This window comes from Misgurnus anguillicaudatus, chromosome 8, assembly GCF_027580225.2.
Source record: "Misgurnus anguillicaudatus chromosome 8, ASM2758022v2, whole genome shotgun sequence".
In the NCBI taxonomy this organism is placed as follows: domain Eukaryota; kingdom Metazoa; phylum Chordata; class Actinopteri; order Cypriniformes; family Cobitidae; genus Misgurnus; species Misgurnus anguillicaudatus.
The window spans coordinates 11,064,266-11,208,444 of record NC_073344.2 but is presented as its reverse complement, the minus strand read 5'-3'; the positions used below and the strand labels follow the sequence as shown (position 1 = coordinate 11,208,444).

At 38.0% G+C, this 144,179-nt stretch overlaps 1 protein-coding gene across 1 annotated transcript; it reads left to right on the top strand.

The window, feature by feature from the left end:
• Positions 1–35,308: 35,308 nt before the first annotated feature.
• Positions 35,309–91,188, top strand: brinp3a.2 (bone morphogenetic protein/retinoic acid inducible neural-specific 3a, tandem duplicate 2). Its single transcript, XM_055213479.2, has 8 exons — positions 35,309–35,905; positions 59,642–59,932; positions 67,480–67,670; positions 72,705–72,895; positions 83,485–83,590; positions 84,508–84,744; positions 86,782–87,004; positions 89,390–91,188. Exons 2-8 carry the CDS (start codon positions 59,733–59,735, stop codon positions 90,504–90,506), a joined length of 2,265 nt encoding a protein of 754 aa, XP_055069454.1. The 5' UTR covers positions 35,309–35,905; positions 59,642–59,732; the 3' UTR covers positions 90,507–91,188.
• Positions 91,189–144,179: the final 52,991 nt, after the last annotated feature.

Genomic DNA, 144,179 nt, shown 5'->3' with positions numbered 1-144,179 from the left:
CACAAGAAATTGTTTGATGATAACATTTGATTTTCAATTTGTAGTTTTATCGAGAAACAAAATGCATTTATTAGACCAACTGACAAATCTGTCAATTATTTTAATTGACTTAAGGCTATTTTGATACCTCTACAAACACATTAAGTAAATCAAAATATTTGTTCAAGGTATGTAGCGAATAGGACCCAACTAATGCCAGGCTGTATTTATGTCTAACTATCCACTGCCAAGTCTGCAATGCGATGCCTAATGGCTGCAATGCGATGCCTAATTTGACACTTATAAATATCCTTATTAGTAACAAACACTTCACCATGTCTGTGTACACACATCACTTACCTTCTTATTACTGCAGTCAGCTAGAGTACGTTTTTTTTTAAGTAACTTTTATTCAATCAAAGTCCATCAGATTTGAAACTAATACAGGGTATCTTGACTGCACTATATAGTTTATCCAAAAATGATAATGTGAACATTACTTACACTCATGTTGTTTAAACCCTCTATGGTTTTCCTTGATTTTCTGAATGATAATGCTTTTTAAGTGGTATCTTGGGTTTTCTATTTACAAAAGGAGTGGACAAGGAAGGCGTCCATTTAGGTTAAGAAGATGAAAGAAAGCCAGCAGGGGTTTAAACAACATTAGGGCGAGTCAATAATGATAAAATGTTCATGTTTGGATAAACACATAAAGGGTTATCCACTGTCATACATTCAGTTAATTAAAGGGATAGTTTGGCCAAAAACGATATTAAACCCATGATTTACTCACCCCCAAGCTGTCCGAGTTGCATATGTCCATCGTTTTTCAGACAAACACATTTTCGGATATTTTAGAAAATATTTTAGATCTTTCTGTTGATTAAATGTAATGTTACGGGGTCCAGCAATAGTCCACGACCTTCAAGTCCAAAAAAGTGCGTCCATCCTTCACAAATTAAATCCAAACGGCTCCAGGATGATAAACAAAGGTCTTCTGTGGGTAATCCGTGCGGTGTTGTTATAGAAATATCCATATTTAAAATGTTATTAACGTTATAAACTACCTTCCGGTAGCGCCGCCATCTTAGAGTGATGCGCATTCAGGATGAGAGCTTACGCACAACCCATTCTCACCCCATGGCGTCAATATTTGACGCACTTGACCATGCGTCAATATGTGACGCGGAGGGTTACCTTTCGCGTCATTTTTTGACGAACTGGGGACTTCAATACTATTACGTCCGTTGCATTCTCTTTCCTATTTTCTTACCATTTTCGCGTCGGTTTAGGGTTAGATTTACATAATGACATCCCTACCCAAACCTAACTCTAACCCCAACGCCAGGTGACAACTGTCATACCTAACTCTAACCCCAACGCCAGGTGACAACTGTTTAATTTCGCGTAATCTAACCCTAAACCGACGCGAAAATGGTAAGAAAATAGGAAAGAGAATGCAACGGACGTAATAGTATTGAAGTCCCCAGTTCGTCAAAAAATGACGCGAAAGGTAACCCTCCGCGTCACATATTGACGCATGGTCAAGTGCGTCAAATATTGACGCCATGGGGTGAGAATGGGTTGTTACGCAGCGTACAGAGTTTCTCTGCTGCTGCTCTGTCCCCCCGCCCTCCGAATTTGTCATACGTCACTAAGAAAAGTGTGTACACTACGCTAATACTCTCTCCTGAGTCTAAGATGGCGGCGCTACCGGAAGGTAGTTTATAACGTTAATAACATTTTAAATATGGATATTTCTACAACAACACCGCACGGATTACCCACAGAAGACCTTTGTTTATCATCCTGGAGCCGTTTGGATTTAATTTGTGAAGGATGGACGCACTTTTTTTGGACTTGAAGGTCGTGGACTATTGCTGGACCCCGTAACATTACATTTAATCAACAGAAAGATCTAAAATATTTTCTAAAATATCCGAAAATGTGTTTGTCTGAAAAACGATGGACATATGCAACTCGGACAGCTTGGGGGTGAGTAAATCATGGGTTTAATATAGTTTTTGGCCGAACTATCCCTTTAATTATCTCATTTTTGACAGCGGTGACGTTTAGCGGCATTTGCATATGAGCTCCTCAATTTTTGGTTTCACCACCTTGTAGTTAAAAGTTCCTTAAAAAACAAAAAAAAAATAAGATGTCTTTCTTGTCTTTTAATAGTCTGGAAACATTTCTCAATACAAGGAAGCTTTTGTGCAACGGACAGGTTTTGTGTATGTTAATATTTCTAATGGAACCAGTGGTGGCTGGTGACTTCATTTTCGACTTCATCTTCAAAACATGTATTTAATCTGTCATGTGCGTGTCTCATCATGTCAAAATATGTGAATTACGTGTTATGTCAAATACGTGAGTGCTGCAGATGCTTCGAAGGGGTTTATGATAAAAGTGACGCTCATGTTTGCCAGACACTCGCTTAATCTCATGGGTAAAAGTAGTGTTAAGTTATAGTCTTGTGAGTAGTTAGCTTCTCTTTTATTATAAACCCTTTTGACGCGTATGCGGCAGGCAAGTATTTTGACATGACGCATGATGCACATAGGTTCACATGACACACCAAACACATATTTTGACATGGCGAGCCACACACATGACACTCCGAACACATTTTGAATTCGCGCCCCTCGTAAGGGAAGCCTAAGGTTCATATTGGTACCAAATGTACACATATCTGTATTTAAATGGTACATATTAGGACTCTTTACACAGGTACTTCCCAGGTTTTTGACCAAACAGTTTTCTGACAGTGTAGATCTGTTGTGTTGTTGTTGCTATATAATTATGTATTAATTGAATTTTAATGATGAGCGTTTGATAGAGTAATGATAGTCTGGCAAAGAGATGTGTCTGGATGAGAGCTGCAGAGATATGTGGCAGTAGTGATTAATAATTGGAAAGAGTTGGCCGGAGATGATAGAGCAATAATTTCATCAGCAAATTTGCTGATCTACACCAGACAACGGTGCAATGTCTATTAAAATCCATTTCGAGCATTTGTTCTCATAGAAAAGATTGTTAGGTTTCACCTCAAATATGATACTTCAAATATGCCAGAAGTTGTGCTTGAGAATATTACATTCTCCGTGCATCGCAGTTCAAAGGAAACTCACAGGGTATCAGGCGGTGGTGTATGGTCCAAGCCAGTTTTCTTTCAAATTTACTTGTTACTTTGCCTCATTCAAATTACACACACACACAAATGCAGCACTTTATAGCTTTGAACAGACAAGCTGTAAATCTGGCATTCTTGCCTAAGGTATAAAACCTTTGTTTTTTTCCCATTTATTTTGCCCTTTAAGATATTTCTCTTGGAGTGATGTTCTCTGCTTCAACTCCAAATACAGTTTGACTGAGAACGACTTTGTGCTTACCAACACCTGCACACCGTACCCAGTGCATTTTGATCCAGGACCTGGGCTTTTTTCTTAAGACATACAATATGTCTGCGTCCTATAGCTGCCATAATTGTCATTGGTTGGTCGTATAGCAATACCTGTGCAAATCTTCACGTCGGGGTCATCATAAAGCTAAAGACCAAGTGAAAGTGAGAGTGCATGTGTGTAAATATTTCCTGTTACATGACTTTATTTCGTGTTGACATTCTGCTCGGCTGAGAGGATGAAAGCTTTGTGCTCTTGAATTAAAGATGATTTCCTTAGTGTTAAAGCAGCATGAAATTGCATCTGTTTGAAAGGGATTCCTGGGTCCTGCTTTTCTTTAGTCAATTCTCATGTCATTGCTCAAAATGATTCCTGTGAAAACTGGGAGCATTGGCTCTTTTCAATTAGACATTGCTGCTGGTAACCGGTTATTCGGCTGAGGAAGGGCATGGCAAAGTTATGTGAAGAAAAAATGATGAAATATCCTTTCGAACAATATGAAAAGCAGTGTTGGCTTGTTGCATATTCAAACTACATTTCTCAAGTAGACATCATTCATTTCTTTAAATTTTTTTGAAAGGCATGCTTTAAAGTATAAAGCAGGGCATGGTGTCGCCATACTGTTACTATGGATATCTGATATAAAATAGCCATATAGGGTTTTCAGCATAAATTAAAGGTCACATCAGGCTAATCACATGTTAAAGTGCACCTATTTCATTGCTAAAAAAACATTATTTTGTGTATTTGATATAATACAATGTGTTTGCGTGGTTTATGTTTAAAAACACATTATTTTCCACAAACCGTACATTTTTGAAACTCCAGATTTCACTCTCTCTGAAACGCATGGATTTGAAAAGCTCTGTGTTCCTGACTGGACAGCTAATCTGTACGTTGGTATTGGCCTAAATACCTCTGATGTCAGCCGGAAATGTGCGCTCCTTGCCACGTTTGAAAGATTCGGTCACAATGCAATGCTAACAGTAGTTAACTTACAGGCTGTGAGTCCGAAGCAGGAGGAATTATGATAATGTTGGTCTTGTCTATCACCAATCCCAGAAAGTAAACTGTTGCCTACAATCCGTGTGTTTGTTGTAATCCAAGAAAAAAGATTTACGTTGGAGACGATAACTCGCGTCATCATTTACTTTGGGGTATGTACCTTTTGCATATCGTTAACATGTACTAATGCACACTAAGGAAAAATCAAGATACTAAGGAAATGTAAAAATGTGAATCAGACAATAGGTGCTCTTTAATCTTGACTACCTATAGAGTAGTATTGGATCCTTCATATCTCAGAAGAGTCTTTAGTTTTATCAGATTTTAAAAGACAGATCAGCTGTACCTTACATAATGCTGGGTTCGTGGGGAAAGCCTAAATTTTCCTCAAAAACAAAAACACACTTCTCTGGTGACACTGATTTTGTGTCAGCGCTTGGTTGGTGTGTACGTGCGCTATTCGGGGTGAATTGCCGATATAAGGACTTCTACTGTACTTCCAGCACTCAAATTGCGCATAAAACAAAAAAGCAAGATGGCTACGTATGAATCTTTCATGTTAAAAAAAACTTTCCAAAACTTGTACTAACCCTGGCGAAGTGCATTCGGCACTGAAATACTCGGTCATATGTCCAACTTCTTTTTTTACACTTTGACTATATGTTTAGCATAAGGAATCAACTGTGCTCCCTAATATGTGGATCAGTTTCTTTTTACAATATGACTTTCATCATTTGCAATGTTTCTAGGTGCAACTTTAGTGATTTTGCAACGATTTATTATGTCTTGGAGTAAAAGTAGATTTTTTTGAAGTGGGGGGGGGTTTGCATAAAAATACCAACGAAATTACAAAAGTGACATTTGTGAAAATAATGCATTTCAATTACTGACGAATAACATTTTCATTGCCATCAAAGTGAAATTACTGAACTTATACATAAGAGAATGTTTAAAAAAACATGCTAATTTACAAGAAAACATGTTCAGACGCCCTTAGTGGTTTATGCATCCGAACTCCCACTAAAATATATTTACATTCATGCAATTCACATCAACAAAACTTGAGGCACTCCTGTAAATCTGAGACAAATCACAGCGGTAGGTTTATATATGGAACACTAAATTATTTGTTCGAATAAATTTCCTGACACACATCACACGGCTTGGCTGAAATATCAGCAAAATTCCCTCCAAAATTTTACAACAGCAGGATATTTTTATAAAAGCAGTGATGGTGGTCACAACGCAGCCAAAGCTGCCAATTAGAGTGGCATAATGTTACTCGATGCACAGAGAATGCCAATCCATCACAAACAGGGCACTCTCAATGGGAGCCAACCACGAGAGACAAGCTACAAAATAAAATATATATATCTTTGCCGAAATAAGCTGAACTGGTGAGTTTTGGTGCAAAGCTCCCAGATGTATCTGTGGTGCAGATTTATCCAGCTTGAGATGGCTAGCATGTCTTTGATAGCGTGAGCAAGGCAATTTAGCTGCTGCTCCGGAGAATATGAATCTCCTTTAATGACATTCTCACTCTCTTTCCTTTTTTACCATCAGCAACTTACCTGAGGTAGTCGTATGAATTTTAATTTACCCATCATCATATATTTCACCCATATACTGTAAAAATGTGGATCTTATATGTACTGTTCAATTAGGCGGGCCTATTCTTACACCCAGTCTCTGCATAATTAGCTATATCTTTATACCAGTTCCTTATAAAAATGTAATCAGATTCAGTGATAATTCAGTTTTAATGTTAAGCATTAAAACTGGAAAGAACAAAAAAAACCTTATATATATTTTTTGTTTGTTTGTTTTACTATAACTAATTACCGAAAAGGACAAACCACACTGTCCGTTGTTATTCCCATTGGAATACGAAGCCCACTCTTTGTCAAGTATTGTCATGTTATGTTGTTTATCTAAAATATAAACATGTCTAAACCAGGCGGACAAAACCGGTGACAGTGGACAAATGCAAGTGACAAGCAAGCAGTGCCATCGTTTCTAATAGTAAGTTGCACCTGTCAGTGCGGTTGAGCTATAACAATGTAGAACCATTAAAGTTGGTAATGTTAAGTTTCACTGGCAGTGTTAAAAAATACAAACCTTACTTAAGATTAGATCTAAATCTAGAGGGGAAAAGTTTGTAGGAAAAACATCATTGAAACTACACTGAAAGTTTTATAATCTATGGGAGTTTCTATGTAAAGTTCCCTTTTCATGGTAACTCGACGCTGCGTCATGAAATGACACTTTGGCATTCTACCCCAAAGGGTCATTTCATGACGCAGCGTCGAGTTCCCTATCTCAGGTAACTGAGGTTACAGTCGTAACTGATATGTTCCCTTTCGAGGTAACTTGATGTTGCGCCATGAAATGACACTTTGGAGAAGAGCGCCAAAGTGTCATTTCATGACGCAGGGTCTCTTTCCTATCTCAGGGAACCGAGGTTACAGTCGTAACCGAGACGTTCCCTTTTGAGCTAACTCGACGCTGCGTCATAAAATGACACTTTGGGGAAGACAACCAAAGTGTCATTTGATGACGCAGCGTCTCGTTCCCTATCTCAGGAAACCGAGGTTACTGTCGTAACCGAGACATTCCCTTTCGAAGCAACTCGAGGTTGCGTCATGAAATTACATTTTGGAGAAGAACGCCAAAGTGTCATTTCATGACGCAGCGTCTCGTTCCCTATCTCAGGGAACCGAGGTTACAGTCGTAACTGAGACGTCCCCTTTCGAGGTAACTCGACGCTGGGTCAAGAGATGACACTTTGGAGAAGAACGCCAAAGTGTCATTTCATGGCGCAGCGTCGAGTTCCCTATCTCAGGGAACCGAGGTTACAGTCATAACCGAGACGTTCCCTTTCGAGGTAACTCGACGCTGCGTCATGAAATGACTCTTTGGAAAAGAACGCCAAAGTGTAATTTCATGACGTAGCGTCTCGTTCCCTATCTCAGGGAACTGAGGTTACAGTCGAAACTGAGACGTCCCCTTTCGAGGTAACTCGACGCTGCGTCAAGAAATGACACTTTGGAGAAGAACGCCAAAGGGTCATTTCATGACGCAGCGTCGAGTTCCGTATCTCAGGGAACCGAGGTTACAGTCTTAACTGAGACGTTCCCTTTCGAGGTAACTCGACGCTGCGTCATGAAATGACACTTTGGGGAAGAACACCAAAGTGTAATTTAAAGATGCAGCATCTCGTTCCCTATCTCAGGAAACCGAGGTTACAGTCGTAACCGAGACATTCCCTTTCGAGGTAACTCGAGGTTGCGTCATGAAATTACATAATGACACTTTTGGGAAGAACACCAAAGTGTCATTTCATGACGCAGCGTCGAGTTCCCTATCTCAGGGAACCGAGGTTACAGTCGTAACCGAGACGTTCCCCTTTCGAGGTAACTCGACGCTGCGTCATAAAATGACACTTTGGGGAAGAAGGCCAAAGTGTCATTTCATGATGCAGCATCTCATTCCCTATCTCAGGGAACCGAGTTTACAGTCGTAACCGAGACGTTCCCTTTCGAGGTAACTCGACGCTGCGTCATGAAATGACACTTTGGGGAAGAAGGCCAAAGTGTCATTTCATGACGCAGCGTCGAGTTCCCAATCTCAGGGAACCGAGGTTAAAGTCGTAACCGAGATGTTTCATGATCTATTTATGAGATATGGGGCATCAAAGTTTGATTTCAATCATTGATTTCACTTTCAATTTTAATCTTTGACATGACCTTACTCAGTCAGTATGTAAGATATCAAGGTTATATTTTTACAGAATGAAAAAATTAATTTACAGAATGAAAAAATCAAACAAAAAAGCAGGGTCACAATTGATTCATGATTATGACAAGATACCATTTATTTATAACATTGTGTAAGCTGTACTGTACTTTTTAAATTTATTTAAAGCATGTATATTTCATTACTATCTTGCTGTACTAAGAGGACTGCAAACCATACATCACCTCTCTAAAAACTCGCTTCACCCCTGCATCATAGAAACCAATACAATTATGCATTTGGCAGATGCTTTTATTCAACTCACAGTGCCTTTAAGCCATGCATTATGTCAGTATGTTGTATCCATTGGGAATCGAATCTGTGACCTTGGCAATGTTTGCGGCATGCTTTACCAGTTAAGCTACGTGAACAAAATGCACCTGTAAGGCCAGTTCACTTCCGCATCATATATTTGCCTTGCAGTGTTATCCAACCATCCGAAATAACTAAAATCTGCAATAATACCACAGCCTATGTCAGCTACATAGTTTGGGTCTCATAACTCTTGCCTTTCAAGAAACTTCAGGGTAAAAATGTTCCCTCTTCGAGTGACTCAGGAGAGGGTGAATAAATAATCAGTCGGTGCCAGAAGGACTTGTGATTTCAGCATTAATGAGTTTGCAGCTTGACTGTGCTCACTCAAGATCACCCATGCTCGAAAACAAAGAGGAACCGAATCTCTCTGGAACTGCACATGTCATTATGTCAATAACCGTCCTATGTGTCAGTAAATGATGATTCACTTCTGTACATTGGTAGTCAGTGCTCTGACAAACCAAACACTGTTCAGATTACTAGATAACAAACAGGTAGAATCAAAACTATGAGCAATCAATTAAAATTACAGATTCAGATGCTTGCTTATACCTTCTTGAGTTAGACAGCTCTTGATCTGTAGGGTAATGAATTCAAATTCATGAATAAATTGTATGGTAGATGACACTGTGGCATTGGGTTTGACGTGGCATATGTCTCCTTTTACCTGAAAGCACGGACACAAACATCAATCAAAGTCCTTGCCTGTTTTGGTTAAGTAAACTTGTTTCTTTCTTTTGTTGTTTCTTTTTTTATGCCTGTCGAGTGACGGCAACCTAAAGGGAATGGCTCAAGGAGGGTTCTACACACATACACACATAAACTGTGTTTTGTCACCAGCCACATGCGCAAGTGTGGCAAAGAGTCAATTTCTTTAAGGATGGCCATGTCCTATTTGTGCCTTTAGAGCCTTTTTTATTACATTTAATGCTCCTCATTTATTTTAAATTGGACTGTTCGAACATGTTAACATGAACAAAGCTCAGTGTAGTTAACACTTAGGGCCAGATTTAGCCTACTAAACAGGGCAGATTAGCGCGAGAGCGCAATTCCAAAAAAGCACTGATGGGAGTAGTAATATCTGCGGGTTATTTACTAAAAAGGCACAAATTAACTAACAACAGCTGATTTCCATAATGGCCAACACAACCTACTAAGAGCAACGCAAATTAGTTCAGGGTTGCAAATAAGCAGAGCTGATGAGGTGTGGGTGATTTACTAACGTCCGATGACCCTGAGTTTAGCTCCACGGACATCTCAGCTGAAATTTCGCAGTGAAATCCAAGTTTACAAGAAGTTTTGAAACACCTGGTATTGTGTATACCCAGGTGAAAAAGTAGTACACTTCCATAGTGTACTCAAAGGAGTAGTCCACTTAAAAGATGGGGTCCATTGACTTTCTATAGTAGGAAAAAAATGCTACGGTAAGTCAATGGGCCCCATCTATAAAGTGGACTACTCCTTTAAAGTGCTTTATTTTCACACACTTATTTTGTACTTAATATACTAAAAATTCATCTTTAGTACTTCTTAAGATGTTCTTAAAATTATCTAAGTGTACTTCACTGTGCTATTTTGAGACACCATGAATATGAACTAAAATGCACTTTTAACATACTATCGCTGTATTAAAAAATGTATTTAGTTAACATTCGTATTAAACTTGAACTCAACTTTCATACAAAGATGGGTTCAAGTTTACTACAAGTGGTACCTAAATAAATTTTTTAAATTACATTTTTAGCACATTTTAGTTCATATTTATGGTGTCTCAAAATAGCACAGTGAAGTACACTTAATTTTAAGAACATCTTAAGAAGTACTAAAGATGAATTTTTAGTATATTAAAGGATAATTCCGGTATTTAACACTTTGAGTCTCATTTCTGGTTTGTTTTGGATGAACTACAGTGATGGACACAGAAATTTTGACAATGGGTTGTGTCTTGAGTTTTTGACTCCTTTAGAAGCGTCTCTTGACCGCCCCAGAACGGCAGTCAATGGCCACGCACAAACACGTCACCAAAACAACACTTAACGTTCATTTTCAAAACTGTGCTACTCACCGAGTGGTTCGTGGTGTTCTTTGATGATTAAAAACAAGTTGTGTAGCGAAATACAGTTTCTGTCGTGTTTTATTTGGCATTTTGTAAAATTCCATTGACTTCTCTTGGAAGACTCATTGCTCGCTGATATATCACTCCGCCGCCGGGAAACAGAAAAGGGTCTATTTACATATGGTTGTAGTTTTTTCGCTCGGTTTCTCTCAGAAGATATCCCATATTTGTAGGGCTGGACCAGAATTTTCGAATATTCGTTCCGTGGGTTGACATTCGATTTTCAGTTTTGAGATTCGAATATATATATAAATATTTTACAGCGTTAATGGAGAGCTTTTGCCAAGCAGGAAGTGCGCTTCACGCTCCCCGCTCTATAGGTGGCGCAGAGAGACCAACATCCATAGCCAACAGCCACCAAACGCCACCAGTGGAAGAGATCTCCTCGAACGGAAAGCGCGCTTCCTGCTTTGGCATTCACGCTAATAGTGTTGTAAATAACGTTCAGTTTCTTGCAAAAACTGATTGATTTGCGTCCCAAGACATCAATATGTCACACGGAGTAATGGGAGATTACTGTTGTATTGGATATATATGCTTAAGCTCTTAAAGTGTGCGGATCTGTTGACTTGCATGACGGAGCACTGGGGTTTCTGCAAAATATCTTCTTTATTGTTCTGCCGATGAAAAAAACATATTGGATGGTGTAAGTGTTATAAAAAAACTTGATTTTGACAGTATGCTACCGTTTTATTACAGTTTGTTGGACTACGTTCATTCATGCTTCAGACTCAAATATAGAGCGGAAGTATATACGCGGTTGTGAGGTATCTGAAAAAATAGTTCCACTATAGCAAATAACACGGATTGAAATCATACATTGCGCCAATATATTTGTTTTTAATCATCAACGAACACCACGAACCACTCGGTGAGTAGTACAGTTTTGAAAATGAATGTTAAGTGTTGTTTTAATGACATGTTTGTGCATGGCCATTGACTTCCATTCTGAAGCAGTCAAGAGACGCTTCTAAATGAGGCGAAAAGTCAAGACACGACCCATTGTCAAAATTTCTGTGTCCATCACTGTAGTTCATCCAAAACAAACCAGAAATGAGACTCAAAGTGTTAAATACCGGAAAGATCCTTTAAGTACAAAATTATTGTGCAAAAATAAAGCACTTTAAGTACACTATGGAAGTGTACTACTTTTTCACCTGGGTATTCTCCTAGTGACTCCTCTTTAATAACATGGCTTGGCAAACAAAATTTTTGAATAATATGTTCATCTGGCATTCCAAATAAACTGATACATGTTAAAAAATTCTCTGCTTGGAACCACACGCTCTCTGATGTTTCTCTTATCAGCAACTAATGCAGCCATTTCAAATGCAAAATGATTTAAGACATGCTTTTTTCGGATTTAAATATTGGCACAAATACCAGTATCACACCGCAAACATTAGTAAATTGCGTTACGTGAATCATTTAAATAATCTCCTCCCAAAGATTTTGCGTCTGAAATGGAAACTCTTAAAAATGCATATGCAAAAATAACTAGACCACACCATTTCAGCACTAATTATCCACTGTGCGTCTTTAGTAAATCGTTATTTAAAGCCAAAATGATGGTTTGAGCTGGCACAAGCTGTTGGTAAATCTGGTCTTAGTTTTAATAGGGCACCGATAGTCAATATTTCATACTTTTTTGTTGTCTGATAAAAGAAACAGAGAATATATAAATGAGATTAAATTAGTAAGAGTAAGAGAAAAGTAAAACAGATTTCAAATGCCAAAGTAGCCCATAAGGCAAAATTATATATTTTTAAATGTATTTCAAAATATACAAAAAATTGACAAAAAAATATTTGCTGAAGTATATTTAGAAATATATTTTTAAAATAAATAAATTTGAAAGCTTAAAAAAATTTATCCCTCCATATATTTCAATCCAAGATAATATATTCACGTCGCAATGGAAGAAAAACTTTATTTATGAACATGTAAACAGGTTTAAATAGGATAAAATTAAATATATTTTTAACTTAAAAAATAATACTTCTTATTAAATTAACTTTTATAATTAGGCATATATTTCAAATATATTTCGGCATTATACATTTATAATATAATATATTTTTGCCATATGAGATGTAAAATAAGCTTTGCTTGAAATACATTTTTAAATATATGTTGATATATGATCTTCCAAATTCAAAAATATATTCTATTGAGCATTACTTTCTACAAAAATATATTTAGCATATATTTAAAATATATTTTGGTCAGAGAAATATATATATTTTTTTTGCAGTATGGGAGTCGAATGCAAATACGACATGATCACGTACTGTAACTGATATGCTAATTTTCACGTGACGCAATGTAGCGACAGTTAGCAACTTTCCAAGCAAGATTGAACTATTTTTCTATTAAAAATGTATTAGTCAACAATCAAAACCTCTTATAAAAGTTTTATATTAAAAAAAATTCCCAATACACATTCTTGTCTTTGAACAACTTTGATGAACTTTTCTGATCCACTTTAAATGTTGACTGGTGTAGTTAGCAACACTGCATCTATTCTCAAACCCACGTCTCTGCACGGTCACGGGGTGGGCGTGCTGGAGTCTGTCGCTAAATTATATATTGATTAAAATTTCTCAACTTGGCATAACAAATAATAAATAATTTGACATTGACTAAAATCAACAATGAAGCATGTAAAAAAGTGTGGGAAGTGTTGTTCAACACTCATTATTTTGTATTCTACTGATTTGTCCCTAATAGCTTGAGTTTGGGCAGATCGCATGCTTTAATTTTCCTGCAGATTGGAGAAAATTGATTACATTCAGTCTAACCTGAACATATTCCACAGAAAGACATCTACTTAGACCATTAATGGCAGAAATTACTGACTAGCACACTCTTCATAACAGAGAATGATTATAATTCTAAAAATAGATACGCTATTACTACTCCACATTTTTATTACATATTTTAAGTGAATTCTGACCTGAATTTTTCATGTGTTGCACATAGGACGTAATTTACATTGGCGTGTAGACCTCCATATGATATTTCAGTTCAAAGCACTGCTGATTGATGTGGTCAGAAAGAGCTAATTAACACAAGCCAACGATCCAAAATATCTTTATCTTTTTATCCCAGATGAGCTGGCTTCCCAAGTGAGACGGAAGCCTTGGGCAAGGACTCGGGTCTCAGCAGAGGATGAAAGTGAAGGATAGAAGCTTAAAGGTAGGAGAGAGCAAGGTGGGGAGCCTTCCTGCTCTACTCTCATATCTTCAATAGCAGAGACAGAAATCTTTGATTGACATTTGTTGATTTTTTCCCCTTGAAGAGCGACAAAGTCCAGGAGCCATACCGTCTTACACTTTATGTGGACATTGATAATTTAATCCTATGATCTAGAATTCTAGATATACTCAGTGTGCAGAACTCTGTCTTTGTGACCATACATAGTCAAATGTTCAGAAAAGTCATTTTGATATCTCTATGGAAAAGGAATGTAATAATAATAATTCAAGAGCATCTTCAAGCCAATTAAAACATGTGGAATCTAATAGTAATAATAAAGAAAAATGACACCACCGAAAACATTTATTTTTATAAATTAACTGAATGATCTGACATAGTACACTGCCTTTGTGGGAGATGCAGGTTTGTAGTCTCTAATGGCAAGGGCCTATAAATGAATCCATCCATGATCAAAAGATATTTCTAAGAAGCTCTACAACACAGTTGTAAGATCTAATGAGCTTGGAAAGGGTTACAAAACATTTGCAAAAGACTAAACACTTATTAATCTACAGTGAAGCAAAGTACAAACAGATTTTTAGAGCAGTGTCCAGTTAAATCATCCCAAGGGTAACCACAGTTTTTCAGGAGGGTAATGGGCATTTCATGCTGTGTCTAATTTTAATGCTCATAAAACCACAAGAAGGAAAACAAATGGAAGGAATTCACTGTTGTCTAGCTTGGCTGCATATCTCCGGGCCCAGACAGCTCAAAATCTTTGAATGAAAGATGAGGATTCAGTTTAGAATTATGTTGAAACCAATATTTGGGTCAAAGCCAGGCTATGCCTCTAAACAGACAACTAGTGCACATACAGTATGAGCAAAACATGAATTACATTCTGGAAACCCATGTCAACTTTTCTGCAGAATAATCCAAAATATCCACGACTTTTTAAAAAATCTGTTTGGATGCTTAGCTTTTACAAATACCTACAGCAGGTGCCACGCGTTATGGTATGTTTGTTAACACTGCAGAAGAATACGAAAAGTCAGATGCAAAAGCCGCTAAATGCCACCTCCGTCAAAAACAGGATAATGATCTTAACAGCTCTCAGCACGTATTATAAGTTCATCAAATACTTTCATGTCATATCTGTTTAAAGGGATAGTTCGACCAAAAATGATATTAAGCATGATTTACTCACCCCAAAGCCGTCCAAGATGCATATGTCCATAATTTTCAGACGAACACATTTTCAGTTATTTAAGAAAATGTTTTAGATCTTTCAGTTAATCAAATGTGAAGTTATGGGGTCCACGTCCTTCAAGTCCAGAAAGTGTGCATCTATCCTTCACAAAATAAATCCAAACGGCTCCACGATGATAAACAAAGTCCTTCTGAGGGTAATCTGCGCCGTTTTGTTGTAGAAATATCCACATTCAAAACTTTATAAACGAAAATAACTTGCTTCCAGTAATGACGCCATCTTAGTCGTGTACGCATTCAGAATGAGAGCTTACGCAGCGTACGGAGGTTTCTGTGCTGCTGTTCTTTGCCCCCGCCCTCCGAATTTGTCATACGTCACTAAGAAAAGTGTGTACACTATGCTAATACTCTCTCCTGAATACAGAGGAGTCTAAGATGGCAGCGCTACCGGACGGTAGCTATCTTCGTTTATAAAGTCTTTAAAGAAATAAATATTTCTACATCACCGCACGGATAACCCTCAGAAGACCTTTTTTTATCATCCTGGAGCCGTTTGGATTTATTTTGTGATGGATAGATGCAAATTTTTTGGACTTGAAGGTCGTGGACCCCGTAACTTTACTGTTTAGATGCTGAAAGATATAAGACATTTTCTAGAATAACTGAAAATGTGTTTGTCTGAAAAATGATGGACATATGCATCTCGACTGGCTTCGCGGTGAGTAAGTCATGAGTTTAATATCATTTTTGGCCGAACTATCCTTTTAACTCTTTCCCAGACAGCGTTTTTATTTATTTATTTATTTTAAATTGCCAGCCAGCGCCAGCATTTTTCATGATTTTCACAAAAGTTTAATGCCTTCCAGAAAGTTTTCTTCTTAAAATATATAATATATTCAGCAAAGTCCTCAAAGTGCACGGAAGACAAATGTGAAACGACTGTGGAACACATTCAAACTTGGGTCCCTTGTAAGTACCTGAATGCAACCCGAATGTGGCAGCACTATGCATTACAATGCACCCTAGTGTGTGGTTTAGTTTCTTAATTTTTACCATTTGAATTCTGACTTTCATCATTTGCAATATTTCAAGTTACATGTTTATTGATTTTGCAACTCTTTACTATGTCTTGCGCAAATAAGTGTCGATAGCTGTCAATGTTTTCTTAGGAATAGATATTATCTGAGATTGCACACTAAGCAGCCGATCATACCAAATGGACTGCACTACCTTTATTTGATTGACTTCAGAAAAAGCAGTCCACTGCATTTTTTATATTGCTAGGCAGCCACCGAGGCAGCTGTCCTGTCAATCAAATATTAGAGCGTAACCGCTCTTGAAACTTTGGCTTGCTTTTACTGTCATATTAGAAAAAACTTTAAAAAGAGAACGCTTGCTTTGACCTTGTTTGAAGGTGAGAGGTGCACAAACAGGCAGGAGACAGTGAGTGAGTGCAGTCTCCGGTTGTTCCAAGCAACTGTAAACTTCTGTCACCACAATGGAAGGACACCTCTCTCCATATTCGATTGGACAATGGAAAAATGTGAATGACATTGGGCATTTTTCCAATGAGAGTTGATATTTTTCAACTTCAGCACGCTCCTGCAAAAACACATTGTGCGACAGGCGGCAAAAATGAGGTGTTCGGTGGGCATAATTGGCACGCATAACACTCACTGCCCATAGAAAACAATTTGAAAAAAGGCAGGTCCCACTGCCATAAACACATTCTAATCGATATTTTCCTTTATGTGGCTGTACAAACACTTCATGTTGAAAGAACAATTCAAGAGTCACGCATTTTTTGAAACACAGATGCCAATCTCAACAGACTTTGTGAACTATGTAGCCTTAACGGTAGATCTGCATTTCCCAAATAAAGCAAACCTCAAGACATGCATTTGTTTTATGATGCCAGTTGCATCGTATTATTTTTCAATTGTTTTTGTTTTGAACCTATATTATCAGTATTTAATGCCTGGAATCAACCTGAACCGATTTTGAAACACTACACTTGCCGACTTTGTAAATGGTTACAGAGAAGAACTGCAAATCATGCACTACATGACTGACGATCATACACTAGCATAGACTTTCCAGATAAAGTCGTTGTTAGGACACACGTGACTGAACTTGGATGCAAAGAAGATGAGCGCTTAGGTATTGTAGTGACTGTTTTGTGCTAAATCACAAAATTAAAACAACTTTTGCATGTGGTCTTGGGTTGATGCAGTCAATAGGACTCTACAGATTACAAAGGGAGGTGAGAGGTGGGTGTAGTCAGTTGTTTTATCTATGCTGATGTGAGTCAAATATTGAGACTAGTTTTTTATGTATACAGTATTATGACTTATCGTAACTGGTTTCTGTAGTGACTAGATATATTGTCGCTGTCCGATGGAAACCACGTATGTCCATTTTGCCGATTTTGAGATTTTTTCAACGGATTGAATGTCCAGGTTCATTTCCTTATACAGTATGCTTCACATATCTAAATGGCCAATGAAAAGTTGTGAAATCATGTCATCTGATTTTCACGTACATCAATTTGGTGTCAAAGCTGTCAATCACGGCACGTATCTCCCGCCCTGTGGAAGCATCTCACCGGTCTCGTGAAGTTTCATCGAAGCTCAGCATTGGATAGCCAAATAATATATAAATAGAGCCTGGTGAGACAATGACTTTCCTTCATCGAGGTAAACGTTTTCCCCTGACGCCAGACGTATGTCTAGGAGTGACAAAATTACGGTAGGAATGTCTAGCATTACCTTGTCAGTGTATTGATTCATGCCCCTTCATAGTTTGCAAGAGACATTTAATACATTTGTAATTAATATAAAATAAACTAAGCGTATTTAATAAACTAAGACGTAGGCTATATAATAAACTGAGCGTATTCATTTGTCAATATGAAACGCGACTTGGCCATTCTAATTAATGATCGGAAGAACGCGTATCGACCACCGTTAATGTAAAATATGCATGTATGTCCATTTAAACTCAATTTTGCTCAAATGTGGATTATAGTCCAAATCTAAATAAATGCATTATATACAGCGGGAAAAATAAGAATTTGACACATCAGCATTTTTATCAGTAAGGGGATTTCCAAGTGGGCTATTGACACAAAATTTCCACTTTATTTATTATGACTCAACTTGTATACTTAAATGTTCTGATTTCTTTGTATGAATTCAATATTTGGCTTGATGGCTACATCTGGTGGAAATTTTGTGTCAATAGCCCACTTTGAATTCCTTTTACTGATAAAAATGCTAATAGGTCAAAAACTTATTTTTCCTGCTGTATTTGCACTTTTTAAAAGCAAAAAAATCTGCTAACTTTCCAAGCTACAAGTGAAGCAGTTCTTCTGCCAGATGATCTCAGCTTTAAACCTTCTAAAGTCCTGTAAACTGTCCTCATATATGTCCAAGACAACATGAACATGACACTGGACGTGAAAATAATAACTGTGCCGGGCTGAAACTAGCAAAAACACTTCCGTTATGCATTGCGCTGCATTGCGCCAGGTGTTTGTTAGGGCCCAAGAGTGCAAAATATCAAACATATCAAATAAAAAACTGTCAACGCAGATTTCCCAAAATCTGCACACTGGTTTAGACTTTGTGCAACAATTGTGAAGTCATCCAGACTGCAAATCTGAGCAAAACTTGTGGAGTGTATTCCAGGCTTTAGGTTTGTTGCCTGTTTTGGTTAATTTATTATGTTTGTTAAATTTTGTATTTAATTTAAGGTGCTCTTTCAGTATTTCCATTTCAGCTTGCAATAAAGATTGAGTAATATTGAGCTCCTCTCAACTGTGAATGCTCAAACCCTCTTTTTATTACCACTTCCAAGATGATAATTTCACATTTAAAGTCAAATTAATCTATGCCCACCGTCTAACTTCCTTTCACGGCTGTGAAAGTGACTGAATATCTTGACAAATTCAGGGAGAAAAGAATCTCATGCATCACTCCTAATGATGAAAATGATTGCGTAATCTTGGCAAGTCTGTCTCTTTGGCGGCCGCAGTGAGACATCACTGTCTGCTCTTTACAGAATCAGTGTCAGGGGTACCTTTCCAATCCAGCCAACCAAACAAGTTTAGAGCAGGCTATCACCTGATAACAGATGACAGCACAGCACTGGCATTGTAAGAGAAACCATCTAGCTGAGAGCGAGCCATCAACTCAAGGAGATTTTAGTTTGCTATTCCCTCTGCAGTGCAATTATGCTGTATAAGTATTTTTTTCTAATCTGCACGGCTTCAAGGTCAATACCTTTCTATCAATTTCAAAATAACTATATTGCATGCGTTTAGCACCGCGGTCAAGGTTGGAGAGTTTTCCCCTCTGAGATTATTTTAAATTCAAATCTTTACTTGTTTTACATCAGTTTAAGTGATGAATGAGGGACCTGTAGGGAATGCTTGTGTGTTTTGTTGATGCCATGTCTTTTTTGTTTCCGGTGAAATGCCAAATACCTATGCCACTAAACAATTTGTTTACGCTAAAGAAATGAATTGCATTAAACCCTATTACCCTCAGCAAGAACCAAGCATACCACAAACATCCAATTAACATTTCACAAAGTGTGCAGGAAGGTTAAACGTTCTCCTTAGCACCCCATGGCACAATATGATGAAGTTTTTAAAAGCCTGTTGAATGCCGGAGAGTCCAATTTTAGCTTCATGCTTGGTGCTTTAACTTTGTTATATTCATTGGTTTCAATCATTAAAATAGGCAAAGAAAGATTGGTTGGTCAGTATTATTTGTAAAAACCTAATTCCGAGCAACATACTCAGTCTCGCTCGTAAAAGATCTTTGGCTGCAGTCTACAAACTCTTCATGAATTTTTCATATGTCGCCAGATGAGTATTGCAGTGACATTAATGAAAAAGACAGGTGCTCCGGTTTAATAGATGTTTGTTTACTTCAAGTGGAAGCGATGGGGAATGAAATCACAGCATTCTAAGCCCTTACTGCAGATACTATACCTTATCAAACATCTAAACGAAGAGCGCTCAAAGTATTTCGTATGTATTGAGTTTCTAAACAGCTGGTGCTGAATAATTTGCAAAGGCCCATTTCTTTTCCCCTAAAAGAATGTCATATTTGCCTCGGGATTTGTTCGATGTTAGTTTCTCTTTTCCGTTAAACTCTTTAAAAGTTGTTTTGTATTTTATAAAACAGTCTTGCGTGAAGAAAATATTGTTGTGCAGTTGGATTATGTATGTGCATGTGAAACGTGGGTGTAATGAGCCACAGCAGGATTCTTTTTACACAGTTTTCTGAACTTCTACATGTACATATATGCAGTAACTTTAACAGCAGTATGGCATACATACGCACAGCCAGTGGCGGTGCTACATGAAATTACACCCTGGGCAAAACTTTCTTTGAGCGACCCCCCCACACACACACAAAACACAAAATTCTGCACAAACATATGTGAAAGAGAAATATATACTTCTCAATTGCAAAAATCCTTCATAATCCACACTTTTTAAGATGCACAATCTCCACCTCCAACATTGCCAAAGGAAAATAAACACAATTCAGCACAAAGTATGACACTATAAGTTATCAGAACTTGCAATAAATATACACTAAATGCATAAATGTGCCAGAATTCAGATACATAAAAAATGTAACACGAGCAGGGAGCAACAATAGTATAAAATATTTAGAATAATGTACAAATAAAATATATGACAGATATTCTAAATAGCACAACTCCTTTATCACACAAATGTGGACACAAACTAAAACTAAAACCTGGCTGACCTCCAACTTCATTAGCAATTTTACATTATTCAGAAAAACAAAAATGTGTACAAACTATAGACTTGTATTGAATATGTTATGAAAGAAAATGTGCGTTATTAAGAAAGTCAATATTTTTCCACTATACAGTGGATCCCCTACCAACCCCACCCCTCCAAAGTTCCATTTGGAAGAAACCCAGACGTGAACTATCCCCCCGTCACGCCCGCTTTCCCCCTCTCACACTGCTTAAAGGGGCCATGGCATGAAAATCTGACTTTTTCCATGTTTAAGTGCTATAATTGGGGTCCCAGTGCTTCTATCAACTTAGAAAATGTGAAAAAGATCAACCCAGTAACTTAGTTTTAATAAACCATTCCATGCAAGCATGTGAAAAATTAAGTCATTGAAATTTGGCTCTCCTTATGATGTCACAAGGAGGTCTTATAATAATAATACTGCACTATCCCACGGCACAGCTATTTAGTGCAGAGAGAAAGAGAGAGAGAGAAAATAATTTACAGCACAATTGAGTTTCAGTTTCAACAAACCACCATCATTGTGATCAGTGTTTGAGTTTCATCAGCTCATTTGCATTTAAAAGGACACACCCAAAAATGGCACATTTTTGCTCACACCTACAAAGTGTAAATTTTAACATGTTATAATCAATTATCTATATGGTATTTTGAGCTAAAACTTCACATGTGTACTCTGGGGACACCAAAGATTTATTTTACATCCTAAAAAAATCTTGTGACATTGCCCCTTTAATTTCTCTGTGCTACACTGTCAGGACAAATTGACAAAAAATGGTCCCTGTCACTGGGGTGATACACTGTGAACTCTGATGCTCAATGTAATTAAATAGATTAAGTAGTGTGATCCTAATTTATTAAAGAAAATTGCAAACTAAGTGCTCTTCCGCCATTCTTTATAGTTCTCATTTTTTATCCGCTTAAAAATCGGCACATTTTATTTTATGCGCACATACTTACTTGTGTAACTACTCATGTAACAGTCTTTAAATAGGGAAAACATGGAAGTGTTTGGATCCTTCTAAATTCATCCCTGTTTGGTCCAATTTATAGTCGTGCATAAGGTCTATGCCTCTGCGTAGCCTGAAGTGCACCTCAGCAAATTTTTAACAGCGCGTCAGTTCTAACGCAGACCACAAGCGCTGTAATTGATCCACTATAACCCCTCCCGTCAAGGAAAAAAAACTGCGTCATAGGTATATCCGTTTGCGATGGTGAGAACAAAGATGGACCAAGTTGAGGAGTGATTTAACTTAAACTTCAACATTAGTCACTGTTTATTTACTTTCATGGCTGCTGGTCATCTCAAAACATACACAAACATGTGCTGTTTCTTCTTTGCTTGTGTGTTAAACTTGCCAAGCTACTTCTTCATTGACTGTCGTGCTGCAAATGCCTACCAGCGGCCTGCATGTGTGTTTGCACGTCGACGCAAAAGTATAAATGAAAACCGACACATAACGACCTACGCACAATTAGAATGAGCCCAAGGAATGAATGGGGCTAGGATAAATGCTAAAACATTTACGACGCATTACAAGTAATGTGCATTACGTAATAATATTACTTTTCTGAAGTAACGAATAAAGTAACGCATTACTTTATAAATGTACACATTAATATTTGAGTTACTTTTTTAAGTAATGCGAGTTACTTTTCAGTTTAATTAATTCAATTTAAAAATAAAATAATTTACTGAATTAAACTGAACATATAAACATAGAATTACTCACTCTGTACGCCTGAGCGGGAGGGTGATTCTCACGAAAACTTGGTTTTAAAAATGTCAAGCATGAAAATGTAAAAATTGCTTAAATTTACTTTTTTCCCACCAGACATTAAAAAACAAAGTCTGGAGTAAATGGGAACATTAATTTAAACACTTTACTTATCATTTAACACTTTTTGTAACATAATTTAAAAAATTCTAAAAAATCTCATTACCACAACAGTCAGAAAACATCAACACTGACATATTTTCAAAATGACATGACAAACCTAAAAGAACATAATTTGGAGATTCTGCACATGCATTTAAAATCAAAGTATTATGCTTCTATTAATTAAATTAACATTTAATAAGCATATGTTGCGGTAATGATAATCAAAATGTTGTGTAAGCATTCTGACAAGACAATATTTCAAATTAACTGTAAAAAAATGATCTTACCTGGTAGCCATCTTGAAGTAACTGGTCCATGTGCTTGGTCACTCAAAATCAAACTTTATTAAAATTCTGTACGTGTGCTTAAACTGTTCTCAAAAAGTGTTGCGGAGGATGAGAACATCAGGCATGGACACATAATTTTCCTAAATTTTCTTCATTATTATTATACATGAATATTCAGTAAATATTTTTTCTGTCATCTAGCAAAACATCCATTTATTTTTTTTTCGTAATATTTTTGTGTTAATTTGATTAAATTACAACATAACGCATGTTCAAACACAGCCGGACACATTGCGGTAATGAGAATTTCAGCAGAAAATGAGATAAAATTTCCAATTATAAATTCTTATGTTGAAATCACACATTGTGCAAGGTAGAACACAGTATTGTGTTAATTCTGATGCTTTTTAATGTTACTATATTACACATTTTAAAGCTAAAATCATTAGTGCCGTGGTGTTTCAATGGTTTCCTGAGAATCACCCGAGAACAGTTTGAGTCAGAAACGAAGATGGCAGGCCAGAGCTTGACATTTTTGTGATCATAAAAAACACCTGCAAGGCCTGAAAGAGATCAAGCCTTAGCCAAGTAAGAAAAAGTAACTCAAAAGTAACTTAAAAGTAACGTAGGCATTACTTTCCATTAAAAGTAACTAAGTAACCCAATTAGTTACTTTTTTGGGGAGTAACTTAATATTGAAATCATGCATTACTTTTAAAAGTAACTTTCCTCAACACTGTTCACAACGCGTTGAACAAAGATTAAAGAAAAAAGAAAGGTACTGTATGTATTAATTAGTCTACGTTGAGGAAAAAACATAGTAAAATATTGAAAAAAGCTGGTGTTTCCTTTAACATTTCTAGTTAAATTTAACATTTCCTCAGTTAAATATAGTATGAACATTGTTTTAGTTCGACATGTCTCAAGTGATATCAAATAGGCTTACATTACCATGCTTTGCTTGCCACTTTAGTCCTTGATTTGTCTGGGCACATCTGAAGCCCACAGGAGATGTCGATGTCTTAGGTACTTCTCAAAGTGTCCTTTGTAATTATTTAATGGTCTGTGCATAAGTGCTTTCGGTCCTAAGTGTGCCTATAGCACAGGGCTGAGAATAATAACCGGCTTAGTTATGCACTGGGACGTATTTTGTAACTGAGAAATGTGCTTGCATCACCTGTCATACTTTGACAACGGCAAAACCCATAGTCATTTTCTCCGGATTTCTTGCCAAATCACGAGCACAAACGAAAATTGATTCCCTGGACCGAAATGAGTGCTTGTTTAAGCTTGAGAGATAACAATTTGTTTGTGTCATTAGTCACATGTGGCAAACATGCACATATCGAATGCGCCCTCTCCGATGGCTGAAGGATGGTGCTTAATAACACATGTGATTTCAAACTTACCAGTGCGATTGATTAGGCCTCAGAGAAATCGATAACGCGCGGTCCCCGGCGAAAGAAAATGCGGACATTTTTCAGTTTTATTAGGTAGCCACAGGTACTGCCATATAAGCCGACATAATGGAGAAACAGACTGTTTTTGTGTAGTACAAAGGTTGTGGGATATATCGCAGAGGCCTGTGATGTATGCAACAGCATAACGAATGACATAATCTTGAGAATATATCGCCTCATATATCAGATGAGTTTCATAGCTGATTTCAAGGTTCAACTACTGCCGTGCTGCCTACTCGTCTGGCTGGAAAGAAAAAAAAAAAAAAATGGAGAAGAAAATCTAATCAGGTCGTGTAAAACACTTCTGAGGGTGTTTGCGAGCTGTTAGAAGATTGATGACCTTCCTTGCATGCGAGTCCCTTGTTCTCCGTTGTAATCTGGGTGATATAGCATGCTAAGTCAAGTCAATTAAATGATTGGGTGATGGGGTGGTTATCGGTTAGACTGGTAGGATTCTTTAAATATCACAGTATTCCCGTGTCCCCAGTGCTCTGGTCACTCATTTGCCCTCTAATTATCTTTTCTTAAAACCAGGGTTGATAAAGGCGAAGACCAATAAACACATGCTGCTATCTTTCCTTTCAATTACCCCAACTGTTTGATGGGGTACAAGGAGAGCTTTGATAAGACGAATGCTTTCTTTTTTAAAGAGAAATGTTTGCCTAATGACCACACAGGCAGGCCGTGATTACATATTAAACTACTTCCAAACATGTATTGCTATTATTAAGGAGTCACCGCTATATACAAAAATATGATGAGAGGTTTATCAGCCTTTTTGATAGAAGGTATGCGATTTGTTATTTATATATCTGAGCTTGAAAGGGTTGTTATTAAAATAAGTATGCCAGGATTTTAGATTGCGGTCTAATGACTATGCATTTGAATCATTCATTAGTGAAGAGATCTTTAAAGGTTATTCACGCTGCGAGATCTAATTTTTGCCTGGGACTAATAATCCAAAAGGCATTGTCCCTGTTGTTGTGAAGTGTGACAGGTTGCGTCTGACTAACAGGTAATAATGTTAAATTAAATAAATGTAATAATACTAGTTACCTAACCTCATCCCATCCCAAATCTACATGACTTCCTTTCTATAGCGTAACACAACTAAATGATTTTATTTTAAAATCTCAGTTATTTTATATTCATGACAGGACTCAAAATGCTGAAAGATGTAATGCAAAAGCATTGTGAGCCAAAGCAAATGCATCTCAGTGCTAAATTCAAATATGGTGGTACATTTGAACTTCAAATGTCATTGGTTTATGTGTCTCAAAGTTGCCATATAAAATTTCTTCACAAGACGCAAGAACCAATGAGATTTTGTGTTAAAGGTGGAATACGTAGAATTTTTACCACTAGATGGCGCCAAAATACAATAACATCAAATGACGTTGTTTAATGACGCTCTGAAGCAGCGTGGAATTATGGGATTTGTAGTCTTTAACTCAACCGCTGATGGCCATCAATCAGACGCGAACGAAAAATTATGTTGACGGATAAGGTAATCAAGTCTTATAAATGTTGCATTTGATGACATTGTTTATTTCATTATGTAAGTTTATATGTGATGTTCAAAACCAAATTGTTAGTCATAGATGTTACAGTATTAGTCCAAATTTGATGGTTAACACAGCACCGAATTAAGTTTTCAACTTACAATCTACAATGATTTTTCACAAAATGTATTGACAGTACAAATCTTATTGTGAAGTGTCTTAAAATGACCATTTATATTGCTGTACAATACCTTTTGATGTGCATATCGTCCGCGGGAAGACGCGCTGATTACAGTCTACACACTAATGTTGTGATCAATATAATATCATACGTTTTTTGAAGGGTTACGAATCAAAACAACTCACCCATCGCGTAAAACACAAGCAGGATCAGAATCTGTCTAGTTAAATGTTGTCGCCGAAGCTCTCTCCATCCAGATAATGCAACACCAAATTGATCCTCATTCTTTCCAACCTGATCTCACGAATTTCCGTGGGATAGTTACGGAATTTTTTGCTAATTTTTCCGTGGCATTCTCACGGATCTCCACATATTTCTGTGGCCCTGCCACTGACTTTCTTTTCCGTGGCATTCTCACGGATTGGTTACTCAACTGTTTTGTCCTATTTTCTTACCATTGTTGCTTCGGTTTAGGGTTAGATTTACATAAAATGACATCCCTACCCAAACCCAACTCTAACCCTAACGCCAGGCGACAATTGATTAAAGTTTAGAAAATATAAAAGAATACATCAGAAAAAATTGTATAAACTAATACTTACAGTGACAAACTAACGCAAACACCAAATCTAACCCTAAACCGAAGCGACAATGGTTTGAAAATAGGAAAAAGCAGTTGAGTAACCAATCCGTTAGAATGCCACGGAAAAGAAAGTCTGTGGCAGGGCCATGGAAATATGCGGAGATCCGTGAGAATGCCACGGAAAAATGAGCAAAAAATTCCGTGACTATCCCACGGAACTTTGTGAGATCATGTTGTTCTTTCTCTCGTTTTGTTCCAAACTCTTCTTGGGTTGTTTGCTTGGCCCGTACACTTACGGGAGCTGTCTTTGCTGTCACAACCAGCGGCAGACGGTAAAGAGTAATCCATAAGTCCATAAGCAAGCGCGTAGCCCGACAGGTGCTAACGCAGAGTTCAACATTTGTCCACGAGTCACGACACTGGCTGCGTCCGAAAACTCAAGGCAGTGACTTGTTGCCTCGCTGCCTCATGAGGGAATGACTTCAGAGGCATGAAGGCAGCTCAGAGAAGGCAGCGTGTTTGAAATATAAACAGAGAGCGCCTTTGTGATAACTAATCACATATTTGAAAACTACAATATTTCTCGCTAGAAATGCAATTAAATTGTGTAAAAAGTCAAAATATACCTTCATTTACACTAAATTTGTGCTCCAGTCGCTTCCTTGGCCTGCCATTGTACTTTTTCGAAACTCGACCACTGTTTTCATGTGGTTTTTACGTCAGTACAGCCAGTGACAAAGGGTCACGTGGATATTTACGTCATTGACAGGAGACTGCACTGCCCCGTGTCAATGTTTTGAATGGCAATTTTCTCACGATTTACAAGTAGTTGAAAACATTACAGATATTGATAGTAATCAGCTGGACAAAATATATAACACTGGCCAAGTGGTTTTTGGACATTTTACTGCAAATATCTTACAAATTGCACCTATATAGCTTTATAATATAACTTTGCCAAAAACTTCGTACTTCCAGCTATAATCAGTCAACAAGTTTAGTTTCTCATTTCATTTCTGACAACAGTCGCTCCATTACAACCCCCCCATCACCATCAGTGTCCTCGCATGCCAGGACGTTGGAATTAATCATTCAATTCAAGAAAACCAATAGAGTAAAACCAAATTAGCAAGGTGGCGAGAGAGGCTCGCTTTGCCTGTCCCACTGACACTCAGGCACTTACGTCCAAATAAACATATCTAGTGCAGAATACTTCCTCTCTGGCAGAACAAACATTCAAAAGGCAGAGCATCTGGGTCTGTGTTAATTAACTTGGCATTATCCTCATTCGTTTTGTTTAGCACCAGACTCACGGGTCTGTTTTAGAACTGTTAATTTAGGCCTGAAGAACACAGGGATGCCCATGCCTGATTTGAGGAGAATGCGGTCGGCCCTCCCAAGTGGCTGAGGCTCTCTTGGAATTTCGCAGTAATTTAACTGTGCCGTCAATCACTGTTTGTACAACCATGTCGCTCCACGTCTCTGGGGCAACGGGAAAGGGAAAAACTGAGATGGGCGAGAAGGAAGAATGGTCATTGCATACATTTCCCAGTGGCATAACAGGTGTCCAATGTGCTCTGTCGCTTAATGCCAACAAATTAATCAGGAATTAATCTGGATGGAGTGCAAGTCTACAGTCTTGTTCTATGGTGTTTGTCTGGGAAAACCTGAAAAGCTCTTATGTTGATTATGAGAACATAATTAGGTCTGGAAACCTAATTTCTGTAGACCCTGATTAATATTAAAATTGATGATGAAAAAACTGTAAATGTTTTTCTGTTGCCAACCATAAATAAATTCTGTTACCACCCTGTCAGAAAAAAATGGTAAAAAAGAACTTTAAAAAGGTCCTAATATGTACTATTTAGGTACAGATATGTATACTTTTTTGTACCAATATGAACCTTTAAGGTACTAATATGCACTCTTTTGGTGTTTTTTTATATGGGTTCCACCCTGGTGACAGATAGGAACCATTTTTATTTTAACATAATTTTCTTACAGTGAAAAAATAAATATATTTTAATAAAACTAATAATAATAATTATTATTATAATAATTATTGGCATTATTATTATTTTCATCATTATTATCAGATATTTATTTTTACACTGTAAGAACATTATGTTCAAAATACTACTACTACTACTAATAATAATAATTATTATTATTATTAGATATTTATTTTTGCACTGTAATGCTGCGTTCACACCAACCGCGTAGAGGTGTCAATGATTTCATTGTTAAGTCAATGTGAAGACGTGTTGACGCGAGTCTGGATGTCTTGCTGCGGGAATGAGACGTTTAGTGCGGCGCGATACATGCAATTCTGCCTCATTCGCGTGTCTAGTTTGAGTTAAAAAACACGCCGCGTTAACCAATCAGGAGCTTGCTCTAGTAGTGACGTGATTACAGAAAGCGAGCTGAGTTGCAGAAGCCCCTCCCATGACGCGTGACTGAATGTCTCGATGACTAGAAATTCACGTGCAGCATTAATGCGCGTTTGAAGCGAGTAAACTCAAACTGTTCAAGCGGCAAACTAGGCGCAACGCGATTTTGACGCCTCAAACGCGGCTGATGTGAACCCATGGTAAGAAAGTAATGTTCAAAATACTACTACTACTACTACTACTACTAATAATAATAATAATAATAATAATAATAATAATAATAATTATTATTATTATTATTATTATTATTATTATTGTTATTATTATTATTATTATTATTATTATTATTATTATTATTATTATATAGTTATTTTTGCAGTGTAAGAAAATTATGTTCAAAATACTACTACTACTACTACCAATAATAATAATAATAATAATTATTATTATTATTGTCATTATTATTTTTATTATTGTTATTATTTATTATTATTATTAGTGTTATTATTGTTGTTATTATTATTTTTATTACCTAAATAAATATTTAATAACACTTAAATAAATTTATATCAACGTTTTGTTTTACTTTCACTTAACAAATTAAGTTAAATAATTTCAGCTTGTTTATAAGTTGTGTCAACTACATTAGTCAAAAACTTACAATAGGTTCCACTGCCTTGCATAACCAATATGATTAAACTTGCACGCAATCTTTAAGTAAAAGTGATTGAAAATTTTGAAAGGCGACTTTCGTCCTGTCAGATTCGAGGCCCAGAACTGTTATATAAATCCATATAAAATCTTTTTTTTTTGCATGTTGCTGCAAAAATGTACTTCACTCACTAGCCCTCGCACATTTACCTGTCAATGACACAGCTTTTCAATGACAGCTGCTTTTTTATAGAGAGACGGCTAATACACTTCTATGTACATTTGGAAAATGCCACTTTAATTTTAGCAGCTGACAACGCTGCCCAGGTCTCTGCAGTGGAAAGGCATTGTTAAGGCAGTTCAAGCAGTGATAAGGTTAATAAATAGATTCACGGCACTGAAATGCCATGTCAATTTGCAACGTCCGCCACATTTCCAAGTCAGAAGGCGAGGTGCCTTCGCATTTCGTCGAAGTACAGACATGCCTGAAACCGGCTGTAAATTGAAATTTAATGGCACCATATCATATGCTGAGCCACGCACTTTTTGCTAGCTCTCTTCTCAACATTGTCACAAAGCAGTCATTCTTATGACCCTGAATTACAACCGTCATTGCAGACCTCAAAGATTTATCCAAACAGCCTCTGGAGCAAATGACGCTAGATTTCCGTCTCTTCTGCAATGTGTGCTGTTAGGTTTTAATTCAGGGATGTCAAATAACGCTGTGTTTATGCTTGTCTGGGTAAAACCAATTTCAGTACTATTAGTCCGGATGAAGTGTTTTGACTGTATGAATATAGAATAGCAGTTTAGTTGTTTAGTTGTCAGGATACCACTCAGGCTATTGATATTGTGTGTGTGCATGTGCGTGTGTGTGTGTTTGAAAGAAGGAAATGGACTGAAAGAGTATGTTGTGCTTTTTCTCTCTAACTCAAAAAAGAGAGAAGATTAGGAATGCTGAAACATGGCATGTTTTAAAATGGAAACAGACAAACTCTTTTAACCAAGGAGTTTTTGTAGCAAACAGGTATAGTTTGTTAACCCCTTAGATAACATTTTCTATCTATCAAGTAATTCAAATACAGCATTTACAGTTGATGATACAGTTGATGAATGAGATGTGATGGATCCTTGATACCATTTCTACTGTGTTAATGACATGAACTAAAATGTAACATTTCTCAATGTCCGGTTAATCTCTTAATAACCCACAAAATTGGTTACTTGATGAAAGAAATCCAACCCTTGTCCTACAATGGTTTATCTGCCGCATTTTTAAAGATTAAATTTGACAGGCTAATTTTCAGCCCTGAGTACTTCAGGTGATATGAGTTATTATGAAAGGAACAATATTATCTTTATACAAGGCTCAGAGCGGGCCACCTGTCACAAGGGACAAAATCGTAGTTTTGTAGCAGGGTTTATCTATATTCAAATACATTGAAATTAGTCTGAGCAACATGATTAATATAATGCATTTACCTGCATTAAAATGCTTTTATCAATTTTATTTTAACACATCTTTAATATACTGAATCTTAGGGACATTTTGCTGGCATAAGCAGAGGCACGTTTGCACAAAGAGATGAGCTTTCATGATATGAATGTTACAAAAATAGTCCTGTACAATCAAAGCGTTTGCAGATGTTTCTCAGCAAGAGAATCTGAATGGTAAAATCAATGAGAAAATCTGCTCTGAGGTAATAATAAAACCGTATGAGTACATAAAAATAGAGAGATTTATAATGGAGAAAAAAGAATAAATAATAATAATAAAACTGATAGGAACAGATAAGCTCGTGCTGTAATTTACCCCATGATGACCAGAATGCGCTTTTCATTTCCATTTTTTTCACTAGTAGATGAGTCTATCAAAAAACATAGCATGTGTTAATCTGTGGGAGGTATTGTGTGTTTCTCATCATCGCAGAGGGGGAAGAATAATTCTGCCTGCTTAAATGTAAAACAGATAACAGCTCTGGGTGATGATATTCTGGAAAGTGATAAACCAGGACGAATAGACTCGGGGTGAACCGGAGCTTAGTCCGACAGAGCTAAATTCGTTTTGCTAGCTCACGGAATGGAGTTATCTGAATCAACTGTCTTCTATATTCACCACAGGATATTGAGGAAGGCCAAGGTCAAATTACATCAGAATCTGACAGCATTAAATTCAAACACCAGAGGAAGTTTCCCAACTGAGTAAGAGATAATCTCAATCTCCAACTGTGCTCAGCAGGGACTAAAAAGCTTAAGAACTGATAGGATCCGCGAACCACATGATAAAGGTGCTGTAGGCAAGAAAACCCTACTGAAAATTCGATCCGCCAATAAAATCCTGTGGGTTCAATGAACCTCTAATATGTTTTAAAGATGCAATGAAACAGCTGTCTGTAAGGTTTAAAGTCTACCCACAGCAATGAACATATGCAGTTGTTTTAAAAAAGTTGTTCTGACAATAAGAGATACTTTTCGTGTAGTCTCATGTGGTGAGCTTTATTGGGACAGTTGTAGTAAAGAGTTGAGAGTCTCACGGCCGGCAGGTTGCGACTAGGTGCCCTTGATGTACCTTAACCCCAATTGGTGTATCGATAGCTACCCACCTCTCCGTGTGTTTGTATATGTACACGGCTTGCAATGCAATGTGTGTTCACTACTTACTGGGATGGGTTAAATGCAGAGGTCACATTTCAAATATGCGCTCCATACTTGACGAAACATGTCACTTTTACTCCTCACTTCACTTTGATTAAGACATACTGAATACATATTTATAACACACATTTGAATTACAAATCGGACTTACTACGCTTGGTCGCTTCTGATACGTCCTCTGCTTGCAACCTGAGCTCGCGCTGTGACACATAATGTATGCCAGAATAAGCAGAGAGCATCTCGACTATGCGTTTACAACGTGAAATCCCCAAGCTGTCACTACCCTAAATATGTACCATTTAAGGTACAGATAAGTATTCATTTGGTACCAATATGTAACTTTAACGTACTGATATTTTTGGTACCAATATACACTCATCTAAAGGATTATTAGGAACACCTGTTCAATTTCTCATTAATGCAATTATCTAACGAACCAATCACATGGCAGTTGCTTAATTGTTTTTAGGGTTGTGGTCCTGGTCAAGACAATCTCCTGAACTCCAAACTGAATGAATTTGCTCAGTTACTGGGACTTTATCTAGGGTTTACAAAGAATGGTGTGAAAAGGGAAAAACATCCAGTATGTGGCCGTCCTGTGGGCAAAAACGCCTTATTGATGATCAGAGGAGGTCAGAGGAGAATGGGCCGACTGATTCAAGCTGATAGAAGAGCAACTTTGACTGAAATAACCACTCGTTACAACCGAGGTATGCAGCAAAGCATTTGTGAAGCCACAACATGCACAACCTTGAGGCGAATGGGTTACAACAGCAGAAGACCCCACTGAGTACCACTCATCTTCACTACAAATAGGAAAAAAAGGCTACAATTGGAGACATTCAGATGGTAAAGTCAGAATCTGGCATAAACAGAATAAGAACATGGATCCATCATGCCTTGTTACCACTGTGCAGGCTGGTGGTTGTGGTGGTGTAATGGTGTGGGGGATGTTTTCTTGGCACACTTTAGGCTCCTTAGTGCAAATTGGGCATCATTTAAATGCCACGGCCTACCTGAGCATTGTTTCTAACCATGTCCATCCCTTTATGACCACCATGTACCCGTCGTCTGATGGCTACTTCCAGCAGGATAATGCACCATGTCACAAAGCTCAAATCATTTCAAATTGGTTTCTTGAACATGACAATGAGTTCACTGTACTAAAATGGCCCCCACAGTCACCAGATCTCAACCCAATAGAGCATCTTTGGGACGTAGTGGAATGGGAGCTTCGTGCCATGGATGTGCATCCCACAAATCTCCATCAACTGCAAGATGCTATCCTATCAATATGAGACAACATTTCTAAAGAATGCTTTCAACACCTTGTTGAATCAATGAAAAGGAAGCACCCCTGTGACAGCTAGCGACCATTTTTTGTTTGATTTTAATACATCAATAACTGCAAGCCCATTGGATTTGGAAGGACTCCAAGGAGAAGTATTTCAGACACTTGCGATTTCGCTATTTCAATTAATTTACCTATTAGCATAGATCATCACTGATACTTTAGTTCAAGATTCTTAAGAGGCTATTTACACTTGATTGCATGTCAAAATGTATGAAACACTGCTCAGACTTTCGAATGTCTGGCCTTCGAATGATGGGCGGGCAGACATCCAGCAAGCCATCTGTTACAGGCCTTTTCAGCGCAACAACTCTAATCCCAGAAGGCCACACGTCTTAATGTACTCTACATGCATAATCAATGATTCGGTCGGTAGCTGTATTAAACCTTGGTTAGTTCTGTAGACTAATACACCCTGCAATAGAGGAAAAGTCAGAACGAGAGTGTTAATTCAGATTAAAAGTTAGATCACAGTTCAGCACCATGGACAGTTCCTCTGTAGTTTATTCACTCTGGATTTTGCCCACACTGTAAAAAGTTCGATCAACTTTAAAATAACTTTAATTGGTAACACATAACTTAAAAATGCCACTTTAAAGTAAAAAAAAAACCGTTTTTAGGTGTTATCAATTTAAGATTTTTTTTAAGTTGATCCAACTTTGGCCTTTATACAGTGCATGTAACTAATACATCACAATATTTTCCTGATAACACAAACGCGAATGATCTATGTTTCCTCAGATCGCCAGAAGACTCACAATTTTATTTGGTCAGCCTCTGTAATGGATTTGTGCCGCATTTGTGCATGGTTAGAGAGCCATTCTGACTGCAGTCACTTTGTGGGTTTAACCAATATTTTGACGCTATTGAAAGTGATTCCTTATCTGAATACACATTAAAGCATGGCTGTATTGAACTACTGCTGGGAAAATGTCTTTATCTTATTCACAAATGTTAAAATTTTTATATTAATGTCACATGCTGAAATTAGAGGTATGATTTGTAGTCTTACTAAACATACACAAGAGCTCCCAAAATGCTCCCAAAATGCTGCACACAGTTCACATAACCCATACACATAACATTAAAACGAACCAAGAAATTTTCCATTAAAATTCCTACTTTTTGTACAAAATGAATCTCATCTAGAGAACAGGTTTGCAATACCTCTTTTCATGTAGCTTAGTTGAAAAAGCATTGCTTTTGTATATATTGTAAAAGCACAGCTAAACATCTACTAACTATAAATGTATAGTTTGAAACGAAAAATAAAGCATCTGCCAAATGCGTAAATACAGTGTGGGCGCAAAGATCAGTGACTGGCTCTGACCTGTTGACCCAGTGGGCATGACTTTCTGTTTCTGTGCTGCAGTAGTATTACTTTAAGCTACCACAGTGGTTTAAAGTCGTTTTTGAGGTAGGACAGATTTAACGTAGTTGTCATTCCTGGCTCGTCTAGGGTTTTATGCATATCCCCCGAAAAGCCATTACAGAGGGCTGCTTGTGTTTAAAACATGTGAATGGGTGAGAGAGAGAGAGTGCCGGGTGTCTGCCAGCATCTATCCATTGAAATTTGGCTCTGTGTCTCACACACACATAGGCACACGCACATACACGGACAACGATGCGGAGTAGGAGGGTCAAGCAGAGCTATGTGATGCTGCTGACTTTATAAAGGAATATCCATTGGCACTTTCAATAGACAGCGAGGAGCCGCGCAGTGTCGCAGTCTGTTGGCGGATGTTGAACTGAGGCGCGCACTTTAACCGATAGCCGCGGTCTGTTTTAATTTTCTGTGGTGTTTAGGATAAGGATATATAATCGGAAAGACGTCGTTTGATTTAGCGCTTATTATATTCGCCTCCAGGAACATTTCAGCACCGGACGGATAACCTCGGCTTCGTCTTATAATGGGATTGATTTGTTACCGAAGTTCGCCAGTGGACTATAGCGAAGTAGCGCCGGTTGAAATGTGGAGGTGCTGACCGACCTTTCGTCCATTTTGTCTTTACGCGAACATTTTCATTACTTACGAAGGTTTAACGTCGATGCCGGTTAAATAGTCGATGAAAAACAAACTGCTCTGTAAAAAACAAAGAATGGGACGTTGTGAAGTTTGAACACTGGTCTGCGTTGTGGTGAGTTGTGTTTTTTTACACGGTTTTCAAATGTATTTTTTGACTTGTACGGGACAACTTTGAACAAATGTGACCCGAGTGTTGTTATGAATGATGAGCATCACTACATGCACGAGCTGCAGCTGTGATCTCTCAACACCATTCACGTATTTATGTCCTACTGAGCTGTGCCATGTGTTGCTTAACTCTCTCTCTCTCTCTCTCTCTCTCTCTCTCTCTCTCTCTCTCTCCTCTCTCTCTCTCTCTCTCTCTCTCTCTCTCTCTCTCTCTCTCTCTCTCTCTCTCTCACACGCACGCACGCACGCAGACATAACTAAAGGTTAATCAAGATATTTGTAGTTACTCTGTGGCAATATAATTGATCATATATATATATCCCCTCTCTCTCTCTCTCTCTCTCTCTCTCTCTCTCTCTCTCTCTCTCTCTCTCTCTCTCTCTATCTCTACACACACACACACACACACACACACACACACAGTAATTCACTTTATCCGTTAACCTTGTTTTCAGTAATGGGTCATTAACTGAAATTCATCATTCATATAGTCTTCACTGCTACTGTACGCTTATATTCAAAATCTATCAAGTTTACAGCCCAGTCGATCAGCTACTAATATAGGCTACTGCTATATGTCTATATGTCAAGGTTGGTCAATAGACTGTACCTTGGTCTTAATTGTTTTAAAATGTAACAGTTCCTGAAAGCAATAAGTACATATACCTGAAGCAATATTTAGTAATAATATATATGGACACTACTTCACAAGACATCAGTGGAAGAGTGAAGGATCTGATGAAGACATTCTGTAGCTGTATTGAATAGAGTTGGGACCACTGTGCCTGCAAACCCCCTTTTCTCTGGCCAATGGAGAGAGCAGTAAAAGGCAAAACTGAAGTGGTGCTGTGTTACACACCTCTTCACACCCACAGCAGGCTCAGTGCTCAACATTATTCTGATTCAGTCCGTGTAACAAAAAGTCTAGCGCTTGTGTATGATGTCACACTAGTCTGAATTGAACTATGAAACATTTACAGTCCATTATTAATATTTGAATTCTTAATGATAACTTAATATTTTTAATACTTTTTGTCAGCTTAAGCGGATGAATTTAAGCTGAACTAAAATGACCAAAAGACCATTGTTTCCAAATAAGTTTCCCATCATCTGTCAGTGATCAGACAAAAATGTTCTTTTAAAAAAAATTTGTTACTGCCAAAATCAGTATTATATCAGGTCAGTATATAAAAGTATTATACAATATTAATACAATATCCGCCGTGTTATTCTGTCACCTTTCTCCCTTTTTTCACAAAACACAATAAACGCCACTCATCCTTTTCTGCAGAATGCAATAAATCCGCTCCACAAATTACAGCACAATGGCAGCGCGATGAGTACACGAAATCCTAGTTTTCCTCATCTTGTACTTCGTGATCAACAAACAAACAGAAACAAAATAATACTTTAATGGCATTGATAAACCTGTGGTTTATAATTTACGTGAGAGGCACTTAGGAGACGAAAAATGCCGGTTGATTGTTCCCACGACAGCAAGCTTCTCTCATGCTAACACACTGACCCCAGGGGATCTTATGAAAAACTTTTATTTTACGCGAAGCCAAAGAAAATCGAGCATGACCAAAACATTCACAGCTGATTGTTGTGAAAAAAAAAACACAAAGTAAGTGTTTTGGTTAATGCCATTAATGTTTATTTTTTAAATCAGTGTAAACCACTAGTCAACTAAATCAATATAACATGGCAAAGATGAATGCACATTAATATATTGATTCAATAGATTTATTGCATTTTGAATAAACTTGTCATGGATTTATTGCATTTTGTGAAAAACTAATTTGTTTTTATAATAAATCTTTGAAAATCAAATCATGGATTTGAATTTTTTATGTTATTATAACCTAAAGATGCTATGTGAAAGTTTGTAAAAGAAAATAGTGTTTTTTATCTTGTCACTTTCTTGGTATAGAAAACACGTTTTTGCAGAAATTTGTCAAAATGGATTTATTGCGTTTTGGAACCAAACTCTTTATGTCCTAACATTTGTATTTACAAATGATTAAACCAAATATTATGTTCATGACATTTGACCGTCTTGTCTTATCCTAAAACCAAAAGTAAACGTGTTTTTCTTCTGGAAGGTCTGTATTCGTTAAAATGAGCAAATAAAATATTTCAAATAAATTTTTACGCTCCTTACTTGACTTATGAGGTAAATAGCTTTTTAATAAGCGGGATAATGCATAGGCAGCAGGTTGTTATTGTAAAATAAGTCCCTGCAGTGTAAAACAACCTGATTAGGGGCTTATTTCTGTGATAACAACCTCCTGCCATAAGCTTGCACATTTTAAATGCACAAATTCCAATGGATTTTGATTTCCTCTGTACATTTTGTATTGTTTATCAATCAAGTTCTAAAAGTGATCCCAAAGAGAGCGTTAAATGTTTTGTTGTTAAATAGTTGTGGACTTCATAGTCATTCCCTTATTGCTAATTCTTATTGAGCCAAATGTCAACAAACTAATTCACAGTGATCAAACAAAGGCCAACAAACTAATTCATTGTAAATTAGATTGTCAGTGTTTTTGGCATTATTTTGTTGAATTAGTATGATTTAGCCTGTATAGCATTTTTTTAAAACTTTCTATTTATTGTTATAGTTTGTGTCCTTGGTCGCTTAATGGAGTCATGCTGACTATTTGAAAAGAACATACACTTTTGTGCAATTTTCTTAAATTGTGATATTTTTGGCGAGTACTGTATAACAGGCAATGTACCCGGTGACTTACTACACATCAAGCTTGTTGTTTTTAGAAAATGCATTTTCTACTGTGGTTCATGGAGGCACATAAACTTTTCATGTTAGTTATTGCTCAGTTTATTCTCTCTGTGTGAGAGCTGTTAGACTGCACAGTGGATGCTTTGCAGAAAAAGCCACTGGGACAACAACAGTGACAAGTTGAATGCTGTGTTCACATTTCCCTGTATGAAGGGTCTGGCTCGGTGTGTGCGTGAGCTCTTCTGTATCCAAGCTGTCTCTCATCATTGCTATCTGCTGGCACGGTTTTGCCATTTCTAAAAACACCATTTAGAGCATTCGGCGGCCACATAAAAGACAAAAGGACCTTTTAGTGCACACATACACACACGCGCTAGCATCAGCATCCAACATTGTGTTAGCTCAATGGCTCATTCATCCTATACTAATGTGCGATACAGCCACGGATGAGGACCGGTGAGAGCCAACAAAATACCTCTCCTACTCTAGTGAATATGCCTCAATGGAGCCTTTTTTCTACAAATGACTGTCTGCAGGTAAAGTGGCTCCCTAACAAGTCCTCAAATTAATGAATGACTCATGCGCGAATGCCCTTCTGCAGCAATTCCAGCACGTCAGAAATTTCACACTGTGGACTGATGGGTCGAACATATAGCAAGCAGACAGGCCCGAGCCAGATCGGAGCTTTACGACGGTGAGCCGTAGCCCATTATTTTATGATAATGAGTCGGATCCATCCCGACGCAGAGGCTTTCCGCGAGACAAACGTGTGAAAAGACATCGGCTCACTGATTAAAGCTCGAAAACAAAGAGGCCCTCAGGAGTACGCGGTTGAAAACAAAGTAAAGATGTGACATGGCACCTTTCAACTAGGCAAACAAAAACCTTTATGCTTGTACAAAATGACAAACAATACGAGGTATGCGAACAAGCAAAACTGCTTAAAGGTTAGCATCGTAATGACGAAAAGAGTACATCTTGTGAGTGACACATAAAAAACTCGAAGGCGTCAGATTTGGATTTCACTGATTTCTTTTCATTTGCAAAGCAATTCACAGGTTTAAATGTAAAATCAGTTTAGTTTGATATATTTCCTCACTGTCATTGCCAACTCATAATAGCCTTTGTTTGATGATGAGACTCTTAAGTTTCTCGCTGTACTGTACTGGCAGCCCATTTTTAAAAAGAAGACCTTGTGTGGTTTGCCGAGATTAATTGCTGCTTTCTCCCCATACTGCTTTTAGGCTTTAGGCTGATCTGTGGCCAAATAAAAATGTAAAAGTGAGAACTTTACGATCAAGAGCGCAATAATTAAAACAGCAATTAAAGCAGCGTCTTGGTTTTATTACATCTAACCTGTAATCAATTCTTTGTTGGGTTTTATTCGAACTAACAGACATTTTAATGGAATGAACCCCTTTGTTTAATGGTCATGGTTAATTAATTTGATCAACTATAAACCTTTACACATTCCATACATATGACCTGACTTTATTAGCCACAGCTATGTAAACTGGATGATTAATCAAAATCATAAAATATGGGTTTATGATAATGGATCAAACAAACAAATAATTATATTTGTGAACCACTTTGCTGTTCATGTCCGCTTAAAGATCAGAAGCTTTATAAGTATAGTTTTGTATTCTAATGACCCTGATTTATATATTTATATAAAAATAGCAATTACTGTACTCTAGATATGTAAACTGAAAAGCATTTTTAAAGCCTAATAAAATGTGCGTTATGCCCATAAAGGCATTGTGCTCTCAGAAGCATTATGTGATAGATACTAAATGTAATGTTTACTCACCAACACTCTGGCAGCCACATTTATTTGCATAAAGGACGGCTCACATTTCGCATCTAAAACCATGTGGAAAATGTGATCGATGCTGCATTCTGAAAAGTTACATATTATCAACTGCCTGCCAGTCCAAAAAAAAAGAGCGCATTGCCTTGTGTGGGCATCGCGACCGCATCACTCTCTATTTGAAATGTGAAGTATTTCACAACATTACCTAATTAATTACATTTAATTTATACATTTAACAGAAACCTTTAAAGAAGGTGGGGGGGGTTCAACGGTATTTCTTGCATTCTGACTTATTAACCAACACATTTTCACTTCCCAAGGCGTCAAAATCTGAAGCATGTTCAAACGCCTTCAGCGTCAGTATGAAGATGCAAAGGGTGCCCCTATGCAACACTATATCGACGAAATGGGAACTCCGTTGCTTTCATGCTAATCCCTCAGCGTCGGATATAGACGAAAGGGAATCCCGGAAGGTGATGCCGTCACGTTATGCGACGATCGGCAGGATCATGCCGCTTCTGGACATTAACTACTCAATTTTTTCCAATTTTTAAACCATTGTCGCTTGGGGTTGGGGTTAGACTTGGGGTGTGGATGTCAGTTTGTTTATACTTTTTGTCTTCAGATTTTTAAGCTACTGTTGCTTGGGGTTAGAGTTCGGGTTTGGGTTAGGATGTCTGTATTGGTTTATACTTTTTGTCTTCAGATTTTTAAACCATTGTTGCCTGGGGTTAGGGTTAGAGTTGGGTTTGGGTTATGATGTAATTTTATGTAACAGAAAGTCGTTCTAACCCCAAGCGACAATGTTAAAAAATTTGGAACAAAAATTGAGTAGTTACCGTCCAAAAGCGGCATGATCCTGCCGATCGTCGCATAACGTGACAGCATCACCTTCCGGGATTCCCTTTCGTCTATATCCGACGCTGAGGGATTAGCATGAAAGTAACGGAGTTCCCATTTCGTCGATATAGTGACGCATAGGGGCACCCTTCGCGTCTTCATACTGACGCTGAAGGTGTTTGAACATGCTTCAGATTTTGACGCCTTGGGGGTTGTATTAACACAGTTTAAGAGTTGGTTTTCTCATGCTAAACAAATGCAAAGTGTCAAAAAAGCAGTTGGACGTGTTACAGAGTATTTCTGTACCGAATGCACTTCGCCAGGGTTTGTACAAGTTTCGAAAAGTTTTTTTAAAATACGGGTCCGGCTGACGTTTCTGGGGTAAGCTATACATATCACTTCTTTTTATGGGCAATTCTCCTGGAAAACCACGCCCATGCGGGAGAGCGAGAACTGAGGACGCTAAGTAGTTTGTTAAGTGTTTGCGTGTGTGTTTGTTTAACGCTGGATTTCATTGAAAAGTCCTAAACGGGTCATGAGTTGCATGCGGTAAGTAAGACTTCTGTGTTATGTTGGAAACAGGCTCGTAAGTGCGTATTGTATAAGCGACAAGAACATGTAGTGAATAATAAGTTATCCAGTCAGTGTTATATAAAGTGTTGACTGGTGACTCACTCCTCCCGCAGTTCCTAACTCCAAATTTTTTTGTACATTATCGGAAAGAATCGGTAAAGCTAATCGCCCAGCTGTCTTTAATAAATCTGATAAAAATTAAAGGTCCACTGTGTAGATTTTTAGCAGCATCTAGTGGTGAGACTGTGAATTGCAAACAACGGCTCAGTCCACAGTTCAACCCTCACTTTCGAAACGCATAGTGAAGCTACAGTAGGTGCCACCGGACAAACATGTCGTCGTCTGAGACAATGTAGTGACAAAACACGCTCTATAGACAAGTTTGTCCATTTAGGGCTACTGTAGAAACCTGGCAGTCCAAATGGTGACTTCCATGTAAGGGGACCGGCGATGTATGTAGTTATAAGGGCTCTTTTTAAGGTAATAAAAACAACCCAGCTCATTATGTAAAGACTTTTTTATTGTTGGGCAAAATGCAATAAATGACGACACAACAAAGGTATCGGGGCAGTAGTTTACTCATTTATTTATTTGTTCATTTCTTACTCATTTATGATCATTCACGTGGTTGGTGGACAAAAAAGAAGCAAGGGCAACACCGTCATAACAGCAATCTTCTTAAAACTGATGCCATTAATCCAAGCGCGTCATTAAATTCCTGCGTTTCAAGGAGCGGGAACAACACACACTCGCTCGTTTTAACCCTCTGCGCGTTAACAACCTCACTAGTGCAAGGAAATGTCAGAGCTGCACGTATTACAAGCTCATGTGCAAGGAATAGTCAGAGTCATGCGCATTACAAGTTCAGGTGCTAGAAGGAGTCACGGCCGCGCACATTCAGGTCCAAACAAGAGTCAAAGACGCATATTTAATCCAGGTGCGTGCGAGAAGGAATCCGCACGGTTTACAAGCTCTCTAGTGCAAAGTGAAGCCCACAAACCATCTCATGCGAGGAAAAGCATGCAATGTGCATGCTAATGTGAAACTATGATGATGATCAACATGATCTCACAAAGTTCCGTGGGATAGTCACGGAATTTTGTGCTAATTTTTCCGTGGCCCTGCTAAGTACTGTCTTTTTCCGTGGCAATCTCACGGATTGGTTACTCAACTGCTTTTTCCTGTTTTCAAACCATTTTCGCTTCGGTTTAGGGTTAGATTTGGTGTTTGCATTAGTACGTCACTTTAAGTATTGGTTTATACTATTTTTTCTGATTTATTTTTATATTTTCTAAACTTTAAACAATTGTCGCCTGGCGTTGGGGTTAGAGTTGGGTTTGGGTAGGGATGTCATTTCATGTAAATCTAACCCTAAACAAGGCGAAAATGGTAAGAAAATAGGACAAAACAGTTGAGTAACCAATCCGTGAGAATGCCACGGAAAAAGACAGTCCGTAGCAGGGCCACGGAAAAATGCGGAGATCCGTGAAAATGCTACGGAAAAATTAGCAAAAAATTCCGTGACTATGCCACGGAAATTCGTGAGATCAGGTTGTGATGATCATAATATCTATCGGCAACTATCGTCATGAAAACCCACTATTGGCGATATGTCTGTCGATCGTCGATACACGATACTATCGGCACAACCCTAGTCTTTATACACCACTGATTATATTGTTATATGTATTTTATTCCATTTCTGTCAAAAGATCCTTCTAAAAGTTACACAATAACAGTAACAAGTAACAAAGAGATTGCTGTAGGTAAGTAATTTCCTGCATATATACAAGGTCATTTACAATGTCAGATAAACATTGTCTGATGCTCAGTGTTTCATCTAGAATCTAACAATTATTTTTTGTTTCATGGGTTGTCATCTCTCAGAGGTCCATTTCTCATGACGGCATGATTAGAGAGAATGTTTGATTTTGCGTTTAAAATCCAACACAATAGCTGTCAGCCTTTTCTACAATTCTTTCGGCGTTATTCATTGAAAATCAAGCTCAGTATTTCATATTTGTTCTATTATCTACGTGCTGAAACATTCTCTTTGATAGATTACTCACCACCACACATCTCTTTGTGCACCTCCCTTTGTCTTAAAATGAAACATTGATAAATACTTATCCATGCAGGCAGATTATTTCACTAAGAAGCCTCTTACCTTAGGCACACAATGAAAGACAAAGTTGACTGTCAAGGGTTAGTGAATAACTTGGCTAATTAGTAGTAAAAGCTCAGTCAGCGAAAGTGAAGCAGAAGTGAAGTTTTTCAGTTCCTGTCTCAGACTTTGTGGTTTGAGGGATGTCTTGAAACCTGAAAGAACCGGAATTACAAATAATGGGATCCGGTTGTAAACAGCGGTATAACCTCCACTTCAACTCTCACTTCAGATGCACGCTCATGCAAACAGCCAAGCAAACTTCCATCCTAATCCTAACCCTACAGACACGGATTTAGAGCGGGAAGCATATCAAAAACACAGCTACATTTGCATGCTTCCAGCGGTAGGCCAAACCTAGGTGCATTTGCACAGGTTTTATACGAAAGAACTGAACAGATGCCCTGAGTCCAAAGCGTGCACTTGAGTCTGTCCTCTGAACATGACTGACTGATATGCCTTTGAGAACTCAAGTTTGAGAGTTCCCAAATCTCATCATCTCAGCCTCAAAACCACTTTAGGTTGGCTTTTGTAATCCAAGGTTAAATCCTAGGAGATGCTGAAAAATGCTGCTTAGATGAAATTGTAGATGGCAATGTAGCACCAGTTGAACCAGGGGCAACATAAGGCAACATAATTTTCATACACACTCCAAAAATAAGACTTTTGATGCTGTTCACTTTATTTAAACGATTATTTAGCTTTCTTAACTAGGCTTAAAGCGATACTCCAGCCACATTTCAAAATCACCCTATTATTTACTCACCCTCAAGCAATTTGAGATACACATGTCAATCGACTTTCAGATGAACACATTTGGAGTTATTTTAGTAAATGTCTTTATAATCGTATTCATATATCAAACTTTATTAACTGTAATAACTCGCTTCCGGTAACGACGCCATTTTAGACTCGATTCATGAGAGAGTTTTAGAGTAGTGAGCGTTGGTTGCCATAGGTACGTTGCACAGTGACAAAATGGTGTCTTTACTGCTAGTTATTATAGTTTATTAAGTTTAAAATGTGGATATTTTCTTACAAAATCACATTGATTACCCGCAAAAGACCTTTATTAACCCCTTAAAGAGATCTGTTAAGAATGGATGCACATTTCTGGTCTTCAAAGTCAGAAGTTGTTTCGTGATCCCTGTTTTCTACCATTATAAATTTGGAAGAGCAAGGACATTTACTAAAATAACTCCAAATGTGCTTGTCTGAAAGATGATGGACATGTGTATCTTGGATTGCTTGAGTGTGAGTCGTGGTGAAATTTTGTGTCTGGAGTATCACTTTAATGCAATGTTTTAATTTTGAAAGAACATGATTCTGTCTAGTAGCTCAAATATTTAAAATAATACATTTGGCTCATTATTCAGTTCACTTATTGTAAACATGCTAATTTTTAGTCAGGCAGGAGATTTTCAGCTCCCAGCATGCTTTGCATGGGACTGAATAATGAGAGTAAATGTAGTAATTAAGTGCTGAAAAAGATGAAATAAGGAGGAGACAATTATTAATGTTTATTATAATGTTGTGTTTTTTCGTCTTTACTGTAAAAGTTATTTTTGAATGTTGGTTGATCTGAAGGCATTATATTTGTTAATGCCATGATTAGCTTTTGATTCTGACCTTGATGTCAGTGGGCATTGTTTAATAAAAGTTAAGAGTGATTCAAACTAATTGTTTTTATTTGTTAATCTTGTTGGGTTTACTTTATTTAGTCATGCTCAGGGCTCCCACAGGTCCTTGAAATCCTTGAAAGTTTTTGAATCTTGGGTAAAATATTCAAGGACCTGTGAAGTTTTTGAAAATATACATAGATAAATTGAAAGTGCTTGAATTTATTTTAGGCAAGAAGTTTTCTGGAAAAAAAAATGCATATTATTCCCTGTGTAGTGAAGGTAGGGGTGGGCGATGTGGCCCAAAATAAAAATCCCCAATTTAAAAAAAAAAAATCCAATTTACGATTTAAATCGATTTTCCCCCCTACTGAAAAATCATTCTGCAGATTGCAAAGAAATTGTTCAAAACAAGTTTTTAACTTTTTTTCCACAGTATATATGGGGACCATATCTTTAGCAATGTACATTTTCCAACTGCCCCCCTCTTATCATACTGGATAGGTACTGGTGATGTGCGGGTCAGGATTTTTTTTCAACCCGCAGGTCCCACTCTTATGAAAAATTTGGCCCGCCACACACCACTGTACCTATTTTTCCAACCTGCCCTGTGACCATTAAAATAGACATACTACGCATGTGTAATGTAAATGAAAACAGGCTTGATTTCAGCCTAAAAGTGCTTGGAAACAACCATTAGATTACATCGCCATGTAAACTGGCAACAATATGCTTAAGTTATGAACCATAGAAACCAGCATTGTCATAGTATAATGATAAACATTTTTAACATTTACAAAACAAAGTCTGTATTATCTACCGACAAATTCAGACCTTAATATCTCTTGCACCTCGTCTGTCATCTTCAATTTTATTTCTCTGTTTATTTTTTTTTGTGGCTGGCAACGGAAGCTACTTGGCGCTTTCGTGACGTAAGCCCAAAAGTGATATCAAGTTACGTTGCTACATAGCCTATAATTTAACCTTATCAAAAATATGAAACCTAAAAGAACCTAATAAAATATGAAAATAAACATTCCCAAATATTTAATAAAGACTATGGGGTATTGCACGCAACATACATGTTTTTAATGACCCGCTCCGCAATAAAGTGACAACTTTACCCGCCCCGCGGGTTACGAGACAACCTGCATCACTAACGTTACTGGATACAGTTTGTAAATGTTTCTAGACAGTAACTTAGGCTGTTTTTTTTGGGGTGTGTTTGCTTGTGCTGCCGCGGTCTTTAGCAGGGCACAACATCAACAGGGTTTTTATTATAGACTTTCCATTTATTATGGAAAGTCCTTGAAAGGTCCTTGAATTTGAAATTAACTAAGGTGTGGGAACCCTGCAGGCTTTGTCTACATAAAGCATTTTTTTCATGTTAAAGCAACACTATGTAGTTTCCATGTAAAAATGACTTACAGCTCCCCCATGTGGTTAAAAAGCGCAACAGTTCCTAGTATCAGACACTCTTCTGCAGGCAGGGGGAGGGGCGGGGCTGTGTGCTCTACCCTCCACCGCCACTTTCAGAGTGTGCTTGTACCAGCTAGGAGGCTGCTCAGGTTGCAGCAACAGTACAATTTGTCCAGTTAAAAGTTGTTCTATCACTGAAATAATTTTAGAGAAATTATTTAAAGGTAAAAAAAAACCTACATAGTGTTGCTTTAAGTAAACTTGATTAAGTCATATTTAGGGATGCACCGAATGTGAATAAGCCAAATGAATTACACAAACTATAAGTTTTATTTATCATTTTGAAAAATCAAGACATCCTGAACACCATGCAGTGTATGAGAAAGACACGGCGGTGTTGATGAGTATTTGTCTGCTGAATGCACAAGCACGAATGTAACACGAAGAGCGTCAGCAGTATGTAATAAAAACTTCCTAGAACCAGTAAAGTCATACAATGACAAACACGCTTATATTAAACGAGAAATCTTGTTTAATATATTAATCTTGCCGTCATCTCTCTCTCCTTCTCTTTGTGCTTGACCGTGCACATAGCGCACTTCCGCTGTCCAACATACAGTGCTGCGTGTCGTTGCAAGTTTCTTAAGTAATGAATTGGTTATTTGCATTTTGCGGTAATAGAAGATCGGATTAATATCTGTTTAGCCAAGACTATTTATGTGGTTGAATGTAAATTGAACAGTTTTTAACATGTCAGATAATGCCTATAATGACAGAATGTAAAAAAATCTGTGTTAAATAATGTAAAATAAGGACATTCTGAAAATGTAACTTGTGCAATGGTGAGAAAATTGGCAAAATAATTAAACGAAAGGAAAATGAAAAATAAAATAAAAAATTTTCGGTATTCGGCTTTCAGCTGAGTTTTTCATTTTATTCCTTTCGGTGCATCCCTCTATCTACATGAAGTAGTTGAGTAGAGCTTACATGTTAATTTCATGTTAAGAAAGCGTGAGTCAAACATGTGGAACCACTGTTCGTGATTTAATAATGTTCACCCAAAGAGCTTTTTGTTTGAGTGCAGGTATAAATTAAGTAAGAATATAATGTTTTGAGTTTGTAGCAGGGTGACTCATTATTCTCTTCCTGAAAAAAAGCAATTTTAATTTCTGAAAAACAAAGTTTGAAACGAATACAGGGAGTTGACAGTGTCCCTTGTGGTGCATACTTATGATTTTCTCAGTGAAGTTCAAGCCGCATTTTGAGTCAGACCAGTTGAGTTCAATTCAACAGGCAACTTTCCATTAATTATACTTAAATGACATCTCCACAGTGAAGCTTTGAGAAAATGATGTGAGAAGTCAAGTTAAGTGCACCTGCAGAAGCTTGTAAAAGACTTCACTGTTAAATGCATTTCTGAAGAAAATCGTGACGCAGTTTTATGCTGGTAATTCTGAGCACCTGCAGTCTTCAAGTCTCTCAATTTAATTACCACGTATAGATGTTCATTTTCATTGCAAGAATGGGCTGCAGTGACTAATGTCTCAAAGAATAAGTTCTTTGTTTTTCTGACATTCTTTTGCCATTCGTTTGCATTCAGTTATTTATAAACCCCCGCAATCACATTCTCAGTCTGTAATCTAAAAGTCTCGCCGCTTCTTAATGAATATGGTTAGTCAATGTGCTCACTGAACAGACCGCTAGATTGTCTTTTTGTCGATTAGACAGGCATTTGTATGAACTGTTCCTCTCTTATTACTAGGCAGCATTCATAGATTGTAGGTTTAAAATCGTTCGTCCCTTTAGGGTAATACACAGGACCTTGTCATAGTCACCATTTACATGACAAATTACAATGTGAATGTTTGCATAGCTATTGGAAGCCCTGCAGGTTGTGATACAAATACTCTTGCAACATCTAGTTTAAATGAAAAATTGTGTGTCATGTAGCAAGGCCAAGATGATCATGCAACACAGTGTACATAATTTCTCTGAACAAAAGGCTTAAAAAATACACCCATTTTTTATAAAAGTTCTGCTGGGGTATGTTTTTAATCTAACATAGCTCTGAATAATAATGTTCTCGGAAAATATTTATTTTTTATTCTTTTCTTCCCCCAGGCTTTGCTTAATTTCTCTAATGCTGACTTATTTCATTTCTTAATTATCCTTATTTACTGTGTCGCTCCCCTCCACATTTTTGGTGTCTCTGTTCATCCCAAACATAGGCATTTTGCATCACGGTTTCTGTAGACGTGGATATCTTATAGGGTGTTCCTGTAACCCAACTGGTAGAGCATTGCGTTAGCAGCCCAAAGGGTCAGATATTTGATTCCTAGTGAACACACAAACTGATACAATGTAGGCCTTGTAATGCACTGTAAATCGCTTTGGATTAAAGTGTCTGCCGCATGCATAAATACAAATGTAATGTACATCAGTTGGTCCCATTTTATACAGTAAGGTGTCTTTAACTACTGTGCACTTAGATCACATAACAGTCATCACATTGTACTAATTGTATACATGTGTGTTGCTCAAGGTAGGTTTTAGGGATAGAGTCAAGAGTGTAATAACATGCAGATAGGGCAAATACAATATATTATGTAACTACATATCTGACCTTGTACCACAAAACCAAGCAAAAGCCAAAAATACATTGTATGAGTCAAAATTATAGATTTTTTCTTTTATGCCAAAAATATGCAAGGTTCAGGTTCCATGAAGATATTTAGTAAATTTTCTACTGTAAATACATCAAAACTTTGTCAGTGGATGTAGTTGCTAATAGGGATGTGCATTTATATAATTTTTTCATTTAGATGAATCCATAGTAGAGGTCTTCCCGGGTCCACTTAGATCCGAAAACCCGAGGTCCGACCCGAGACCCGATCGGGTTCGGGTCTAAAAGTTTCACATGTGCCGCGGACACGGGTCGGGTACAATAATAGCGGCATCGGGTCTCGGGTAATTTAAAAATGAATGTGTTTTTTCTGAACGGACCCGAGAAGACCCGAACTCTCTCGCCTTTGTGCATCAATGTCCTTTTCAAACCTCTCATCTGTTTGCCAAGAGCGCTTGCGACAGTGTGTGGTTGTCGGAAGGTTCATTTTCATTAAGACAAACATGTCAGTCAATTATAAATGTACATTTTAGCGGTTACGTTGGTGTCGTCGTCAGATAACAAAGTAAAACGAATGGAGCAGCTCGCCAAATTGGTTGCAAGGCCACCGGAGTTTCTTTCTGTCTGACTGCTGCGCGTGGGTCTGCAGAATGCACACACGTCAGTGCTGTTTACATTCGGTTCCAGTCGGGTTAAAAAAATGTTTCACTAGTTCGGGTCGGACTCGGGTCTAATTTTCTCGGGTTTGTCTCGGTCGGGTCTTTCTTTAAAAATTTTTTATTTATGCACGTCGGGTTCGGGTATGAAGTGATTCGGGTCATATCGGGTCGGGTACATTTCTTTGGACCCGAGAAGACCTCTAATCCATAGGTCTGAAGAACGAGTACTCAATTAACTGGGGGCGGGGCAATCAAAGGGGCAGGGCGTACACGTCATGGTGAAAATGAAAATATTTTTATTAAAAACACTCAAATAAAACTTAATTTTAAAGAAAATATGACAGAACAATGAACACATATTAGATTATTAAGGAATTAAATGTTTTTAACAGAAACCACCAGGAATAGCTGGATGATGAAGTGAAGTTAATAAACACAAACTGAAGCATTTTACTGAAGCATGACGCACTCTACATAATATTAAGCCTTTATACAACATAAATGTATTATACAACGTGCATCTATCTGCAAAAAATGCAAGACTTCAACTAAGTTTTCAACTAAGTTATGTACAGAAAGTTTAACTTCCGTTGTGTATGGGCACCATAACACCTTACACCTTACAACACATCCAGTCAAAGCATAAGCTTCATAACATTAAGCAGCTTTAAGTCTTTTGCTGTCATTTTAGCAATTAGCTGTGTTGTGTCGTCCTCTTACCTTACCTCAGTCAAGATGTAATGTTAATGCTCGTATGGCTCTCTCGTATCTCTTGGCATTTGATGTTTAAAGGAATAGTCTACTCATTTTCAATATTAAAATATGTTATTACCTTAACTAAGAATTGTTGATACATCCCTCTATCATCTGTGTGCGTGCACGTAAGCGCTGGAGCGCGCTGCGACGCTTCGATAGCATTTAGCTTAGCCCCATTCATTCAATGGTACCAATCAGAGATAAAGTTAGAAGTGACCAAACACATCAACGTTTTTCCTATTTAAGACGAGTAGTTATACGAGCAAGTTTGGTGGTACAAATAAAACATAGCGCTTTTCTAAGCGGATTTAAAAGAGGAACTATATTTTATGGCGTAATAGCACTTTTGGGAGTACTTCGACTCGCCTGAAAAGTCCGCTCCCCTTCTCCCTCTCATAACTTTATCTCTGATTGGTACCATTGAATGAATGGGGCTAAGCTAAATGCTATCGAAGCATTGCAGCGCGCTCCAGCGCTTACGTGCACGCACACAGATGATAGAGGGATGTATCAACAATTCTTAGTTAAGTTAATAACATATTTTAATATTGAAAATGAGTAGACTATTCCTTTAAATATGAGATGATAACCATTGAACTTTTGATGGAGCTGTACAGTACATTTTGCACCTGACTGACTGTATTTCCGAAAATCGGCTTCCTTTTAAACAATAGTGCCTCAGTGATTTGAGGTGTGGCCGGCTTCACAGGATCGGCGGGTTGCCGCGCATTGCGCGGATCGACTGGTTGCCGCGGCGCGGATGCGTGGAATTATCTGTTTGTTTTTGAATCATGTAACCTAACGTTACTGATGTCATACGCCCATCTGCGTAGCTCAACACGACGTCAATCACGCGTCTCCAGACCCAGTCTTTCCTACCACAGGTGCTTGTAACACTACCAGACACCCAATGCCGCCATAAGCACAAATAAATAACCCACATGAGCATCGTTTTCATAATCGATCATGGATGCCACATTCGTGCCCATCCCTGGTTGCTAAGGACTTCATTTGGACAATTTTAATGGAGATTTTCTTAATATTTAGATTTTTATTACACCCTCAAATTCCAGATTTACAAATTGTTCAGCCAAGTATTGTCCTATCCTACAAATCTATACATCAATGGAAAGCTAATTTATTTAGATGATGTATACATCTCAATGTCAAATGGACCCTTATGACTGGTTTTGTCGTCCAGGGTCACATACAGTAGTAGTTAGAAACCTAATACAAAGTAGGACTTCTTTAAAGAGCACCAATTGTCCGATTCACGATTTAACATTTCGTTTGGTGTGTACGTGTGTATTAGTATGTTAACGATATGCAAAAGGTACATACCCCTAAGTAAACGATGACGCGAGTTATTGTCTCCAACGTAAATCTCTTTTCTTGAACTACAACAAACACACAGATTTACTTCCTGGTATTGGGGATGTTGAGAAAACCGACATTATCATAATTCCTCACGCTTCGCACTCAGCCTGTAAGTTAACTCCTGTCAGCATTGCATTGTGAACGAATCTTTCAAACATGGTAAGGGGGGGTCACATTTTCGCCTGATGTCAAATGTATAATACCTTTCACAATAACAACATACAGATTACCTGGCCAAACAGGGACACAGCGATGAGTTTTGTACAAAATAAGTACGTTTTTTAACCATAAACCACGCAGACACACCAAATACACAAAATGAAGTAGTTTTTTAGCAATGAAATAGGTGCACTTTAAAAATCTCTAGACCTCAATCGTCTCTAGACGTCATGCCAAAAGTTGTTTTAGTAATGTCACTTTACATTAAACAGTTTCTAAGCACCTTCACAGAAAAGTGCCAAGTGCCTTTATCAACATAAAGTCGTACCTGTTATAAAAAGACTATTTCAAGCATGCTTTCTGTTCAGTATATAAAAAGAAGTCTACAAAAAATAAATCTTTCTCTCAGGCTAGATTTTTTATTTGTTTTACAAATAGTTCAGGGTGGACTTGTTAAACAGAACTTTTTAAGTATTATAATTATAAGTGTGTTGTTTTTGAGCATAAAGTAGTGATGATGCACGTATAAATAGAGAATGGCACACATCTGATATTAATCCTGCAAATAATAACCAAAATCTTGTTATTGGTGTGGGTGTGTGCAGGTAATGTGATTTTAGCAGCAAATTGCTTTTAAACAAACAGTGCTCTCAATGCGTGTTTATATATTCAGTGTATGAGGGCTATACAACAGGTCGGGATCTAGGTTGCCTGTAAACTCAAGGTTTCAAGTTGTATCTCAGAGAATTTTAATTACAGAGATTGGGGTAAAGTACAGACATAAAAGCAATTAGTTTGCTATTTGCTATGTATAAAGAACGAAACTGCTCTCACCTCAAAGATTTGCTGTGCCCTTAATATTTATATTACATACATTTTCATCACTTTTTTTACGTAGTCAACTGCCAAATACAGCTACAATCTAGAAGAATAAATGAAAATAAATAAATAAAAAATTGAAAGTGAAAAAACTAGAGATATGTACAACAACGCTTTGCTCTCTGGAGAAGTGTAAACAGTGATTTTGAACAAAAGTGCTTGTTACTCAGGGCGGGAAAATAGCAAGTGAAAAGAATTGCTGTTGAAAATGTAGAGATTGTGGTATTTGAAAGAGGCTTTTTGCGGTGCACTGTGGCGCTAAAGTGCAATGCATTGTAGAATCCCTACTGAGTGGTTACTGTGTTCCACCGAGACTTCCTCATCAATATGCATGGAGAAGTACGGATGTCTGCGTTGAAGAATTAGATGGCACGCAGAAAAGCCTTGCTGTAATCACGGCAGAAAGCGTTGTAGCCCGGATTGGGCTTGTATTCATGTCTTTACAGATGTGCTTATCAGCATGTTACATACATAACCGTACAGATCCCTCAGGCACTCTGCACAAGAAAGACCACACAGGAGTGAAAGCTACAGGTTGACTTTTAATAGTGTTTTCATATTCATGGCTTTTAGGAGATGCTATTATGCAAAACAATGAAGCAAGGTCCTATACATTAGATTAATTTATGGGTTTTAATGTAATCAAGCATATGACCTTGGGGTTGCTACTTTAGCACTATGCTTCAAGGACACCTTTAATATCACATTTACATATCAATGACTTGATATTTGCACTGAAATAAATGAGTTAGTATAAAAAAGTAACACTTTACAATGTGGTTGTATTTGTTAACATTAATTAACTATTATAGGCAATATAGTTTTACAGCATTTATTAATCTTTGTTAATGCCAACGTTGTTCATGTTAACTGATATTAACTGATGTTAACAGATACAGCTTTTTATTTTAAATATGCATTAGTAAATGCTGAAATTAACGTTACCTAAGCTTATTAAATGCTATATTGTTCATTGTTATTTCATGATACCTATTGCATTAAAGGGACACTCCACTTTTTTTGAAAATATGTTCATTTTCCAGCTCCCCTAAGTTAAGCATTTGATTGGTACCATTTTGGAATCCATTCAGCCGATCTCCGGGTCTGGCGCTACCACTATTAGCATAGCTTAGCATAATTCATTGAATCTGACTATTAGCATTGCGCTCAAAAAATAACCAAAGAGTTTCAATATTTTTCCTATTTAAAACTTGACTCTTCTGTAGTTACATCCTGTACTAAGACCGATTGAAAATTAAAGTTGCAATTTAATTGTACTATGGCTGCAGCAGGGGCTATGATATTACACAGCACCCAGAAGTAGTCAGTCCCCTTGGTAACTTTCAATAGCAGCGGACTATTTTCGGGCACTGCGTAATATGGCACTGCGTAATATCATTACGCCTCCTGCAGTCATGGTACAGCAGCAAAGTCCTTGATTACAGTATTACAGCAGAATGAGAGTATAGTTCATAGCCATTTTGGCGTAGAAAATCCCAACTTTTAATTTTCCGTCTGTCTTAGTACACGTACAGAAGAGTCAAGTTTTTAAATAGGAAAATATTTGTTTATTTTTAATCTCGCGATGCTAATGGTCTAACCAGATTCAATGAATTATGCTAAGCTATGCTAAAAGTAGTACCGCCAGACACAGAGATTGGCTGAATTGATTCCAAAAAAGGTAAAAATCAAATGTTTAACTCTAGGGGAGCTGGGAAATGAGCATCTTTTTTTAAAGACACACTATGCAGTTATTTTACCTTAATATAACAGCTTCAAAGTTATTTCGGTGGTAAACAAAGTCATAGTAGGACGAATCATCCTCCTGTTGAAGCTCGGGGAGGACACCGCTAGCAAAACCAGCAATGCAAGCTTGAGAAAACCGCCCCTGACAAATCTCGCGAGAATCACGACTTGCTTTACGGCAACGACGTCACACACGTTAGGCTTGTTCGACTTCGTGTGGCGCTGCAAGAACCGACCGCCGGATGACGTCAAAGTACCGCGAGAATGATCCAAGACGGCACTTTGACGTCATCTGGCTGTCGGTTCTTGCAGCGCTGCATGAAGTCGATCAAGCCTATAACAACAACTGCACGCACGGATTTGAGACGTGAGGCTAAACGATTTAAAAGTTAAAAAAGCGCGTTCGGAAGACAGTAGGAAAAGGAAAAGAGAATCTGACCGCGTTAGGAACCGGACAAGAGTCCCACTCGGTCAGGTTTTTACTCGTTGGCGTGAGCTAAAAGACAGCACTGGATGGGATGCTGATCTGGCGATCTTGTTGATGGACTAGTAAGTAAATCTTTTTTTGTAAACTTGTTTGCGGTCTATGTTGTATGTTGTTGCGCTTGCTTGTAGTATGTCATGCGATTATCATGACAACAGTTGTCAATATCTCACATAATTATCAGGACATTAATAAGTCTAGAGGTTGTAAATAGTGTAAACATGCACAATTTGCAAACTATTATGATAAATAGCAATAATCATGTATAGTGACATTATAACGACCAATGTTATGAAATAATGCAACGTACACAATTAACTTTGTCATGGCATTTTGTAATGTTTACAAGAACACAAATGAAATTATACAGTAGACATAGACTATAGACTGTTTACTTGTGATTTAGCTGCAATCATGTAAAAACATTATAAGCCAGCAAACGCGTTACTTAATTATTATATGCACTCTACACTTGGAATAAACTTCTTATTATCCTATTACCATCATCTGTAGTTTAGTAGACTATGCAGTAGCCTTATATTTGTATGAAAACCTGCTCATTATCTTCGGAGGTGTACCAAAGTGGGAAATTACGACAGTTGCAAGTATTCTTCAGCGACTCTAGGGGTCGCTGTTTGACAAAAATGCCGAAAATGCATAGAGCGGATTTAAAAAAGTGCAGTGTTCCTTTAACTATAATAATAAGGCTTCTTTAATATGCACAATCATTTCATTTGTTTCAACAATTTGATGTTTTACATTTGTATTATATTTTATATTTGTCTAATTAGCTTTAATATGTCTAAATACGATTCATAAAATTGACACATGTAATCTAACGCATATGCATTGCATGCTTTTGAAATACCTTACATTAGTTTGTATTTTCATTTATCGACTGACACTCTGTCCCACATAAGTGTGATGATTTTTGAATGTCACCCACACATATGGTCACGCAACACACATGACTTGACAGACTGTCATCAGAATACAGTAATGAGCCTCTTTTCCAACATCTGGTTTGGTCACTGCAGCAGAAAATGATTGACAGCACTTGGTGGAAAAATGGAAGATAATAACAGGGTTAGAACAAGGGGTGGGACTCCAGCAAGCGCTGAGAAGTAACTGCTGAAAGAGATGTTGAAAACGTTATCATCCAGTCTCGTGGCATCTGTTTACCACTGAAATAAAATGCCTGCATTTACACCATATCTTTTGTTGTGGTTTGGGCTGGAAGCTAAATGTTTTTGGATTTAATGTATAGTCCATCCAAAAATGACACATTTTGCGATAAAAAGTATACCATATAAAATATCCTTGGTCTGTAACTCATGTGCAGTATTCAAAGGCTTAGTGTGAAGAACAGACTGAAACTGAAGTCTTCATTTACTGAAGATCTTTCCATCTGCCATAGCTGTCAAGTCAAATTTGTGCACATTTAAATTTAGGGTGTTACAAGACACACGAGAACAGATGACATTAAGCAACATTGACAAACTTAGTTGTGGGATGTTGTGACACGTTTCAATGTATGTATGTATGTAAATGTAAATGAGATTTGAGGGCTGTGGTGTCTTTTCCTCGCCAAATGCAAATGGGCTTTTATGTTTCTTTTTGTCATTTTTTGGAGCTTAACAGCCTTTAGTCACCATTCCCACAATGTCACTGCATGGAAATAAACAGAAGGATTAGGGATGCACCAAATATTCAGCCAACAAAACTTTTCGGCCAAAAAGAGCATCTTCGGTCGAAAGACTTTTATCACTGAAACAATACAGCCAAATTATTGTGATGACGCAAACAGAAACCGCAACCTGCACATGCTTGCCTGAAGCGACATGTGTGCGGTGTTCCCTAGCTCCCGAGGTCGTGAATCAGTACGGATCACGGATTGGCTCGCATGCGATTCGCGGAATAATACGCAAATTTATGTAGGGAAAGTTGATCATTTGCACATGTTTCAAAGGCTTGCAAATGGCATTCAGTGATTTTAAAGGGACAATAAGTAGGATTTACCCCATCTAGTGGTGAAATTGTGTTTTGTATTCAAACGAACAGTGCTCTCTAGCGCCTCGCTTTTCCAAATGCGTGTTGCAACTACGGTAGCCGTTATCCAATCACTGATCTCCTTGTCTGTTTCAGCTGGTTCAAGTGCTCTGAATAAAAACGCATTGGTAGGCTAGTGCTTTTTGTCCCTCTCTGCTATTATAGTTTATCAATACGGGGAACGACATGGAAGCCTCCTTGGACTTACCCGTTCAATGTGTGTAAAAAGAAGAAATTCTAAGCTTACAAAGAAAAGTCAGATCACTGGCAGAGGTCATTTGACACCAACAAGGGCATATTTATGAATAAAGACATTGATTTTGATTAATAAAACACTTAAAACCCTACTTACTGTCCCTTTAAACAATTTAACCGCAAAAAGGCGCTAAAGTAAAGTTTTCTGTAATAATAGACCCACATGTGGTTGAATGTGTCCCGTCCAGCTCCAGTCAGACGTGATGATCCCTTCAAAAATCAGAACTCTTGATGTGTAAACTTTTTAGAGAGTTGCCCTACTGTGTCTCAAACTGTAGTCCATTAACATACATTTGTTCAATAGAGCACTGAAAAACAACGTAATGTTTTTATGTGGAACGTTTAGAATTCGCCCTCAGCCTGTGTGTGCGCGCGCGTTTAAAGTGCACTAAGTAGTGCATACACAGAGAGACGCGTTTCAAAAAGCAAGCGAACAAGAAATCTTTGTTATTAACGCGTCACATACAAACAAAATTATCTCCACGGTATTCTTTTTCTAATAAAAACATTTGTTTATGTCTTAAGTGTGTATGTATATATTACAGTCAGAAACCAGTTTGTGCTTATTTGCTCTTAAAGAGACTGTAACCTCAATTAACCTACTTAAGTCTGTGTCATTAATGTTAATCAAACAACCCAAGACAAAGAGAAAATCACTTCTGAAGCTCTAGAAAAAATAATCATATTTAATTTTTACAAAAAAGACAGTATTATGATTCATTTAATTTGATTTCTGTACCTAATGCTAATTTCAGACCTTACTTAATGTGCAACTTTATTCTTTTTTATAAATGTTTGCAATTTCTTTATTCGTTATTCGATTTTTCCCACCCCTTTTTTGCTGATCCGAAAAATAATCTGATCCGTGCCTCAAAACTGTAATGTGATCCGAACATGAGTTTTGTGATCCGTCACACCCCTAGTAAAGTTAGTACACAGTCATAGCCATAAATGCAATGGTACTAATAATTGGCATAATTTCTTTCTGTGTTTCGCCCTTGGTTTCTTCTTTTTCGCTTTCGGCCAAGAATTTTCATTTTGGTGCATCCCTAAGAAGGATGCATACTGTATATGATAGCAGAACTTGCACTATTCATTTAATGTAAGCAGCATAATTTCTGGGAGAACTTAGTTTCATATTACATCAGCGTTGCATGGATGATGCTAAAACACAGGAGAATCCTATTATTTCACTTACATTTTTTACTGTTAATTTGGTGATACTTTGTTTCTCCGAAGTACTAAAACACTCATTACCATTCAGAGAGACGTTTTATGCGAATACATTACACTTTCCACTTACAGACAATTAGTATATTATTCCCACAATGAATCATCTTACTTTTCTTTCCTCCTGATGTTGACAAGCTCTCTCTGGAGTCCTTCATGGCCTCAAGGAAACTCCTTAAAGTTTCCCACTAATTGCCACTGTATGTGCGTGTCCGTTTAATATAGGAACGGCTTCTCTATGTACAAGTGAAGGTGATTGTGTGCTTACTGCTGTCATTTGTGTTTTTAGGGGACCATTTGTGTGGCTGAAACCATGCTGATCTTCAGTGCTGTGCTGAAGATATGTGACCTGTGCTGTTGAAGCCTCGTGCCGCTCCCTCATGGCTCTATGGGAGCTGGTGCTGTTAACTTTCAGCCTCCACTATTGGCTGACAAGCTCTGGCAGTATAACCGAAGAAGGTCCTGCTGGCCCACTAGACTGGCTTCTCTCTGACAAGGGTCCATTTCACCACTCACAGGAGTACACCGAATTTGTGGAGAGGAACCGTCAAGGATTTTCTACAAGATACAAGATCTACAGGTGGGTGCTATGTAAAGCATCCATTTTATTTGTTCAGTTTTAAAGTATACAGGCACGCTTTGGTTTAAGACAGGTTAAACCTTCATAAAATAATTCCATTATAATGAGTGCAGAGGAAATCAGGTCATGAACTGACTCCAAATAGCTCATTGATGAAAGATGATCTTTTGAAAGGAGATCATGATATTTAATCAAATTTCCTGTAGACTTACACAGTGGTTCTTTTTTATAAAGACATTCCAGCCGAGGTCATGCATTTCGCACAGGCAAAAATTGTGGGCACCCTCTAGTGTACAAACTGAAGATTCCTAGTGTAAAATAAATGGTCCAATTAGCCAATCACTATATGCTCTATGCATGCCTACATGTATACATTTAGGCTTTACAAATAACTTACTGCATCACAATGTCCATTTTCTGCACTGAATCTTATTTCAATGTTTCAAATGGTGTTTTAAAAATATACTTGCATGCAGAGTGCCCACTAGTTCATGATTCATCCGCCAATCATGCTGTCAAGATATTACTTCCTTTCACGGCTATAGAGTACAGTGCATTTGTGAAAGTAGGTTATTGGCCCTAACTAGAGTAAATACAAGGTTGTATGGATTGAATAAATAAGCCTATTCGGACGGGACTTTGTTTTCCCCAAGGAGGTTGCAGAAATTCATGTTTCATAGACATATTTTTGAGTGTCTGTGACTGGTGATATCTCATTTCCACAGTGCATGTCCTCTTGTGTTTAAGCCAATGTGAAATACTGCAGGATCAGATGTTATTGCCATCGGGTGAAAAATAAAACAAAAGGCAAATAATTTATTTTCTTGCTGTAATATCAGTGTCAGGTAGGAAAGTATGTCCACTCAGCTACACAATGTAAGAATAAAGTAGAAGTACAGTAATAACATACTGTACAAATCAGTTTGGATATTTCAGTCTGTTATTAAAAAAAACTATAAAAGCATGTAAATTTATATTTGGGTAAGGTTTTAAAAATTGAAACAAATAACTTAATTTATAAATATAAAAGTTTATTTAACGAAGTTCGGGAGGACCGCGGTCTTGTAATCCAGCCAATCAGCCCAAAGAGGTCTAGCTGTCCCCCACCTCTGTCCTGTGACAGTTTTTTGCAGCATCCCTTCTCCACTCCATCACCTCACTCTCTGCGTGTACATCTATCCCAGTTTAAAATTTGGAAATAATCAGGGTTAGGGCTAATATTCAAGCTCTGAGCCCTCCCCCTGGACAGCAGGCCAAATATTATATGATTACATGATAATTAGGGGTGTGCGATATTACGGCATTTTATCGTGAACGATTAAAATGTCTCCACAATCGACTTTTTTGGAAATATTGTCGTATCGTGCCTACATCAAGTACGCGACAAACTGAGGCGGGTATACCTTTTTTCCGCATCCGCTGAGCTTTCAAAGTCACCGCGGCTTCATGCAGATGCCCGTGTTCGACACATATGGAATACAAATTATTTCTTATTCAAATTCTTATTCTTATTACTCTTCCCAGGCCGCCAGGGCAGCACAAATTCGCAACATTTACAGTACATAAAAAAAAAATTGGGTTGGTGAAGAAAGTAGCCGATCCACCATTGCAAACAAAGTTTAGAACAAACAACAAGAAAACAAAGAACAGGAATCAAACTTTATGGTGAAGAAAATGCTCCACAGCTTTCTGTTTTTGAAAGAAGTGAAAATAAAAAGAATAGAAAAAAGATAGTGTGTGTGGAAATGCTGTCTATTTTCTTTGTGTAATTGTTTGTAGTGTAGTATCCTGTCTTAAAATTTTCTCGCGCTTGCGCTGCTGTGTGCGTACTGTGTGTGTACAGTCCGCACATATTTTGTTAGTTTGTAGGACTGCATTTTTAAATGGGGGCATTAGTATGGCTGTATTAAGGCTCAGTTATGGCAAAATAGTATTTTTTTAAAAACAACACGAAAAAAACCCCGTGATAAAATCATGAAACCGTGATTTGTCCTAAAACAATAGTAATATGATATTTTCCCATATCGACCACCCCTAATGTTAAATGTAAACTCGTGAACTTTTTTTTAAAGTAACTTTTGATTTCTACATAGTTAAAAGATAAAGTTTACTATTTACTAATACTATTACTATTCCTGAGTTGGCTAATTCGCATGAATTCGTACAATGTGATTAATACAAAAACGTACGATTATTAGAAAAAAAACAACAACAATGAAACCCAGGGTTTCCTCAGCACTTTGCAGTTCAGGTGGCCCGCCTAAGCTGGGAAACCCTACCACCTTAACTAGGTCGTCCAAAAAAAAAAAAAAAAATTTGCTGCACAAAAGGTCGTCAAGTGCATCTCGGAGAATAGCGCGGATGCGCTTTACACGCGAACATGCACGCACGCGTGCCACCCGGCAGCAATGAAAGAAAGACGTGGTTCATCACTGTCTGGAGGATAACTAGCCAGTTGATAAAACATCTCGGAGAATAGCACGGACGCATTTCACACCGCGAACGTGCACGCGCGCCACACTTCCGAAATTAGAGAAAAACATGGTCCGTCATCTCTGGAGGATAGCCAGGTGATAAAACGCGTGTCCGTGAGAACGTAAGTGGACTTATGTTTTGGGTTTATTTAAGCCTGTTATTGTATTAGTATAGTTATTGCAAATTTAAAATAAGTTAGCTGGTGATTTTTTGTTTGAGGAACCTGATAGTTAGGTTGCGTGTGCCTGTTGATTCGATATTATTGTTGAGCGCTCTTGCTCACGTTATTTATGTGCACTATTTACATGCTAAAGTAGTTACACTCCTTTAAGATAATGTAATTAATAGTAAGAAATAATCTGTTTTTACAATCTTCGCGCTATCTATCATTGTTCGCCAGACGTTCTACAAATCTGCTTCAGTTTGCGTTTATTAACCCTTTAGTTTCACTTCATCACACACAGTTATTTTCGTTAGAAGTATTTGTTAAAAAAATTTAATTCAATAATAAACTAGTATGTGTTTATTTTCTGTCATAGTTTCTTTAAAATTAGTTTTTTTTTTTGAGTGTTTTTAATATTTTTTTCATTTTCATCATGACTCGAACGCCCTGCCAATTTGATTGCCACGCCCCCCGCCCACCTGCCCAACCTACCACCTTAACTAACAAATTTTCTACGGGAAACCCTGAAACCCCAATATCACAGGGGCGAAAGTGTGGTTTTATGAATTAATATGAATTAGCCACCTCGTAAAATACATATGAATTCCCATGAGATCTTGTTGACTTTTTTTACATTTCTCATTATAGGTGAGAAAAGAGGTGCAAAATCTGTCACTGGGGCAGTACCCTTTCAAAAAATAAAATACATCTTTGGACCTAAGTGGTGCATATTAGTAACTTAAAGGTACATTTTTATAACTGAAAGGTAAAGTACATATTGATGCCTCAAAGGTACATATCAGATTGGGACCTTTTTAAAGGGCACTGTCCTAGTGACAGCTTACCTTTATCCTGACAGTTTAATCCAGAACATGTGACTTTGAGAAATGAAAAACTTGTCCCATCTGAATAGAGCTCTACACATTTTTCCAGTACAACCAAACATCAGAAAGTATTGCTTATGGTTGAAATTTCTTAAACATGGACAAGACATGTGGTCTGGATACAGCATATATTTTATGACCTTCAGTCTATTTAGACTTTAGTCTAACAATCTGAAGCTCTGTGTTATCTGTTGTTATATAAAACATGAATTATCATTGTATCCCTGTAGTTTATAAATCAAACATGGATGTTCCTGCACCGACATAAATATTTTGTTAATACATGAAACATATGCCAATAAATGCTTCATAAACTTTGGATTTGTTGAGGTAAACTCAGAGAAAGTAACATTTTTAAAATGATATGAACTTTCTTTGGTTATATTCTGGTGTTTATGAAGGTTAGCAAACATTTTACCTCCAAAATTTTAAAACGTAGTGGTCAAACATCATTACTGTACTATCAATGCATAGATCGTTATTGATTATTAATTTGTTTTCTAAGAAGCAACGGTTGACATCGTCTAATTTGTGCGAGCTGCTTCATAGCTGCTCTGATTGGCCCTTAATCAAAACATTGGCGCAATTTTAGTTTGTTGGCCAAACTTGGTGCATCAGGGGCTCAATGCACCCTCTGCAAGATTAATAGTCTTATCATGTGGCCAGCTGATTAGTGGGTTCTTAATTCTCTAATACTCGGCATTATCACCTGTTCCCTCGAGAGCTTGCTGTCATCAGCAAGGCTGTGCTAGAGAAAGATTACAACCACTCCCTGATTAAATCAAAGCGTTATATCAAAATACTAATTGAAAAAGTGCTGCGTACACATGCATGCTGTAGTTTAAGGACAATTTTCTCATTAAATTGCTTAATCTTTTGTATGTTGAAATACATTACTTGGGAGCAGCTGGGATCATTGTGGGGTTAGGGGAAGGAGGGGTTTATAGATGTGTAAACACGAAATGCATAATGGAAAAGTTGATAAATGCAACACAGCTTAGTGTCGCTCTCTATAAAAAGTCTTATGTTCCCTTTGTGGCATTTCTGAATAATGCAGATTCGCTTTAATACTGTATGTCGCACAACCCAAATTCAGCAAAAACCTGAATCTTGTAGTTCTCAGTGTATTTTCTTGACGATAACAAACAATGCACGCGTACCAGAGACCTAGAGAGATTGTAAGTGGCTGTATTATTTTCGGAATAGCTTTTTCTCCCGCGAGCGCAGCTTTGTTGCATTGCTCAATTCGAATAATCTTCGGTGACAGGTGGAAGATGAATTACCAGAAATGGGTTCTTCTCCTTACACTGGTGTGTAACAGTCGCCTGGATAATGAAAGAGCACCATCTCATCCCTCCTTCAATTTTGCACGTTCTCCTTGATTGAATATGAAAGAATTTTAATGAGTTCTTTGTTGGAAATAGCTCCTTTTTATTCGCGGTGAAGAATATTGGCCAGAATATTGAGAAAATGCCATGTCATAACACTCAAAGACCGGGTCCAAATATACCACCTGCTTTATCGAGCCACTGCCATGGGATAGATGCACGGACGATGATGGGCGCTCGGACGCTGGCAATTCTCTGGCGCAATCTTAATAATGTAAGTGGGGAAATCAGTTTGAAATGACTTGTAAGAGGTCACATCATAAAATGCTATTTCATTTTAAGATGACAGCTGCCCTTATTCAAAGTTTTCTCTTTTTTGGCCTCTTCCTTTTGTATTATATTCGACTCATCTTTTTAATAGGCAGCGACAAAGGCTTATGACATACGCCTAGAGTGTTTTTTTTGTTCAAGAACAAAAACGGAGAAGCAAAAAGCTGTTACGAAATGAAGCCGATCGAAATGTACAGCATCGGGAGTCAATATCATCTCAAGTAGTGCTGTTGTGAAGACGGATGACGGCTACTATCATAATGAGCGTTTCATGTAGCACGAGCCCTGCTGCTTGCTTTTAAGATTTGCTTTCAAACTGCTCACGCTATTGTTGCAGGCACAAAATCTTACCACGACAAGGAAAGCCAAGCTTATCGTGCTCAACGTTGACTTGGAAACGGAGTGACAGGAAGGATTTTGGGTCTTTACCTCAATATTTTGGGCACCTTTGAACTCCCAAAGGCTAGCTCATCAAAAGGACTGTCTGTCTATTTGAAAAGGTGGCTTATCCGGTGCCATCCGAAAATGAAGATGTATCTTCCAAATTCAAGCTAGCAGTCATCACCCCTATTGCTGGTGCAGGTACATGCCAAAAGTGTTTTCATGTTTACAGCAGCTGCGGGCAGAGTTTATGAAATTACTGGAAAGGATATTCTGACAAAAATCCAGGATAAGCGTTGGACGAATAACTCGAAATGCAAAACAGCAGATGGAATTAAGGGCATTTGGTGAAATGAATCAATCAAACATCTGGGTCAGGGGGCTCGTGTCATTACTCCTGATTTAATGTGATAGATACCCTTTCAGAAGGCCACCCCAACTCCATCCATCACCTGTTTATGAGGATACTCAGCTGTCTGAAAATAAGCACTTTTAGCAAAGAAGCACAATGATTGGATGGCGTTTTGAGATGGATTAAGTGTGAATGCGTCCGCGATTGTGCCAATGTCTTTATGGAGGCATGCGTCTATTTTAGTTTGTGCATAATTGCTGAAGGCAGAGCTTAAAATACGGGACGGGGAAGCAAAGAAATATAGAGACGAAAGACAATGACGGAGCCGAAATAGCTTGAATGCTTAATTGCCTGAAACTGTGCGAATTAAATGTGTTGCTTTGTATGCATTTTAAGTTGTCACCAGAGAGAGAAAGCATAGAGCATCAGTCCTGACCTGTCCTCTAAGCAAAAACAAAATAGTTTCTGTCAGTGCAAATTAAAAACAAGTATTTTAATTGCTTCATTAACTGCAATAAGCGGAAAACATGCGTTTAGTATTTTGCCCCAGGCAAGATCCATTGAAGTATTGGCTCGTGCTTACTTCAAATGTCCCAGTGCCCGGTTTTAGTTTGTAAACCCACATTCAATTTTTCAAGCGCAACAATTTATGTCCACTTCAAAAGGTGACCCCGCGCTCATAGCTGATATATGTCTTTGCATAAACGTCTCGCTACGAGATACGCCACTACGAATGAATCAAATGGTCTTTTATGAACGGTTTGCAATCTATCAGTCCGCTCAAAGAAAACGGTTCAAAGAACTCATTTAACATCTGAACCATACAAATCCATTTGTTGCAGGTGCACAGAACAGACTGAAATGCTGATTGTTTTTTAGCTTTACTGCTTTAATTTAGTACGCTGTGTACTTTGATTTCTTGCCAAGACCTTTTTGTTATGGACTTTATGGCTTTGATCAAATGTGTCTCGAATGGCTTACGGCCATTATTGTAGATTAGTCGGATTAGTGTTATAATAAAATCATAATAATAATTAAAAAGATAAATGCTGGAAATAAATTTGTAGCACTTAAAAAGTGTAATTAAATTAAGGATTCAGTTTGCATTAAAAGCTAATTTGTGTTTCCGTGACCCCCTCCATCACTAATGATGCAGAAGCATTCAAGTATGTTTGTCTTTCTTAAATTTAAGAGGTAAAACAAACATCTAATCACGTACGTTTGAGGAGGCAATGCATGAATCACCAAAGCCTGGGACATTGTTTGTCTCTTTGCCTGGAAGCATTTGAGTGCTTTGTTATGGTATTTTTTCATTTAACTTTACTTTTATGAAAGGTATTGCTTGTCACCGCAGGCCACACGTATATGAGTCTTTCTGTCAAGGCAGCTTTTTGTCATGAAGTGTTTATTGGACACAGTACCTGTCAGCTGTGCATTCAGAGATGGCACCCCGCGCATCGCATTCATTCCCGAATGCAAGGTGCTCTCAGGACCCGAGGCTAGAGATGCTGCTTGGCAGGAGTGGTTGTCGCCCTGCAGGCCTCCTTCTACCATCTCTATAGCAGTAGAGGGATGTTAATGAAAACAGATCATTAGGGACATGCCTGTTTACTGTCTCTGTTTTCCCCATGCAGGGAATTTGGCCGGTGGAAAGTGAACAACTTGGCTGTCGAGCGACGGGATTTCCTGAGCTCCCCTTTGCCTCTCACCCCAGAGTTTGTACGCAACATTCGCCTCCTGGGACGAAGGCCCACCGCTCAGCTAATTACTGACAACCTAATCAGAAAATATGGGACCCATTTTTTGCTGTCAGCTACACTGGGAGGTAGACCGAAATGCATTTGTGACACATCCTCATGGTGGTTAATTATGCACAAAACTTACAGTACATACACAGAGGAGAATTTAAATGCTCAGATGTTTATATGTCAAAAACTTATTTTACATTTATGCATCGACCTTGTCTTAGATGTTTCTCCTAAGATTCTAGGAATATATAAAAAAGTTTGACACATTAAAAAATGCTGGGTTGTTGGGTAAAATGTGGACTAACCCAACTTTTGGTTTAAATTAATTATATTAACATATCATTATATATATGATATACAGTATATTTCAATATTCGACCCAACCATGGGTTTAAACAACCCAGCATTATTTTAAAGTTCAATGTTAGGAACAGTTTGACATATGCACTGTTCAAAGTACAAAAGCTGTCACTGGGAGTCCTCTTTTAAAAAGGTGTTAATATGTACCATTTAATACTGAGTTTTTTGTTTAATGTACCAGTATGTACCTTTGATGTACTAAAATGTACCCTTTAAGCTAGTATAGTTTCGTTGTTAGCCATATGCAAGGGTCCACGTTAGAGGTCGACCCATATGTTTTTTTCTCTAGCCGATTCCGATATTTAGAAATTATGACAATATATGATGCAGATTTTCTTGTCCAATATGTTTGGCCAATTTTCTGTTTATACATAATAATGCAAATGTCCTAATTAAGCCAAAGTATTTAAAAAATATAATAAATGGTCTTTCTGAAGAGATTTACAACCTCTTCCAAACCATGCATTTATCAAATAGATATTACCTGCTTCTCTGCTGTCATAATTTCTTGTGAGTTCAATGTTTGATAGAGCTGTTGTTTCAACCGTTCATTCAAACGAATAGGTTCAAAGGTGTCAGTTCGCAAATGAGCACGTTGTGGGCATCGCAAAACTGTAACAAAGTGTTACTGTTATGCTGCGTTCACACCAGCCGCGGTAGAGGCGTCAAGCGTGAGTGATTTCAATGTTAAGTCAATGTAAAGACGCGTTGACTTGCATCTGGAGGTCTCGGGGCGCAAAGGAGACGTTAAGCACGGCGCGGTAGACGCGATACCGCCTTATTCAACGCGAATTGAGTGTCTGGTGCAGTACGCGCGAATTGTGCTTTTTGTGCATTTTGCATTTGAGCCCGAGTTAAAAAATTTGAACTTTGGCGGATTTTCGCGCCTGCATGCTGCTCATATCTATAGTCACTCAGTCAACATGGAGAAACGCTTGATATAGTCTGTGAGCAGTCACCCGGAGCTATACGACACAAGTTCTTATTCCTATAGAGACAGGAATAAAAAGGATCTCGCTTGGAAGAGTGTCAGTGAGGACATAAATACACATTTCAGTTTTGAGTCACGTGACGTTTATCGACCCGCCGTTTTTTTTTTACAATTTTCCCCCTATAGAAAGGTTACCAAATACAAACCAGTAACTCTATTGATGAATGCACGATCAACATCAGCCATTTTGCAAACAGACAACCGCATAGCACTTGCCCCTCCCACAAGAAGCAGATTTCGCCTCTGACGCCTTTTTCCGCATGTCTACTTCGCTCTAGTAGACGCGGTAGACAAGATTTTGACGCCTCAAACGCAGCTGGTGTGAACCCACGGTAACAACACGGAAAACATTTCCTTGCTGCATATGATTTGGTCTTTCGTCATTCCGCCATCGCGTCAGTTTAGGTTTGAGGATTATGCAAGGGGGATAGAGAGACAGTTTGCCAGTTTTGCAGCACAGTTGGCCAAAGCCGATTTTTTTTAATATATATTTTTTTTAAATTGCCACATTTTCGGCCCGGCTGATTAATCAGTCGACTTCTAGTCCATGTACAGTTCACTTGACGCAAATTTCGTTATCTAAATAGTATGCCCACACTGTACATGCACCGGCAGAATTTTGTAACCATGCTTACTTTTTACCCATAGGGGCGTACAGGAGAATGTACCGTTGAACGTCTGTGTACAATATGCCTTGCAATGCTGTGTGTTCGACTGTGCGCATATATTTACATACAGGTAAAAAATACTCTGTGCTTTAGGTTCAAAGGTGTACTTTTTGAAAGGGTTCAGCTTCAGTGACAGCTTTTGTACCTTTTTTGCTAAGAGTGCAGTAACAGTACAATATGCTAACATACTTGCAGGTAGTACAGCACAGACAGATTGATTACAATAATTGACAATGTTGAAATCTCTTCTAAAACCCGAGAGGAGACCCCTCACTAATGTGTCTAATGTGTCTTTCTCAAGAGATCTTTTTTTATCCCACTGCATGCTGTCTTAAACATCTGTTAAGATAAAAAAGTAATCAGTTTTGCATTTCTTATGGGAATATATGCAAGAAAAAACTAATACCTAGTCTAAACAAGATAACAAAGGTTTTTTACACTCATAAAGCTGGTGCATATTCATGCATATTTAAATTACATTCTGTACTCCACCAATCTAAGTTGTATGAAAGTGAAACTTAAGAGAAAAGGCTTTCCTGCCAATGATGAGTTTTTCCGGCAATCCATATTTCCGCTATTATCCACCAGGTGGCGCTCTTATTCAACATATTTAACCCGGAAGTATGCCCTTGGGGCAAACAGTTCAAATTCCGGGTATGTTTTGATGATCGCTCTAAATCTGATCTCTATCTAAAGTCCTTCACAAAAATGCAATTATCTAATAATAATAATAATAATAATTATTATTATTATTATTATATAATTATTATTCGCTTTATGCTCAAATGTTTTATTTTTGAAGAAACCAACCCATATTTAAAAGGTTAAAATAGATAGGATGAATTTTTTTTTTTTAAAGCAGAGGGTCTTTTATTTGATATATTGTTTGTTTATATATTTTAACATTTTCTGGAAGGCATTTAACTTTTGTTAAAATCATAAAAAATACTGGTGCTGGCTGGCAACTTTAAAAAAAGCACTGGCGGGGAACTTAAAAAGTTCTGCATAATTAAGGGCGTGGCCACTTGAGTGACAGGTGAAATGCCACTGCTGTCACTACCGTCAAGCTAGGTGGGCGTGGTTTCAGCAACCAGTCATCTCAGCTTCACCCACGTTGTGCCTCTTTACTCATTTTTGGTTATCAATGTGTGATGCACAGTGATGCGTGGCCAAGATGGCGACTGCACGCTCCCTAGAGCTGCACGATTAATTGTTAAAAGATCGTGATCTTAATTCAGCATTTGGACCATTCAGGTAATTATATTTTTAAGGAGGAAAGACACAGTTTTGTCAGTTCTCTCGACAACACGCAATCACAGCGGCCGCGATGACGTCTTGACGTCTCATTTATTATTGCGCAAGCCAGATGTGCTCGTGTTCGTGTTTGCTCCACTGGTACAGCGGATGCTTTCGTCGAGAAGTTAAACAGAAAGAAACAGAAACTAAAGAGAATGAGTGAGGCAGAGCAATGCGCAGGTACGTCCGACAAGAACCTTGACGTTGTTTTGGTACCAAAAAGAGGATCTTATCCCTTCCGAAAGGGTTTTTAGCACAGGGGGGAAACATTGGCTGTGTCCAAATAACCACACTTGCTGTCTTTGCACTTGACTGCTTAAATTACGTTTTCTTGTATTTGGCCCAAGTGCAGTGGGCGTGAAGATTAAGCGTGCATGTAGATTTATTCACCCGATGGACGTTCACGCTGCCAGCGAGAGCATCAAAAAACACTCGAATGCATTCTCTGGAAATCTCTTAAGCGGAGGTTTCCACCTTCCGTTTGGTTGGCGCGGAACGTTTCCGCCTTGCGAGTGGTTGGCGCCGAACCGCGTCATAGCTCATTACCATAAAGTAATGTTAATCCATGTCTACTTAAAATTTATATATTTTTTCTTTAAATAAAATGAATACATAATAACTCTACAATTAACATTAACTGAATTTAAAGATTATGTACACTTATCTGAAACTTTCCGAAGCATAATTCTTTGCACCTGTAAAAACTAATGTTAAACTAATGTTCAGTGGTTGTACATCTTTAAAATTAACAAAGTTCTTGAGAATCGTGATCTTAATTTTAGGCAAAAGAATCGTGATTCTCATTTTATACAGAATCGTGCAGCTCCAACGCTCCGCCCACTACTGGCTTCAAAAAGCTCTTCACAATCCTATGGGTGACTTCACGGACACTATGTCCATGTTTTTACAGTATATGGTTAAAACTGAAACCCACGTTTGATGATGGTGCGTACTAGTCAAAAGTCCAGGAAAGTTCACCAGGAAATTTATTTCTTCGGTAACAAAAGCCAGAATTATTTTTGCAAAGGGGTCTCTTCTGAAATCCACAAGTGTCTATTCCTTCGCTCAGCTCTCAAACTTACAATAGGATGCGCTTAACAGTTTCTTCACGTAATGCAATTAATTAGTTAGACACAACTATTGTGGCCTTCAGTGCTTTGGAAAACAAGCGATATTGTGTAAGGTGAAAGCATAAAACTGAAGATGCAAGTCCTGGCTTTCCAACAACGTTCTGCCTGGAATACAAACCAACTGGAAGATGAAGGAGTGGAACATATGGACATAAATCATAATAATTCGATAACGCATAGTTTGAATGACAGGGCTACAGTCAACTGTAAACACAACTCACTTAGCTAGAGTGTTTGAATAAGAATTGTAGACCAAATGAAAAAACTAGCAACATGCAATCATTTTGTGGTAAAAAAGGCATTGATTTGCTACACGTATTATAGATATCAAACAGAGACTGAGGGTGAGGCAACAGACATGGGCCCTAAAACAGAGATATTACCCTGAATAAAATGTAAAAAAAATTGTAGTGTCAGAACCATAAAATTATTTTTTTTTTAACATATTTATTGTAGAAGATGAATAAAAACATTGACTTTATTTAGGGGTATAAGAAATGATTTAAAAAGTAGCTTCTTTTCCTATTTATTCAGCAGATTTATTTTATGATTTTTACTTTTCACATGTAGGTGTGGGAGCTACAGTTTGCCCTTTATTCTATTAGTCAATGTTATTCCTACTGTTAAACATTTCTGTGTTGGTAAATGTGGTATCCTGTGTTACAGGAGAAGAGGCTTTGACTATATTTGTGGACAAGAGGAAGTTGAGTAAGAAAGTAGAGGCGAGCGACTACACCAGCAATAGCACCGCTGTGACTCTGGAAGCCCTTCACCAGTTGGCGGCCTCCTACTTCATAGACAGAGAGAGCACTCTGAGAAAACTACATCACATCCAGATTGCCTCCACTGCCATCAAGGTATATCATCAGAATCCACAGATTTCCTCTTTAATCTGCAGAATAATAACGTTCAGTTTAACAAAGTGCATTTCTATCTTTCCTGCCATTATCTTTGTTATGCGGTACTGCGTTTTAAAAAAAGTCACTTTCCGTAAACTTACTGGTCTGCACATTCTTCCATTTTCTGTTGACCTATGAATGCCTGGTAATTTATGTTATTAGCAGAAATTACATTAGAAGGTATACGTATATACTGTATAGATATAGGGCAAATGGAAGAACACATACTCATGATGCATTAAAAAGTATGTTTTAACTTTTGAAGGCATCTGTTTACACAAAAAAACGCTGGGTTGTTAGTAGGGGTGGGTGATAAATCGTCTGTGATTCTCATGCGTATCTCATCAGTAAAGCCGATTTCGTGATTACCGTTTTTATCCGGACTATAAAACGCTCCGAAGTATAAGTCGCATCAGTCAAAAATGCGTTTTGAAGAGGAAAAAATCATATATAAGTCGCACTGGACTATATGGCGCGTTTATTTAGAAAACGATTTCACAAAATACAAGCCCAAGCACAGACATTTAATCTGGAAAGGCAAGTTATTCAACTAAACAATAGCACACAGAACAGCAGGCTGAATAGCAGAGATGTATAAAGTACTAGGGACCCAGACTTGAGTAAAAGTACAAGTGCTCTATCAAAAAAAGTGACTTGAGTAGAAGTTAAAGTGCTCTTTAAGCACAGCACTTAAGTGGAAGTACTAAAGTATTAAACATGTTTTGTACTTAAGTATTGCAAGAAGTTTTTTAAAAAATATACTACTCAAGTACTGAAAGTAAAAGTATTGTGTAATGTAGTTATTAAAGAAAAAGTCAAAAATTTGAATATAATATTGTTTACATTATTTCAAATGTTTAAGCTAAAGGACACTCACAATTCCTTTAGCTGTAGCAAGAGTACAAGGACATGAATGTTCAGATAATTTAGATTAATTTAACTTATATGGAGATAGAGAATTCAGAATTAATGAAATATTAATCGATATAAGGGTAATAGGTAAAGGTACAAGGTGTTTCAATGTATTTAGGTTTCCTTCTTTCGCACACACTCGCCCTTTCTCGTGCATTCTCTCTCTCTCTCAGCCTCTCTCGCGCACTTTGGTTCTCTCTTCGCTTCACATTTGTCCACAACCGCGGCTCATATTTGTGAGTGAGAGGGAGGGAGGGAGGGGTCCGCCCTTCACTTTCTCCGATTGGTTTAGACCACGATCTATGAGTGTTTCTAATGTGTATCACCACTCCAGCAGTGATAATGTGGGTTTGGAATGATTCGTAACATTTGAGTGTAACGAGTAACTATGCAGCACATAAAAAATGTATGGGAGTAAAAGTATTAAACTCATCGAAAATATGTACTGAAGTAAAAGTGGAAGTAGGAGAAAAAAATAATACTTCAGTAAAGTACAGATACTGTCTTTTAGTACTTAAGTACAGTAGTGAAGTAGTTCTACTTTGTTACTATACATCTCTGCTGAATAGGTGTCCTTGCATGTTAAAGTAACATTAACAGTCATTTACACGATACACTATAGCATACAGAACATACCTGGGAGGCTGAATAGGCTAAATTAATAGGACAAGCCAAATCAAGTTCAAAAAGGTCCCAAAGTCCCTCATCACTGAATCCATTGGATTACATAAATACAGGAGCAGAATAGAGCGGACTCTCGTGGCTGTAGACGGTAATGGTTTCTCTTGGTTCATAAGAAATCATTTGGATGTATAAGTCGCACCTGACTTCATGTTCAAGGACCCGCCAAACTATGAAATTTTTTTACATATAAGTCGCACCTGACTTCAAGTTCCAGGACCCACCAAACCATGAAAAAAGTGTGACTTATAGTCCGGAAAATACGGTAGTAGTAAATCACCATCACCTGCTATCAGATGGAGCGGCATTTACTACACAGAGCCGTATTTCACCGAGAAGCTCCACAAAATCGCATACATTAACGGAGGCAATTTGTCCACGAGTATGAACGCGATTTTGCCGAGCTTCTCTGTGAAATACGGCAGATTTACTACTAATCACGAAACCGCCTTTACTGATGAGATACGAATGAGAATCACAGGCGATTTATCGCTCAACCCTAGTTGTTAGGTGCCTTCATAAAATAAGATAACTTTTCATATTAGAAGGTGGAAGAAGTGTTCGTTACTCAGAAAGGAAACCGGAAGAGCTAGAGACTGCAGTGATACAAAACATAAACAGTGCTTGCTTACCAGTCTCGATTGTCACAAGTGGATTTGTGATATATCTGTAAACTCCTATCAGCCTATATTTTACAAATATTATTATTATTATAAAATGAGAAAAAAATATGAGCAGTCTGCGTGATTTTGTTGTTTGGTTGCTATGTCACTTCCGTTTTTATTTTTGTGCACTTATTGGCTATGCCGAACAACTGATCAGAATGATCAGATTCCTATGATATTCAGGAACAAAAGCCAACTAGATCCTTACCATCTCAACCACAAAAACTTCTTGTTGTTCCTCTGTCCAAGATGAAAACCAGAGGGGATCGTGCTTTTGCGGTCGTTGCCCCCAAATTATGGAACAGCCTTCCGTTATATATTAAGAACATACAGACGCTCGGCCAGTTCAAAAGCCATTTGAAAAAATTTTTTCGAAATCGTTCGATTATAGAAGTGTCGGAGGTTGTTAGCACCAAATCTCTTCTGATCCTAGCTAAGATGCACTTTAATGTCTTTTAAGGTTATTTTGTATTATTTTATAACTATATGAATGTGACTATTTCTTAATATTTGTGTTTTTATTATTGTGCTGTTGTCTGTACAGCACTGTGGTCAACGTTGTTGTTTTATTCAGTGCTTTATAAATAAATTTGAATTTTGAGCGGCACCGCCTATTCAACATGGTGATGATGACCTACTTTAGCAGACGGTGCAAAACACTGAAAATGTGTCCAATGACAGATGACACTCACAACCTGCCCGACCGCTGATCTTCAGCTGTGGTGTACGGTTGTCTTTTTGACCAAACACTGTCAGAATGCTTTATAAACTATAGCCTTTCTGTCGCAGATGTGGTACCCTAAGGTTCTGTTTTGTACCTTTACAGGTATACAAAACATAATAACGTTCAGTGTTGGGGAAAGTTACTTTTAAAAGTAATGCATTACAATATTAAGTTACTCACAAAAAAAGTAACTAATTGCGTTACTTAGTTACTTTTCATGGAAAGTAATGCTTACGTTTTTTATGACTGAAAAGTTCTGCATTCAGAAATTGCATATTTCATCACAAAAATGTCGAGCTCTGGCCTGCCATCTCAGTTTCTGACTCAAACTGTTCCCACAAAGGCGTGTACTGTACGTATACAGTGCATAATGTGACTATCGAATTAATCAAATTAATTAAACTAAAAACGTAACTTGCATTACTTTTTTAAAAAAGTAACTACAATATTAATGTGTACATTTAAAAAGTAATGCGTTACTTTACTTGTTACTTCAGAAAGTAATATTATTACGTAATGCACGTTACTTGTAATGCGTTACCCCCAACACTATAAAATTATACAAATGTTGTACCTTTCTGGGTACATTACAGTCTTAAGGACCTATTGTGTACATTTAAAGATACAGATGTTTTGTACCCCTAACATTTAACTGGTACAAAATTGGTCTTTGTAGGACCCCAAAAGGTACAACATTTCAATGTGTTGTATACCCATAAAGGTACAAAACTTAACCACCCCAGTGACAATTTTTTTTACAGTTTAAACCTTTTAAAACTTTGCACAGTGGTATAGTTCAATAAAATATGTGTAATAAGTTTCATGTCTTCTCATTAGCTGCATTTGCATTTGAAAAGTTGTTTACCGTTAGATCAAATTACCTCAGATTCATTATTTTGTCATTAAACACAACAAAACAGGAACATTTCACGCTAGAGACAAACAGATGTTTAGGAAAGTGCAGTGGTGTTTTTTCCTTGCTTTTTAGTGTTTTAGGAGAAAATAAAATCGAAAGGGTATTCTACTCTGGGGGGCCTTTAGCCTTGTTAAGACCCTATTATACGACAGAATGCTAGAGTATCACATATGCTTCAACCAGCTGTAGATGGTCACTAAAACCAATAATTAAAGATAAATTACAATTATATTTCTAAATCTATTAAAAGAGCAGTCCAGCATGACTGTATGAAGTGAACTCTTGTTTATCCATGAGTCCTGTTTTAAAGAGCACCCATTTCATTGCTAAAAAACAACATTATTTTGTGTTTTGGTATAATACGATGTGTTCGCCTGGTTTATGGTTCAAAAAATGCATTATTTTCCACATACCGTACATTTTTGTTGCTCCAGATACCCAACATGATCTCACAAAGTTCCATAGTATAGTCACGGAATATTTTGCTCATTTATCCATGTCATTGTCACGGATCTCCACATTTTTACGTGTCCGTACCACAGACTATTTTTTTTCGTGTCAGTTTCAGGGGCTACATTTGGAATTTGGGTTAGGATGCCACTTTATCTATTGGTTATACTATTGTGGCCTGACGTTAGGGTTAGAGTTGGGTTTGGGTTAGGATGTCATTTTATGTTACAGAAAGTCGTTCTTAACCCAAACCAACGTGAAAATTGTAAGAAAATAGCAAAAACAACTGAGCAACCAATACGCGAAACCGACACGGAAAAGAAAGCCCGCGGCACGGACACCGAAAAACGCGGAGATCCGTGACAACGACAAGGAAAAATGATCAAACCATTCCGTGACTATAACACAGAAATTCGTGAGATCAGGTTGAGTTATCCCTGCCTTCCCCAAACGCTCTGATTTTGTACAGAGCTCATCGATCTGAAAAGCGTTGTGTGCCCGATTGGCCAGCTCACCAGTACATTGTGATTGGCCTGAATACCTCTGACGTCAGCTGGAAATGTGACGCTCCTTACCCTGTTTTGAAGATTAGCTCACAATGCCATGCTGACAAGAGTTAATATCGTCTTTACTATCGTATCAATTCGAGCAAAATCTGATCCAGAAAATGCAAATGACAAGTCGATCGATCAACTTTGCCAGCCCGGTTCTACCGGCCTTGGTTTATTCGGTATTAATTTTTTAAAAAAACATATACTACTTACAAGGCTATATGTCAGAAACGTGAGGAATTATGATAATGACCGTCATCTCCACGTCAACCGGCCCAGGAAGTAAACTGTTGCCTACAATCCGTGTGTTTGTTGTAGTCCAAGAAAAGAGATTTACGTTAAAGACGATAACTCGCGTCATCGTTTACCTTGGGATTTGTACCTTTTGCATATCATTAACATGTACTAACATCCATTTACACACTAAAGGAAATGTAAAATCAGAAATCGGTTAATTGGTGCTCTTTAAAATATGGAATTATGCTTTATGAATTCTTAATATCATATTTTTCACAGCCAAATCCTTATTCTGGTAAAATTAATATTTGTAGGTAACAAAATCATTGCAGACATTTACGGACACGTACTATCCATTATGTTGGCAGTTGTTCTTACACTTTACACAGGCATTAAAGTTTCTTACTGAATTGGTCATTATCAATCAAAGCTGTCTGAAAACCCAATAGAGTTATTTACTCCGGCTTGGCAATGCTCAGTATTACGCATACATTACAGGCAACACTTAGATTACCCTCTATATCTCTTTATATACAACTGTGCTTTCCATCAGCACCGATGCTGCAGTACCTAGACATATTTATTATTGCTAGGGCAGATCTCAGGTGTCAGTGCTGTGCTTGTGTATTGCTAGTATGCAGTGTTTGGTGAAAATAACAAAAGAGCTCTTTGAGTGACGGAAGAAGCCTTAAAGGCATGACAACACATCTCCAACAGCGCAACAAAACGAATCGCGAAAACAGCAGGGGTCCCCAACACATGCATCATTTCCGCAGGGGGGTTGACCCGTGGCTGCACTTCACAGGACAGACCCAGGAGAAAATTTCACTGTATTAATACCAGACTAAATGTAGCTAGAGTGCACAACGAGGTTCCTAGCACCCCCTTCTGGGCACCGTGGAGATGAAAGCTTGAGAAAATCAAGAATTTGACGCTATATCCCGTATTTGTGGATCTGCTCAGGTTTGTGTAATGCGTGAGACCATTCTGTAATTTTTTCGATTTCATGATTTTCGGCTGTAACCAACCGATAGCATTCACCTGACAGAATTGGAACTACAGGAAGAGAGACAAATCTCTTTTTAACTTTGAAAATACTTTTTTTTTAAGCAAATAGCATCTATTGTGAAAAGTTTTTCCACCATGCTTTGGAAAGAATATTACATAAAGGTTGCATTTGTTTATTAGTGAAACTAGAGAAAAAAATTATAGCAATCCTCTAAACTTGGATTTCAAGTGTTCCTAAAATACCTGCAATCTGTGCGGTGTGAGAATCAACAGCAGACTGTTGATGTTTCACATTAAGGTGCAGGTGGCCTATAATTTGCCATTACCAGGTATTTTATGACAGGCAAAGTATTTGCTTTGAATAACAGCTGTTATCCGTAAAGGGAATCTAATATCACGCCCCACTTGTTCATCAATCAGTTCTCTTTTAGCATATGGCATATCATATGGCACATTAAATAATAAAAAAGATATATCATATGATTGCATCGAGTATGGTTTATTAAATCAATTGCAGCGGAACCGAGTTTAGTGTTTTTTTTTTCACAGTTCATGCTTTTACTGCAGGTTGATTTTAATGCAAGACACCGTAGATTGCACCGCAATCTACTCTTACAGTAACTTTAAAGGTCAAGATGATGTCAATTTGAATCTCGCCGAAAGCGAACATGCATATATTGCAAATGCGCGTGCTTCAGAGCTCAACGTTACGGTCGCTGGACTCCTCGGTGCGTTTGTGATGGAGTGGCATAAGACAACCTTGTCTCACCTTATCTCGCTGCCAGTCTGGGAAAGATCTCATGTGACAGGCCGAATCGAAAGAAATCGCTGAATTGATGAAGGATCACTGGCACCATGAAAGAGAAAAGTGTGAATCAATTATGCGCACTCCTCCGTGTCACGAGGAGAGAGAGGAGCGGGTGAAAAGCAGAAGAAAATTCAGTGTGATCTCATATTGCAAATGCGGATTATAGCGGGGCCAGCTTGCAATAAAGGTCAATTGAGTTGCTTGAGTCAATACGGCTATACGGAGCCTAGCCATCATTAAGTACCAAACCCTCCAGTAAGGTTAGATGTTCTGCAATGTAGAGAGCAAGAGGCTGCTGTTTTTCTAAATAAAGAGGAAAATCGATTAAATACATTTCGAAACAGAGGAAGAAAAGCTCATTGTGCGACTGTCTGCTTGGCTTCTCATTTAGCTCAATGAATCAGTGTGACAAAGAACTGTAGGTTATTATCTACAAGACTAACAGCACTGCATTATCATCATGTCTGGGACAAGGACGCCAAGCATGTGAAGTTGTTATAATGCTTATGTTAATAGACAGAATGGTTATAGTCTATTTTAAATGTGCCATAGAATGTAAAACTGTATTCGCCAAGGCATAGATTAATAATAAGAGTTCTGTACATGGTAATGACATCTTGAGCCTCAAACATGATTGTTTCCCCATTCTTATGTAAACTTTGTGCATGCAAAAGACCGCTGGAAAACACGGTAATCTCAACATAACACCGTGACAATACAGTCAAAATGTATGCACCCAACATTAAATTAATTCCAAAAACAAAGTTTTGATTGCTGAGTTGGCGCATTATGGTAGCTAATGCTATAGCGTTTTGGCTGAAGTTCTACTACTGCAGGTCCATACTGAAAAAACACAAACTTACCATGCAGAAACATCCATTTCCAATCTCCAAACGATTGGTTGTTCCAAAAATTAATATCTTAATCTGATACAGGCTCAAAAACATATGGTCCATTTACTAAAGTGAGCTACTGACATGAGCCTCATAAGCTGCACTGTGAAACAGCCAATCAGAGCAGAGCTCAACGTTATTATTCATGACCCTTCCAAACAAGGTAATAACAGATCATTTTTTGAAGCTGTCGACTTCAAAATACGAGCGTTTAGACACAGAAATGGAAACAGGCAACTTTTCATAGTACTACTATTAGTAAAACTGCGTCCACTAGGGGGAAACGTAGTCGGCGATCCACTTTATTCTCCTTAAAGGCTGGGTTTTACGGCTCGACAGCTTATAAAAACTTCTGGGTTCTTTGGCTTGTTAGCTGTACATATTGTCACAAAGCAGCTTTTAGGCATTATTCAGTTTTTTGTTATAAGCCAGAAATGACAAGGAGGCGGCCTCTTGCAATACAAAGTCAGTGGAGACGGTTGGATTGGGTTCCCCCCCGGTGGGCGTGGTTTTCAGGTTATGACGCGCTGCGCTCTGTCTCTATAGAAGGTATGCAAAAACGTCACTTTTCCAAGTGACCACGCCAGAGCTCGCGCTGTTGAGTGGCAAAACATTCAACAAAATAGCTGGTTTTAATAGCAGCTGCGAAAACGCCATTAAAACAGACTATTATCGGCTTAACATGAATTTAGTTGGCCTTAACAGTGACAAAACAACAACTTGCCAAACAACCAGTAGTCTGTGGACATGGCATATGGCCAAACATTGCTTTTCCTGACATATACTGTATGTTTGTCTTGCTTAACACTATTAAACCATCCCACCTTTGTAGCACACAAGGCTCATCATAATGGATTTTTTTTAATGAAGACTCACTGACAAACTTAGCAATTACACAGAAGAAGAGTATTCATTGATGTATTGTTATAGGATTTTTATCCCAAAATTCCTGACATATGGCTACTGCTACTGATTTACTTCTCCTTTGAGTGTTTTTTGCAGTCCAGAAAAAGTTTTTGCTCCAAATTTTTGTTGAATCTAAACTACTTTCCCATTTTAGATGCGTTTTTCAGGCTATGCTAATGCTGTTGCTCAGACTTTTTGCCACTCAGTGGGTGTAACCGTAGTCACTTTTGCCAAAGGTGACGTCACGTGCATATCGTCTATTCTAGAGAAAAATACTGGGGTTGTAAGTGGACATGTAAAACCGTCTCTGAATAATTTTTCACATACAAAGTCACATACCTTCTTTGTAGATATCAGAGAAGAATTTAACATAAATATCAATGCATTCATTTAAATGAGTTTTGAATGGAGCTATTGAATGTAGAGGCTCAAGCTTAAACCTTTTATCAGGCCCGATCTGCTTATTTCATTAAACTACAGGATTACATGTAAACAGATGAATTTACAGCGATACTCCGGTGAATAATGAAGATTACCCCATGATTTACTCCCCCTCAAGCCATCCTCAATATACATGATTATCTTTTTTTAGACAAACACAATCAAAGTTATTTTAAAAAATGTCCTTGCTCTTACAAGCTTTTTAACGGTAGTAAACAGGGAGCAGGGAACAACTTTTGATTTTAAAGCCCAAACAAGTGTATCCATCCTTCACAGACGTAATCCACACGACACCAGGGGGTTAATAAAGGCTTTCTAAGGGTAAACAATGCGTTTTCTTAACCATAAACCACGCAAACACATTGCATTACACAAAATACACAGAACAATGTTCTTTTTAGCAACATCATAGGAGCTCTTTAAAGAAAACAAAAAGGGCATTTTTTTAAATAACTTCGATTGTGTTTAAAAAGAGGATGGTCATGTACGTCGAGGATGGCTTAGAGGGATACTCTACTTTGGGAGAAAAATATGCTCATTGTCCGGCTCCCTGGAGTTAAACATTTGATTTTCAATGTTTTGTAATCCATTCAGCTGATCTCCAGGTCTGGTGCTATCACTTTTAGCATAGCTTAGCACAATCCATAGAATCTGATTAGGCCATTAGCATCGTGCTAAAAAAATAAGCAAAGAGTTTCAATATGTTTCCCATTTAAAACGTTACTCTTCTGTAGTTACAACGCGTACCAAGGCCGACAGAAAATTGCGTGATATTACGCAGCGCACGAAAATAGTCCCCTTGGTAACTTTTAATAGCTGTGGACTATTTTCGGCAGTGGGTAATATCACTACGCCTGCTGCAGCCATGGTACAGCAGCAAAGTCCTTGATTATTACTCCGAAATGAGAGTATAGTTCCTAGCCATATCTGCCTAGAAAATCGCAACTTTTAATTTTCTGTCGGTCTTAGTACACAATGTAACTACAGAAGAATCAAGTTTTAAATGGGAAAAATATTGAAACTCTTTGGTTATTTTTAAGCGTGATGCTAATGGACTAATCAGATTCAATGGATTGTGCTAAGCTATGCTAAAAATGGTAGCGCCAGACCCGGAGATCGGCTGAGTGGATTCCGGAATGATAGGGGTCAAATGTTTAACTCTAGGGGAGCTGGAAAATTTGCATTTTTTTTTTTTAGACGAGTGTCTCTTTAAGGGTGAGTAAATCATGGGATAATTTTTATAATTCGCTGGAGTATCCTTTTAACACTCATGTTAGGATATTCACACACTGTTTTTCGCCGTGCCAATCTTATGATGAAATTGCTAATTCTGTGGTGTGAATTTTGTTTCCCAGGTAACTGAAACCAGGACGGGCCCTCTTGGTTGCAGTAACTATGACAACCTTGATTCTGTCAGTTCTGTACTGGTTCAGAGTCCCGAGAATAAAGTCCACCTGCAAGGTATAAGTTTTAACATAATGGGGCAGTTTTCCGGACAAGGTTTAGATTAAACCATAGGCCTTGGTTTAACACTTAAGTAGTTTTTACAAACAAACCTTTACTGGTGACAAAATAATGGCACTGATATATTTTAAGATACGTCAATGCAAGCTGTTTTCAGTTAAGACAGCTCAAACAAGCATTTTATAATTGTACTAGACCTATGTCCTGTCCGGAAAACCAACCATATGGGCTATAAAGTATAACATTTTAATACTGTGATTGACATTTATGTTAATATTTGCTTCAGTGTGAAACAAAGTGTTTGTAACAGCTTTGCAAAGATACTCTTAAAGTAGTTTGGGCATGTGCCACATTTGCTGAATATAAAACACTGTAATTGCCGACACCATCTCATCTGGTAATCACATGACTGCAAACCACTTTACTGGGTATTTACATCGTGACTGCTTACGATGCACATTGCGCATTGCACACTTGCCTAGATTTTGTAAAATGTACTTTTTAAGAGTCAACCACCTTCTTGAGAGTACTCTTCTTTTTGAGAGTATTGATGTTCTGGGCTATTCATTATTGATGCAGTTCTAAAAAAAAAGTAAAATAAAAATATTACTTTGTTGGCACAAGTACCTCTCTATTTGCAAAAATAAAAAAATGTAATCATACACCTTCAGATAAAAGATCACGAGAAACATTTCATTCAAGTGACTCAGACATTTGATCACCTTTTATTCATGTGGGATTGCATAACACATTTTCTCATATGCATACGTGCGCGATTTCAAAGCAGCTTCATGGAAAACAGTTTACATAAATATTTATCATTTTTAACTCCACATATTGTGCATAATATATTCTGATCATGACACCTAGCACAGTTATTTTCTTAACAACCTTTCTTTTCTTTGTAACTAAAGGCTTGCAGGTCATTTTGCCAGATTATCTCAGAGACACTTTTGTCCAAGCAGCTCTTAGTTATATCGCCTGCAACGGAGAGGGAACTTTTGTCTGCAGAGACAATGACTGCTGGTGCAAGTGTGATCCTAAATTTCCAGAATGCAACTGTCCCTACACGGATATTCAAGCCATGGAGGAAAGCCTTTCACGAATCTCTGAATCATGGGCCCTTATTTACAAAGAATTTGAAGATTCAGGTAAGTCAAGTCACATTTATTTATATAGCACTTTTTATTGCATTTCCTATGGGAAACAGGGCAAGACAATGAAAAAAATTATTATATAGTAGTATATACTGTAAAGACGTTTTCAGCAGTAACAACATAAACAAGCGGCTTTCGTGGTCATCACGTAACTTCCGGTAAACTCTGCTAAGAATAAATAACAACAAAGTCCTAAAGTAGTTTATTTATATAACAAGCAACATAAACAACACGTAGAATACCTAGGAAACCAAAACATTTGTTATTTTCGACAAGGTATTTGTTCAAGAGTTCAGTTTAGCAACTAGTCAGACCAATAAACAAAAAGAAACCGTAAGTAAAGTTCTGACCAGATGCGTGATCACACGTGCATCCGCTAAAAGCATCTATAAGAGAATCTATAGTATTATTGTACATTTTTTGTCCTTAGAAATAAATTAAATCTAATAAAATGGTATATACTTTTTCATTGACTATCAAACAAATAGGAGTTTAACTTTTTCCCCGACGTTGATGAGTTATCTCGTCAATTAAGAAAAAACATTTGAGTAAATAAAACGTGTTTCTGAAGAATTTTTATGTTAATCTGCAATACCGCGATTACACAATTTATGAAAAAACTAAAGCAAAAACGTTATTTAATAATGTTATTGTATTGTATTTAATGTTTTGATTATCATTCTGAATCTGATCTCTAACAAAATTCCTTCATAGAAATGCAGTTATTTCAGATTTTTGCATAAAAAATGATTTTTAAGGAAAAATACCCATATTTAAGAGTTTATAAGCAAAGAAAAAATATTAGAGCTGGGCATAGATTAATCTAGATTAATCTCATACAAAATAAAAGTATTTTTTTGCATAACATATGAGTTTGTGCTGTGTGTAATTATTATGTATATATAAATACACACACGTTCATGTATGTATTTAAGAAACATTTACATATGTATATTTATTTATTTATATTTTTATATAAATATTTAAATAAAACAATAATACATATATAAATATACATAATATTTACACCCATTACAAACTCATATATTATGCAAAAAAAACTTTTATTTTGTATGAGATCAATCTAGATTAATCTATGCCCATCCCTAAAAAAATAATAGATAGGATGAAACTTTTTTTTTTTATTATTGTTTGGGTCTGTTCTTTCATTTGATTTATTTGTATGTTTATATTTTCCTGGAAGGCATTTTGTGAAACTTTTGTGAAAATCACAACAAAAAAAATGCTGGTGGGCAAATAAAAAATGGCTTGCGGGGAATGAGTTAATATTACATAAGAAATTTGCAATAATACATAGCAGTGTAAAGAAGAGCTTAAAGAAATTGAAGCAAAATCACTACACACCTACAAAATTGAAGCAGTTACATCCTCAAGAATGTATCCGGACCATTTAAAAAAAAAAAGTTGAGTACAGTACATATTCAACAACTTTCAATGTATACTGATATTTATGACCGAACGCCCTTCAGAGATAGAGCTGAATTGGACAAAAAATATATCCTTACATATTGCTTTATAATATGTTGAGTAGGATTAATCACCTGTAAAATAGTTTATTGCCTGTCCAGCATCTTTCATCAAGCATGAATAAAAGCACTTAGCATAATGTTTAGGTACTGTATTACTGCCTCTCGAGGTCACCCCACGGTGACCATAAAAGCTCAGGCAAAATTAAAACGCACTGCTTTTTGCCTCTTCTACACTTTCATCTTTTTTTTATACCTAAAATATCACCGAGTGCAATTACTTTCAAGTTTATGTTATTAAAGCTATCAAAAAGTGCCAGTAAGTGCCAGACATACACACTTCCTCAGGTATCGTAAATGTGTCCTCCTATGAGGGATATCAAAGGTTCTGCCTCATCAGCTCAAATGAAATGCATCTCAGAATGAACGCTTCGAGAAAAGTTTAGTCAAACTATATGTCAGAGCGATGAAAGACGACATACTCGGGCATTTAACTCCTCGCTCAGACATGACAATGCTTTGTATCTTTTTTCTTTCTCGACAGATGAGTTCAAAACATTTCTGATGAGGCTCCCTCAGAATTTTTTCCTCAATTCCTCCATGATTCAGCATTTATGGTCGCTGGATGGCGTGTTTCAGCGACGCTACGAGCAGCTGGAGGCGAGCATGAAGACTCTCTACAGGAGAGCCCAGCGTGTGGTGTACAAGCTCTTTAGCCTGAGCAAGAGGTGCCACAGGCAACCCCACATCAGCTTACCACGGGAAAGGTGCGGAGAACGTCCTCATTATCTTCTCATTGTTGCTGTGATGAATACGCCGATACTTAATTCGGAAATGAAATAATGCCTCCGCTCACTGTATCCAGGGAGAGGACTCTGTGTGCGGGGTTTATCATCATTATTGCTTGTGTTCTGGAGTGGCACGTGTTTCGAACTCCGCAGGCTATGTAGAGGAACGCTCGTCTGTGTGGTTACCGGTAATAGGGAGTGCTGAATAGACTTGTGTAGTGCCTGTTTGTAAGGCTTTACACATAAATGAGCTGTAAGTGATTGATTTCTGCTTCCGAGATCAGCTTTGCTCTGCAGACGGTTATGCCCAAAACTCTCAGGGGAATAATAAGTGTAGTTTTACCCATAAACAATAGGGCCAGAGTTGGTTTAGAGCACAACTTGTTTGTTTGTACTGTATCACAGTTATTTTGGTATTGGTTTGTTACTGTATACAGAATGTTTTATTCAGTGGTTTGGGAAAATGAAACATGAAGAAATTGCTGTAACAAAGCTTGTAGGAAGCAGAAAAGATTGTCTTTGCAACCTGCAGTAATCCAATAGACGAAATGTAAAACAGAACAAATTGTTACCCAATCTATGTAAACACAGCTAAAGTCATTTTTTGTGATTTACTACATTCATTCTGTGAAAAAAAATTGACTGAGTAAGGTAACGTCAAAGATTAAAGAGCACCTATCGTCCGATTCATGATTTTACATTTCTTTTGGTGTGTAAGTGTGTATTAGTACATGTCAACGATATGCACAAGGTAAACGATGATGCGAGTTATCGGCTCCAACGTAATTTTCTTGAACTACAACAAACAGATGGATTGTAGGCAACAGTTTACGTCCTGGGATTGGTGATGTAGACAAGACCGACATTATCATAATTCCTCCCACTTTGACTCACAGCCTGTAAGTAATCTCCTGTCAGCATTGCATTGTGAGCGAATCTTTCAAACGTGGTAAGGAGCGTCACATTTTCGGCTGACGTCAGAGGTATTCAGCCCAATCACAACGTACAGATTAGCTGGCCAATCAGGGACACAGAGTTTTTCAAATAGATAAGCTTTGTATAAAATCAGTGCATTTCAGGAAGACAGGGATATCCGGAGTTACAAAAATATACGGTATGTGGAAAATAATGTGTTTTTTAACCATAAAACACGAGAACACATTGAATTATACCAAATACACAAAATTATGTTGTTTTAGCAATGAAATAGGTGCCCTTTAAAATCAATGATTGAAATCAAACTTTATTGATCATAATCTCATAAATAGATTATGAGACTTTATCCTGAATTTTACAGGAAGGGTCAAAATTTTAAAGTGATCTCTGTTACCGTAAATAACTACACACAGTACATGTAATGTATATATTGTAGTTCTATATTTACATATAGAGGCCAAACTTTAGAGGAAATTAACTGTTCATTGGCTTCAAAGATTGTTTGATTTATTTATTTATTTTAAGTATTTTATTTAGTTTCACTTAAAACGTTTTCCCTGATTTGTTGGTCATATTTGGTTAACACTCACTGCAACCATTATAGCTTTGCTGCAAATCAGCCCACTTCATTTAAGGGTTGCGCCCCAAAATATCATTAAAACCAGTGTATTGTAAATAATATGATATACACTTAAAGGGACACTTCACTTTTTTTCAAAAATATGCTCATTTTCCAGCTCCCTTAGAGTTAAACATTTGATTTTTACCGTTTTGGAATCCATTTATCCGTTCTCCAGGTTTGCCGGTACCACTTTAGCATAGCTTAGCATAATCCATTGAATCTGATCAGACCACCAGCATCGCGCCAAAAAACAACCAAAGAGTTTCAATATTTTTCATATTCAAAACCTGACTCCTCTGTAGTCACATCGACGGAAATTTAAAAGTTGTGATTTTCTAGGCAGATATGGTTAGGAACTCTACTCTCATTCTGGCGTAATAATCAAGGACTTTGCTGTTGTAACATGGCTGCAGCAGGTGTAGTGATATTACGCACTGCCTGAAAATAAGCTGGGGACTACTTTCGGCATTGCGTAATATCACTAAGTTGAGTACCCCTTTAAATTAATTGTATTTTGAATGAAATTGCATGCAACAATGTGATGCAGTTACATTGTTGATGCAATGTAACTTTGAAGGTCTAAAGATACAATATTGTACATTCCTGTAGGTACATTACTGTATATACCTGTGTTTGACACTTCAAATTTTTCATGGTTTTTGTGTGTAAGAGTTTTCATTGTGTTCGTGGAGGTTTTAATCTTGTCATCTGCTGCTGTTCTGGTTTCGGATACATGACAATTTAATCTCACAGGATATGATTTAGGCAAACTAACTGATATTTATCTTATCTTTCCTTTAATATAGGCCACAGTCATACTGGCTGAACCACTTTCAGTCTTTGCTCTACTGCTCTGAAAACAACCATCTGGGCTCCTTCTCAGAAGAGCTGCACACCTGCATTTGCTCTTATGACCACAGTTCGTGCCAGGTATCCACGCCGTGCTCCGTGGGAGAAGGTGCTTCCTGTGCCGTCTGTGCTACCGACAACCACACTCGGTGCGGAAGCTGCAACGCCGGATACACATTAAGTCAAGGTTCCTGCCGACCAATGGTGGCAGATTCCACAGAGAACTACCTGGGCTTCGAGACTGATCTTCAGGACCTAGAGCTACGTTACCTTCTTCAAAGAGCTGATCGACGCTTGGAGGTCCACGCGATTTTCATTAGCAACGACATGCGGCTAAACAGCTGGTTCGACCCTACGTGGAGGAAGAGGATGCTGCTTACGCTGAAGAGTAACAAATACAAATCCAACCTGGTCCACATGCTCTTAGGCATCTCCCTTCAAATCTGCCTTACCAAAAACAGCACTCTTGAACCAGCCCTCACCCTCTTTATAAATCCCTTCGGGGGAAGCCACTCGGAGAGCTGGTTGATTCCCGTAAACGAGAACAATTTTCCAGACTGGAAGTCTGCTAAGCTGGACCTTCCGCTGGAGTGCTTTAACTGGACCTTGACTTTGGGCAACAAGTGGAAGACCTTCTTCGAAACCATTCACATTTACCTGAGAAGCCGCATTAAAACTCCAGGCGCCGGGGCTAATGAAAGCGTTTACCTGGAGCCTTTGGAAATAACCGACCCTACTAAGAATCTGGGGTACATGAAGATCAACAGCATTCAAGTGTTCGGTTACAGCATGCACTTTGACCCGGAGGCTATCCGGGACTTGATCCTGCAGCTGGACTACCCGTACACGCAAGGCTCGCAGGACTCGGCCCTGCTGCAGCTGTTAGAGATCAGAGATCGGGTGAACAGACTCTCTCCGCCGGGCCAGCAGCCTCTGGATCTGTTCTCCTGCCTGCTACGCCACCGGCTCAAACTAACAGCCAACGAGGTGGTGCGCATTCACACCTCACTACAGTCCTTCAGCACCCGTCTCCCCAATTCTCTGGATTACGAGACCACTAAACTTTGCAGCTAACGGCTTACGTGTGACAGCTGTCTGACGGCAGCAACAGAACAAGTGTAAAAATGCAAAATAGACTGTTAATGAGTCAAAGCTGTAGACTTTCAACGGTAGAGACGTTTTCGAAAGTACTTACAGATCATCTTACTCAACAGAAAAGAGACATTTTATTGTATAAAACGACAGTGAGATCAAAGAAAAGGGTTTTAAGAATACATGTTTGTTTGTAATTTTTATATGTTTTTCTTTTTATTCGTTTTTGCTTCAGTGACGGTGAGCTTTTTTCTGAAAGAATACAGTGATGTCAGTCAGTTTTGTAGGTAAATTGTTATTAAAACATCATGGTTGTTATCGAGTAATGTTTGCGCTTTATTTACGTATAAGCCTATTTTTATTGCTAAATGGCACTTTGGATTATCGGAAAATGTAAGACATTTTATATTTGCATTTGAGTGCACTTAATGAAAAAGTATATGATGAGTATTTGATGAAGTATATTGATGCAAGACTTTGATAAAATAGTGAATTAGATTTAGTAAGATAACTGTGTTACAAATCATGTTCAATTCATGTTCGGCCCTTTAATTTCATTTTTATCGAAGGGAGGGTGTTGAATGTCCAGAATTTTGACTGTAATATGATTTGTGTCCTAATTTATAGACACAGTGTTTTGAATATAAGCAGTACGGTGTATATTTGCTAGCATATTTTACATATACCCCCATATTCACAAAATGGTTCCCCTTTAAAAAGGTACAAACCCACTCGTTCTCATCATATTCATAGGTCCGGAAAAACTTTATGTAAATCATTTGTTTATATAACAAATCAACACAAATAGTTTGGGAAAAACATAAGTGTATTTTGCATTTAAACTAAAAAATTTTTTTTAAACATAAACACAAGAAATATGCCAAAAGTAACCAGGTGCAAAATACAGAGCAACCTAATTAGAGAAATGGCACAGTTTGTTCTCCATCAGATGCATAAACCATGGCAAAAAAAGTGTGGTTGGTAGGCAGAGACACTGACCAAAATTAGGGGTGCAGTGTGCACCTATAAATTGGCTGATGATGCTTGCTAAGCTTCTCAATGAATTACGGTGAAATGCCGCTACATCCAAAAGCCAGGGGGCGCTCTCGGGCAGAAACTTAACATGCGAAGAACCAGCGAAGAACCAGACACACGCAGCTCCAGGAAATGTCTTAAGAATATATTTATATTGCTGTTCTTCAAACCTTTTAAGGTATTTTCATGATAATAAAAAATATGTATAAAGATTATGTTTGACGAGTGTTGCTTTTTCAAATGCATGTTTTAAACAACTCAAACCAACAGTGATTTCAGATTGATAAGGACTTACTGATCAAAAGCCGTAGTACATGAAGTAGCTGTGCATAATATCTGGGTGTGATGGCTACAGCGTCACACAGGACATTTTTAAATAACTCGTTTTATTTTCGGACCAGGAATACTCTTAAATCTAAAAATAAAAAAACTTAACGAATTGTTTACAAGTTTAAGATGCATTTTTAAAGTAGCAAATGGACACATTTATCAATTACATAGAAATTAATGCACTTGTAATATGAGGTGGACGCGGGTCCGGATCAAGTTGCCGTCGGGTCCGGATCCGGACCGGAGTCCGGACTTTGAGAACCCCTGATATAGTGTTAGCACATCAGATGATGACAGATGACATTAATGCTGACAAAAAAGTGTCAATTGCCTCTTCATAATCTGTGTTCACACCTTTTCCCTAGAATTAGCACAGGAAATAAGTTGAGCCTTATCTAATACACTTAGCTACCTTCTTTTTGGAAAGTTTATTTGATTTTTGCAGAATAATAAACTTTTTCTGGATTCAGAAAAAAGTATTATTAATCTTTTTTAATGTAATTAAAGAAAGGATCCATAAGTAGGATAAGATTACCCCCAACACACATATCCGAATCCCCCACATTGTAAAAATGCATCCTTGATGCACTTAAATGTTTATGCAACTTGATCAACAAGTATACAGTATATAGTTATAAATGTAAAAAAAATAAGTTAAATGGGCTTAAGTTATTACAACATTATTTTTAATTAATGTATAGCAACTTCTAAATAGTCAGAAAAGTTGAAATTAATCAAAGTTGTTTAAACTTAAATATTTAAGTGCAACAAGGAATTCTTACAGTGCAACATTAGTTTTTTAAGAGATAGTCACCCCCCCAAAAAATGAAAATTCTGTCATCCTTTATTTAGTTTTATTAATGTTGTTGTAAACCGGTTTGAGTTTCCTTATTCCAGTCCTTCCAGAAATTTTTTTTTTGTGATTGTTGTGGGAAAAAATCCTTGATCTTGTGGCACATTTTCGTAAAAAATGCGATGGAATATGCACGATATTTATGCAGTTCTATACATTAAAATTTCGGGAACTTGCAAAAACAGCGGTTGGATGAAAATAGAAAAAGTTATTACCCAAAACCCTGTTCTCTAGGCCAGTGGTTCTCAAACTTCTTCAGCGTGCGGCCACCCTTGTATATGGTGCATTCCTTCGCGGCCCCCAAATTTTTTTATAACAAATTTGTTCTAAAACGTAACATTTAATAAGACAAAACATATTAAAGTATACAAAGTAGTGCTGTTGGTTAGTAGCCTTTATTTTTTTTTAGGTTTAATTACACAGAATTCATGATAAATGAATGTGTTTTATGAAATGTCATAAAACTGAGGCCCCCTTGGCACCATCTCGCGGCCCCCCTGGGGGCCCCGGCCCCCAGTTTGAGAACCACTGCTCTAGGCTACTACCTAAAGAGTAATTTCTTATTACTTCTTTATTATTTCTTATTACTTTGACTTCCGCCTGTGGTCCAACACCCAGTTAGTGCAAAGTAATTTGCCCCCACTGTCATGTAACACAATGGAAAACTGCTTTGTGCGGTCTTTTGTTGGCAAATGAGACTGTTTTGCGGGCTTCATTGAAAAGCAGTCCTTCCAGAAAAACGAAGAGTTTTTTTGTGATTGTTGCGGGAAAAAATCCTTGATCTTGCGGTACGTTTTCTTAAAAAAAATGCGATGGAATATGCGGGATGTTTATGCCATTTTATCCGATGAAATTGCGGGAACTTGCCAAAATTGCGGGAGCTTGCAAAAATTGTGTGACTTTGCAAAAACTGTTTGCAGCTTTTGCAGCTTTTCATTGATGTTCACGGGGTGTAATCACGTCACTTCCTAACATCCCTATGACAACAGGGGACATGGCTTCGCATGTGTGAAGTAAATGCAACATATTATCAATATGTGGAATTTGGCTGATTATGCGTTGGATCATGCGATTGATAATCACGTTTTTCTGGAGGGACTGGAAAAGCTGCAAACCCTGCAATGCCAATGAAACCATGATGTTGATGTCGAATAATTACGTCACCTCATAACGTTCCCATGGCAACAGGGGACATGGCTGCGCATGTGTGAAGTAAATGCTAAATTTTTTGGGATTATGCAATCATGCAAGCGCCACATATTTTGCATGCAGAAATCTGCAATTAATGCGGCAAAAGTGCTGCGAATTTAAAAAATGTCGGCCCCCGCATAAATATGCGGAATTTGGCTGATTATGCGTTGAATCATGCGATCGCATAATCACGTTTTTCTGGAGGGACTGGAAAAGCTGCAAACCCTGCGATTCCAATGAAACCATGATGTTCACGTCGCATAATTACGTCACTTCATAACGTTCCCATGGCAACAGGGGACATGGCTGCACTTGTGTGAAGTAAATGCAACACTTTTCAACTTTCTGCTAAGACATATATGACTTTTTAGGATTATGCAATCATGCAAGCACAGCATATTTTGCGTGTAGAAATCTGCAATTAATGTGGCAAAAGTGCGGCGAATTTAAAAAATACGGCCCCCGCATAAATATGCAGAATTTGGCTGATTATGCATTGAATCATGGGATCGCATAATCGCATTTTTCTGGAGGGACTGGAAAAGCTGCAAACCCTGCGATTCCAATGAAGCCATGATGTTCACGTCGCATAATTACGTCACTTCATAACGTTCCCATGGCAACAGGGGACATGGCTGCGCTTGTGTGAAGTAAATGCAACACTTTTCAACTTTCTGCTAAGACATATATGACTTTTTAGGATTATGCAATCATGCAAGCACAGCATATTTTGCGTGTAGAAATCTGCAATTAATGTGGCAAAAGTGCGGCGAATTTAAAAAATACGGCCCCCGCATAAATATGCAGAATTTGGCTGATTATGCATTGAATCATGGGATCGCATAATCGCATTTTTCTGGAGGGACTGGAAAAGCTGCAAACCCTGCGATGCCAAGGAAACCATGATGTTCACGTCGCATAATTACATCACTTCATAACATTCCCATGGCAACAAGGGACAGTAAATGCAACATTTTTCAACTTTCTGCTAAGATATATGTGATACGAAAATGCGGGTATTATGAAATCATCCAAGCCCCGCATATTTTGCATTCAGAAATCTGCAAATTATGCTGCGAAAGTGCGGCGTATTTGAAAAAATGTGGCCCCCGCATAAATATGCAGACTTTGGCTGATTATGCATTGAATCATGTCATCGCATAATTGTTTTTTCTGGAGGGACTGTTATTCTATTGAATGCAAAAGACGATATTTTGACAAATGATAGTAAGCACACTGTAAAAATGCAGCATTAAGTTAAAACAACTTGGTTTTGCAAGTCAATTCAACCTAAGTTTTGGTTTGTGAAAAGTTGACATAACTTATAAAATCAAGTTGAAATTGTTTAACTTAGATTTTTATGTTACTTTAACTTAAAGGTGCAGTGTGTAAATTTTAGCAGCATCTAGTGGTGACCAGCAACTTCTCAGTCCACTGCACACCCCTCGCGATTGAAACACAAAAAGAAGCTACGGTAGCCGCCACCGGACAAACATGTCATTGTCGGAGACAGCTTTGTAAAAAAGTTTGTCCGTTAAGGGCTTTTGTAGAAACATGGTGGCACAAAATGGCGACTCCCATGTAAGGGGACCCTCAGTGTATGTAGATAAAAAGGTCTCATTCTAGGGTAATAAAAACATAAGGGTTCATTATAAAAGGTCTTTATACACCACTGATAACATAGTTTTGTATATGATTTTGCATTTCTGTCAAGAGATCCTTCTAAAAAATTACACACTGAACCTTAAAAAAATTATGTTGATTTGACAAAAATGCTGCAGATTTTTTACAGTGTGCAGTTAATGGTACCCATTTGATTTTTCCAAAGTCAATGCTTACTGTCAACTGTGTGCTTATTATCATTTATCATAATATCTTATTTTGTGTTCAACAGAATAAAGAAACTTATAAAGGTTTAGAACAAAATGAGGTTGAGTAAATGATGACAGAATAAATTTTTGAGTGAACTATCACTTTAATTCATCTAATATCTGTACAATACGTCATTATTCTGCACAGTCCTTTTACAAGACTAAAAGTATCCAAAAGACTGCATTTTAATGTAAGTGTTTTGGAGCTATTCATTTCAGAATTGTCAGTCAGGAAAAGACAGGCAGGTCAATTTGCAAAGAAGTCTCTCGGTTACTCATGGAAGGAATATTTTCCACAAATGTGCTACTTACGAGTTGCACAGATTTCATAATGTAAAGGTCAAAAGATCGCACGGCTAAGAAATTGCACGTAATAAAATGGCAAGAGGAACCTTTAACATCTAAAAAGCTGATTTTTTTACATGTATGCTTTAAGGCAGAAAGTACAGAATAATGGTAGTTGTTTGAGGACCCGACCGCATTGCAGTTACTGCAACATTTGCACATGTGAAACACCACACCGCGCTGTAGCAATCGCTCTACGCACACAAATGACCAAGAAAGCAGTTATTGCCAGAACGCGTACACAAATCACCTGTGTGCTGCACAGCAGCCTGTAAAATGAGAGTTTGTCAGTTGAGCAGAAAATGAGTTGACATGTTGTTATAATGACAAATACGACAATAAAAAAATAGCTAAACATTATATAGACAATCAGTCTTTCCACCAGACTGACAAAACTATTTATCACTCGGCTGTAATGGCTGTGCATTGTATAACATTTACTGTGCACCGTCCTTGATGAAAATGGAAAACTATCCAGCACAGTGAAAACAAGCAAGTTGAGGAGGTTTTGTCTTAATTCACAAAGAACAACGAGGCAGTGGGCCAGTGGTTGTTCAATAGTGGCCATGTTGTCACCCCGATCGCTTCAATGTAAACATTGTTATGTTCTTGTAGGATGAAGATGCATTGGTAACTTGACACAAACTTTATCTTGCACTTCGCTGTGGGCTTCTGGAGGTGCAGATACCGCAGTGAGCGAAGGCAGGCGAACGGTGGCCGTCTACTGCCAATAAATCAATGTGCAGCTTTATTACCTGTGAGAACAAAAGAATCTGCAGGAAGATCAATGGCATTGAGATGCACCAACTCACAAACTTGGCATCCTGTTGCCCAGGGCCAGGATCATATCAACATCAATTTATTACTCGCACTGTCCTTTCTGCTTGATGTGGTTTGTATGACCACAAATCAATCGCGATTTACACTCGATTAGAATTTACTAGTGAAGTGAAATGCTGTAGTCACTTTGCTGGCAATGTAGCAATGAGCTTTACTGTATGTACAAATAAGCAGTGATTATTAATATAAAATATTCAAGGTTACATTATTGGTCCCGAAGGAAATTTGTCTTGGACAATTGGATATTGTATCAATGCATTTTTTTGGCATCTTTAAATATTTGCGCAAAACTTTAGCGTTATTTTCTAAATGTCGACAAAAATATGACGGCGTTTCCATTAACCGATGTTATGCGATTAAAACTTTTTTTGCGATAACTCAATATAAAAACCATAGTGACGGCTGTGTTCGACCAGCCTGGTCTCAGACTGGCTGCGTTTACACTTGTCATTAACATGCGACCTGTATCCGGATGTTGTCCACATACACATTGAAAAGACAAGTGTAAACGCGTCTGTGATCGGAATGTTATCCGATCTGTGTGTCCTGATGCAGAGGTAGTCGAGGACGCATTGTGATCGGATCTCAGTGTAATGTAAACGCAATCCAGCCATCGTATCTGCATTTACAGGTCAACATCACAAAAAACCCCGCCCACTATCATCTCCTCTCACTGACAGCTGTCAAAAATAAAGGACGTTAGGTCATGGAGCGCAGGTGAGAGACGCATACATTCATATTTGTGGAGCAATGGAAGCTACGCTTAAAAGTATCTTAATAAATCGATATTCAAAAGCATTTTAACACTGCTGATTGTATTTAAGTTATTCAGGCATATGTTAAATGTTCCTATTCATAAAGAGATTTAATATTTAATGGCAGAATTCAGGATCGTTATAATGTTTGAGTTTCCATGGTGACATATCAGCGTGAATGTTGTTTCTGTCTCTTTTAACACATTTTAAGTTACTTTAAAACACGTACAAACCATAATAACATTAACCAAATACATTTATTCAGTGTTGGTTTTATGCAAGGTTACTTAAATGTGTTTGTAAATTACATTAGCCTACTTCTACGCACTATGAACAGGAAATTTAGGAAATTGTTAGCTCTTTTAATTAAATCATATTAAAATTACCAGGAAACATAACTAACAACAGTTTATGGTTAAAATATAAATATACATATAAGTTCGGGCAGAGCCAAAAGTCCGTTTTTAAGGCAGAATAAAACAGTGGAGTCGGTCATGTTTCACGCTGATTTTGTTGTTGATTTAAAGCATGCGGGTGCACGTCAAGTTCAGGTAAAGTTAAACAGGACATTCATCCGCGGTGCGGACGCTATAAGAAGGCTTTTAAAGCTGAAAAATATAACGCTTAAAATGTGAACATCACGGTTGTTGGGGTTGCTAGTTATTCTCTACTGTTGGCTTCTCAGTAGCACTGTACAATACGGGATTGCGGTTAACGCGAAAACCGTAAATCCTGTGGCTAAAGACAGCTGTACCCATTTTGATTGACAGCTATCCACCCAGCGCGCGTCTCCCCGCACAGGATCCGATCACACATCCAGATACAGAAGCCACATTTATGTGACAAATGTAAACGCGCCGTGTCCTGATATACGAATGATCGGATCTGCGTGAACGGATCACCGAGATCGCATGTTAATGCAAAATGTAAACGCAGCCACTGTTAATACGTAGTATTTACACGTAACTTTAAAAAACAAAAAACGTATTTTTTGTACGTTTAAATAGATGCTAAAACGTACAATGTAGACGTATTTACAACATTTAAACGTAGCATTATTACGTTTTGACAGCTGAAAAACGTAAAACTTTTACGTATCTTTCATTCCATAAAGATTTCCTTTTAACCATTTTAGCGATATGTTACCACCTTAACCCTACCCCAAACCTTACCTAAACCCAAACCTTACCTAAACCCAAACCTTACCCTAAACCCAAACTGTTTTTATACAAAATGTTTAAATACGTAATGTATTCTTTTTATATTATGCAACGTAACGGACAGATATGTTTAGGAACATATTAGTAACAATATAGCATTCAAAAGATATTTTAAGGTGCTACAGTCCTACACAAAACAGTTTATTAAAATCATTTAACGTTACTGTTTCAAAAATCATAAGAGACAGACAATTAAGTGTAATCACAACAACTTATTTATTGCGAATATTAAAATCAGTACCAAAAGTAGTTAAAATGACGATGTGCTGCAGCCAAGGTCCTCTCTGGAGTATATGAAGTAAAGTAAAGAGAAGTATTAAAGTTATTAATCGAAGAGTTTGATCAGCATTGATCCGGCTTCCCTCTGTCACGGAGCGCTTTTTCATTTCAAACGTACACCAGCGGAAATGGAAATGACGCAAATATGTCACATGGCAATTAAAGAGCCAATGAGCTTATGATATCACTGCCGTAAAGCAATGTGTCGTAAAGCTTTTTGAGGCGGGATGTTTGAATTCACATTAATGAACGCGCGATCTGACGTTACGGTTGCTGATGAGAACTCGGATAAAGATTGCTGGATAAAGGGCTGAATTTGGATCTGTTCCTCGCAATCGTATGAAATTTAAAGATGTCGATTACAGCAAATGAATAAAAGTAGCATCTTTTGTGAATTTATGTTGTATTTTGATGTAATTATTGCTTAGTTGTAAGACAGCAGGAGAAATCGCGTTTTTGTGTGTCATGGCAAACAAACTAATTATAAATGCAGAAATGCTATTCATTTTAAAGTTTTAAAATGTTAAATATTGTGAAATTCTCTGAATATCATAATAATTTCATTAGGTAAATGGGTAAACTGTCTTAATAAGTCAGAAAATATGACTGAAAAAATGTCATTGTTATGAGTAAGAAACACCAATGCCCGCGATTTTAATATTTATGAATAGGAATAACTTACGTACAAATTTGTACGTTTGTGAAGCTGTAAATACGTAAATAATTTACGTACTAGTCCTGTCAAAACGTCGATATTGTACGTTTCAGTGTGTTTTAAACGTAAGTAAATGTACGTATTGTACAACCACACTGAAACATAAAAATACACACGTATTCTCATGAGATCACGTTGGTTCGACTTCATACGGCAACAAGCAAACCGATATGCGGACGACATCAAAATATAGCAAGAGCGACTCGAAAGCATACAGAGCGGTCGACTTCCAAATTGCTATATTTTTATGTCAGGCGCTTGTTGGTTCTTGTGATACCACATCAACCACACCTCCTGTGTCTTTTCCTCCAATGAAACATACGGCACCATATTTAAAGAATTATCATGTGACTTTTTCGCACCTGTAAATGCGAAAGAATTTCCAAGTTTCCATTTCCAAATTTGTTTCTTGTTCGAATTGCCTGAAAAAAACATCTCACCGTAAAACCTTTTTGCGATTTTGAAAATTGCTGTTTCCATTGAGTGCATTTTTCAATTCGCTATTCTAATTGGTGACATTTACAGCATTTTCCGGAATATAGGCCGCGTTTTATTCATAATTTGGCTAGTGCTGCTTCTTAAAGTCAGGTGTGCCTTGTAAGTTGTTATGAATTAATTTTGACATTTATGAGGCAAGAGATAACATTACCGTCTACAGCCGAGAAAGTCCGCCATATGCTGCTCCTGTATTTATGTAATTCAATGTATTCAGTGATGTGGAATGATGAGTCTGCGAACTTGATGCTCATTGGCTTGTTCGGTTAATTTAGCCTATTTAGCCTTCCAGGTTCTGTATGCTATTGTTTATCAAGTAAATAACGTTATGTTTATCATGATAATATTACGTTAACGTACACACACCTATTCAGCCTGTTGTTCTGTGTGCTATTGTTTAGTTGAATAACTTGCCTTTCCAGATTAAATGTCTGTTCTTCGGCTTGGATTTTGTGAAATCATTTTCTAAATAAATGCAACGTAGTCCACTGCGACTTAAATATGTTATTTCGTCTTAATGGCGCATTTTTGAATGATGCGCCTTATACGGTGTAGCAGCCAAATTCTACTGTTGCTATTGAGATGCTATGTCTTCTTTATTGCACTAGGTGTCGCTGTGTATCTGTAAATGTATCAGGTATATAGATAGGGAACATATTGTTGAGGTCAAGGTGTTAACCCGGAAGGGCAAAGGGTTTTTGACCGTTCTACCGTATGGATGTGTTTGTCATGCTGTTTTAATGTTGTGGAATAAACGGATTACACTCTAACGCAAGGACAACGCTTGGGCTCTTCTTAACGGTAAATAAGGTTTAACGCGTCAACCAACTCATTCCGGGAATAACATCGTAGAAGATTAACAAAGAGTAGATCTTCTACAACATTAGTCAAAAACCTGCCAGCAGTTGGACTCTGTCTGTTAATTTATCTTTGGATCGTTTACACATTGGAACTACGAGTGCTGTTGGAAATCGCTTGGATGATAAGATCTAATGAAAGTGGATTACACGGCGCCCAACGAGCAAAGGTAACGTAGCGCTATACTGTTTAATGGCCATTTACTGTGTGCACACATAAAGAGTAAATCCAATGCATTGGTAGCCGAACATTTAAATTGACGGTTGCGTTGAAAATCGTTTCTACGGACTATCGTTGATTGACTGATTATCATGGAAATTAATGTACAAACTGCTAGTAAATCTAACGTAACTAGCGATGCTAAAATACTGACTCCAAAACGAGAAATTAAGCTCACTGCAAAGGCTTTTGCTTGGAAACTGGACAAGTTACAAACTGATAGAAAGGCCAAGCTAAATAAAGCAAGCCTCATAAGGAAGTTAATTCAAGATTTAATGGTAAAAAATGATAAAACACCGGTTGAGAAAGCCCTTAAAGAATTAATTGAATTGTGTAATGAAATACAGTGTATACATGAATCTCTGTTGGAACTGTTACCAGATGTTGAAAGGGACAAACATATAACATGGTTTAAAGCAAAAATGATGTTTAATGATGAATGTATTACTAATGCAAAGTTGTGGGTTTCTCACTATGATATGGATTGTGGGTATGTTCATCCAATTCAGAATGTTGATTTGATTAATGACAATGATGATGTTAATCCAAATGATAGTATTTCCAATGTTGACACTGGTAGTAAATGTTCAAGTCGAAGGAGTGGTATGAGTGGAGTAAGTACCACATCTTCAGCAAGGCTAAAAGCTGAAGCAGAAAGAGCTGCGCTTATAGCTCGTGCAGGGGCTTTGAAGGAAAAACATGCTTTGGAGGAACAGGAGCAACTGCTTAGGAGAAGAAGGGAAGAGCTGGATTTAGAAACTGAATTGGCTGCATCTACTGCCAAGTTGGCCATATTACAAGCCGCAGACCTGAAAGATTCTCTCCAAGCACCCTCTGATGGCATGAATTCCTACTTGGAAAGGGAAAAACGGAAAGCGCAATCTAATATCTTGAACCCTACAGTACAGGAGCATAAACCTGGATCCAGGAAACCAATGCAAAATATTGAGTCGTCAAAGGAACTGCTACCATCTATGGACCCATTATCACTAGATGTACGAAGAAAGGAAACAGAGCAGTGGTGTGAAGCCACGTCAAGGCAGTGGTATAACCACAAAGAACAGCAACAGGAAAGTAATATGATGGGAACATCTCAGCATTTTCATCACCGGTCAATAACAGCACCATTGGAGGATGAGCAAAGGCAAGTCTCACACTATCTAAGCGGTCAAGATTCATCCAGGGACCTCCTTACCATCATGCACAGGCAAAATGATATAACTGCAGCGTTGGTACGACAGCAGCAATCATCATCTCTGCCACCTCGAGAAATTCCAACCTTTGAAGGTGATCCACTTCAGTATAGAACATTCATTAAGGCCTTCGAGCAAGGAGTGGAGGATAAAACAGGAAGGGCAGACTGCTTATACTATTTGGAGCAGTTTACAAGAGGACGACCACGAGAATTGGTGCGTAGTTGTCAACATATGGCTCCAGATCGTGGTTATACAGTGGCAAAGGATCTTCTACAGGAACACTTTGGAAATCCTTATAAAATTGCAACCGCTTATATGGAAAGGGCTCTGGCATGGGAAACAATCAAATCTGAGGACATTAAGTCACTTCAAGCTTATTCCCTATTTTTGCATGGTTGCTGTAATGTAATGGAGGAACTTCCGTATATACAGGAATTAGATATGCCAGTGAATATGAGAACTATCATTGCAAAGTTACCCTATAAGATGAGGGAGCAGTGGAGGACTAAAGCACACGACATTATGGAAAAAACTGGTCACCGAGCTCATTTTAAGGATTTAACCATATTCATTGAACGGTGGGTCAAAATTCTTTCAGATCCTTTGTTTGGTGACATACAGGATCCATTATCGGGTGCTACAGGGATGAAGGGTCTCACCAGGTCTAGACCACAGCCCAGGGATAGAGTAAAGGGAAATGTCGTTGCCACTACAGTAACATCTATGGATTTGCCTGAAGGAGTGTCTGACACAATTTTAGATTCGGAGATTTTGGAGAAAGCAGAGTGTCTCTTCTGTTATACACGTAATCATACCCTGGAGGAATGCAACCAGTTCCAGAGAAAGAAGCACAAAGAGAAGATTAGCTATTTAAGGGAGAAAGGAATATGCTTTGCATGTCTATGTTTTGGTCATATAAGCCGAGATTGTGAGCAGCGCTTGACATGTAAAGTGTGTGGTCGAAGCCATCCTACCGTGCTTCATATTAAAGGCCAAGCTGCAATGTTGGAGCAAGTAGAGGGATCTTCTAATAGCCAGTCAACCTTGTTTAAAACATGTGGCCGCACTAGGGCCGGAGAAGATCGATGTGCTCTGTCCATTTTACCCGTAAAGGTGAAATCCACAAAAGGGAATCGCATTATAAGAACATATGCCTTCTTAGATGCTGGTAGCTCAGCTACATTTTGCTCAGAAAGTCTAATGCAAAAGCTGAATATAACAGGTAGGAGAACTAACTTCCTGTTGAGGACTATGGGGCAAGAAAAGATTGTTCCAGCTTACTCCTTGACTGGTTTAGAGATATCCGATCCGAATAGTGATGAATTTCACATCCTTCCAGAGGTTCTAACACAGAAAGAAATGCCTGTCACTGTTAATGACATGGTAACATCTGCAGATTTACTTAAATGGCCATACCTGCCAAAGGTGCACATCCCAAGTACAAAGGCAAAGGTGGAGCTGCTAATAGGAACCAATGCACCCAAGATATTAGAACCTTGGGAGGTCATCAACAGCCATGGGCAAGGTCCATATGCTGTCAGGACAAAGTTGGGATGGGTCATTAATGGACCGTTGACTGAAAATGGTGGAACCTCAGAGAGGCAACTCCCTTCTGCTACAGTGAACAGGGTCTCTCTGTGTAAGTTAGAAAACATGCTGAATGCTCAGTATAACCATGATTTTAGTGAGAAATTCAGCGAGGAGAAGGAAATGTCAAGAGAAGACCATAAATTTCTGGAAATAATGGAACATTACACTAATCTTCAGGAAGGAAGGTATTGTTTGAAACTCCCCTTAAGAAGGAAAGAAGTCTCATTGCCAAACAACTTTACAGTGGCCAAGCAAAGGATGCAGGGTTTAAAACGAAGGTTTCTGAACAACAAGGACTTGCATCAGGAATATGCAGAGTATATGAATAATCTCATCAGTAAAACCTATGCAGAACAGGTATCGCAACAACAGCTACCCGGCCAAAGTGGGAAGGTATGGTACATTCCCCATCATGCAGTCCACCATCCAAAAAAGGGCTCACTTCGAGTGGTGTTTGATTGTGGGGTCACCTTCCAAGGAGCATCCTTAAACAACGAGCTGTTACAGGGTCCTAACCTAACTAGCTCATTGCTTGGAGTCCTTACCCGGTTTTAGAGAAGAAACTGTGGCATTCATGGGTGACATTCAAGCCATGTTCCACCAAGTAAAGGTCGCTGAAGAGGACAGAGATTTTCTTCGATTTCTCTGGTGGCCAAATGGAGATATCACTAAAGATCTAGTGGAATATAGGATGACTGTGCATTTGTTTGGCGCAGTATCTTCTCCCAGTTGTGCTGCCTTTGCACTAAAAAAAACTGCTGACGATAACCAGTCCAAGTGTTCAGTGGAAGCAGTTCGATCTATCAATCAAAATTTCTATGTCGATGATTGTCTAAAGAGTTCTGCCACGGCTCAGGAAGCTATCCAGATGATTAAAGAATTAACTGCTTTATGTTCAAAGGGAGGCTTCCTCTTGGAAAAGTGGATTAGCAACAGTCGTGTTGTTTTACAAGCCATCGCAGAAGATCAAAGGGCCCAAGACCTAAAGGAGTTGGACCTAGATCGAGATAAGCTTCCAGTGGAAAGGGCTTTAGGCCTACAGTGGTGCGTGGAGACTGATACCTTTAAGTTCAAGATGGAGATGAAGAAACAGCCTCTTACTAGACGTGGCATGCTGTCAATCACCAGTTCAGTTTATGATCCTATAGGCTTCCTGGCACCAGTCACCTTACTTGCCAAAATGTTACAGCAAGAACTTTGTAGGAGGAGATGTGGATGGGATGATGATTTGCCACCTGGTATTTTGCATCAATGGAAAGGATGGTTGGAGGATCTGGATTTGCTGGCAACATTTAATGTGACTAGGTGCATTAAGCCGGCAAATTTTGGGACGATTATGTTTGCCCAATTACATCACTTTGCGGATGCAAGCGAAGGTGGTTATGGAACTGCAACATATATTCGCATGTTAAATCCATTGGGCGACATTCAAGTTTCCTTTCTCTTGGGCAAGGCCAGAGTGACTCCACTAAAGGCCGTAACTATTCCCCGGCTGGAGTTGACAGCTGCGGTTCTTGCTGTCAGAGTGGACTCAATGTTAAGAGCAGAGCTAAAACTTCAACTGAGTCATTCTGTTTTCTGGACTGATAGTACTTCAGTGTTGAAGTACATCAACAATGAGGATAGGCGTTTTCATACATTCGTTGCAAATAGAATTGCAGCTATCAGAGACGCATCTGAGCCATCACAGTGGCGACATGTTCCTACCCAAGATAATCCAGCAGACGATGCGTCAAGGGGACTTAAGGTGGCAGATTTATTGAAGAATGACAGGTGGTTGGAAGGGCCTGCATTTCTCTGGAAGAATGAGGAGGACTGGCCTAAAGTTGTATTAGACACCCGCGTGGACCCCAGTGACGTGGAGATTAGAAGGGAGGCTACTGTAAATGCTATTAATGTGTGTGATGAGTTGAAGCCTACGGACTACCTCATGATATATTTTTCTGATTGGAGGCGGCTTAAGACCGCAGTTGCTTGGTTTCTCAGAATAAAGTCTATGTTGTTGGAACAGAGTCGCTTGAGAAAGCAGTTGGAGACTTCTGTGACTGGTAAACTGAGGACAAGCAAACAAAATAAGATGACATCCTGGCACGGTATTTTAACGCTGGATGAGCTGTCAAGAGCAGAGGTGGTTATCATTCGCTATTACCAGCAACAACGATTCAAGGAAGAGATTGCTGCACTATCAGCCCAAGCTACCATTAGGCGTCAGAGTCCTTTATACAGGTTGGACCCAGTTCTGGATGATGGACTCTTGAGAGTTGGAGGGAGATTGAGTAAAGGAGCAATGCCTGAGGAGGCCAAACATCCATTCATTCTCTTAAAGGATCAGCATGTTTCTTTTCTCATTCTCAAGCATGTGCACCAGAGTTTGGGCCATAGTGGACGCGCACACACATTGTCTACAGTGAGGAAAAGGTTCTGGATTACAAATGCTAATTCTGCTGTACGTAAGGTCATCGCTCAATGCAGCTTTTGTAAACGTTATAATGGTAGACCAATGGAACAAAAGATGGCAGACCTTCCAAAAGAGAGAGTCCTCCCTGATTTACCACCATTCACTAATACCGGAGTGGATTATTTTGGTCCAATTGAAGTAAAGAGGGGAAGATCGACCTGCAAGAGATATGGAGTTATATTTAGCTGTATGGCGAGCAGGGCTGTCCATATAGAAGTAGCAGGGTCATTGGAAACAGACGCTTGTATTAATGCTTTACGGCGTTTCATCAGCAGAAGAGGGCAAGTGTTACAACTAAGGTCTGATAACGGCACCAACTTCATTGGAGCAGAAAGAGAACTGAGGGAGGCTGTTGCTGCTTTGAACCATGTACAAATTCAAGGAAAACTTTCTCAAGTTGGAATTCGCTGGAATTTTAATCCGCCAGCAGGCTCACATCATGGAGGGGTGTGGGAGCGAATGATCCGCCTGATAAGAAGGGTTCTAAGCTCCGTGCTACGACAGCAGAGATTGGATGATGATGGGTTGCATACAGTGCTCTGTGAAGTGGAAGCCATTTTAAATGATCGTCCAATCACCCAGCTTTCAGATAATCCAAATGATTTGGAGCCACTCACTCCCAACCATCTTTTGCTTCTGAAGGGTCAACCAGCCTTACCACCTGGAGTGTTTGGGCCTCATGATCAGTACACGAAAAGACGATGGAAACAGGTTCAGTACATTTCGGACCTCTTTTGGAAAAGATGGGTACGAGAATATTTGCCATTGCTCCAGGAGCGTCAAAAATGGAATCAGAAGAAAAAAAGTCTGAGTACTGGAGATATTGTGGTGATAATGGATTCATCAGCCCCACGGGGTTCTTGGCCCTTGGGCAAAGTTCTTAAGGTCTTTCCAGATAAGCAAGGTCATGTACGCTCTGTGAGGTTACAGACCAAGTCCAGTATAATTGAAAGACCTATAACAAAGCTGTGTTTGGTGCATGAGGTCTAATCATTTGTTATGTCTGTATGGCCTTAACAAATAGGGGCCGGTATGTAGCAGCCAAACTCTACGGTTGCTATTGAGATGCTATGTCTTCTTTATTGCACTAGGTGTCGCTGTGTATCTGTAAATGTATCAGGTATATAGATAGGGAACATATTGTTGAGGTCAAGGTGTTAACCCGGAAGGGCAAAGGGTTTTTGACCGTTCTACCGTATGGATGTGTTTGTCATGCTGTTTTAATGTTGTGGAATAAACGGATTACACTCTAACGCAAGGACAACGCTTGGGCTCTTCTTAACGGTAAATAAGGTTTAACGCGTCAACCAACTCATTCCGGGAATAACATCGTAGAAGATTAACAAAGAGTAGATCTTCTACAACATACGGTAAAGGGTAGTGGAAACATAGCTAGTGTCTAAATCAGGGAGGTTTTATGAAACAAGAGTTCCCAAATGTTACATTTTTAACTCCCCAAATATTTAAATAGATAAACACAAGGGGCCCTGTTTTAAGCACATGGTCTAAAACCCACTGCGCGAGTGCACTTAGGGCGTGTTCGAATCCACTTTTGCTAGTTTAACGACGGGAAAAATAGTTTATGCGCCTGGCAGACAGTCTAAAAGGGTTGTTCCTATTTTTATAATGAGTAATGGGTGTGTTTTGGGCACAACGTGCAATAAGTCAATGAGAGTCTCATCTCCCATCCCCTTTAAAAGCCAGTTGCGCTCACACCAAGGCGAATTCCCTATTTATATGGCGGAGTTTGTAAGCGGAAAAACTGTAAGCAGAGGAAGAAGACCACCAGTTTAATATTGATGTTAAAAAATTGTGTTGTGTTTTATTTATTGAAATGGTTATTTTTGTAATTAAAGCTTTGGTTCTTTTTAAAAGTCATTATTTCAGTAGTGGAGTAATAAATAAAATAAGCTGTACTGATAATATATGATACGGTGAGATCATGGAGTAATAAGTAAAATAAGCTGTACTGATAATATATGATGCATGATCACTGTAATCTCAAAAAGTTATGCACTTGCGTTGTTGTCCCATTTATAGGTGAATATTACTAACGCGCCCTTTAAGTAACAAAAAAAAAACATTGCGCTATTGACTTTAGACTTTAGACTAGGTTTTAGTTGGTCAATGGCGTAGTATATTTTAGTTATTAACACATCTCGCTTTTAGCACAGCACGCAAATGAGTCCAGAAATGTCCGCAAATCAGTGATGCGCGGGTTGATCCAAAATGAGCGGGTGCCTGCTGGTCACCCACGGTAAACTGCGGTTACGAGTCATCCAAAAATATTTTTTATGATATTCGAATCACGGTCGGTCGGATTGTTTGAATTAAAGATGCCAATTAACAAATTTAAACAATTACTACTTTTAAAAAATGCGGGCCACTGGGCCAGGAAGCGCAGTCGGGTACTATATATTTATTTATTTATTTATTTATTTTTGCTGTCCGAGTGGCGGGCGGGTTAGTTGAAAACGTCAGTCGGGTGTGGCTTGTTACATTTACCTGCGCATCACTGGCGCAAATGCATTTGCTATTTAAAAAAACATTGCGCTGGAATAAAAATGGTTACTGTGTGGGATGAAACTAGCAAAAATAGTAAAATATATCATATCACAACAAACAAGACACACTTTTTGGCCCAGGGGCATTGAAGAACCAAGAATTATCTTTACATAAAGATAAAGCACAACAAACATTAAGATAGGAGATAAGCAGGTAAGTAAAGATGTTGCTGATCTAAAACACTTGAATACCCGCCTTCTAAAATTGGCCCTTTTGGGAATTCAGGCCTCTCAACCGGCTGACATAAATCGGTTCAAAAAATGAAAAAGGACACTGCTGTGCTGAAAGCTGCTTGGTGTCTGCGGGATGCAAGGAAATGAAAGAATGACTTTGACAACCTGGCCACTTTCAACATCAAATCTCAAATACATAATCTCACACCTTCCAGTCCGAATAGTAAAAAAATATTCCAAATCCGCCAGGATTTTTTTTTTAAACTACACACTCGCCTTTAGACTTTTAAAGAATTACGTAGTCCTACATTATCGCTCTTGATCACAACAAGTGGAATGAGTCCCTGAGGGACAGGCCTGCACCTGCTTAAAAACTGTTTGATGAGCTTTACTGTAACGTAGAATCAGAGAATTTGAAAAATTTGCATCCAGGTCCCAGAATTCAACTAGCACTTTACGAATGAATAAAGTGAGACCTGCAGAGCGAGGCAGACTACTTAACTCATAATAGACTTGAAAAGCAGTTTGCTTTATGGATTGTCTGTGAATATGCAGTGGTTTAAAGCAATCAGCATCTTAACCCTTAGGCAAGCATTATTTGTAAAGCCATTTAAATACGTGCCATGTGATTTGCATTTATGTTTATGTCTTTAATGATTTCTCTCAGCAGTCGCGGTAATTTGCGATCAAAGCGAAATCAACTATTGAAAACACAATTTAAGCAGCTTTTTGTGGGGGGTAGAAACACAGACGATTGATGTTCGATGCACTGTGAGAATAAAGCCAACTCATAAGACGGATAAATGAGATCTCTTCAATATCTTAATTGTTTCTCCTAGACTTTCTGGGTCTTTTTCTCAGGAGACCTATGCATCTCTTGACATTATTGTCAATATGAATTCAAACATTTCTCATCACATTTCAAATCTCCTGAGCAATAAAAGAGCAACATCTGAGCAATAAAATGTACTGGTGATTGTTAGACAAGCTCAGCAAGACAGAAACAAATAGACCACAATCATTCTCAACCCACGAGAACCTATGTGCAGCATTTTAAATTGCTAGTGGATTGCTTTTGGGGATGTCTTTACTGGGTCCTAAATGCATCTTTTATTAGATAATCCCCTTATACAGCAAGTATTCATCCTGAAATTCAGTGGACAGAGCAGTCTAGTCATTTACGACCTAATGGGACCAAAAGGCTCATTTTACAAATGTATTTTTTTCAGGGCGTCACTGTGGCATGTGCATCAGTGTGTGAAATTTTGATTCAAAACTAAACTCCGATAGAGGCGTGAATGTTTCTAACCCATTAGTGTTATCGAGCGTGCTACATTTGTACACATTTTTTAACAGTAGGTTGGAACAAGAATTGTATAAACACAATATGTTTACAACCGCAGAATAAAATCTGTCAAGGGCATCGGAACAAATTCTACAAATAAATACTTTATTACTGAACGTCATCTGGTATTGCTTTGACTCACCACAGAAAAAAATATAAAAGTCCAAAATGATCATTTATTGTGTTCCCATTTGTGACATTTGGGGATGGCCACACAGGCTATTTGGCACATAAAGAGGTGTATTGTTATTGTTTCACAGATGTTAAATTATGATGTCTGTTCTAAAGTCATTTGTTCTTGAATTAATTCTGACTCATCACAATAAGCAGATGAAACTTGATTTGCCTGTACTAAGTGTAAGACAGATTGCACAATTATGCATTTGACAAGTTTGTTCTTCAGAGAAGTTCAATTCACTGTCCATGCTGGTTGACATTTGGCAGCTAAGTTTCTGTTTCTGTGCAGTAAATAGGCCAAAACAACAACCCATTATCTTTAAGGTCATGCATACAAATTTTGGGACACCACAACATTGCATTATTCAAAATACTGGTTTGTAAGTTTACTTGCATCAAGGTAATGGTAAACAAATATGGTTTGTTGTACAAAAAGAAACCTTGGAGACTCAGCTCAAGGTGCTAAACCTCTTTTCAGGACGTTCAAATTGGCTAAAAAGAGGCATTGTGATGGAAGAGGAGAGATGCCAGAATATTTTGTAAAGGCTAGCCACAGTAAGCTACCTTTTAAACCCCGTTCAGAGCACTCGCCAAAGCCACGCCTCCTTCAAAACACACAGACTTTGCTTTAAGCTATAATTCTTGATCAAGATGTTTTTTATCATAGCCACTTGTAAATCTTTTTACTGTACGTCCTTTTCTTGTCCCATATTGTGTCAGTTCAGGAGGTTAACGGTTTGCTTGCTTAGTCTGCATAGGATAATGGAGTATGCAAAGTTGCCAGATCTACATAGCACAACCAGCCCAGTTGTCTGGTTAATTTTTGGCTAATTCTAAAATATTTTTGAATTATTTAAACCATATTTAAAACAATATCTCGCTAATCTTACAAGTCTCACAGTACCCTTGTTTGCCATTATTGCCCCCCAGCACAAATGCAAAACTCTGCCTATGATGCAAATACATGCAAGTTGGACATCCTATCATTGTATTCAAGCGGAACATTTTATAGTCCTGATTACTGATAAGTGATTACTATCACAATGTTAAGCGATTTTAAAGGTACACTCCACTCCAGCTACCCTAGAGTTAAAACCTTTGATTTTTATAATTTTAGAATCCATTCACCCGATCTCCGGGTCTGGCTGTACCACTTTTAGCATAGCTTAGCATAGTCCATTGAATCTGATTAGACCATTAGCATCGTGCTCAAAAATAACCAAAGAGTTTCGATATTTTTCCTATTTAAAACTTGACTCTTCTGTAGTTACATCATGTGCTAAGACCTCCGGAAAATTAAAAGTTGTGATTTTCTAGCCCGATATGGCTAGGAACTATTCGCATTCTGGCGTAATAATCAAGGACTTTGCTGCCATAATGTCACAGGGTGACTTAGGGCGGAACCAAAAAGGGAGAGGAGAGGTTCCGCCCGGACAGAATTTTTAAAAGCACCTTTCACTTCCCAGTCTCCCTGGCAACACAAATCAGGAGGAAACGAGCCACAGGTGCAGCCAATTTATGTAGCAGCTCTGATTAGAGGAAGAGATGAGGACGGGCCACATAAATGGAGCTGTAGCAGCACACAATGAACAGTTGTTGTTTCGGGCATGAGCTCCACTACTGCCTAGGGCAGACCTAAATCACACGCTCCGTCCTCGGAGGAGCCGGAGGGCGCCATTGATCCGTAGAGCGCTTAGAGCGAGAGGAGAGAGTACGGCAGCCAAGAGAGGCAAAAGAGGACGGAGCTGTGAGAGAGAGTTAAAGGAGCACTGCACCCGGCTGGTTGTGGTGTTAAACTGAAGAGCTTTTGGCTGGAACTGTTGATTGTGAAGTCATCGCGAACCTTAAAGGTTGTGAGGAGAACGAACACATGACAGATTGAGACGAAGTGAAAAAGGGGATTTAAAACGGCATCGCTGTGAGTACCTAGATCTAGCTGGAAGTATCGTGTGTATTAACCTGGCTTATGTTAACTCCCTCCAGGAGAAGGAGGGCGGCCCTACCCCTAACAGAGCGTGGTGGGTGAGCCGAGGAAACACTTACCGAAGCAGACACAACAACGACACCACTAGCTGGGCCGCATATTTCCATCGCCATATTCTAAACTAAGCGAAGTGAGAGAAGACGGGTGTCTTTTTCGTATACTTGGAGTGGTGGGTGAGTCTTTGTGCTGTGGAAACCTTTATTTTTGACGTGGTGCTGTATAATGCTGTGGGTTGCTGTGTATTGCTGTGTGTCTTGTCAAGTCAACCCCCGCCTTCACGCACTTCGTCGAGAGAAGACAAAGAGGCTGCTGGCTTCAGCTCAGTTCAGTACAGCATACGTTGTGAGCGTGCTTCGGGCCCCCAGAAATAGTACGGTGCCCAGAAACGATTTTCCCCCGTCTAGACCTCGGGCGGATGTGAAGAGTGGCGGTGAAGAGCCGAGGAAACAGCAGAGGTGTGAGTACGATTTGGGGCTATTATTATTGACGTTTTCGATTGCATAAACATTGTTGTTGCAGAGAGAGAGGTGACGTAATTCCATCGTCCCGTGGCCTCTACAAAGGGGCGCCCCTGTCCAGAGTTCGAACGCCTGACGGTAACGAGGAAAGGGCAGCGCTCGGCCCGGTGAGACGTTGGGATATTCCACCCCTCTGCCACCATCTAGCGGTCATGAGGGTTCGCCCCCGACGCCACCTAGGAACTACCTACCCCATCGCACGTCGCGCCGACCGCTGTAAGTCCGCCACTGCTGCCTGTGTGCCTATTAAATCTCTTAAGCTGTCGATCCATAGAGACGGAGCATGCACTGTATCCGGTAGACTTGTGGGGAAGAACCTGAGGAGAAACCGAGCAAAACCTGTACTTACGGTACGCTGAGTCCAGTCGAAAGGTGAGAGCCATTTCAAGCAAATTAACTGTGCTTCTGTGTCCAAGTCGATACCTGTGGAGAGAAGGAAAGGAGTAGTGAGTAACCTGACGAAAATTGTGTAACTACAAGGGAGAGCCTCCCCGAGGAAGATTCAGGTACGCGACCAATATAATAATCCCCCACACTCATACTGATTCTGCCTCCAGGAGGAAGACGGAGCGCGCCACGGATTGTTAAGGCCAGGCCGGAGCCTGAGTCCCACGTCCCGGACCCCCGTTGCCCCCTTGTTCCCCGTCATCTCCCGGCTGAGGCCCACCTGGAGGGCAGAGCCTGAATTTAGTTTTAATTTCCCTTTCCCCATTTCCCCAGTGCATTTTAGATATTTATTAAATAAAGATTATTTTATACTTACCTGTTCCCGTGTTGTCTGGTCATTGGGTTGGCTTTGGGGACCTCCTCGAGGTGGAAATTGAGAAGGGGCGTGGCTTTAGCCTAGAACAGCCAGCCCCTGGCCGTGACAATAACATGGTTGCAGCAGGTGCAATGATATTACGCAGCGCCTAAAAATACTCCACTTAGAAATCTTTCAATAAAAGGGGACTATTTTCGGGCAGTGTGTAATATCATTGTGCCTCCTGGAGCCATGTTACGGCAGCAAAGTCTTTGATTATTATTCCAGAATGAGAGTATATTTCCTAGCCATATCGGCCTAGAAAATCGCAACTTTTAATTTTCTTAGTACACGAGTCAAGTTTTAAATAGAAAAAATATCAAAACCCTTTGGTTGTTTTTGAGCACGATGCTAATGGTCTAATCAGATTCAATGGATTATGCTAAGCTAGGCTAAAAGTGGTACCACCAGACCTGGAGATCGGCTAAATGGATCACAAAACGGTAAATATCAAATGTTTAACTCCAGGGGAGCTGAAAAATAATAAGCATACAAAAAAATGTTCTGGACAACATTATTTACCATGCCTTTTTATATAGATGCTAATCTAGGTTTAGTCAATTGATCTGCATGTCAACAGCTTTATATACAAGACATCTTTGGAGGCTGCTTACATGTATTACATTTCAAAGTTTGCTCAAATATTTCTGTGACGATGAATTGTCCTTCATCAGCACAACCAACTAGCACATACTGTAAGTACATATTTGGCAATGTCGATAGCAAACCAACAGACTGAATTATACAATGAAGTATCTTGATAGCACCGTAATGGCAGCACGCATTACTTTGACATTGATGTTTCTCATTACATTTCCTATTTACAGATAACTGAACACAAGAATACGTTTTTTGAGGTAACATTGGTGTGACGGTCGGACTTGAAATAAGAAAGCAAGCCTCCCTTCAGTGTTTAGTTTTTAGTCTAATATAAAATCATGTTTCACGTTTACACCATATTAAAACTGAAGCCTTATTAGCTCCTTAACTTATAACAAATAATGGTTGTATTGCATACAGTCTGTTTAAACTACTAATGATTAAAGCCAAAAAACATTTAAAATGTCATCAAGTTACATATTTTATTTTATTTTGCTATTTGTATATGTATTTCTGTCATACAGTATAGTACACACGCACACATGCACACACACACCACAACAAAGTCTTTAGACAGATAAATGACTTTGCAGCTATGATCAAAACATACCTCCCTATTGTAAACAGAGGTGTTAACATATGTGTCACTGCATATTTCCAATAGTACTGTTTTTATCTTAAGTTTGTTTTAATGTGTCAAATTTGAATGATTTTCTTCTTGTTCTGTCACAGCCCACATTTCCTGCTGATGCTCCTCAGCCTGTGCTGAAAATGAAAACAGAGGGTTTTTGGAGGTGACAGACTATGAATCAGTTTTTCCTTGAACGCATTCATCATTCAGGTTCTGATTTAACATTCTCTTTAAGAGCGCCTTCATGTGTGTGACATATTTACTCTCTCTTGAGAGCACTGCAATAGTGGCTGTGTTGAGGCCAAATTGAGGAGACAGGGTGATAGGCTCTAGTATAATGACATCTCAATATGCAGCAGTAAAATACCTAATTTAAATACTTCACATAATAATTAGAGTGGTGCAAGCCAGTAACGTATGATGAAACTGGAGCTAAAGCTTTTGCATATCAGACAACGCACAGTACATTATTATTACAGACGTAGTGCATATTGTTTACTGACTTTTGATCAGCAACACATGATCAAAAGAGTCAAGTGCTGAGATTTTCTCCTATATGTGTGCTGAAGTGATATTGCCAGACTAACATCTTTTTAACTCATTGCACGCCATCCTTTTTTTTTTTTAAAGTTGCCCGCCAGCATTTTTTGTGATTTTCACAAAATGCTTTCCAGGAAAATTATCTTCTATAAATATGAAAACATACAATATATCAAATATAAGAACAGTCCCTCTGCTTTCAAACAAACAATAATAATAATTAAAAAAAAAAACGGGAAAACGTTTCATCCTATCTTTATTTTTTTCTCTGTTTATAAACTCTTAAATATGGGGATTTTTCTTCAGAAATAAAACATTTTGAGCGAAAAACTGAAATAATTGCATTTTTGTAAAGGAATTTTGTTAGATCAAATTCAAAATGATTATCGAAACATAGACAAAGTGTTAAATTTATAAATAATTTTTTGCTTCAGTTTTTTATAAATTGGGTAAGAGCAACATCTAGTGGATAATCGCGGTATTACATATTACCATAAAAACTCATCAGGAACATTTTTCATGCAAATGTTTTCTCGAGATTGACGAGATAACTTGTCAATGTCGGGGAAAGAGTTAAGGGAAAACTACAGGTAACAGGACAAGCATTTATTACAACACTCAACACAATAGATGCAACATGGCACAGACCCCACAAATTAAAATTGTCTATATTTACTTAACCTTGTGTTGTTCCAAACTGTATGACTTTCTGTTTTTTTTTCGAGCAAGACAAAAAACATTTTATTGGTTAAGCTTCAGCTAATATATGCAAAGCTTGCACTGCAAAAATTTACTTTCTTAGTATTTTCGTCTTGTTTTCAGTAGAAATATAAAAAAATTAAATTTTATTAAATTAAATTAAATTAAATTAAATTAAATTAAATTAAATTAAATTAAATTAAATTAAATTAAATTAAATTAAATTAAATTAAATTAAATTAAATTAAATTAAATTTTTTTTTTTGATGAGCAGAATGACCTAAGAAAAAAAGTCTAGTTTATAGACAAAAAAATATACAATTTAAGTGAAATTGTGCTAAAACTAGCAAAAAATATCTGCCAATGGGGTGAGAAAAAGTCTTGAAATAAGTTTTCTTTTTTCTAAAAAAACTTAATTCAAGCAAAATGTTCTCACCCCATTGGCAGATAATTTAGCCTGTTTTAAGCACAAATTCACTTAAATTGTATAGTTTTGTCTAAAAACTAGACTTATTTTCTTAGTTTATTTTGCTCATCAAGAAAATACACCTCGATTTAAGAATTTTTAGATATTTCTACTGAAAACAAGATCAAAATACTAAGTAAGAAAGTCCTTTTTTTTTTTTTTTGCAGTTTGTGACCCTGCCTGTGAAATTTTGTAAGGTTTTTTGCAATTTACTGTTTTCTACATAAAACGATCTTAAGGTAAAGCCCATCCTGTGAAAATAAAACCTTGATATCTTTAATATTTACTGAGTAAGGTCATGCCAAAGATTGAAATTAAAGCGAAATCGGTGATTAAAGTCAAACATTGATGCTAATCCCTTCATGGAAATTTGTGTTATAGTCGCAAAATATTAGATTAATGAATTGGTGTTATTGACACGATTTTCCGTTGTTTTTCGTGCCAATGGAGCACAAATGTCTTTTTTTTCGTGTCACTCAGCACGAATTTCTATAAATAGTTTTTTGTGTCTGTGGCATGACTTTCTTTATCGTGTCATTTTATATTTTGTGTTCTCAAAAAATAGCTGGTTGTCAGTAACTTACTGTAGAAGATAAAGACTGAAAATGTTTCACGTTCATTTAACTTTAAACAAACTGTTGCCAGTAAATAACATAAATGTAAAATTTACAGTAAGTTACTGGCAACCAGCTGCCAGTAACATTATAATTTCTAAATAATTTTTTACAGTGTATTTTTTACCATTGTTGCTTGAGGTTGGGGTTAGAATCACTTTCTGCGACATCCTAACCCAAACCCCAAATCCAAGCGAGAATAGTTTTAAAAGTGGAAGAAAAACATGTAGAAACCAATGCATACAATTACATCCTAATGCAAACCCTGTATCTAACCCAAACCTCAATTGACAATGATATAAAAAGAGGAAAAAACAATGAGAAAAAATATGAAGGGTTTTTTTCCAAAACCCGACAAACGGCATTTTTAAAAAACACAGAGTTACCACCAAAATCAGAATTGTATCAGGTCACTATTAAAAAGTAGATTTTTTATTTTACTCAAAATCCAATATCCGCCGTGTTATTCTGTCATATTTTCTCCCTTTTTTCCCAAAACGCAATAAATGCCAGTCCTCCTTTTCTGCAGAATGCAATAAATCCGCTCAACAAATCACAGCGCACCATTTATGGCGGCACTTTAAATACACACAGAATCCAAAATCTATAAATTTACGCAAGAGGCATTCGGGAGACGGAAAATGCTGGCTGTTGCTTGTTCTCACACGACAGCATCAAGCTTCTGTCATGCTAACAGATTAACTACAGGGGATCTTATGAAAAACTTACCACTATTTTCCTCAAAGCCAACGAAAATCGAGCAGGACCAAAACATTTTACAGCTGATCGCTGTCAAAAAAGTTCAGCTACGACGTCCCAAGAATGACAGCAGCAATGACAGTGTTCTTAATATGACAAAGTAAGTGTTTTGATTAATGCCATTAATGTTTAATCAGTGTATACCACTAGTCCACTAAATGAATATAACATGACAAAGATGAATGCACATTTATATATTGATTTAATAAATGTATAGCATTTTGGATAAAAATAATCAGTTTTTATAATAAATGTTTGAAAATCAAATTATAGATTTGAATTTTCAATGTTATTATAACCTAAAGATGCTATGTGAACGCTTATAACAGTAAATAGTGGTTTTCATCTTATCACTTTCTTGGTATAGAAAACACATTTTTACCAAAATTAGTCTAAATGGATTTATTGCGTTTTGGAACCAAACTCTTCATATATAAAATGACACGATAAAGAAAGTTGTGCCACAGACACAAAAAACTATTTATAGAAATTTGCGCAAAGTGACACGAATAAGACATTCGTGCTCCAGTGGCACGACAGCGGAAAATCATGTCAATAACACAAATACATGAATCAAATATTTTGTAACTATAACACGACTTGCCATGAGATTATGAGATTTTAGCCCGAATTTCACAGACCTTTTCTGTCGCTGGGATAAAGTTCATTTTTTACCTTCACAGGTATACTAAACATAATACAATGTTGTACCTTTTAGGTACAAAGGATGTAAAATTTAACTGGTACAAAATTGTTCCTTAAGACAGTGGTTTTCAAACTGGGGGCCGCGAGACGGTGCCAGGGGGGCCCCAGTTTTATGAAATTTTATGAAATACATTAATTTATTATGAATTCTGTGTAATTAAACATAAAAAAATAAGGCTACTAACCAAAAACACAAATTTTTTGTATAATTTAATGTTTTTTTTTTTTTGAGTTTTAGAACAGTTTTTTGTCAAAAATTTTCTTTGGGGGGGCGCGAAGGAATGCACCGTACACAAGGGGGGCCGCACGCTGAAAAAGTTTGGGAACCACTGCCTTAAGGTACACCATAGGTCCGTAGGGTATAATATTGTACCCCCAATGTGTTGTATACCATAAAGGTACAAAAATGAACCTTTAAGAGTACAACTCCAGCGACAGAATTTTTTATATCTTTTTTTTCTGACAGTGCAGGGTCACAAATAATGAGGCTGCAGGTATGACAGCGAATCAAACCCAGCTGAAGCACAAGGTATGATGATTGATCGACAAGTGAAAATAACAAAAGGCTTGCTTTTTATAGCTTCATTGATGTTTTCACCTTGATGATCAATATCTGTATGTGGTACAGAGCCTGCTTTACTTTCAACACCAGAGGGCAGACATTTATTTTGTTATTTCGCAAAAGAACTTTGAATATACACCAGCTCTAAAGGATTGACAGAGGGTCATTCGGTGTGAAGTAGCTGGCTGATCGTAGCTGGCTCGCGCTATAATGCATACACCATCGTCTTTAATGTCAAGTGCCGGCGACACTCAAGACAAACGATGCTCTCAGCTGAGCTGAAGAATATAATGGTTCCGCTCCAGCAGACTCCGAGAGACCTTATCATCATTACTTTAACCACAACTGATTCAAAATGATGTAGAATTATTTGGTGGTTATTCTTCACGTACACTCAGAGCCATCAGCGACCTGTAAGCATTAATTATAGATCCATTAAAAGAAAAAAAACTAAGATCAGCGACGTAGTCATTATCCAAAGCCATTATGCATCTCTTCCCATATTTAGTATGTGAGGGGTGTAACAACTCTCCTGTCTTTACGTTCACAGAACTGAAATGCCATCTGTTTATGGTGACTTTAGATACTTATGCCTGTAGAATTTGCATCTGAGGATAGTTAGCATTCGGCATGCAATTTCTTTGACCTGAAGGGAAGACGTCTTCTTTGAGCAAATTATGCTTGTGTTCTTTATCTGTAATGTATTACGCCACTCTATTCCCCATCTGTTTTTCTTGCATCAATATGTATTTATATAATCAAATCGAAATGATGCATTGCGTGAATTGAGATTTATTATAATTTTGTGTCATTGTCTCCTATCCTTTAGGACTGGGATTGCGTGTGACACTTTGTGAAGTGCACAAATGCCTTTTTAGACAGCCAATTAATTTTTGATTTCAGCAGGGCAAACTTTTGGCCTATGCCCAAACAGTCATTTCTCCGTAATTAACTTTGCACTAAGCGAGAACAAGGTTGTTTTGAATGTGATATTTAAGCGACGTCGCATTCAAGGCCGTCTTTGATTGGTGTGCTAAAGCCGTACAAACATGTTTAGCAAGCTTTGCTTGAAAAACACTTAAAGGAGTATTCCATTTTTTTAAATGAAAAATCCAGATAATTTACTCACCACCATGTCATCCAAAATGTTGATGTCTTTCTTTGTTCAGTCGAGAAGAAATTATGTTTTTTGAGGAAAACATTGCAGGATTTTTCTAATTTTAATGGACTTTAATAGAGCCCAACATTTAATACTTAACTCAACACTTAACAGTTTTTTCAACTGAGTTTCAAAGGTCTACAAACAATCCCAAATGAGGCATTAGGGTCTTATCTAGCGAAACGATTGTCATTTTTGACAAGAAAAATAAAAAATATGCTCTTTTAAACCACAACTTTTCGACTAGGTCCGGTCCAGCGCGACCTAACGTAAATGCGTAGTGACGTAGGGAGGTCACGCATATATTTAAAACGCACATTTGCGTACCATTGTAAACAATAAACTGACACAAAGACATTAATTAATATCATTCGACAACCAACAACGTAGGAACGGTCCGCTTTCAACACACTTGTAAACACTGGGGCGGAGTTTCGCGTTCGTCCTCTGTGACCTCTTGATGTCATGACGTATTGCGTGGGGTCATGCTATCGCATCACGACCGGATTTAGATGAGAAGTTGTGGTTTAAAAGTGGATATTTGTTATTTTTCTTGTCAAAAATGACAATTGTTTCGCTAGATAAGACCCTTATGCCTCGTTTGGGATCGTTTATAGTCCTTTGAAACTCTGTTGAAAGAAACTGTTAAGTGTTGAGTTAAGTATTAAATGTTGGGCTCTATTAAAGTCCATTAAAATGAGAAAAATCCTGCAATGTTTTCCTCAAAAAATATAATTTCTTCTCGACTGAGCGGGGGGGGACATCGGCATTTTGGATGGCATGGTGGTGAGTAAATTATCTGGATTTTTCTTTTAAGAAAATGGAATATTCCTTTAACACTGAACACTTGACACTGAAGAGTTTAACGTAATAGATGTGTTTTCAAGGACAAGCCCGTCTTTAGTCGATGTTAACATATTACCTTTGCTTAAAGTTGTTTAAATAGGCCTGGCTTTTGAATAAGTCACCTTTGCGAGTGTTAACAGTGCTTTTAAAAGGGTAATCTTTGTATTTAAGATGTATTCTTGTGCAGTGATACCTCTTGGTGAATGACCAAAGGGGATTAAAGGTATAAAGACCCCGTTTGTATCAGGCATTTATCACTGCCTGAGTCCTTTGTACCTGCTCTTATAAACACATTTTACAGGCTTATATATAATTGCCAGAACTTTAGACGTACAGTAAATGCATTGTTGGGGGTGTGCTTGGAATTAATGTGTTGTTTTTCTAATTGAAATTCCTGCATTAATTGCACAGTGACACTTCTTTCAGATTTATTCGTTATATTATGCACAGTACTGTATATTTAACATGAGAGCATGCCCGAGGGGCAGAAGCTTGTGTGCTTTATTTTCTTTCAGAAACTCATTTATCTTTAGCTTTGATATTGCGTGTAATAAAACATCCGAGTTAATGTAGCAAATCCAGTTAAGTTACTGTGTCACTTCCTTTTCTTCAATTTTCTTTTCATTGTTTTCCCTTTGCTGATATCTCATATTTTTACTCCTAACAAAAGGGAAAAGGAAAATTGAACCTGACTTTAATAAAACCGAGCTCATGTTATTATAATACAATGCACGTGGTTTATCATTACAGCTCCTCTCTGTGGCAAAACTGTTGTACAACAATCACGTTCTGGACTGTTTTATTTAACAAAGCTCATGTTATTCATAAAGTAGCTGTATCTGATTTACATGGACAACGCTTTCTGTGTCATTCCAGAATGAGCAACAATTCCTCCCTATTTCAAATGCATACATCTGCAATTCATATATGTGCACATGCATATTATCCTATATAATTCACTGCAGCATAGGTATAAGGAAAAAGAAAAAAAGTGCTTTCCCTTTATCGATTGTTTTATCGAAGTGAGAGAGGAAGCTTTTAGGCTGACACATCACCTTACAAATGAAGTGTTAGGGAATCGGGATATGACATTTTTAAGGTATAAGCTTAAAAACAAACAAGCACTTAAAACACTGGTGCAAATATTTACTTTTCCTGGTTTATCAAATACATGCATGCTGCAATATAATTACAATATTTTGGCTTATTTCAGTGTATTAACATATGCAAAGCCACTTACAATGCATTTATGGTATACATGTTATTAGTGTGTTCCCTGGGAATCAAACTTATAGGCCTCTCTGGTGCAAATGCAATGTTCTGCCTACAGGGACACTTGCTTTACAGCAAAATGTATTTTAGTGCTGGCACTAGAGATAAGACAAAACAGAAGCTTATGATAATATATAGAATACATAAATAATACAAAATGATTTCTTTCTACCACTCTGAGTGCCAAAATCCTACGTCCTTCAGATAAAAACGGACATTTATTAAAAAAACACACATATTCAAAGTGGTACATTTAATTATCAACCTAAAGCCTGAGGGAACATTGATGGTGGTCATCCCAGTCAGAGGCATCATGCCCATTGAAACTAAGGGAGCACGTGCCCCCTCGGATTTTTGAGTCAAGTGGATTTTGCATACAACCTCCAAATCTATTAAGCATCATTTCATCTGTCACTTTGTTTCATTGGCAAAATATGATCAGTTGTTCACTTTTCTGAGATTTTCACTCTTTTAACTCTTTTACCGCCAACATTTTTCATGATTTTCACAAAAGTTTAATGCCTCCCGTAAAATGCTCTTCTTTAAATATATAAACATACAATTAATTAAATGAAAGAACAGACCCTCTGCTTTAAAAAAAAAAGTTTCATCCTACCTTCTCTTTTTATCACCTCTCAAATATGGGTAGGTTTCTTCAAAAACACAAAATGTTGAGCAAAAAGATGAGATAAATCCATTTTTGTAAATGACTTTTGAAAGAGATCAGATGCAGAACGATCCTCAAAACATAGAAGGACATACAGCTCCTTTCCCTAGGGTGATTCTTCCGGGTTTTATAAGTTGCGGAAGTTCAATATCCTGGTGGATAATAGCGGTATTGCTGATTAATGAGATAAATCGTCAATGGCGGGGAAAGAGTTAATGACATGCTTGCTTCATTCTGGAGGCAATGAATTCTTAATGAATTATAGAAACCCAGACGCAACATGTTTATATGAGACTGTCCTCCAAAAATAACGACCTCATAGGTCGTTTGTGAAAGCACCTTAATACGACATAAAATGACGTGTTAAGGGTTTAGTGTCCTCTAGCAGCAGTAGCTTATACCAGTGGTTCTCAAACTTTTTCAGCGTGTGGCCCCCCTTGTGTACGGTGCATTCCTTCGCGGCCCCCCAAAGAACATTTTTGACAATAAACTGTTCTAAAACTCAACTTTTTAATAAAAACAAAACATTAAATTATACAAAAAGTAGTGCTTTTGGTTAGTAGCCTTATTTTTTTTAGGTTTAATTGCACAGAATTCGTGATAAATCAATGTATTTCATAAAATGTCATAAAACTGGGGCCCCCCTGGCACCATCTCGCGGCCCCCCAGCCCCCAGTTTGAAAAACACTGGCTTATACAACCTGTTGTTACGTTTTAAGGTTTTTGCCTTATACAGTACATCAGATTAGACACGTTTAATTTTATACATTGGTAAATGTAGAAACGGTTTCATAAACATTTTTGGTTTTAAAGATTTTTTGGAGCATTTAACCCCACCCTCACCCTAACCCTAAACCCAACCACTTCTCAACCATATAAAACACAACACGCAAGTAAAAGCACAGTCACAGGTATTTATTGCATAAAACAGTATAAAAGTATTACAAACCATTCGCGTTGCAAACCTTGCGAACTGAAGCCATACGATTACTTTATTTGAAGATCTCTGTGATCAAAATGCACAGTCAGATCTCATTCAAACATGAAAACCAGCATGACGTAGTCGGTCACAAGAGCCAATAGCGCTTCACATTCTTAGCTAACGTAATGATGCAATCGGTCACGAGACACACGAGAGCCAATGCCTTTTCACAATCATAGATGACGTTGCTTCTTCTGGCAGCAGTTTTTAAATCGGTCTACACCGGATCTGATATTTACAGCGGATTGTCATCACGTTTGCATCTTTTCTTTACATAAATCGATCGTTTCACCTCGGTACACTTGAAATATTTTAGGTACATTTAAAAAAAAAGTTGTGACTGTTTTGTTTGCAGTGTTTATATAATATAATAAATAAATGGGTACGTTATTTGCTCTAAATGCCTGAATAGTGTAATGTGTAATAAAATACAATTAATCCTGATGGTTTAAATTGAAAATCTTATCCCAGTACATGTCATCATACTGTAGCAAAATTATACCCCAAAATATAATTTTATACCCTGATTAAGTTTCACCTGCTGCCGGTAGAGGTGCTTATAAATGCATTGATCGTATTTGGTGAAATGGACCAAAGTAATAATATGGGTTGGAGAATAGGTTGGTTTAAATCTAGATTCACCCCTATAGGAGCGCAGAATCACTATGTGCATGCTCTGACTGATGATGCAAAAATGCGTTCCTATAATATTTTATTATGTTAAAGGCTATTTTTAAAGAAATTATGTGCTTTAATTGCAATGAAATAAACAATAAAACCAAAAAATCGAGACCTATCACATCCAATCACTGAAGTCACATGACGGGTTTTTCATTCATGTGTAAAATAGCAATACAATCATTCATAAAATCATTCATAAATGCCATTATTTTTTCTGTACACTGAAAAAAAAGATTAATTCGATTTACTCAATTTATTAAGGTAAGTGGTTACAATCAATTTATTTAAGCTTAACCCTCTACAGCACAGTGTTGCCCTCAGGCAACATACTACCTTTTTGAGCCTCACACCGACACTTTAATTTTTTTTATAAAAAAAATATATGTATAATATCACCTGACATGTCTCTCCAATGAAATGAGGGGCTGGAGTGGTTGTGACCTTTTGTTTGGGGGTGGAGCCATGCTTTTGGAAGCAAAGCCACATGGGATGCAGTGCCACCAATTGCCAGGATAAATATCACTTTTTAACATTTTTAAATTTAAATAATTTTACAGAAAAAAATATGTGTATGTGCATCAGTATGTAAAGAAGTATGTTTGATTGTCTGAAGACTTTCTTTGTTTTTATTTTCATACTAAGACCGTGTTTTTTGTTTGTTGCCCCAGGGGAACGTTGTGCTATAAGGGTACTAAAACACCAAGGTTTTTTATCTGATAAGATATGCATTAGAAAGTTTAACTCTAACAAACATCAATCACAAATGATTCCACTTAATCACAAACATGACTAATTAGTTTTATGGGCAACATTGTGCAGTTAGACCACTTTTATTCAGGCAAAATCATCCCAAAATGATGCATAACACACACATAAAAACACGCACACACACACACGCACGCACACACACACACACACACACACACACACACACACACACACACACACACACACACACATTTGTTGGTTTATATGTTTATATGTAAATGTGGAAAACATTAACACATGCAGTGTTAGTTACAATTAGTAGTGTTCATGTTTGGCTATAATCATTTGTGATTGATGTTTTTTTTTCTAATGCATATATTTATCATATACAGGGTTCCCACACCTTAGTTAACGTCAAATTCAAGGACCTTTCAAGGACTTTCCAGGTCCAATACCCTCAAATTCAGAGTCTAAATGTGGGGACATATTTCAAGGGAGAACAAGGTTACAGATACATTGTTACAGTTCCCTTTCAAGGGAACTCGCGCTGCGTCACTGCGGTGACACTTTGGGGACGCCTCTAGAGGTAAGTGCGTCTGAATGTGTATATCAAATTCAACCAATGGTGAGGCTAAACAACAAAGACAGGGTGACGCAGGTGCCAGGAAGTATATCGCTATCTGAAATATTGCCAAAGACGATGTTACAGGGACGCAGGAAGTATGGCAAGGGAGACGCAGTGTCTCGTTCCCTTCTCAGGGAACAACAGTAACATACGTAACCCGAGACGTTTTCAAGTGTCAAACACAACTATGCAAAAAAGCATTTTGGTATGAATCAACATTCACATACAGAAGATATAAGCATTTAAACTGAACAGTTTAGCACGTGTGCTTAAAAGGCTAGAACTGTATGATATTATCCTACACTACACAGGGAATAATATGGATTTTTTACCAGAAATCTTCTTGCATAAAATACATTCAATGACCTGTATCTATGTATGTATATTTTCAAAAACTTCCCAGGGCCTTGAATTTTTCCTCCCAGATTCACAAACTTTCATGGATGGAAAACCTGCATATAAAAAACCTTGGTGTTTTTATACCATTGTAGCACAATGTTGCCCTGAGGCAACAAAGTAAATTCTGAGTCAGGGGTGGTGGGGGGATAAATTGTATGATGGATATTTTATCAGTGACCCCCAAGCTCCCAAAAAGTGAGGTGAAATATTTTTTTCCACAAAAAATAAAAAGTCATGCCATAGAGGGTTAATTTTAAAAAATAGGAAAAAAAAATTGTTTAAATGTTAGGGTTGTGACAATTAATCGGGCAAATGCGCGTTTTCTCAATGAATGAATTTGAATGAATTACGGTGAAAGCCACCACATTCAAAAGCCAGGGGGCGCTTTCGTGCAGAAACTCCATTTGTGCCACAGAAGTATAATTAATTACAAACACTATTCCAGGAAATATCTAGAAGCATATTTATATCGCTGTTCTTCAGATTGTTTCAGGTATTTTCATGATAATAGAGAATATTTTGAATGATTGTGTTTGACGAGTGTTGCTTTTTTAAATACTCGTTATAAACGAGTCAAACTCATAGTGATTTTAGATTGATAAGGACTTCCTACTGATCACGAAGCCGTAGTACATGCACAAGCTGTGCATCAAACACTGAATCGGAGACTTATGATTTAGAATCAATTTTAAGACAGGTCTTTTCAATGGGAACGCGATGCATCGATGCACATCCCTATTAAATGTAGCTTAAATAAATTAATTGCAACCACTTACATTAAAAAAAAATGGAGTAAATTGAATGAATCATTGTTTTCATTGTATAGTCTATAAAAATATGGCTTATGAAAGGTTTTGATGTTTAATTGACATTAATAACAGTATGAAGGGTACTGTGGCCCCTTAAAATACCACACCGTATTCCAATCCTGCTGTGGCTGGCTATATTTTTATAATCCTTAGTTGCATGCCACTGCAAAAACCCACATGAGGAGATATTAGAATGGACTTCTCCACCAATGGGAAAAGGACAGAGATAGTGGGGTTTGGACATATCTGACCCTGTCTGTGAAAACTAGGTTAAAGTCTCATAATGAAATTAGGAGCATCAAAGTTTGATTCCAGTCATTGATTTTTAATCTTTGACATGGCTTTACTCAGTCAATATTAAAAATTCAAGGATATTTATTTCTTTTCTGGCATAGATTTGCTTTAAAAATTATCTTTAAAATTTTAGTACATTTATTATAATAAATTATAATGAATTATAATGACATTAATTTAAACATCTGCAAGTCTTTTGGATTTGTATACATTTGATAGCTGCACCATCTAAGTGACCTGAATACGTATCTTGAACTGAGTAATGAGGCCACTGTTGCGTCTCTGCATTTGCATTGAGTGATGTAGACTTGTTTGTGACTGATGAAGCCCCCATTTATCCACCCAGTGGATTCTGGGAGATCGCTTTTCATCTGCAGAGTTGAGATATTGCACTGACCTCTGCAGTCGGCAACCCAAGATTACCTTGACATCTGCTGTGTGGATCTCGAAAAGCTAATTAATCCCGGCTGACCTAAGTTTTCCAGGGACTGTTCCAAAAGTGTCCAACCTCTGACTCCTCAAATTCACTTTGACTTCACACATCAGTCCTCTGAAGTCTAAAATTCATTGATGTCACTTTAATAAGCCATTTTAATCAAATGAATTAGTTACAAAAGTGGACTTCTTTTTGGTCAAATTGCAATCTACTGTATTGTACTGCAAGCCCCTACAGTATACAGATTGCTATTTTTATGTTGCTCAAGTTAACTTACTGTACAGAAAACAGGCAACATTAATATTAAGCAAATATGCACACTACTTTCACAATGTCACCCTCTAAAAAGTCCTTGAAGGCATAATGGTCATGATTTTTCTCGCTTGACATTTGCAGTTGTTATTGTAGGGCAAAAACAGAACTTTACTAATATTTTTCACAGTTCCTTGTGGGATGGTGCAAGTCCCAAACTCATATATTTATTACAGGTTTTCAAACCCGCAAGTATTTGAGGATATTTGCTAATTTATCGCACCTGTTTGCCAAGTGAAGTCTGCTCTGGGCAAAATTAGTTTTTATCATGATGCCTATCGTAAGCTTTTCAGAGGGGAACAAAAGTCCCTCTCCGCCTGTCATTTTACACAGTCTGGTGTGTTCAGCTGTCGTGTCGGGGGAAATCATCTAAAAGTTGTCTACATACAAAATGCACCTTTGAAGCGAGGTGCTGTGATCTGCAGGCAAACATTCGTCTGGCAGTCTTTTGCTTTGGGAATTGGTTTCATCAAACCGAAAAAGAAAGGTGGAGACTGGGGTCAAGAATAAAAAAGAACACAAAATGGCATCCTTGTTGTTTAAAGGTGACATTTATGATATATTTTCTTGTTGTGTGAACACTTAAGCAAATGGTTTATCTTCAGGAAAACATATTCAATTGTGTCAAAACCCTTTAATACCAACAGGTATCATATTTTAAAGTATAAAGGTCACTGATAAAAAACAGCATGGTTGCATTAAACAAACAGGCATACAAACTGTAATAATTTCTGTCTCTCAATATATGAGAGACTGAGGCTAGTTGTCTTATTTTAAACTCAAACTAATATTAGTTGGAAATTATTAATTTTGTAAAGTCAATGTTGGATCATTTGGATTTACTTGAAAAAGTAAAAGCAAGAAATAGTTTTTAGTTAGAAAAAGCTACAAATTTTTGAAGAAACTGTCATGTAAAAGTCACTTTACTTTACCTCAGAGTTTCTAAAAAAGCTACTGATAATGGCATTTTCTGAGTAAAAATGTACTTTTATCATGTAATTCCCATTTAAAATAAAGTAAACTAAAGTCCTGGCTACAGTTATTGCCCAGGAATTATAATTTATTCATGATTATTGACCTTGTAATACAGCATGCCAATTAAAGGCAGTGTGCATGAATTTTTTTGAGTACCAAAACACACTTGTAGCCAATCAGCACTAAGGGGCGTGTGTAGACATCGTTGCCTGCGTTGTGTATATGTGAGGCGGGTTTATCAAAAGAAGGTCCAGATTCTATTGGGGTAGGGGAGTTTGTACAGTTCACAGATTGTTTGTATAACTGGACACTTGACTTTATACCTTTCCCTATGTAACAAGCAGCTCCAGTTTCCAAATCTGCATGATGTTTCTCCTATAGCATGCTGGCACCCTAATTTTCACAATGCGCTGACATTAAAAGATTACTCCACTTTCTTAAAAAAATCTTTAATAATGTACTCCACCCCATGCCATCCAAGTTATTTATGTCTTTCTTTGTTTAGTCAATAAGAAATTAGGCTTTTTAAGAAAAACATCCCCTACTTTTTTCAATTTAATAGACTTTACTGGACCCCAACAGTTTACAGTTTAAATGCAGTTTAAAATTGCAGTTTCAATGCAGCTTCAAAGGGCTCTAAATGATCCCAAACTAGGCATAAGGGTCTTATCTAGCAAAACAATTGTAATTTCGACAATAAAGAAAATACAAAATATGCACTTTTAAACCACAACTTTTCATCTTGCACCAGCCGTGTGACGCGCAACATCACCTCACATAATTGCGTAAACCATCGAAAGGTCACGCGTTGCATATGTAAAACGCACACTTGTGGACCATTTTAAACAAAAAACTGACACAAAGACATTAATTAGTTTCTTTCCACATATAACAACGTCGGAACGGTCCTCTTTCTCCACACTTGTAAACACTGTGGCGGTAGTTCCCTTTCAATACGGTTCACTTCGCATTGCGTCAGTTGCTGACACTATGGGGGAAACTCCTGTTTACTCCATGACTGAAGCCTATTGGTTAACGTCTGTAAGAATTAGAGACCAATGGTGTTCGAACCCGCGAAAGATCGGGGCTTACGCTCTATATGAGTGTGGGTAGAACGCCATCTCGCTCACCTTTATCTTCTTCAGCGCGATCCTCTTGCTGCTCCGAAGAAGAAGAAGCCTTTCCTGCTCGCCGTCGATCTAAAGGGCTCTTTATAGTCGTGCGTAGGTCCTACGGCGTAGCAGCGACAGCGTAGGTTCCGCATCGGTTTTCATTTATACTTTTGGGTCGTCGTACGCTTCGACGTGCAAACACACGCGCGGCCGCTGGTGGGCAGTATCCACGCGTGTAACCACAGTAGCAGCACGATCGTCAGAGAAGAAGAAGCTTGGCAAATTAACCCACAAACTAAGAAGAAACAGCACATGTTGTGTATAATTTGAGAAGACCAGCAATGATGGAAGTAAATAAACAGCGATTTTTGATGCAGTTCGAGTTAAATCACTCCTCAACTTGGCTCTTCTTTGTTTTCACAGTCACAAACAGAAATACCCATGACGCTGTTTTTTTTACCTGAGGGGAGGGGTTCTGGTGGAGCAATCACAGCGCTTGCAGTCCGCGTAGATCTGACGCGCTGTTAAAATTTTTGCGAGGTGCGCGTCAGGCTACGCAGAGCTATATACGCACAGGCTACGGATAACCTACGCGGTGGCTACAGCGTAGAACCTACGCACGACTACAAATCTCCCTTAAGCCCTGCAGCGGAATCCAGGCCTATGTCTTGCCCTGCCGCTTTCCAGCTGAGAACCAAAGATAGGCTTCACTTGCCGTGGTACATGCCCCGTATCATTATGATGCTTTTACTCAGGCTTCAGCATGAAGCCATTTATAGACTGATAATCAGGCCCCGTTCGGCGTCTCTCCAGTAAGGCACTTAAACCGTTGTACATGCACGGTGCGATGGGATAGTGTTCCCCCATAGCACCAGCAACTGACACAATGCAAAGTGAACCGTATTGAAAGGGAACGATTAGGTTACTCACGTAACCCTGGTTCCCTGAAATAATGGGAACGAGCATTGCGTAGCTGGCCGTGCTATAAACGTCGTCCCAGCAAGCTTTATTCGGCCCCGCGCTTCAGTCAAATAAGGTGAACGAGATGGTGTTCTACCCGTACTTATATAGAGCGTAAGCCCCGCTCTTCCGCGGGTTCGAACACTATTGGTCTGTAATTCTTACAGACGTTAACCAATAGGCTTCAGTCACGGAGTAAACAGAAGTATCCCCCATAGCGTCAGCAACTGATGCAATGCTCGTTCCCGTTATTTCAGGGAACCAGGGTTACGTGAGTAACCTAATCGTTTTGCATACGTCATTCATGACCTTTTGACGTGAAGACGTATTGCGTGAGGTCGCGCTGGCGCGTCCTACCCAGTATCACGGGGTTTTGTGATATAGTTATGTAAATTTTTTTTCTTTTTTCGTGATATTATCACAAATTTTCACATTTTTTCGTGATCGTATAACGAATTCCTGTTTACATGTGATTATCACGTATTGGTAACTCATCTGCCTTTTCCTATTTTTAAACCATTGTCGCTTCGGTTTAGGGTTAGATTTGGAGCTTGCATTAGAACAGGGGTGGGCAACTCCTGGTCCTGAGGGCCAGTGTCCCTGCAGAGTTTAGCTCCAACCCTAATCAAAGACAGCTGAAAAATCTAACTAAAGTCTTCAGGACTGTTTGGAAATGACAATCAGGTGTGTTCGATTAAGGTTGAAACTAAACTCTGCAGGACTGTGGCCCTCGATGCCCACCCCTGCATTAGAATGTCACTTTATATATGGGTTTATACTATTTTGTTATTAATTTTTTTATTTGTCGCATGGCGTTAGGGTTAGAGTTGGGTAAACTAGGACAAAGCAGTTGAGTAACCAATACGTGATAATCACACGAAAACAGGAATTTGTTATACAATCACAAAAATAAAACGCGGAAATTCGTGATAATATCACGAAAAAAATCAAAAATTACATGACTATATAACGAAATTTCGCGAGACTGGGCTGGGCGCGTCACACGGCTGATGCAAGAGGAAAAGTTGTGGTGTAACCTGATAAGGAACACTGTGCCGTACACGGCACACCCCCTCCCTTGCACGTGAGGCTGCATAAACGTCATTGTAACTTTGAAGCATTAAATCTTCAAAATATACGGTCATGCGGTACATCGTTTGAAAGCTTAGACTTTCGGGTTTCCATTAAGCGCACACACAAAGCCTCATATGATTTATAGCAGTCATAAAACTGTAATCTAGTTGTTAGTTACCTGAACCGGACGGCGCTGATTTAGGATATTTACTTACCTTCAAAATCTTCCCTTTTTCCGCTTCGGTGAAATTGTCCGAAACAAATTGTTCATAAATCCCCAAAAGTCCAAGGAAATGTAATATCCAAAACGATTTGTTTACCTCACAATCTTGACGTTTCTGACAAAATTACGATATAAATAGTGTATACAATTAGTTCACTAACGGACATTCTTTCGAATCTCACTTTTCATTCACAATTTATAATGAATATATTCGGATGTAACGTTTATTGTGCAATGTCTGAGGAACAAATACGCCCCCTTGTGGAATTTCAGCCGTTCCATAAAAGGCTACAAGTGCATATTTTTAATTTTTCTTGCTAAAAAATGACAAATCTTTTGCTAGACAAGACCTTTATGCCTTGTTTGGGATTGTTTAGAGCCCTTTGAATCTGCGCTGAAACTGCAATTTTAAACTGCATTTGAAAGGTAAACTGTTGGGGCCTAATAAAGTCAAAAAATCCTGGAATGTTTTTCTTAAAAAAACGTAATTTCTTCTCGACTGAACAAAGAAAGACAATCACAATTTTGGCTGACATGGGGGTGAGTAAATTATCTGGATTTTTTTTTTTTTTTTTAAGAAAATTGAGTAATCCTTTAACATCTACAGTAAATCTTTTAAGTAAAACGGAATGGCCAACATATTCATTCAACACCTGCTCCACCACTCCATGACCCTGTAATGATTCTCAATACCCTCAGGAAGCACATCCAAGCAAGGGCAATGCCTCAACTTCCAGTCTCTGCTGTCACCTTTAACCTTCATCGTGCTCTTTTCATCATTACATTTCCCTAGAGCTCAGTCCTTCCCGCTTCCCCTTTCCTCCATCTCTCCCATGACCCCTCAACCCCATCCTTTCCCTCCAGCACATCTTTCTACACCCAAAGCAAACCTTGTTTCTGCCACTATTTTTCTAGCACCTGCAGCCCACAATCTGATTAACAGAGCTTGGATCCAGGCCCTCTGAAATGAAAAGCGTTGATGGCAAAAAAATTCTCTTCTACCCGTTCATTATCTCACCAATCGACCTGTCGTGTTTACCATTCGAATGCCCACAGCAGACAGGCCTCCGCCTGCAGACATGAATATGAGGTTAATCTTTCATGAAAGAAAATATTTATTTCAGCATTTTCCTAATCCCTAAATGATTTCGCAGATGAGCACATTAATTTACATTACATTACGAAAATACAATTTGCCCCGAACTCGTTTATCCGAGTGTAAAATGATTATGCGACTTAAAAAGTCTGTTCCTTGCAGACAGCTGAACTTCAAAATAACAATGGGCCATTGAATAAGTATCACTTCAAGAAGGTCTGACAATATTTCTTTGCAAACCAAGGACATTTTTTATTCTTCTTATTTTGAAATAACATGCACCAAAGTCAGTAAATGAGGTTGGTGTGAACATAGTATTTTAATTACATGCATGAGCAGCACAACATCACAACTGTATAAATGCTTTATACAACATGCTAATACCACTCATTTCAAATGCAATCACATCGTGTCTTTAAATTGTTGAGATTAAATTTCAAGCAAGGCAAGTTGTTCGCATTTTTACCGCTTGCTTCGAAAACAGCTTCTAATACAACCATGTAATAGCTGCTCCTTGAGACATGACATTGGAATTAAAATGGAGATTATCGCTGCGTGAAACACCTCCAAGTGTGCTATCTTGATGAGGTGGGTGTCAAAACACAAAGCAAGGGTAATGTCCCTGGCCTTGCTTGTTCACTGCATGCTCTAATACCCAAATAGAGCACCAAACACCCTTTAAAGACCTGCGGGTACCCTAGTGTGTAATGACGCTTAGGGCCTTGCAGCAGATTACTGTTGTGAGGTATCCTGCACAATGAAGATTAATTACATTTGATTTGCTATATCAGATACGGCCTCTCAATAGATCTAAATGCACTGGGCTTTTATCAGAGATCCTTCAGTTCAATATGCATTGAACACTCTCGAAGTGGAGTTTTAAGCCACCGCATGACATGAAATGCATTGATGTTATTCCTCTGTGATTTCGAACGGTGGCACTTTTGCCTGCGTTTCTTGCATCGCAGCGAGGTCAAGCCTCGGAAGACAGCCGTGTTAAATTACAGCTCAATCATTTTGATGAATTGTTAAATAATGGCAGACACGACTAATGGCGCACAATGTTTCAAGAGCCTTTTACAGCCCCAAAATGATAAGCTTTCATTTGTCATTACATACCTATCTCATTAAAATTCATAGCGCATGTCCATTACAAAGGTTAAACAATATGGATCAAGTTAAAGGCACACTGGTATATCTTAGTTTCCATTTCAGTAGTGCCAGTAATCTTTTCATCATCTTTTTGTGACCCAGCCTTTTTTAAATGTGATCAGGATCACAGTTTTTACAGTCAGTATAAAATCCCAATTATATTCTCCAACCCATACGATTGTCTATTTCACCAAATATGGCCAATAGATGCATTTACTAAATTAGCGCCTCTATCGGCAGCAGGTGAAACATAATATATTAGGGTATAAAATAATTTTTTGGGTATAATTTTACTATGATGACATGTACTGGGATAAGATTTTCAATTGAAACCGCCAGGATTAATTGTATTTTACATTACACTATTCAGGCATTTAGGGCAAATAACGTACCAATTTATTTATTATATGATATAAACACAGCACACAAAACAGTCACAATTTTTTTAAAATGTACTTAAAAAGCGTCAAATGATCGATTTATTTAAAGAAAAGATGCAAAAGTGATGACAAACCGATCAGATCCGGTGTAGACTATTTCAAAAACTGCCGCCAGAAGAAGCGATGGTACGTCGTCTATGATTGTGAAAAGGCCATTGGCTTTCGTGATCGATTGCATCATTACGTTAGCTAAGAATGTGAAGTGCTATTGGCTTTTGTGACTGACTACATCATGCTGGTTTATGTTTGAATGAGATCTGATTGTGCGTTTTGATCACAGAGTTCTTTATATAAAGTAATCGTATGGGTTCAGTTCGCAAGGTTTGCAACGCATTTGTTTTGTAATACTTTTATACTGTTTTATGCAATAAATGCCTGTGACTGTATTTTTACTTGCATGTTGTGTTTTATATGGTTAAGAAGTGGTTGGGTTAAGGGTGCTCCAAAATATCTTTTAAACCATAAATGTTTATGAAACTGTTTCTATTCTTAATAAAATGAAATATGTCTAATCTGATGTATAAGGCAAAAACCTTAAAACGTAACAACAGGTTGTTTAAGCCATAGATATGTATAAAGGCTAGATGTGTTACAACGGGGTCTCTAACGTCATCGCCTGGCGGCCATCTTACCTCCGACAGCTCGCTCACTCGTAGCATTGTGTTTAATGGTACTTTTAAATGACCATAACTTGCTCAATTTTTTACTGATTTTCAAACGTTTTGGTTTCTTACTAACATTATTAATGTGGCTATAATTCTGGATGCTTTAACATGATTCATGAAAATTATTCATTAAGTATGCAGTGTCATAGTTACATCTCCAGTCCTTCCAGAAAAACGCTGTTTTTTTGTGATTGTTGTGGGCAAAAATCCTCGATTTTGCGGCACGTTTTCTTAAAAAATGCAATGGAATACCGGTATGTGGGATATTTATGCAATTTATGCGATGGAATTGCGGGAATTTGCGGAACTTGCAAAAACTGCGGAAACTTGCAAAAGCTGCAATGATGTTCACGTCACATAATCACGCCACTTCATAACGTTCCCATGGCAATAGAGGACACGGCTGCGCTTTTGGGAAGTAAATGCAACATTTTTCAACTTTCTGCTAATATATATGTGACTTTTTGCTACGAAAATGCGGAGATTATGAAATCATGCAAGCCCCGCATATTTTGTGCGCGGAAATATGTAATTAATGCGGCGAAAGTACGTCGTATTTGGAAAAAATGCAGCCCCGCATAAATATGCGGACTTTGGCTGATTATGCTATATACTGTATCGCGCGATCGCACAATCGCATTTTTCTGGAGGGACTGCTGACGTTTATAACAAAGCAAAACTTTTGAAAATCGGTAGAAAATTGAGCAAGTTATGGTCATTTAAAAATACATGCTCCATTAAACACAATGCTACGAGTTAGCAAGCGCCCTGTGGTAAGATGGCCGCCAAATGTGGACGTTCCACTCAATTGGCAGCGCGGGCGAGAAATCTAGCCTTTATACAGGCTACTGCCGCTATCACTCTAAAAAAACAAACGGTGCTATATAGCACCAAAACAATTGCCCCGGATCGCAACGACAGAAGAACCACCTAGTGCCATACAGCACCGGTGAAGAACCAGCGAAGAACCAGCGAAGCACCAGTGTAGCACCAGTGAAGCACCAGTGTAGAACCATATAGGGGCCATATAGCACCACATATGGTTCTACATAGCACTATATGGTTCTACACAGGTGCTTCACTGGTGCTTCACTGGTGCTTCACTGGTTCTTCACTGGTTCTTCACCGGTGCTATATGGCACTAAAAATGGTTCTTCTATCGTTACGATCCAAAGCAACTGTTTTGGTGCTATATAGCACCGTTTGTTTTTTAGAGTGTAGAGAACACTAATCCCTTAAAACGCCAATTTACGTCGTTATAAGGTGCTTGAACAAACTACCTATGAGGTTGTTATTTTTGGAGGACAGTCTTTAAAATGTTTCCCATGAAATATGACGTAAGGTAAAATGGGATTTTGCCAAAATGGTTATATTAAAAATTGTTGGTAACAATTATGTTACATATGTTGCATGTACTTACTATAATAAAAGTAAATACTGCATAATAATATACAGCTAACCCTAAAACTGTTTTCAAATGATATCACTAATATTACTATATTATTAATAATATTACTCAGTACTTCATTTTACATTTACACTGTAACAAGGACATAAGTGTAAACAAATAGTTTGCAGGTATAGTTTGCAGGGAAATGGTTTATTTTATATTTATTTCCACAGACATTGTCTCTTGAAAAAAAAAATATTTCTTTAAAATAAAACATGCTCTATTCGTCTGTCTTTAAGAAACATGTTACCTTCTGCAGTCACATCTTCTGTAATAACAAGCAAACCTACTGGTTCATATTACACACAGAAAAACAAATGTTAACTTTACAGACTTCAGAGTGACAGCCAGATGCAAATTTAGCATTAATAGTTTCATTCCAAAGCTCAATATATGGAGGTGTGCTGTAATATCAAAGTCAAAATGTGTGAACAGAATGCAGTGTGATATTTATGGATTATAAAACTCCAGTGCTGCAGAGACTTCAAAGTATGTGAGATCACATTATTCAATTCACGCATGTCCATCCGGCGTGCATGAAAACATTACACCTAACTTAACTCTAATATTAATGACAACAGGTTTGTAAATAGCACTTAGTTGTCCTACTTTGTATCTAGGTAAACAGTTCATTTTCTCTGTAAAATGGGTAATGATGTCAACCATTAACTTGAATCAAAAGGAATGCACAGAATGAGCATGCTACTGAACAAATATCAGGAAAAAATGAATGTGGGTACCTATGCACAATATTAAGATTAAAACATTAAACATTTTATATGAATGAGACAGTTTATCACACTGTCAGAAAAAAAGCCTCTAGCTGTCACTGGTGTGGTACCCTTTCAAAGAGTGAATATTAGTACTGGTAACAAATGAATACATATTGCATCTGTACCTAAATGGTACATATTAGGACATTTTTAAAGGGTACTGCTCCAGTGACAGATAGGGACCATTTTTTGACCACTTTAACTTCCATAAAAAAACAAGTATTTGCACCTCATGTGACACAGACAATGAGAATGTTTTTTTGCAGAAGTAAATGAAAGTTGTATATAAATAATAATTTACCACCACAAAACACTGCAAATACTGTTCTGTAACTCTGTACTTAGCCAAAATAGATGCAAGGTCATATTTTATTATACCTTGTTTTTACTTGAGTCTTCATTTGTTCATTAATGCTGAGCTTTTGGTTGAGATTCAAGAACATAAAATTTGGTAATAGTGGGAAATTGACTCATGGGTCATTATGATGCAAATGTCCCAATTATACTGGATACTCCAGGCAGGTTTATTCCTAGGAGGATATCTGCAAAAATGAACTCAGGCAAATTACTGACAGCCATAAATGGACCCCTGAATTTCACAGATAACATTTTCAGATAATTTAAAGAAATTAGATTATTTTCACGTTTGCCCCCTTTTTATCATTTACTAATCCATCAAATTAGCATCCGTAGACACTACATTTCGATAAGGGATAAATATAGGCTATTTTTTTTAATATTACATTGAGAATCTTTAATATTTCAAATTTTCTTATTAGTCTTGTGCCATCGCTAGACTGTTTATAGGACAGTTTCCCAGACAGGGTTTATATTAATCCAGGACTAGCCCTTAGTTATACTAGGACATTTAAGTTGTTTTTACAAATTATGCATTTAAACAAATGCGAAGTTGGCAAATGACTTCATCTTGCGTCAACCCGATGTCAGGACTCTGCCTTGAAGTCTTGTTAAATTTTGTATTTTGTCATGGTGGCAGAGTTCTGGCAGTCCCTGGCCTTGTGTGGAGGTTCATGCCTTGTTTTTGTGTTTGGGCATGTACCTCCGGTGTCTTGTCATTTGTCCCCGCTCCCTCGTCCTCCTGCTTATTGTTAATTATTACTTATTCACATCACCTGTTCCCTCCTCGTTATCTTGTTTAGTTTCTCTTATATAACGTTCTCTTGTCCTTGTTTCTGTGCAGGTTCATTTTGTATTGTCAGCGTTGTCTAGTTGTTTCCAGTCAAGTATCTAGTATTGTCAAGTCAAGAGTTTAATAGTCTAGTCCTGTGTTTTGTGTCTGTCTTTGGTGTATGCCCCCACGTGGGCTTTTGTTTTTGTCTTGTTTTATATTAAAGTCTTTTGTTACCCCTTCATCGTCTGCTATTGGGTTCATCTGTCCAAAACCCTAACAGAATGAACCTGCCACGATTGAACCCAGCGACGGTGTCGGGGTCAACAGCTTCATCTCCTGCATGGGTTTTACTGCCCATCGCAGTACGCCCAGTTCCGGACTGGCTCAGGGGCAAGACTCGATCCACACTCTTCGCTGAGCTCTGGAGAGCCCTCATCAAGCCGGATCCGGGCTGCAGAGAGGTTGCTGCTGTGATTGGCCGGTTTCTTGGGTTGGCCGCCGTCTGGTTTAAGCCTGTTTACGGGATGCCCGGTCCCGAGTCCGTCACCTCAACTTCTGCTCCTTTGCTCGCTGCCAACGAGCCCGCGCAGTCCGCGCCGCCCACCGAGCCCGCGCAGTCCGCGCCGCCCACCGAGCCCGCGCAGTCCGCGCCGCCCACCGAGCCCGCGCAGTCCGCGCCGCCCACCGAGCCCGCGCAGTCCGCGCCGCCCACCGAGCCCGCGCAGTCCGCGCCGCCCACCGAGCCCGCGCAGTCCGCGCCGCCCACCGAGCCCGCGCAGTCCGCGCCGCCCACCGAGCCCGCGCAGTCCGCGCCGCCCACCGAGCCCGCGCAGTCCGCGCCGCCCACCGAGCCCGCGCATCAGCTGCAGCCTCCACCACCCAAGCCCCCTTGGACTGTTTTGATTATTGCCATGGACTTTTGTGTCTGATTTAGTTCCGTATTTATCTTGTTTTAGGCACCTTTTGTTATGTTTTATTCTGATGTGTTCATTGTCTGGTCATGTTGTTATCTGTCATGTTTTCTTGTCTTGTGTGTTCTCTTTTTGGACGCCAGGTGGCGTCCTTTGAGAGAGGGCTACTGTCAGGACTCTGCCTTGAAGTCTTGTTAAATTTTGTATTTTGTCATGGTGGCAGAGTTCTGGCAGTCCCTGGCCTTGTGTGGAGGTTCATGCCTTGTTTTTGTGTTTGGGCATGTACCTCCGGTGTCTTGTCATTTGTCCCCGCTCCCTCGTCCTCCTGCTTATTGTTAATTATTACTTATTCACATCACCTGTTCCCTCCTCGTTATCTTGTTTAGTTTCTCTTATATAACGTTCTCTTGTCCTTGTTTCTGTGCAGGTTCATTTTGTATTGTCAGGGTTGTCTAGTTGTTTCCAGTCAAGTATCTAGTATTGTCAAGTCAAGAGTTTAATAGTCTAGTCCTGTGTTTTGTGTCTGTCTTTGGTGTATGCCCCCACGTGGGCTTTTGTTTTTGTCTTGTTTTATATTAAAGTCTTTTGTTACCCCTTCATCGTCTGCTATTGGGTTCATCTGTCCAAAACCCTAACACCCGAGATCACATGACTATTCTTAGAACCGCAATGAAAGTTTCATCAGCCGTTTTAAGGAGAGTGAAAACAGAGCTATAGAAATAAGTACATTGTGTGAAAAATAATGTTTTTTTTACACGTGAAACATGAAAACATTATATTACACACTGTAAACAAAATCATAGCTTCAAAAACACAAAAACACAGAACGAGACTTTTAAAGGACACATCCAAAAACGGCACATTTTTGCTCACACCTACAAGTGGCAATTTTAACATGCTATAATAAATTGTCTGTGGGGTATTTTGAGCTTAAACTTCACATATGCACTCTGGGAACACCAAAAACTTATTTTACATCTTTAAAAAAATCTCATAATATGACCCCTTTAACACTTTGTGAGTCAAAGAAGCTTTGGCATTGTGTTAAATATTTAATTCTGTACTGTGTTAAAATAGTATTACCTATAGTTAAAGCAACACTATGTAGTTTTTTTACCTTTAAATAATGTCTCTAAAATTATTTCAGTGATAGAACAACTTTTAACTGGACAAATTGTACTGTTGCTGCAACCTGAGTAGCCTCCTAGCTGCTACAAGCACACTCTGAAAGTGGTGGTGGAGGGTAGAGCACCCAGCCCCGCCCCTCCCCCTGCCTGCAGAAGAGTGTCTGATACCAGGCACTGTTGCGCTTTTCAACCACATGGGGGAGCTGTAAGTCATTTTTACATGAAAACTCCATAGTGTTGCTTTAAACCTAACTCTGAACATTAGTGTGGAAATTCTGAATCCCTTTTAGTGTTATTTTAACACTATTGTGAGTCAAAGACGAAACTCTGGCTTAGTGTTAAAAATGTTACTATTTTAAAAATTTTCATTTAACTCTTATATATACACTCTGAAAAAGTGTTGAAATCAACTATATGACAGTTAATTTAACACTGGATGTTTTGCTGTGTGATGTAAGCGGGTTGTCAAAAAAAAAAAAAAAATGGATATAGTCAACAAATCGGAAAATATGCAGTGTAAATACAGCCTATAAGAACCCTTTCAGTAAAATGTAAAACCAGCTTAAGGTTATATTTGCATTAATGTGTATACTACTTTACAAATGGCAGAGAGCAAAGAGATCCTAAGAGTATGTGATACAATAAAAAGATACAGTATTTGGTTTACTATTCAATTGGTACTACTGACCCTTATACATTATACAATGTAGTAAATGTGTTCCTGTAGCTCAATTGGTAGAGCATTGCATTAGCAACACAAATGCATGGTTTTGATCCCCAGGGATTACGTATACAGATAAAAGCAATGTGTATCTTATAATGCACTATAAGTCAATTTGCATTGAAGCATCTGCCAGATGTATAAATATGTGGATACTTGTTGAACATTTATATTGACTCTGAACTCTAAGTCTGTTTAAGTACATCTTTGCAACGAGTTTGAAACTGCTTTAAAACACTCTGAGGCTATTTTGGGGATTTTCGCCTGGATTTGGCCTACCCAATTTCAAAAGCTTCTCATACCCACAAGCAGAGGTGCACATACAAAAGTTTGGTATCATTTTACAGGAAACCCTTTGACATTACATAAAACACTGTTAAAAGTGCTTAACATGGTTGTATGTGTTGTCAGTCCTCTAATAAACACAAAAATAAATAGGCGCTTTTTGATGTTTTTTTTCTAAAGTCTGTATTTAAAAGTGTATAACTCTGGCCCTGAGTGGGAACGAAACCTGCAGACAGTTTTGTTTGATTCCAGCAATTGCCAGCTTACAGAGGTAAAAGGAATTTTTTCTCTATCATAATAAATGCAAAAGTTATTTTACTCCAACTGATGGGAGGAATAATACGCTTATGGAGTTAAATTTCTGCCAAAAAACATTTGAAGTGCTACCATAATCACATACAGTGGAAAAAATGCAAAATATTTATATCATTTTGCAGATAACCTTTTGAAGTTACATAAAAAGCTGCTGTTTGTGACAAATAGTGTTATTTATGTTGTTTTTCATATGATAAAACACCAAATTTTCTTTTTTTATGTTGTAAATATGGTCTCTGATAGTGTATAACTCTGGTTCTGTGTGCTCTAGCAGACTGCAGACAGTTCTGGTTGTTACCAGCAGCAGACAGTAAACACCCAAAAAAAGAATGAACTCTTTAGCATGTCGCATTCAAAAGTTATTCTCATTTTACTGAAGTGTGCGAAAATACATTTTTCATATAAATATTAATTTTTTGTTTTGGACATATAATAAATAACAAGGGATTATTCATGCACACAACCAAAGAAAATGCTGTGAATGGGCTCATTTTTTAGAGTAGGACCTAAGAGAAAAGATGGTGTAGCATTTGTGGCTATCTGTTCTATCTGAGGCAGTCCACACTCAAGTTTCCCATATGTTTACAAAAGACGATTTTTTGCATCATTATTCATTCGACGATTGTAGGATATGTGATAATAATAGGACAAAAATAACACTGCA

Bases quoted from the DNA above. Each gene is read 5' to 3' on its own strand.
- brinp3a.2 (XM_055213479.2), top strand. From the start codon at position 59,733: ATGGCTCTATGGGAGCTGGTGCTGTTAACTTTCAGCCTCCACTATTGG. The intron at 59,933-67,479 runs GTGGGTGCTATG...TTCCCCATGCAG, and splicing joins ACAAGATACAAGATCTACAG to GGAATTTGGCCGGTGGAAAG. The intron at 72,896-83,484 runs GTATATCATCAG...TTTGTTTCCCAG, and splicing joins TTGCCTCCACTGCCATCAAG to GTAACTGAAACCAGGACGGG.